The sequence below is a fragment of the Panthera tigris genome, chromosome C2 (genome assembly GCF_018350195.1).
Source record: "Panthera tigris isolate Pti1 chromosome C2, P.tigris_Pti1_mat1.1, whole genome shotgun sequence".
Taxonomy (NCBI): domain Eukaryota; kingdom Metazoa; phylum Chordata; class Mammalia; order Carnivora; family Felidae; genus Panthera; species Panthera tigris.
The window spans coordinates 39265900-39410078 of NC_056668.1; the positions used below are offsets into that span (position 1 = coordinate 39265900).

The following is a 144179-nucleotide window of genomic DNA, read 5'->3' on the forward strand; positions in this document are numbered from 1 at the left end:
AAAATCTCAAACTTTAATTTCCAAAGCATGTAGATGGCCCAACTATCAAGTGGGCCAGATTGGCACAAAAAAGATCAGGTAGTGCAAATGTAAGAAAAAGAGGGAGACCAGAGGAGGCCAAACCAAAATAAGACAAAATTAAGTCACCATGAAGAAGTTATGTGAAGGACATGTGCTCCTTCTATTTTGAGCACCTTGAGTCTGACACCTTAGACCCTTTGACCATCCTGACACATTCTTCTATTTTGAAAACCCAATTTCCTAGCAAATGAAGTAGGAGGAGAATAGCTGAACCTAGTTTCCATTTGCTGTCATTGTTCTTTGTTCCTGTTTTTGTCTTTCATTCTTTTTCTGCCCTTTGTTGTTTTAATTGAACATTTTATATGATTCCATTTTTTCTCTATTCTTTAGCATATCAGTTACACTTTCCTTTAACTTTTTTTAGTGGTTGCCCTACAGTTTGTAATATCATTTACAAATAATTCAAATCTTTTTTTTCAAATAACACTATGTCATTTCATGAGTAGTGTGAGTACCTTAAAATAACAAAATAATCCTAACTTCTTCTTCCCATCCCTTGTATCATTAACATCATTCATTTCACTTACATATAAGCATACTTAGCAAATATGCATATGACTCATATATAAACATACATAATTGAAACATTGTTGCTATTTTGGGGGAAAACATTATCTGTTAGAGCAAAGAATAAGAAAAAAGTGTTTACCTTCATTTATTTCTTTTTCAATGCTCTTCTCCCCTTTACATAGATCTGAGTTCTTGACCTATATGATTTTCTTTTCCTGAAGAGTTTTTGTGTATTTGTTTGTTTTGTTTTGTTTTTAACATCTCTTGTGAGACAGGTCTACAAGCAACAAATCTTCTCAATTTTTGGTCAATGGAGAAAGTCATTATTTCTTATTCACTTTTGAAGGATAATTTTATTGGGTATAGAATTGTAGTTTGGTGGCATTTTTGTTTTTTGTTTGTTTTTTGTTTTGTTTTGTTTTGTTTTGTTTTGTTTCCCCCCTCTCAACACTTTAAATATTTCATTTCACTCTCTTCTTGGTTGCATGGTTTCTGGGAAGAAGTAGGATGTAATTCTTATCTTGATTCCTCTGTAGTTAAAGTGCTTTTCCCATCTAGCCTCTTCTAGGACTTTTTCTTTCATCATTGATTTTCTGTTATTGGAAAATGATATGCCAAGGTGTAGAGTTTTTTTTTGTTGTTGTTTGTTTGTTTGTTTTATTTTGTTTTGTATTTTATGTTTTTGTTTGTTTGTTTTTGGTGTTTATCTTGCTTGATGTTTTCTGAGTTTCCTGGATCTATGGTTTGGTGTTGGATGTCTGACAATCATTATTTTTTCAAATACTTCTTGTGTTCCTTGCTCTTTATTTCTGATACTCCTGGTACCTGTATGCTACACCTTTTTTTAGTTTTTTTCACAGTTCTTGGGCATTTTGTTCTGTTTTTCGCGGTTTTTGCTTTATCTGTTTTTGAGGAGTTTATTGATATGTCTCTTAGGTCAGAGATTCTTTCCTCAGCTGTATCCACTCTACTAATAAGTTCATCAAAGGCTTTTTTCATTCCTATTTCCATGTTTTTGATGTCTAGAATTTCCTTTGGGTTCTTTTTTAGGATTTCCATGTCTTTGCTGCTACTGCCCATCTGTTCTCTCATGCTGTCGACTTCACCCATTAGAGTCTTTATCATAGTAATCGCAATTGGTTTAAATTCCGGGTCTGATCATTCCAACATCCCTCCCATCCCATGTCTGGTCTTGATGCTTGCTCTGCCCCTTCAAATTGTGGGTTTTGTTTTTTAATTTTTTAACATTTATTTATTATTGAGAGACAGAGAGACACAGAGTGTGAGCAGGGGAGGGGCAGAGAGAGGGGGAGACACAGAATCTGAATTGGCTCCAGGCTCTGAGCTGTCAGCACAGAGCCTGACGCGGGGCTCGAACCCATGAACTGTGAGATCATGACCTGAGCTGAAGTCGGTTGCCCAACCAACTGAGCCACCCAGGCGCCCCCCCCCCTTTTTTTTTTTTGCCTTTAATATGATTGTGATTTTTCTTGACAGCTGGACAGGACATCCTAAGCAAAAGGAACTGCTGTCAGTAAGCCTTTAGCAATGTAGTGGTGAAGTGCAAGGAAGGGGCAACTTTCTTCATTCCTAGGATTGGATCTTAATCTTTTAGTATGGCTATGCCTCAGGGCTGTGAGCTTCAGTTAAGAGTTTCTTATTGAAACACTTTCCTCTCCCGTTGGGTGAGACAGGGTAACTCGAGTGGGCTGGAGTTAAGTATTTCCCTTCTTCTACATGAAAGACTAGAGGAATTGAAGTTGGGTATTCCCCATCCCCAGGTCAGTTAGGCTTTGATAAAACCCAAACAGGTTAGGGCCTGGTTAAGTAGTTTCCCCTGAGGTCAGGCCTTGCTAAGAAAAACAGAGTGCTCTGGTTTAATTCAAATGGTTCCTTCCTCCCCCCCACCCCCCCACTCCACCACTGTGAGAAGCCTGAGGGGATTTTTCTGGATAGTTACCATGGGAATCTGACCAAGCTCCTAAAGGTAAATCTCACAATATGTTGAAGGCCCCTCACTCACTGAATAGTCCTGGAGCTTTGAACTCAGACTTTTCCACCACACAGAGCCTCCAGTAATCCATCCATTGCAGTTCCTGCTTTCCTGCCCCAGCAGGGGTTCCTCCAGTGGTTTCAGTTTATGGACGTCTGTTCTTGTCAGCCAAGATTGCCTGTATTTGCCTGTTTCTCCCATCTTGGGAGCAGGAGTTTGCCCTGTGTTCTATGCTCTCTTGGGGATGCAAGAGAGTTGTTGATTTTTCAGTCTGTTCAGCTTTTTACTTGTTGTAGGGATGGAGTAGTGACTTGCAATTCCCTTACCTGCACAACTGAAAACTGGGAGTCCATCCTTGCTCTCTTCCAGTGTGCCATCCACCTCAGGAGAGCAGGATCACTACGTGCATGCATGTTTGTGGACGAAAGAAAAAAAAAAATCACAACAACAAAGTCTTTTTCAGGCTCTTCAAAATTAGAAGGTAACTTGAATATTATGGCATTCAAGAGGGCCTTCTGGCTGGAAATTGGCAAGGGGGAGCAAGAGAGGACACTCCGTCCTCCTTTTTGCAATAGATTTCTGGCCATCCAGGAGCATAAAGAGGAAGAAACCTTGGGGCAGTACCACCAGAAAATTGCAGCAGGGTTGATGTTGCCCTCATTGCCTATTCATCAGCTCTCACAGATAGGACCAGATCAAAATGCTGAGAGTATAAAATTTTATATTCCAGGGTTTGTTTGGAAATAAATGCCTGTTTGAAATACATACACCAATAAAATCTGATAGAAATGTGATACAAAAATCCCTTTGATATTGTTAGAATTGGAGGCATCACATTAGATACACCTTCTATGGAAGAAACATGTTGCAAAAAATCTATATTGGGCACTTAAGATGGAGAAAGTATAAAAAAAAATGTATCAGGGGTCAGAAAATGGGAGCCTACAAATAACTAAACAAGAGTAGGCTGAAGAATCATTGGTTGGTGGGAATTCAGTTCCTTTGTTTTGTTTGAAAAAATATTTCCAGGAACTGCAAATAATGTTGAAACTTCCAAAAGTCTCAACTGAAAGCCAAAAGTTTATATAAATGGTTGGACCATTTCGACTGTGGCAGATTTTGCAATTACGCTATCAGGCATGTTCTTTCTAACTCCCTGGCCAATAAATACTAACAGTAGGTATAAAAAGGAGCAAGCTTGTAAAAGAATTTAAAATTTTCTTTCCCATTCCCTAAACAAGTATTTAACTGCCATAAAGAAAAGAAATGCTCTTACTTGAAAACATAAAGAATCCTCTCATCAGTGCTTCCTTTTGAAATTTAGACGCTGACTGTAGGTAGACTCTTAGAAAAAGAAAAACTTTATTTTTTTGTTAAGATTTTATTTTTAAGTAATCTCCACACCCAACATGGGACTTGAACTCACAACCCTCAAGATCAAGAGTCACAGGCTTCACCAACTGAGCCAGCCACAGACATCTTTGGGAGCCACTATTTTGTCTCCCTTACCCTCCATTTTCTTCATTCTGCCTTTAAAGAACTCCAATTTCATAGATGTTGACCTTCCAAGAATGATAATCTATCTCTAATACTGTTTTCTTACATGTTCATCTCTTTCTCTTTCTGTATATATTCTGATAATTTCCTAGACTTTTTTTCAAGTCTATTTTTAACATTTTATGTTAGTGATTGTGTATCTTTTTTTAAATACACAGCAGGTCATTTTTATTTTGTGAAGTTTTCTTTTGTAATGGGTTTTCTTTTGTAGTGGGTTTAAATGCCCTTTATCTGATTTATATGTTGAATAATTCCATCTGAATTTTATTACTTAGAAATTAATTGTTTATTCTAATGCTTACCTCCCTTCACTTAGCCCTCTTTTTTTTTTGTCATCTCTATTTCTGTATTGTCATTTCATTGAATTCTCCAGAAGTGAAATAAATATATGTTTTCTGTGTAATAACTTGAACTGGAAGTTCTATAAACCTTAATTTTAGTTGCACAATGTTTTACAAATAATAAAAGATCCTTTGTGATAGAGAAAATAATACAACCTAAAGGAAAGCATTGCTAAGAAGAGAAGTAGAGGCAATTGGAAAGGCAGATGAACAGCAATGTTGACAACAAAATGTGTAAGGGAAGGGAAGGGAAGGGAAGGGAAGGGAAGGGAAAGGAAGGGAGAGAAGGGAGGGAAGGGAGGGAAGGGAAGAGGGAAGGAAAGAAGGAAGGAAGGAAGGAAGGAAGGAAGGAAGGAAGGAAGGAAGGAAGGAAGGAAAGAAGGAAGGAAGGAAGGAAGGAAAAGAAAACAAAAGGAAAAAAAAAAAGCTGTGGAGACAGGCATCCTAGATTTCTCCCAAGAGAAATCTTTAATATTTGAAAGAAAATAATTGCAGTTGAGATGAACGGTAAACTGACCTCCTCACACAAAGACAGTAGGAGAAATAAACATAAGACCAGTGCATTAAGGAATAGAGACTCTTTTAATCTAAGGCTTAATTAGGAAATAAACTTAAAGCATAGGCTTAGTTGGAGGCTGCAGTGGTTAATATTTAGGCTTTTAGCATTTTGAAGTGCTGAAGAGTATTTAGGGATATAAATTTTAATCCAGATAAACTGATTTGAGTTATGTAATAGTTCATGTTCTGTGTTAAACATTCAACAAAATACTAAGATGTGATACATGAATATAGTGGGTATTTTGGCCATCCAATAAGCATAAGTAGTGTGGTGTTTGGTAACACTGTGGGTATGGAGTGTATTAAGACTGGGGATATGACTTAACCTTCACTCAGTGCTCTGCTCTACTCTAGAAGAGCCAACCAACTGACACTAATTGAAGACAAACTCCAGGCATCTTTATTGACAACACGTAGTAACTCCAGCTTTGAAAAACAGGACCTCATATCAACATCAGAACCACAACTGTGCTAAAGCCAGAGCTATGGAAGAACCTACGGCTTTCTAGATGGTTCCTGAGCAAGCTTGACTGCCAGTACCCAGCCTGCTGATGGCCAAGGACTTCACATATTACCAAGCAAGGACTCTAGGGATGTATCAAAATTTATCCACTCACAGGCACCCTCATTTAGGACCAGAGAGAAACCACTGGGTAACAGATTTACTGATTGCCTACCTTCAACAACTGCTTTCAAAAATTAAAAATTAAAAAAAAAAAAAACCTATTTGGGTTACCAACTGTAAACAGAGAATCTGTGCCATCCTTGTCCAAACCCTCCACACAACAACCTGAAATATCTAATGACAGGTGTCGTGCTTTATTGTGGTCCTGCCCCTTGCATCCAGACTGTGTGTGTCTGAATCCCATTTCCTTCACTCACTAGCCATGTGTGAGCTTGAACATGTTGTTTAACCTGTCTATGCCTCTGCTTTCCTTCTGAACAATCAGGATAATAACAGCACATATTTCTTAAGGTTATTGTGAGAATTAAGAAGGTCAGTACATGCAAAGCCCTCAAAAAAGTGCCAATTAGGCACTGAAAGAATGTAAGTATTCGTACCTCTGGTTTGTTGTCTCCCTTCCTTCTAGGAATAAATGAAGAGTTAATGAAACAGAGTATCAGTATATTGATTAATAATTGGTCTGCTTTTTATTTTACTAGCCATGAGGCTGACTCAGGCTTGAAGTGTATCTGTGATGTTCTCGGACAGCCAAAAACATTGCCAATTCATTCACAACTCAAAGGACCCTCATGGAAAAAGTCAGGCCATACTTAGCCTCTTCTGGCATGGCTTCTTTAGTACAGAAGTATATCTGGACCCCATGGCCCAAGAGCATATTTGAGGCCAACCCCTCATGTTTTCTACATGCAAGTTCTTTATTTCATGTTTGGGCTTCCATCTTCTTTCTGCCTATATTTCCAGTAACAATCCTTGTTTAATCCTTAAGGTTGTAAGGGTTAAAATACAGTCTGATTCTTGCTATGAGAATTGCATTGCACTCCACCCTCTTATTGAAAAGAGGCTTGCCCTTAAATGAAAGGCAAACATGAATACTACTGAGTCATGATAAATGGTGAAACTTCAGCCCACGGGACATTTATCTTTGAACATATTTTTGTTCTGACATCTTGAAAATATTATATGATGCAATTATCTCCACAAGTATTTGCTTAAACCGCTTTCCATTCAAGTGGGACCTCAGGTCCCATCATCATCATCATCATCCCATGAACTCTTAATCCATGTAAGATGTTTTAAGGGTATTGTTAACACTAAGAAGCATATCATAGGATCTTGGCCACTAAGAGGTTAAGAGTGTATTTGGGGAAATTGTGCAAGCACAGAAAGATTACAGTACTGGACAAGATTTACTATGTGGCATATAATTGTAGCAGGTGATACATATTACATACAGAGTAGAAGGATCTTAAAAGATGAGTAAGATTTAGACAAGGGAAATATGTATATCAGAGCATTCTTGACAGAAGGAATGTAGTGAGCACACACTGTGGAGTCGAAATCATGTGACATGCCTAAGAATCAATAGCAGGACTGGCCACTGTGAAGAATTTCAGTATGGAATCATTTTTCTGTTTAGTAAAAACTACAAAGAGTTCATTAGATAAGAGGAAAAGAACCCCCCAAACATCAATAAAAACACAATATGAATGATAGCTGTTGGGTGAGTATTCTTGCTTTAAACAAATATTCCTTTTGCATGTCTTTTCTCCTTTTCCCTCTCTTTTTAATGGCAACCTAATGTTCAAAGAATCCATTTGACTTTGCCAAGTTATATGACACCAAGCAAGATCTTGAATTTTTCATGAAAGAAATAGAAAATAAGACACAAAAAACAAAAACAAAAACAAAAAAACAAAAACAAAAACAAAAACAAAAACAAAACACCTAGAATGATTATCACCTGAAGGATATAGAAACTAAGGGAGTATCTGCGTGGCTTAGTTAAGCGATCAACTCAATTTTGGCCCGGGTCATGACCTCACTGTTCATGGGTTCGAGCCCCACATCAAGCTCCGCACTGACAGAGTGGAGCCTATTTGGGATTCTCTCTCTCCTCTCTCTCTCTCCCCCTCCCCCTGCTTCTGCTCCCCACCACTCTCACTGTCAAGATAAATAAATACATTGAGGAGGGCACTTGTTGGGATGAGCACTGGCTGTTGTATGTTAGCCAATTTGACAATTATATTAAAAAATAAAAATAAAATAAAAAAATAAATTTTTTACAAAAAGAATATAGGAACTAAGAAGAGTCCATGTGGTGTATCTAATACGAAATGGGTCTAGTATCTCCAGAAGGCCCCTGCTTCTACTGTACAGGCTAGTTTTATTGTATTTCACAATATGGTCAAGTTCTGTGCTGTACTGAACTCATAGTTCTTTTTCTCCTTCTCTCCAAAGGTTAAAATAAGCAAGAGAAATTGGGTGATGATCATAACAGGAAGAATGTGGGTGTGGGAGGTGTGAGAAAGCAGTGCCTGGGGCTTGAGTTGGTTCTCCCTAGAATGACTGGAAGTTACCATGCAGCCTGATGACCAGAAAGTACACCAAAAATTTCAAGTAGAAACTGTAGTCCAGGCCCAAGGGAACAGTATTCTGCAAGGATGAATCTAATCATCCTTTACTCACGTTTGCCAAAACAATTAGCCCGGAGAAAGACGTCTCATTCCCACCAGGTCCTGCTTCTTTCTCCCAGGATGTAGTATTGCGTGTTGCTAATGAACCCTTAGGACCGCCTCAAACACACCCTGACAGCTGCAGAAGATTTTGGTAACAGCCTTAATTCCATTTCCCCTTCCATCTGTCTACAGATGTTTTAAATTTGACCCCTCAAGAAAAATAAAAGTATCCTACCAAGAAGCAATTACTATGCTTGTAGATTTCCCATTTTAAAAATGACAGGATTGTGATTTGCAGGAGTCTTGTAATTGTGGATTATGTTGGGAGTTTGACACTCATTCTGGACATGGAGATTTTGACACTATGTGGGGCTGGATTGCTAATATTTCACTGAGATTTATTCAAACTGTCAATCATAATGACATAGAAAATAATCAGAAATGTCAGCCATCATGCTTAAGGAAGTCAGTCCTTTCAAAATTATTCATTGCTTTTATTTTTCTTTTTCAAAATATCTTTAAACTACAACAGGATGATACAACACCAGAATGTTTCTGTTTATTATGTGCCATCTGGATTTCCTTTATTAATTAATTATATAATTCTTTCTACAAAATTTTTCTTCTGAGAATTGCAAAACAATTTTAAGGTATTATTTCAATTTTCATCATTCTTCAAGGAGATTATTTTACGATGAATGATGTAATCAAGATAATTTTGGTGAAATAAATGTTGGATGTGAATAAATTTTGGAAATGAATTTTGGATGTGAATAGAAACTAGAATATTTCAAAGAATTATAGAATTGTAGAATCTTTATGGCCTTAAAGCTTTCTGGTCCAAGTCTCTCTTTTGCTAGTTGGGGATCTCAGGTACAGGAAGGGTTGACTTGCCCTGAATCACTCCTTTAGTTTGCCACTGAGCCAGAAGGAGATGCCAGTCCTGATGCCTGATTGAATCATTCTAACACCAAATTTCTTCTAAGATGTACTTTTGACACCTAAGTCACATATAAGTAATTCTTTACGAATAAGTCAAGTTTCTGTAATGCTTTCATTTCTCTCTAAATAAAAATCTCTGAAATAGAAGAACTTTTCATTTGTAACATATCAAAGGAATATTGTAAAACACTTGCTTTGTGTACAGTGCTGTAGAACTTACCAATAAGGGACAAAGTCCCTTGTGTAAAGAAGCATATTATTCTCTAGGGAAATAAACCTGGGGAGTCAAGGCCAATACAAGTGAAAATACAATTAAGATTGTAAGGATGTATATGATAGAAAATGAATGATGCAGTAAATATGCGAGAGAAAAGGGCCTCTCACTGGCTTCCAGCAGGTGCCATGTGAACACTTATTGAGGCATTGAGCTGTATTTACTTGGAGAACAGCTTCTCTCTGGGAAGAGGATGGATGAAGTCAACAATGTCACCTACTAATTTTCAGTAAAATTTCTACAGACAGCCTTCTTTGTGTACTTAATTGTGTGCCTTTTAAAAATTTAAATGTAAAATAAATCTGGAAAGACATCTGGGTGTTATGCATTTATTCTATAAACCTATTAAAAGTACAGATTATATTATATGTGAGAAAAAATTATTTTTTAAAATAATTTTCCAAGTATTTTACCAGTAGCATTCTGATCTGTGACGGTGAATTTTATGTCAATTTTTTTTTTAGACCACAGTTATACACAGATATTTAGCCAACACTAGTCTAGATGTTGCTGTGAAGGTATTTTTTAGATGAGATTAACCTTCAAATCAGTAGACTGAGTAATGCAGATTATCCTCCATAATATTGGTGGGTTTTGTGCAACCAGTTGAAACTAATGTTTCTTGCATTAAGCACCTGAGGTTTGGTGACTATAATCTCATGTGACTCTCTTATCCTGGCTAAAATAGTTCTTAAGGAAAAACAAAACAAAAACAAAAACCTCATACCCTCCAAGGAAGAGGGAATTCTGCCTGCAATCTGCCTTGTGATTCTAACTGCAATGTCAAATGTTCCCCCAGTCTCTTGCCTGTGAGCCTACCCTGCCAATTTGGAACTTGCCTAATGAATGGATGGATGAATTAATTAATGAATTGATGAATTAATGAAATGAACAAATGAACAAGCAAATAAGTGAATAAAAAGTAAATAAAATACACACATCCTATTGCTTCTGTTTCTCTGGTAAACCCTGGCCAATAATATACCATCAAACTACAAATTTAATAAAGTATAAAAATGGGCTTCTCAAAGGAAGATTGATCTCAGTGGTTCAACAGAAAAAACGAGTGACACAGAGATCGATAGAGAACTATCACTGTAGCCATCTGACTATTACCTTGGATTTTGGTGGTTGGAATATTCTTTTGCATGTAGAGAACTGCTAAATTGTACCGTTAAGGCAGGATTATTTGCACTCTAGACTGAGAGATGAACTGCACCTTGTCTTAGTATTTACTGGCTGTATATCTTGAGTAAGGCATTTAAGCTCCCTGAATCACAGGCTCATTATTTTGAAATTGTAAGCAGTTTTGAAATTACCTATTATAATTATATATGTATGTAATAATAACAATAATAATATAAAACCATGTTTCTATACACAGGAAAAATACTCTACAGTATTTTCATTATTTTTACTGGCTATTTTCTTTCTTCCAAATGTGAATGAGTACTTGATTTTTGGAACCTTTGGAGAAGTTGTATCATTTCAGTTGGATGACTGTATTATTGAAGAAATACTTCCATGGTTAGCTTATTGGTTTCCTGAGGACAATAGGGGATTCATATCTTACTCCGTGCTCAGATCTTCACTCAGTGATTTGCATATTTAAAGGTACTCCATAAATATTTGTTATTGTTGGGCCGCAGCCCAAAACATTCACCAGACATTTCTTGCCCAGGTTTTTTCATGTTCTTATAGCTGCATTGGACCATGTGAATAGTTTGAGCTGATTAAATATGAACAGAAGGAAGAACATGTTTAACTTCCAAAATGAATCCATTACAAAAAAAGAAAGAAAGAAAGAAAGAAAGAAAGAAAGAAAGAAAGAAAGAAAGAAAGAAAAAGAAAGAAAGAAGAGACTAAGTGTTCCAGATGTTGGCACTTCAAAACGCAAAGCATTCCTTATTCTGGGTTCTAGAGTGGGTAAGTGGAGTAGAGGTTCCTATCAACTTCTGTACGGACTATGGAATAAATATTTCTTACATTAAAACTTTGAGCTTCTATAATTATAGTTTTAGCCTAACTTTCCTATTCGGCCTAAAACAGTGATGTGCTCTGCTTACTGTTCAATAAGAATAATCAGTGACATTCCCAAATAACTGGAGACTTCAAACAACATTACATTGAGTAAAATATATTGAATTATGTACATAATTTGTGCCAAGAAGACAAAAAATAAGATGATTCGGATTGAAAAGAGTGCTTTCTTTTTAACATTTTTTGTTTATACATTTGTTTTTAAAGTTTGATGTTCAAGGAATTTATATAGTCTTCACTTCAAATAAAATTTATTCTAAAATGCTCTATAGTAGGTTCAATGAAGTATAAGGAGACTGACATGTATTAAATGGGTTTGGCATTTTTAATTACAAAGTACATTTTAACATTTAAGATAAACTCTTTTATCTGTACAAATTCATAAATTTAGGTTCAGAAAATTGAAATACCATTTCCACTGTCACTCAAATATCATTGCAGAGTTGAGATTGTGTCAGAATAATTGAAGATCTGTATCCTTCAGTTATTAGAATGTTTAGATATTGAAATGGTTCTAGAATGAATTTAAAACAATAGTTTCAACCATCCCTGATGAAACCTCGAAGAGCTGTTCAAGAACCAGTAGAACAATTTATAAAACTCTAATACTAGTGATATAAATAACATAACTGGGACATATTAGAATTCTAGATCATTGTCAAAATCTTTATAATGTTTAATATCTTGAACCATGGGAGCCTCATATGTTCTCATTAAAAGTATAAATCATTTTAAACTCCAAAAAGTAAATTTCTTTAAAAGTTTAAAGTACATTAGACCTCAGGAAACAAAAATCCAGAAGTACATAAATTTCTTATACTTTCTAGAAATTGTAATGCTTATCTACATTTCCAATAGTAGTTATGCTAGATATTTTTTTAAAAAAAGCATTCTAAGTAATTTAACCTTGCTTTGTAATAATTCAACTGGTCACAGCTAGTTGTTTTGAAAATATTACCTATATTAAAATGACATTGGAAAGCGGGGGGTCTAAAACATCATTTACAATCAAGAAATGTTCCATTGAAAAAGTGAAATGTTCCTTTTATTATTTTTTTAAATGTTTATTTATTTCAAGAGAGAGAGTGCAAGCGAGCATGTGTGCACATATGAGCAGGGGAGGGGCAGAGAGGGAGGGAGAGAAAGCTGTCCCATCAAGGGGCTCCATACCACAACTCTGGCATCATGACCCCAGCTGAAATCACAAGTAGGAAGCTTAACTGACTGAGCCACTTAGGCACCCCTGAAATGCTCCTTTTATAAAATTTTCCACAGAATACAATCTTAACTCTGTCTATAAAAGTAGTTGATCATGCAAAGCTAAGTAACAAAGACATGTGAAAAAAATCCTCTGAGACAATACCAAAATTATCTCCAAAGACCTGTAAAGAGGTTCCATATATAAAATACCTGTGACCGTAAGTTAGGTTCTGTAAGTTAGAAAAAAAAAAAAATACTAGCAGAAAGTCAGATTTTAAAGTAAAAAATCAAAAGCCAGGATGATTTGTGCATATATGTGTTTAGCTCTAGGTAGGGTACCTTCATTAATTGGGGTACAGTTTGAAGATGCTACCTGTAGAGAAAATAATTTACATGTGCATAACATTTTAGTGTCTCCAAAATGTTGGACATATTACTTATTAATTAGGAGAAAAGTATTAAGCATACACAACCAGTAAGTCATGAAGGCAAAGTGCTCAATGCACAAAGATTTTAAAATGCAATTACATATGGTTCTGTCCTTAAAAAAATAACAGTAAGATAGTAAGATAAGGTATATATGAAAATAAGAATATGTCTACTTTTAAACCGTGTATGTCTGTTTGCTTTAAAAGACATGTGAAATTATTTGAGGGAATAAAATGAAAATTTCATTTATTTCCAAGTCCTACCCATGACACTAGTGTTGGTAGGGGAATCTGGTCCAGAGAAACAAAGATTTTGCCTAAATGAGGACAAATTCTTTTTTTTAATTTTTTTTTTTAACACTTATTTATTTTTGAGACAGAGAGAGACAGAACATGAACGGGGGAGGGGCACACAGAGAGGGAGACATAGAATCTGAAGCAGGCTCCAGGCTCTGAGCTGTCAGCACAGAGCCTGACGCGGGACTCGAACTCACGGACCGCGAGATCGTGACCTGAGCCGAAGTCGGACACTTAACCGACTGAGCCACCCAGGCGCCCCTAAATGAGGACAAATTCTAGTAAATTAAAAGAAAAATCAAGTTATAATAGGGAAAAATTACATGTGTGAAATCAAAATCATGAAATTGGGGCCCCTGGGTGGCTCACTGTTTGGTGTCCACTCTTGATTTCAGCTCAGGTCATGACCTCACAGTTCGTGGGTTAGAGCCCTGCATCAGACTCCATGGCTAACAGCGTGGAGGCTGCTTGGGATTCTCTATCTCCCTCTCTCTCTGCCCCTCCCCGACTCACGCTGTCTCTGTCTCTCTCAAAAAAAAAAAACAAAACAAAAAAAACTTTAAAAATCTGATTCTCTCCTCTCCTTCTCCCTCTCCTTTCCCACTCTCCCTCCCACCATCCCCCAAACCAAACCAAAACAAAACAAAACAAAAGCAAAACCATGAAACGGAGTCAGATCTACACAGCTAATCATTTGGAGTCTAGAAAATCAGGAGAAGTGAGCTTCCTATACAGGGCCAGTTCATTCAGGGTGGTCTTAATAAAAGTACCAAGATCTTAAGACTTCTTAACACAGTGTACAATAAATGCAGCTACTTCAAGGACTGAGCTGAAATGACCACATTGACCCTTTCAAGTCTGACAGATAAGAAAGCAGAAAATTAGATATTCTCTCCTATTTTATAGATCCTGAGCTCCTGTGAAATGAATTCATGTCTGAATCATTTTTCTCTACTGAGAACTGACCTCAAGGATCAACAAACAGCAGGAGCAGCTTTAATTCCACAGACTCCCCACATAACATGCGCTAATGGTACCATGTCTTTGGTGCTCGAAGGCTATGTTATTTAACCTTATAAGTATGTTGTTCTTGCCCTCAGCCTGCACCTCAGATGGTCAAGTTCATCACCTACTGGGGTGATCAAACCAACATTTCTGAAGGATCTAAGTTCCTGGGCCCTGTCTTTGTAGGTTTTATGTTCTCTTTCATCGATCTTACTATGAAATATGGAATTAATAAGATACATCCTAAGAATCCCCTGAATTCCAAACATATTTCTTACCACAATTGCTAGCAATCTATTTTCCCCTTGTTTTGTAACCATCCTCCATACCCTTTGGTTCAGTAGCATGAAGAGCTCAAAATAGCGAGGTGTCAGCCTCCACTCTCAGTTTAATAAAACAACTTATATCCCTTGGTAAAACTGTTCCATCATTAGGGACTGAGATTACAGCAAAGCAGCACTCAAATCTGCAGGAAGGTAAAGCCAAAACTTGCAATGTGGATTGTTTATTGCAAAGGAGTCACAACAATGCACTGTGAGGGATGCATGTGCTTATAGTGTACATAGAGAGTTTATTAGAGAAGCACATAGCATTTATTGGGGGATAGCTCACAATGGAGAAGTGGTACCAGCATACACTGCCTCCAGAACTTAGGAGCTTCTTCTGAACTCCACATCTTAGGCAGGGTAGAGATGGCCTGAATGTATCCTGATTACTGATCCACCAAAGGGGATCTGCCAAGATAGAAGGCTAGAAGAGCAACCGAGATCATGCCAAGACAGCAAATGAGTCCCAAGCCCACACTGCATTGCACATTCACAGGTTAGACTAAGAAGAGATAGGAAAAACCAAACTAGACTAAGAAACAAAAAATATGTCAAGTTATCTCTGGGCCCAAGTACAATGCCATAGAGAATTCATTAAAATGACTCCAGTCTGCATGCTGAGTACCCTGAGAAAGTCTTGCATGCCAGGAATGCATACATAAATTAAAACCCTTCTTGTTTCTCTGTAGGCTTTTAGTACTACTCAGTCAGCTCTCTGCTAAGATACCAAAAAGGAGAGAAAAGGAGCCTCTGGTTCATCTAGATTTATCTCTTATCAGGTTTATAAATGTACTAGTGAGAAGGGTTACTCCTACTTCCTTTAGTTCTCACACTAGTGTCATCTGACTATGGAAAAGATAGGACCACATATTAGTCAGTGTTTCAAAGAAAGTTCAGCAAACTTTGTAAGACAGTGAAACCAACCTCAGATGATGTTGTCCAGGTGGCCCCAAGATGGAATCTTTAGCCATTCCACTATTCTACTAGGTCGGTTGGTACTTGAGTTAAGATGGATGTGGATTATTGCCCTCTTCTCGGACTGTGAAATGGGTTTCTCAGTTAGAAGCAGTGAGGTGTGGGATGCTGTAAGATACATCCTAAGAATTGCATGGATGCAATCTGTAATTGCATGGATGTTTGTGCTGGAGGAAGAAGCAAGGTGCATGGCTAGGGCAAATCCACTTGTGAAATATGCATCTATTTTTATGAAAATAACTTTTGCTCCCCAAGAGTCATTTCTTCTTCTGAGAGATACATTGTACCAATTATAGCAACTGTGCCTTTCACCTTAGAGAGAATATTCCAACATGCTTTTAGAAATATCGCTGATAGGGCAGAAGCTAGGGTTTCCATCTCCTTGATTTCCTACTCCCTATACACAAATAACATCCTAGGTTTTTAGGTTATTCTTGCTACTCCTTCCTTACCAGACTCAATCTGTATCGATGCCATGGACTAGCAGAATATTCTGAGGAATATCCTGATCAAGGTCTTGAAGACTTTATTATAAACAGAAAACAGGAAAATTAAAAAGCTTTAAGATACAGTAGTGTCTGTATCTTATGTATTTATACATCCAGTGTGCTGATGTCCCTGACAGGTGAAATTCTGTTAATCCTTGCAAATTATTATGGAGAATAAAAAGAATAAATGTTCCTGCTTCCAGGAACTAATATATAGCCCTTCTTATCATAACAGCCACTGCAGGGATTCTGTCATTTTCTTAATCTACTTTACCCAACTATGTGATCAGGAACTGGGACAATAACCAAAGGATGGACCATGGATTTCCTAGGCTCACTTTGAGACAGACTGGAGCCAAAACTATTCACCAGCCAACTTCCATAGGTTTCAGTGAACCATGGTGCCATTTGAAGTCTATGGGGATTAGTGTCAACTCAGGAGTCTGTGCCCGGGATTTCTCCCTTTCTCTAGTGAAGAGTGACAGGAAAAATGGCTAACTACCATATCAGGGGAAAATAGAGAAATATTTAAAGTCTGTTTACATGACAGTGTTGCAAGGCCTTTCTCAAGGGGGACCCGGTCTTTCCTTCAATCGAGCGGCTCAGGTTTACAGAGTACCTTGGGTGGAGGAGTTGGGTAAGAGGCCATGACTTAAGGCAGTGACTCATGTAAGATTTCCACTCCACAAATTTCCTGTAATATAGGTCAAGTGGTATTTTATGATTATTTATTTTGTTCCTGGGACTCTGTAATCTATTAGCCATGTCCCAGATCCCTAGCAGTTAAAACACTCTGAAAGGCAGTCCATCCCTACAGCCAGTTATGATAATTGGACTGTTCTTATCTCTGATGGTTAAGTATTGCCACCTGGCCTTTGTTGTTCTGGGATCCCACAATTCCCATTAAAATCATGTAGACTACGTCAAGGGTGGCAACTCCCACCATTATCCCCAATCTACCAATGACAGCCAGCACCAAGTTTTCAAGGATTCTGCTATTTGCCTCATAACACATTTCTCAATGCCCCAGGGATAGAAGTGTTTTCTGTAACTTTCAGGCAACATTGTCAAAAGGAGAGAAAGTAAGTTGCACATAATAATTTTATTCTAGCATTATCAAATTTGTAATTCTGTTGGATTCCTTCCTTTAAATAATTGCAGGAAAGTTCTGGCATCCTGACTTCATTAAACCTAGCCCCTTGGGAATCCATGCTTTAGTCAGTCAACCAAGCAAATTGTTAGAGCCAGCCAGTCAAGGTAGTACATTATCCAGTATCCAACAGATACAGCCAACCTAACTTTCTATTCCATCATCTTGATTTACTATTTAAATATGGATAGATGCTTCCAGGAACTAATATATAGCCCTTCTTATCATAACAGCCACTGCAGGGATTCTGTCATTTTCTTAATCTACTTTACTCAACTATGTGATCAGGAACTGGGACAATAACCAAAGATGGACCATGGATTCCCTAGGCTCACTTTGAGATAGACTGGAGCCAAAACTATTCACCAGCCAACTTCCATAAGCTTTCTATTCCATCAGGATCCATCCATGTACATGCTTCTCAGTTTCCAAATGGTACACATGAGCAAATTCTTTCAATCCCTGTGACATGTAGACTCTCTTCTCCCAAGATAACTAGTGGTTCTCCCCTGGGTCTTATTGGAACCTGACTCTAGTTTTGTCTAGAGGCAATGAAGTGTGATATGAGTAGATCTTGCAAGAAAGCTAGCATCCTCAGAAAGAGGAAAGGAGTGGGAGAACCTGGATGGCTCAGTTGGTTGGGCATCTGACTTTGGCTCAGGTCATAATCTGGCAGTTCATGGGTTCAAGCCCCACGTTGGGCTCTGTGCTGACAGCTTAGAGCCTGGAATCTGCTTCAGATTCTGTGTCTCCCTCTCTATTCACCTTCCCTGCTTGCACTATGTGTGTGTCTCTCTCTCAAAAATAAACATTTAAAACAATTAAAATTCAAAAAGAAAGAAGAAGTGAGTTGTTTCAGTGGTAAATGAATTTTGGGATTCAATTATGGAATTTATTTAATAATGGGAGTCCAGAGTTTTCAGCTTCATTTGAGAACACCTAAATTTTTCTGCTAATGTCTAAAAGGGAATCATTCCTTCCTCACTAAATCTCCAAACTGCACCTTTAGACTTCAGTCTTGATCATCAGCCATGCTTAGCCTTTGTCTATAATGAATAAAAACACTCACTTAAAGCTGTCATGAAGTTTTCTCCCTGTGTTTTAGCCTAAAGCCCAAAACCTTGAGTTGTTTTCTTGTCCCTCCCTTCCTTCCTTCCTCCCTCCCTCCCTTCTTTCCTTCCTTCCTCCCTCCCTCCCTTCCTTCCTTCCTTCCTTCCTTCCTTCCTTCCTTCCTTCCTCCCTCTCTCCCTCCCTTCCTTCCTTCCTTCCTTCCTTCCTTCCTTCCTTCCTTCCTTCCTTTCCTTTCCTTCCAAGCCCTTCAAGTGAAACCTCAAATACTTTTCTAACCTCTGCAATACTTGCAAACATCGACACAGCCACAGTGGCCAGGTTTAGTAGACTTAATTTCTTAGAGCCCTGATACTTCTGGTGGTTGTGATGTTACTGAATACCATAGATTACTAAAATCCCTCTTTCTGCCTAGATGGGGGCCATTTCCACACTCATGCTCTAACATGTAAACTCTATGCTACAATCCTTTGTAGAGTATTTGTTTTCTGGGACCATTCTTTATAGGCAAAAACGTTACTGCCACATTCCAACCAGGTCAATAAAAACCATTCTGAGTACTTAAAATCACAAATTCAATTTTGGAACATGGTTACACAGTAATGGAAAAGCTAAGGAGATGGTGAAGCAAACCAGAGAATAGCAATATCAGGAAGTCACTTCCATGCAGAGAGGCAAAAAGTAGAAGAAATATTAAGGGAGTCAGGAGCCTGGGTACCTGGCAGGAGCTAGGAATATAGCAGGAGCTGAAGCTACAGAGGAACCATAGTCATTTCTGGAGACACAGCTGCTACGAGATGTTGTCAAATTTGTGCTAGAGGGGAGCCTGGGTGGCTCAGTGGGTTAAGTGTCCAACTTTGGCTCAGGTCATGATCTCATGGTTCGTGGGTTGGAGCCCCGCATGGGGCTCTGTGCTGACAGTTCAGAGCCTGGAGTCTGCTTCAGATTCTGTGTCTCCCTTTCTCTCTCTGCCCCTCCCCCGTTTATGCTCTCTCTGTCTCAAAAAAAAAAAAATGTGCATAGAGAAGGAGGCAGCAAATTATCCTGGCTTCTCCCTACCTACTGGTTTCATGTTTCAATCTCCTGTCAGTGCCAACGTCAATACTCCTATGACATCCAGTGGAACACTGAAGGGTCTAGGAAGAGATCTGAGAGCAAACAGACATGCAAAAAAATAAACGTGGTTGCCCTTTCTAGAACTGAGTGATTTGCCTAGAGGGAGAAACTATTCTTTCTTCCACCTCAGGGTGGACTGACTGTGCTGACCACACAAAGCAAAAACCACTGCCCAGTAAGGAGCACATCAGGTCCCATGTATGCAACCCATATATAATATGTTTAGTAGAGGGGTGAAAATTGGCCAAGGATATGTTAGGATATTTACTAGGGGTAAGAAATTGAGGATAAACCAGTATTTACTTACAGAAATGAAGGACATAAAATAAGATTAGTATGGCAAAATTATTGCTAGAAGGCAATGTGATTGAGATCCAAACACATGGTACCCCCAGACTAATGAGGTTGAACATATTTTTAGGGAACAGGGACTGAGTCCATTTAACTCATTTTATCCAACATGAGAGATGGCTTCCTGAAGAGATTCAGATTATGATGATAAATTTTTCTTCTTGATGACGTGTGAATGGCTATAGGTATTGGACACAAGGAAATTCCATCAATGAATGTTTATTGATATTGAAATATATTCAATCATTAGTCTTCCAGTGGAAATCATAGAAGCTAAGGTGGTTTGTTAAAATTAAACTGGACACATTGCAAGGATTTTGTTTTTTAAACCAGTCAGAGCTAACTGAGTAGGGGGTAAGGAGAGATAACCTGTTACGTCTTTAATAATATATGTCTGTAACTTTGTCTACTGTGTTGGACATAATTAGTAATAAGAATGCTGTAAGCGAATTTTTTTTGATTTCTACATTTCTATTTTCCACAGCTGACTAATTCAAACCAGGACATGGAACACATGGGATGAGCAAAAAGTCTAAATTATACACAGGTTTGAACATTGGCTCCTTGAGGAATAAATTGTGTTAGAAATACAAATTCCAGAATGTCTAATTTCTAAAGGAGTTGTGTCTCTCTCTCTTTTTTTTTAAATCTTCAGATTATATAAATGTCAATGGCATTTGTTACAAAGAGATTCTTTGGAATTTTTGTTCCACTCTGTACAATAATATCATGATCGAATTTTTTTATAGCTCAGACTTACATTGACATCTGAAGAAGTTGTCAAATAATCTTTTCCAATTAGGTTATTCTTTCCAAAGTATTTCAGCTCCAGGAAAATTTTAATTCTGATGCCTAAATAGGTTAAAGTATTATATTTAAAGAAAATACATGGAGAATCACAGAACTTTTAGAACTAGAAGAAGCCTTAAAGACTGTCTAGTTTTAATGCCTTTGTTTTACAGATGAGAAAACACACCAAGGACATTTAATGATTTTTCCAGAAACACATAGCTTGTTAATGACAGAACTATGTCAGAAATCTCCCCCCCCACCCCACCAGGTAATCTAAGAAAGCATTCTTTGCTTCATTACGTAGTAAGACCATGTTATATAGTTCTGGTTCATGGTCATGAATAGTTTCAAACATCATATAGTCTTTTTTTATCCTTAAGAAACAAGACTGTTTTTTCCAGGAGGTAATTCATTCCTCACTGTTCTCAGCTTCAGGTTATTTTCACATAAATTCTTCAGTCCAGTCATCTTTTAAACCATTTTCTCCTTGTTTGTCTATGTTGAATAACTTCCAAAAAAATTCAGCCTTTTCTTCTGTCTCTCTCTTTCAAACTGAAGCCTTTTTAAATCTTGGTTATTCAGTATGGAACTCTTATCATCTTATCATAGTTTAATGTACTGTAATAGATAGGAATCAGAAAATTAACAAAGTGAAGCCACATATCAGTGCTCTTGTAAGTAGGACTTCTGTTGTTGTTGTTTCTTTTCCTTTTTTTTTTTTTTTTTTTTTTACCATGGGAGACAAGTTGAAGAGGCCTGTGCATAGGCAAATTTTCCCTAAGCTAATGAGGATAAAGCTTCTGAGCCTCTTATTGGCATAGGCCACCTTCCAAAGCTCTGAGATTTAATCCTAGCATCCATATTGACATAAGTTATGCAAACTGAAAAAAAATATAAGCTATTTTAACCACAATCATATAAAATCACTCTCTCTTTCACTCAGGTGTCCCTTCTGAGTGTTCCCTTTGTGGGGTGGTAAGGATCAAGCTAAGGCAAAATTGAGTTGGTAGATACATATAGGTAGGATTTGGATTTAGTGGGATATGTTTATACCATTCCCAAACACTTCTAGGTATAATTAAGAAATCATGTCCCAGTGAGCAAACGGTGTCTAGAAATACTACAGACCCCTACTACATTGTTTCAAGAGGGGCTAAGAACATATCACTCTATGAACAGAACCTACCTTTTCTACCACTAAATATAAGAAGGTAAAGACACATGTTTGAAATGTACTGAAGTTAAAATGAAGGTAAATGTGCTAACTGTTGGAGGAGTAGCATGTTACGTTATACATGTACCTAAGCAGGTAGTTAATACAAATTTACATGATGTTTCTGAATTTTGTGTTTATGGTATTCATTAGATTTTCAAAGTTCGTTGTCATTTCCCATTCTAAATAAATACTTTCATGATTTATTATGCCTTTGTATCTTCTTAAAAAGCTCCCCTCTGTATAAACCTTTTATAGGTTTCAGATCCTAGATCAGCCCTTGGGTGATTAACTTGCCAAAGTTAATCCATTCTGCCTTCAGAATAGCCTGATCCTGGCTCACTCCAGAAGATAAAATTCAGTGGGGCTAGGGCAGGAGAGATCTATTATAAGCAACCAAAGAAGTCAAAACAGGTAAAAACTTCTGGGAAGTGCAATAAAGATCAACATCAGAGAGTTTGAATTCTATTGACAAATCTAAGGGGATCATCATGGAGCCAGGAAACATAGACAAGTTCAGAAGCCTCACAGGCCTAGACATACAGCAGAGAGCAAGCAGCAGTGGTTGCATCTAAGAATGTGTCCACGAAAAAGCTGGCTTTTTTAAAACTAGTTTTTTCTTTTAATATTTATTTATTTTGAGAGAGAGTGAGCAAGTGGGCGAGGGTCAGAGAGAGAGGGAGAGAGGGAATCTCAAGCAGGCTCCATGTTGTCAGTGCAGAGCCTGATGTGAGGCTCGATCCCATGAACCATGAGATCATGTCCCCAGCCAAAACCAAGAGTCAGACACTTAATTGACTGAGGCACTCAGGTGCCCCAAGACTTGTTTTTATGAATGGGCACTGCCTAATAGGAAGGTAATTGGCCTATTTCAAATAGTCAATACAGACACTATATCTATTATCAACTATCTAGGTTAAGAGATTTAACATCCATATGACTTCAGACAAGGGCTCCCAGGAATTGAAATCATTACTTCACTTTACTTGTATGAATATTATTAGCATATTTAGTTGACCCTGTAGAAAAAGTAAATGAAGGAAAAATATGTTACATACACATACACATACACACATTAAGTTCTGGGGTTCCAGGAGTAGAAAGATTTCTACTACTCCATTTTCACAGGATAGGATTTGTAGAAAGAAGTTGGCTAAGAAATTATTAAAATATGCTCACAGCAAATGCATTCATAGATGTGACAATAGCAAAAACCTTAGAGGGTAGTGTGGTGGTGTAAGATTCTTTTTTTCTTTTTTGGTTAAATCTGAGTTTGAGGGGAACCTGGGTGGCTCAGTCGGTTAAGCATCTGACTTCACCTCAGGTCATGATCTCACGGTTTGTGGGTTCAAGCCCCATGTTGGGGTCTGTGCTGACAGCTCAGAGCCCGGAGCTGTTTTGGATTCTGTCTCTCCCTCTCTCTCAAAAGTAAATAAACATTACAAAAAAAAAAAAAAATCCAGGTTTGAATCCTCACTCTGTCACTTCAAGTCAAGTGCTCTTGGGCTGTCTTAACTGATTTCCTAAATTCCTAAGTTTAGGAATTACTAAAAAATTACTAAATTTACTAAATTACTAAAAAATAAGCTTAATAAAAAGAAAAGCCATAGTATTTACTTAGTGGTAAATGATTTATAGACTTTATTTAATTCCTTTAACAATTCTATGAAGTAGTTACTTTGCATATCTTCATTTTACAGACGAATACACTGAGACTTAAAGGGGTTAAGGAAATTTCCAAGGACATCAGCTTCTGAGTTGCATCACTAAACATTAAATCCTCATGTTTTTTTATATTGCAAACTTCCTCTCAAATAATACTCTCTACATATTGCTATTTGTGATATTTCCTTAACATAAATTCATGTAATGTTCATGGTATATAGAAGAGTTTTAATAAATATCAGTTCCTCTTTGTATCTGTGCAGTACTTTTACTTTTCTCAAAGCAGTTTACATTTATTTCATCTGATCTTTTACATTACTGATAAGGAAACTGACCAAATGCTATCAACAAATTACCAGTAGAACTGCTCTGAGGACCCAGGATTTCTCATTTCATATTTGTCATCTTCTCCTCTCCATCCTGTTAAAATGATGTATTACGAGAAGAGACCTTCATTTTTAACTTTTCTTGGGTCCTCCCTTCCTCTTTTAGGCTGTAGGCAGAAAGCCGTATGTGCTTATTTTCATAAATGAATGAGTGCCTTGATTTTACGGAAACTGATAGCACACATTTAAAATGATTACTCTGTGTTCTTTAGGATCATCATAGGAAGGCCACTCTCAACCAGACATTCCCTCTCCTTGCAAGGACAAGCCTTAATGGAATCTGGTCTGCAGAGTGTCTGGGCTGTGTGCAAGGCTGGTGTCAGAGCAAGTGCAAGCAAGTTCATGGAGCTCAGCCTTTACAACATCCTGTAACTCAAACAGTCCTTCAAGGCACCACCCACCTTTTCCAGGGGGAATCTGTTGAAATGATTCTCTTGGAAGCAGCATGGAAATGGGGGGGGGGGTGGTGTTAAGTATGTGTTTTTGTATGTGGATGGGTGAGTGGGTGGAGACAGGGGTAGGACGGTGAGGGAGATGAGAAGCTAAGATGGAAAAAACAACCATCACTGCCACCAAAATATTCTGCTCAAGGATGAGGGAGTACATACACCCTACAGCTGTTAGCACTGTTCAGCATATTTTGCATATTTGCATATACCAAGTATTTCCAAACAGCTTTGTGTTTGTTTTAAAATCCCACACGAAGATGTCTGGTAAAGCTGTCACTGGAAAGCTTATTTTCTTGGTGATGTTTGCAAAACTGTTTTTAAAATTCTGTATATACATCATAAACCAAGCAGAAGAGTTAACTGTCATTACCAACATTATAATCTAGACTAGTCAGACGACATTCAGAGCAAAACACCCATGTTCTAAGGCCTTTAAAGAAAGCACCTGTTGGTTGAAGCCGATTTAAAAAAAAATTTTTTTTTTTGGTTCAATACAAAATGAAACATAGAACATCACCCAGTGATACATAGTTAGTATTGAAACTAGCAAAGTGTGATTTTCTTAATTGCTGTTGACTCTCTTCTTTGCTTTAGAAACATTTTCGGTTTTGTTTGTTTGTTTGTTTGTTTGTTTTGGCAAGGAACATGATTAATACTGGATGGATTTTGCATACAGCCATTTTCTTTAGGAAACATAAAACACAAAACCACACATAGCCCATTTGAAAAAATGTAGGAAACTTTCAGCAGAAGGAATGGGGTAGTTTAGAGCTATATTTTCCTTTTAGCAAGATCCACAAGAAAAGGATAGAGTATCGTGTTTAAAGGGGAACAGATTTTGTATTTTTTGGCAAGATAATAAATCCTCTGTTGCTATATTTGGCTCCCAGCAAATAGTCTCTTTTACAAGTGAGAAGCAAAGATCAATGCTGGTGTTCTTCATTCAGCCACAGCCAAACTTGGTGTGGAAAGTAAAACAGTTGTGTTTGAGTGTTATTTCTAAGACAGCCTAGCTCATTTATTGATCAACAGCATTCCAAAGCACAGGAACCTACTTTACACATTAAATGTATCAAAATATGTTTGCTTTCCATAACAGTTTTTCCACTGCTTAACTGATAACAGATGTAATGATTCAATCTGGACAAAAATGTAAAAGCTTTACCATGTCAATGTGGTCATATATAGATATTTTGTCAAATGTGTATAAGCAGGTCAAATGAGATGCTTGGAGACTTAGGACATCACAGGATGATCATGTTCCCAAAAAAAGGAAGCAAAACAATTAAATGGTAGTTGATTGTCCCCAGAGAAAACACACTTCAGCTAGGAAGAATCTGCACCAGATGTCCTTCTCTCCACCACCCCCCCACCCCCTGAGCATTTGTCTGACATAAATACCACATAGCCCTTTAGATTCCAAGGCACTATAATAACCACGTGAAATGTTTGAAATAAGAACAGAAATTCCCTTTGTATGCAATTATTTAAGTGAATGAAGACGAATCCTACACAAACGACCATTGCGAACATGGAACAAGCCTTGCTAGTTTCAGTGATGTATTAAATACTCCCAGATTACAAGGCTGGTAAAAAATAAATAAATAAATAAATAAACTTAAATCTAATAATAATTGTGGTAGTAGAATAGTGCCCACCCCCCCAAAATACTCACATCCTAATCCTTAGAACCTGTGAATATGTTACCTTATATTTAAGGACTTTACAGATGCAATTAAATTAAGAACTCTGAGTTGAGGAGATTATCAAGGTAGAGCCAATGTAACTACAAATTTCTTTAAACATGTAAGAGAGAGGTGAAAGAGAGGGTCAGAATGATGCCTTGTGAGAAGGACTTGATGGCTAATGGCTTACAAGATGAAGAGGGGGCCTTTAGTCAAGGACTCTAGAAACTTGGAACAGCAAAGAAAGAGATTCTCCCTTAGGGCATCCAGAAGGAATACAGCTGACACTGATTTTAGCCTGAGAGCAGTGCCAAATGTCTGACCTACCAAGTGGTTAAGATAATAAATTTGTTTGAAGATGTTAAGATTGTGGTAATTTTTACAGCAGCCATAGAAAACTCATAACACTAGTCTAGTCTAAATATAGCAACAATTAAGAATGCCAAATTATTTCACCTATAATGTTGGAGGGTCTACCGATTTAAACACTTATTTCTAGACTTTTGCACTTCCACATTAAAAATTCATTTAATAAGAAAGTAGACGCCATTGTAGGAAAACTCTAACTTCCTTCAAAAATATAGTCTTGGAATTTTCCTTTCTAGGTGTAGTTCTTCACTGTCAATGAACTGTAAGTTTTTGGTCGTGTGTGTGTGTGTGTGTGTGTTTGTGATTTTCCATACTACTTACAGCAAGTTCTGTATCAATAAGAGTAAAAACAAAACAACAAAATGTACTTTGTGCAAAGAGTCAATTGATAGCTTTAGAAGCATTGTATTAAAAAATTCACGGTGTGCCTGGGTGGCTCAGTTGGTTGTGTTCAACTCTTGATCCTGGCGCAGGTCATGATTTCACGGTTGGTTTGGTTGGTTCATGGGATCAAGCCCTGCCTTGGGTTCCAGACTAGCAACGTAGAGCCTGCTTGACGTTGTCTCTCTCTCCCTCTCTCTCTTTCTCTCCCAAATAAGTAAACATTGAAAAAACTTCAGAAGCTTCCTGTTGTTATGTAATTTAGTACATTTCACTTGTTCTTCCATTATGAACACTTGTTTTATAACCCACTCTTCACTGTTAACAACTTGGCCTTAGAAATTAACTTGGCCTTAGAAATTAACTTCATAAAAAAGACTCACTAATATTTAGCTTTAGTTTTCAAAGATATTTATAAACTCCTTAACTGGAGAAGAAGAAAACAGTGAGCTTGAGTTCATTTTCAAGAAAGGCAGACCAAACGAAAATGCTACATTAAAATATAAACATTAAATTCACATTAAATTATTTATTGAACAAATTGAAGGTGACAGTTTTTACTACAAAGTCCTCCATCATCTTATATCACTGACACATAGTTATGTGACCTGCATTTGAAGAGTGAATAGAAATATGAAAATGTCTCTTTCCACAATCCCAAGAAAAACAAACAAAAATTATGATTTCATAATGAGCTTGTAAACCCAAAAGTTTTATGAATTAAAGACTGACAACTAGGTAAGATTAGTTAATTTATCTTTCTGGAAATGTAAAATTAAGATAGCATAAAATTGCTCATAAAACTCACAAGTCTGGAATTTCATTGTATTTCAATGTTGTAAGATAATATTTCTATTATTATTTTCAGTTTACCTAACCAAGTGACAAATATAGTCTTCTACACTATTTTTTTATAAAAGTATTTCACCTTACCTAGATGTATATGATAAAAACAAATTAATCCACGTTTTCTCTTTCAATATATGCACTTTAAAATGAACAAAGAATTCACATGAAAACTCTTCCCTATATTGTACATCCAGAAAAATGAATGGAATAGTATTTTAAAATCATATATAATATCCAAGATTGTAAATATCCTAAGAAATTAAATCATGTGTGTAAATAATTATTCATTTTTGCCCTAGCCACAGCATAGAAAAAAAAAATGTACATCTCTACTAGTATAAAGAGATATCATTAGAAAAGTTCACATCTTATGCATACACCAAAAAAAAAAAAAAAAACCCTAAAGAATCTTATATTCTAAAAGAGTTATTCTTAAGTCAAAATTTAGTAGTCCAGAAATTGTTAAAAAGGAAGCTACTTGATGGTGACTGTCCCTTTTCTAGAAGGTATCATTGTTTACTTACATAATTGGTTAATTCAATAGTATGCCTTGACCTTTAAAAGGACATTTACATATTATCGGATCAAGTTAATTTGCAATTTTGACTGAACATTAGTTTGATTAATTATTTGAAACTATAAAAATTTTTCAAACAAATAAAAAAGCATAATGGACAATAAAGGAAATAAGAAAATCAAGATATTTTAATAATAATGGCTATTTCTATACTTTGGGAAAGTATATAGGAGTAAATTCCAAGAGAGCACTAAAAGAGAAAAGCCTGAAAGTCTGTTCTGTGACCAATGTCCATGACCAAGTTACTAAGGTAATTAAAGCTATTGAGACCAAGGTTTCCTGGAAGGGCCCACCCATACCCCAATCTTCAATCATCCATTTTTGTGTAGTTTATGTATTTATTTTCAACATACATCACTGAACTAAAACTATAACCTGATTTTTCTAAAATGACTTTAATAATACTTTTAGTACTTTAAAAATAAGAGATTTAAAGGGCTCTTGGGCCATGTTTTTAGAGAATAAAAGTAAATTTCTCAAAGAAGCCTTAAATTTTCTGAAAGATGTGTCTTTCATCCTGGAGGAAAGAAAAAACAAAACAAACAAAACAAAATGAAACTGGATCCTTAGGATCCTGTACGTTAAAATCAGCAGGCTGATTTCAGTGGTCTCATACAGTTTCTGCTTTTCTGCTGTCCTTATGTCTGCTGTGAAGGTGATCCATCACAGGGATTCTAACTGCCATCAATACCCCTTTGTAACTGCAATGGCTCAAGCGAACTCTTTCCATCTTCAATAACTGACACAGTGTCAACATCTGCTTCCAATAAAATTGTTTCTTTTTTTCTCAAGCAGAGTAAATCTGCTGAGATCGTAAAGGGTTTTCTTTTCCCTCCCCTTTTCATGCAAACGATCTTTTTCCACCATATTCTGCAATTTTTCCTCCAAGGCAAGTAAAAGAAAAAAAAAAATGGATAACTTCAAAAGAGATGTTTTTATTCCAGGTGCTAAGGAAGCCCAAAATGTAATTGAAAAATATAAACTTTGGTGATTTAATAAAGATGTTGCCTTGATTTGGGATCCTGGATGAATAAAACTTTGGAATATGTAAGAAAACTCACAGTTGGGGCTACATACCACTAAAAGGTTATTTTCTTTCATAAATGACACACTAAAGTAACAGAAATAATTAAGAAATTTACATTTATCTTCAACAAATAGTAGTGGGCAAAGATTCTCTTGCAACAATTTGTCATGAAAAAGTAGTCCTATATCTATTGGATTGCTGCAGAAATAGATATGGAAAGTATAGAGAAGGGACATTTGGGAGCTCAGTTTTATGACCTACTTACAAAATTGATAGACATTTGTGGTGCCTGTCATTTATTAAATAGCTATAATGAGACAGATATGATTGATCACATATATATGATATATATATCATACATATATCATATATATATATATATATATATATATATATATATATATATATATATATCATATAGATATCATTTCCACACTTCACAACCTGCCAGTTAGGTATTATTATCTCACTTTCTTCATAAGATAAACCCCAAATCACACATATCTAACTGTGGCCAAGGCAGAATTCAGAGAATGACCTAATATACAAACCAATGATCTTTTCCATTAATTCATTCTACTTCTCTATTCATCCCCCAGTCAAAACTCCAGCATGTATACTTTCCTTTACCACCACTTAATGCCTCATTGACTTAATTTGGCAAATACAGTGTAACAAAGGGAGGGACACCCAGTAAGAAATAGAATTTAGTTTCTTAAAATATAGTTTCTGACTGCAACTTTAAATGACACATGTAACACTAAACCACAGAACAAATGCAAAAACTAGATAGATCCAGTCCTATTCTGCAAGTCTTAGAACAGGAATAGGAAAGATGGTCTGCAAAATGAATAATGAGCTCCTCAAGGGCATGTTTTACACCAGTGCCTAGAATTTGTTTTGGGTTTTTTTTTGTTTTGTTTTGTTTTTTTTTTTTTTAAGGTTTGTTATAAAGTTCAAAGAACTAATTACTCAATTATTTGCAAACCACTGGTTCTTATTTGCAACATTTGGAGCAACCCTGGGCATTTTTGCTTAAATAATAATGTAAATAATTTTAAGAAGAAAGAGAAAGAAGAAAAATTACAGATGAAAGTTAGGAAGGGGATGATTAACCTTCTTAAGAAACATTGATTTTTAAAATATTTAGAGGCTCTTTCAAATAAACGATGAGGGACAAAGTAGCCTGTTGAGATCCAACTCATGAGTTGTTCATTAACTTATGATAGTGTAGTGGCCAAAGCCTGGATTAGATGTCAAATAAATGAGATGATTTTATATGGTTTAGCTCACATCTTCCAAAACCTTGAATAAAGTCTAATTTTTAAAATAGTCAAAGGTGGAGTGGTTTCAAATGATTTAGGGAGGAAGCTGGTAGCCTCTTTAAAGCAGGTTAGAAGCCTATAAGTTCAACAGCATCGTTTTGATGTGAGGAAAGCAGAACCAGAGAGTGATAGCATTTTAAACTTAAGGTCAGAATATCATGTTAAATTACAACCCATTCTCTTTTATAACTTCTGGTGGTAAAGGTAAAATGATCATAACAAGGGGATGCCAGGCAATTATAGAGACATGCACTCTCTTTTCATTTAGACTTTGATCTATTCCTTATCTTGCAAGGATCTAATCCTTGCAATATGTCAATGATGTCTTTTCTCAACAGGAGACCTCACTTGCAAATCTTTCCTAGATACAGCAGAATTCAGGTCCCCAACTTTTCTTGGGCCCCAGAGCCAAGGAATGTTTCATCCTACATTCTACTGTGCACAATGTACCATCCTACAGTGGCACAGAACACAGTCCAAATTCAGGGTGAAGCTATCCAATTGTCTGCTCTCCTTTTGAATTCAATTCAATGGAGAAGAAGGAACGGAGCAGAGAGTTAATACTTTTCTTCTCCCTTAATTGGGAAAATCCAATTGCATGATCTGAATGAGTTGGAGTACAACACTGTTCTAAGAGAAACTGCAAAGGAAGTTAATAGGTTCCAAAGGAAGAGGAAGGAAATAAATAATCCGCAATGAGTCATCCCATGGGAACTGCTGAATACTTGTTTTTGAAAACTCAGGAGGACACAAGAGGAAACCAATTTTATAGATTCAATCAACTTCATGTTCCACAGATTGGACAAAGTACATACAACCATAACAAATCACAGATCAAAATATAGATAATTTAACTAAGCCACTCCCTAGAACTCAAAGTTCATGTCATTAGTAAGTGGAAAATTCCTTAAGTTTCAACCTCACATTAGGTAAAAATATGCATATTGTGTTAAGGAGAGTCTAGGTAAGAAGAAGCAATTTATGGAGTGATAAGAATACAAGAGAGTGTATAGATTTATAACTCACAGGAGGCACCAGGGAAGACAACCAATGTAAAAAACAGAGATAAGGGAATTACTTTAAATTATCTGTAAGAACCCTGCCTAGCTGAGCAAAGGTTGTGTTGTTCTTATAGCTAAAATCTTTACACACAAGATATACACAATTTAAAATGGAAAGTGGTATTTCACTAAACACTGTATTTCATATTGGTGAAGACAAGGATGGGGGATATTTGAGAAACTTTTACCAAACTAAAACTTCTATATAGCCCTAACTCTTTAATGTGACCCATCTCTGGAAGCAGCTTTGAGAGAATGGACTTGAATCAAAAATCCTTAAAATATTACTAACTGCTACTTCTATAACCCTAATCTTTTCCCAATAGGGTCTTAATGATAATTCCAACTTCACCTCATTTAGGTCCTGAGGGCCACGTCAAGTTGAATCCTGAGTTTTCATGAATAAATTTCAAATAATAAATGGCTAATTTATTACCCCAATTTAAGTAATTGTGGCATATTCTAATTTAAATTTCATTTTACCCTAAATCATTTTCTTAAAAAGAGTTCAATCAACTAAGACCAGATTTAAACAACCAAAAAAAGACTTGAAAAAAACCTATGTTTAAAATCACATATACAATATATTATTTTTCAATATATAATGATGAGTAACGTCAGAAATAGTCACTGAATTCAAGGCTTGTGCTGTGTCTAGTACCCTCCCAAATATTTTCCATTCAAAATATCTCGGAAAATAAAAACAAAAACAAACAAAAACATCCACTTAAAATATGACCTTAAAAATTGCCATGATTGAATAATTAGAAACAAGGAAACTAAGTCACTGGCAGTCAAAGGTAGCATGGGTTAATGTATTTTTTTTTTCCAGTGGTTGGATACAAACCGGTTCCATTTATCAAAGTTGGATGGGCTAGAAAGACAATTATATACTCCAGGCAGTCTCTCCCTCTGACTGAAAGTTGATGCAAACTTTCTTCTTAGTCAAACTCCAAGTACTCTTTGGGACAAATCGAAGTAATGAAATATCCTTTCTTTAGTATGGTCATTAAAAAACTTCCTTTCCAATCTATACATATAACTCAAAGCTAAGTGAGCTAACATGGAATTAAATCTTCGCCGAGATTTAATGTAAAACAATACTATCTTGGCTTGGCTATGCTGCTACTTTTGTAAAAAGGAGGAACTATCAAACACTTGAGGTAACCTAGAAAGCACAGAGCATATCACAGACATTTTAAAGACAAGCATTTTTAACATTTTTGCCAGTGCTTCTCTGAGAGCAAGTTCTTTAAACAGAACTTACCAATTTTTACAATATTAAAAAAAATACATCCCTCAAAAATAGCCCATCAATGCTAAATCAAACTTTCTGTATTCTACAAAAATAGATACACATAGAGCTACAAAATTGTATTCCTGAAAGGATGAGCATTTTCACGTCTGGTTCATCTTTTCCTGACAAGATGGTTGGTTCAAAAAGGAAAAAGAAAAAAAAATCAGAATGAAACAAAAATTAAATCATGTATTGATAAAAGCAAGACAAAAAAAAAAAAAAGATTTGCACAGTTGACAAAGGCTCAGATGAGGGGAAAAAAAAAAACAAATAAAAATGCTTTTCTTCAATGTCTAGGACCCACTCTGCTTTCTCAAGAAAAGGCTCCAAACCAAAGTTAGCTGGCTGACATTTCCTCTTCTTCTTCCATGTCTATTGTGTCCCACTGCAGAATGGGAAATCCTGGCAGCCTCTTTCCCAGTGGGCCCATGGATTCACACTTCAACCTGACTTGCTAATACTGTGTTTCAGTACCAGGGTGATTCCTTGCTCTTGTCTTGATGCTGCAGACCTAGAAAAGGTGACAGTGAGAAAAACGAAAAGCATTAGAACAGGAATCACTCAAAACTGGGCCTCATCTGCTAGACCAGAGCAGTGCTATTTGTGCAGTATCAATTCTTTACTGTGGTTTTCATTTTCTTGGAGTATAAATGAATAATCAATAAAATAAAATAATGTAAATGAAACCTTTTTACTTCTAATGTCAAAAGTTGCTGAAATTTGGAAAAAACAATGTAACTAATCTTTGGGGGAATTTAGGTAGCATCTCAGTTAATACTTTTCAGGAATAATAATGATACTTTTGAACTAAAATAGTAAATAAATTCTGGTGCTATTTTGAAATGTACTCCACATATTTTGTATTGCTACAAAATATGGTGAGCAATTAGACATGGTTAAAAGCTGGATCTAATATTGCCAGTAAAATAGACATAGTTGGTTCCCAGCTAATAGTACACACCTATATTGTTTTATAAGTTTACTTATTTTTTTCTCCAGAAAATATTTAACATGGCTTATAAAAATCTATAGTTCATAGCAAGAAAATATGATTTACAGATAAGTTTCTAAAAGTAGTAACAAAAGGAAAATAAGCGAACATGTATAGCTTCCAACTGAAAACTAAAATGAGTAGGAAGAAGTCTATCAAACAAGAAACAGAAAACGTGACTGATTTCGTTCTAATGGAGTCAGGTGACTAATTTCTGATATGGGCAATTAGCATAGCACCTTCAGCTTATACCCATTTGAAGTCACTTACCTCAGTTTCCTTTATTTTTGGCATAATCATTTGGAAGAATAAGACAGGGAACTGATTGCTCTTAAGTTGTTTAAAACCAAATACCAAAACATAAAGGAAGGCTATGGACTAAGCGGGTGGAAATGCAACAGCACTGCCGCTGGGAGAGTGCTCAGATCACAGGATTTTTTCTTGATCCTTGATCTAAAATTGTGTTAAGTCTGGGCTGGTTGTCAGACATTGAATGGTTAAATGAGCCAGTATGGTTCTAAATTATAATTGTTACTAAAATAGCTGCAGTGATTTCACTTCTTGTCCCTCCAATTTGTCAAAGAATTTCACAAAACAATGAGTGCCATTACAAAACAGTCAGTGATGGCAGACATTAAGACAATCTACAAAAAATACTACATAAAGGGAGAACAAACAGAAAAAGTCAAAGAAGCACCTCACAGAACCACAAGTCACTATCTAAATTCTACAGCACTTGCATACTGGGGAAAAAGCAACACTGGCTGAAAAAAGGTTAGTTCCATCTTAATTTTTTTTTTCTCATGTGACTAGTATTATGTTTAGATAGAGAGTCAATAGTTTTCCTTTCAAAAAAAAAAAAAAGAGGAGAAAGAGAAGACGGGAAAAAAAGGGGGGAAGAAAGAAAAGGACTTTGGAGTATACCAATTCACTCTAAATTTGCTTTACTTGTTTTCAAATGAGCTTGTGGTCGGAATAATTTGCAACCTGACACAGTCTCTGTTTGGTGACTCTTATAATCTAAACCACCTTAACTGACAATCTGCTGACTGCATAAATATTTTTTTCATTATTGAAACGTCTCATCTTCTGTATGACTCAGTATTTCCACACTTGAAGACTCCATCAATCTATAGAATGTCAGCACGGCAAGTCATGAATAGTGTTGGAATCATCAAGCGGTTTCAGTGTCTTTTTTTTGTCTTAAACAAAGGCAATCCCTAGTTTGCTTTGCAAAGACACATGAGTCCTTCAAAATCATGTTTGTCTTTTTCTGTGGACAAGTATTGCATTACTTAACATAGCTCTGCATTTTCCAACCAGAATAACAGAGGATATTTTCTCATATTAAAACTTCATCTCTTCAATTCTTTTGTTTCCAAGTCTTTGTATTACTCTAATGCAAACCTTAAAAAAGTCAATTCATCTGTGACCTAAAATGTATTAAATATCTGATGTGGTCCCTATGGTTTAGCCTCTTCTTGGTTATGGTACATTAAATCAGACCTTTGTTTTAACTACCAGGTATTTTGAAAATATCCATAACATTCAACAATAAGCATAAGTAAAACACAAGAAAGTGAACAACCACAAACAAAAGACCCTACTACTAATAAGTTGCAACAGACAGAGAAGTGGTGCTATGATTTTTCTTCTTAGACAATTGATGAAGATAGATCAGGATATTTAAGAGTCAGCTAGTACATTTAGTTTTCTCAACAAGAGTTAAAGGGGACAAAATCATTAACGTATTATCCTTATGTGGTCTCCAGAACCCTTATGTGATCTACATACATTTGGGGTTTCCCCAACTTCTTACCAGAACACGAAATCTACTCTGCTGTAATTTTGCTTCTATTCAGGCTTGTTTTGCCTCTCACTTTCCTAACTCGAATCTGTGGGATATTGGTTCATAACACATCCTGAAATCTCCCCACTGGCTGCCTGAAATCACCCATGTTTTTCTTCTTGATACCAGTAACTCAGTTTTAATTTTATTCTTTAGTCTGTGACATTTTTAGTAGGGGGGAAAATAAACATAATAAAAATGTCAGTGAACATCTTCTTCGGGCTGAATATGACAGGCACTGTGTGAAGTACTTTACATGAAATATCTCATTTAATGCTCTCAACTATGCTACAATATTTATTTAATGAATGAGAAAATTGAGATTAGGAGAAATTATGAAACTATTAAATGGTAGAGCTAGGATTTAAAACAAGGTGGTCTGATGTCAAGAGTCTAAGGTCTTTCTTAGTCACAATGTATATGTCTCTCCCCATATGGATTATATTTGTCATAGACTATGCCACTAGCCTATACCACAACTCTGCAAGTCAAAATCCTTTCTTTAAAGCAATATGAGGAAAAAATAATAAAGTTTTATATTTCTTTTTGCACTGTTTAAAAATACTCTGATTTAATAGAATCAATAGCAGTTAACAATACAGCTCTGTTAGTAATCTTTTTAAACTATAAATCTTCAATGTTTTTCCTAAGATGCAGTAACTGATTACACAGTTTACTATACACTTCAGATGAAGACTACTTCAATTGTGTAACAGGATATTCCACATTAACTGATATGGTTTTTTTGATATATAACCTCCTCCCCCTCCCCCCCCCCCCATAACTAAAAGAAACCTTCCCCAGTGTGAACACTGAAAACACAGGGTGGTCATTCGGTGGTTTTCAGAAATGGGACCAGAGAACAAATACATTAGATTGTTGGTTTCAGAGTTTGAGAATCTGGGATTCAGTTAGGAAAAAAAGCCTGAATGGAAATGCAAGCCCACAGATCCAACTCCTCAATTCAGTTCCAACACCACTAACACCTGACCACCAAAAGAAAAGGAAAAAGGAAAAAAAAATCCAGACTTAAGACAGCAAAGGAAATATGAACACAGAAAAGAAGTGTAGAATAATTAGAAGCAGGAGAGAAGTCTTGGTCAAGGAAGAAAGATTGTAATAGAATCTCCCTTTAAAATCTGAAGTATTTGATTATATAACAAGGCATCATAACTCATTTTCTCACTTTCTAGCTGAGGTTTTTGGGAGGCAACAGCTTCAGAGGCTCACGTCTTACAACAGACTCCAGGAATAAGAAAGTATAGATAGCAACAAGGTGTGTCTAAGGGCAAAAGCCTGGAGACTCCCCCCTCTCTAGTTTCCCTCAACTCCTGGGTGTCTTGTGAAAAGATCCTAAAGTTTCCATGTGACCCCGGTATATCCGATAGCTATGATATGGGTACCCCGCAGCAGAAGACATGGCCCAAGCAACCCCAACTGAGAATTTTGGAAGAATCACAATGACTAGGAGATGAACTAGACTTAAATAGGTCATTACTTAGTTGGGCGGGGGGTGGGGGTGGGGGGGACTGTACAGAGAATGCCCTGAGAAACAGAGTAGGGGGAGGGAGTATGTTTGGAAACACAGGCCAGGATAGGAAGGAAATGACAAAACCAAGCAGCAATCAGCAACCTCTTAATTGACAGTTTTTGTGAAACAACTGACTCTAGGAATACAGAGGCAAACTCAGGGAGAGGGTGAGGAAAGAATCTGAGAGGAGGTGTCAACTCTAAATTGGACATTGCAATAAACTGAGAGCAGCAGAGATACCATTAGACTAAGAATACTCAGAATTAATTAGGTTAGGTTTTCTGCTATTGGGTAGAAATGAATAATCAATTAAGTTACTGAAAAGCTACACTCCAGCACACCTGAGTTTTAGGGAATGTTTGATTGTCAGAGTCATATCCACTATGAAAGCATGTCCTACTTCTAAGAAAGCACAATCACTTGCCAACACCATTTACTATAGCTCTTAAGTAAGTTGAACATGCTTCCAATTAATTTTATTGCTATAGATAAGATGTAATGTGGTAACCATATACTGGGGAACATGATCCTGATAAAAAGAGAAGATGAAAAATAGGAATGTAAAACTTGGAAGTGTGAGTAGAATGTTTTATGACCTGAAAGTCAAGAAATGCTTAGATGCATAAAAATAAACTTTTCATTTCACAGGTACTAAGAGTCTAGGTACTCTTTTGGATCAGAATTCTTGCCATTAGACTAAAAGAAGCTGGTAGCTTATTCCTACATTAAAAAAAAAATGAATCCCCTGCTTTATCCCTGCTTTAATAAAGATAAGTCATATTTATTATAAATACAAATATAAATATATCTTGTGTTGGATACTGTACCAAAATATCCAACCTTTACCAACAACTTGACATGTAACACTGACACAGTGACAAATGATCACAAACCGATGCGAGAGACAGTCCTACTATCTTCTCCTACTTTATAACATTATCACTGGTAATGATCATACAACTGCATTTGTTTGTCTGAGCCCCAGGGCAATCATTTTAAATGCTAGTTAAGAATTTCTAAGTAAGATCTACGTGGAGATAGCACCTCAACACTAAGTACGGGAAACACAAAGTAGAGGAAACACAAAGTGGGGGGAAAAATAAGAGTTGGAGCCATCCAACTCAGGAACTGTAATTTCATTTCAGGTAAATATTTAGATCATGTTTAACCACATAAAAACCTCCCTTCTTTCTTTTCAAAAACCTCCTCTTTTCAAATTTCAAAACATCACAGATTTCTTGTTTAATGCTAAGTTGCAGAATATTTAGAAAGTGTAAGTTCTACATAATATCCCTTGTAACCAAAAAAATTCACCAAGTACACTTTGGATGTATATACATACTCACATCACTGTTTATACTGTGCTAAAACATGCTTATTTCACTAGCAATATTATCTTGGAAAACCATTCCATGTCAGTATATGTAGATTAACCCCTCTGGAGGGATTTATAATATTCATTCTACCCTGTAATATAAATTACCCAATTCTCTATAGATGTACAACATTTGGATACACAGACATGTGTACAAATATACTTGTTACATGATCATTTGGTAGATAAGATAAATTCCTAAAAATATGTGTAGATAATTTGTTGAACCTAAGCATATATATATATACACTTACATATTTCACTGTGGGTGCTAAATATTTCAGCAAGTTTGTACCAATATTCACATTATTTTTTACTACTAATTATCATTATTACAGATTAAAAGTATCTATTTAATTTGCATTTCTTTTCATATTAGTGAAGGTAAACATTATGCAAATATAGCATTCTTTTCTCTATGTTTTGTCTTTAGCCAACTTTCTATGCATTTAAGAAAGCAGTGTATTTATTTCTAAATGCTTTTTGTATTGTATGTATATAAGAATTATTTTTCTCATATTTTACAAATATTTTTGCCAGTTTGATGAGCACTAAATACCTTCATAGTTAGTACTTCAATGTTGTACAATAATTCTTCTTAAAGTCATCACAAGCAAAATGTATTCTTGAACCAGACCAAAGATTAAATTCATTATGACACGTGAATTACAATTATCTTCTTATTACTACAACCCTTGCACACGAAAACAATGGTAAAAGATACTTAACTATGGTAGTGAAATAATTTATTAGCAGAGGGATGTTTTTCTGTGCTTAAAGATGTTTTTTCAAGACACATTTAGAACTGACTTAAAAATTTCCATGTAGTAGTACTGTCAGAAACAATGAGGTGAAAACTGTCTAAACTTGCCAAAATATCTTTAAGTTCAGATTCAAAAGAGGAGTAGAAACATAAAACCCACGGAACCTCGCAGACCATAATTTACTGCGTTTTTGTAAGAAACACAGCACCTGCACACCGGAGGCAATCATTGCAGGTTGACAAGCAGTTCAGTGCCCAGGTGTTTTCCACCACCCTGTTTTCCCAGACCCAGACTGCAAGCCCCGCTAGCCTGGCTACCCTCTCAGAACCTCCCTCCCTCCAAAAACCACCAACTCTTTTGTGCACAGAATCTCCAGCCTTTGCCTTTAGTGACATCCACTTCCTCAGACTTGTGTAGGTTAAAATGTCCAGCTGGAAGGAAACTTGGCAAGTACTGAAACCATCAGGATATGGTCTTTCGTGTCTGAACCAGTCATTTTAAAATTGACCTTGTGGACAGATATAAAATATAAATTACAGAATTAGGTAGTTTTCCATCACAGTGGCAATTTACTATGTGCCAAATTTGAATATGAATTTGGTAACCTCTTAGGTGAGAGAAACCAGGTGAGAGAAACTTAGGCGAGAAACCAACTAGGAGATGCAATATGTAATAGACACAGCTCACCAATTCCAAAAGCAGATATTAAAACACACACACACACACACACACACACACACACACACACACACACACACTTTGAAGACAAGAGACAAAGAATAAAGGAAAAGCAGAGTGGGGAATAGTGAAATGGAATACCCTTTGTAATTTCTTCTACAGATTTTCTCCCAGAACTAGAGAGGAGCAAGACCAAAAAATGCTTGGATCACTTATTGTAACTGAAACCACAAGTTATAATACTCTAGAGATTCTAACTATCCAGACATCTGTTGGATAACAAATGCAGCCAAACATGCATCTTTAAAGAGGTTTCTAGGTTATGCAGTGACAGCTTTATGATCCAGAAAATAGATAATCCAACCAGAGGAAGAGCTAATCTGGATCCATTGCTTACCCATAAAAACATAATTAGGGACACAACACCAACACAGAAAACCCTGTACCTAGGATTAGGAGTTATTTAAAGACTGCAAAAATTAAAAAATTACTTGAGGACTACAGAAATACCAATGTATTTTTATGCCCATTTGATTTACATAATCAATCTCTCCATTAAAGCAAAACATATTGGAAAATATTTGGTAAGAATAAGATATGTTGCATATCAATCAATTCTACATTGACATCAATAATTTTTCATCTCACTTATATGTGATATAAACACAAGCTTGTTCTGACATTTTCCAGAAAAGACTGTCCAATCCAAGCAAACATAAATAGGCCTTCAAAGATTATGAAGATAATAAACACTGCCTGATATTGCTCATGCAAAGCAAACATGAAAATAAGCATTGTAACACATGCTTTATACTTGACAAAAATTATGAAGGTAAATAACGTAATATATCAGGCTATTTCTAAATAGCACATTTTGCCTCTTAAGTGCAGTCTCTCCTAAGACTTTCCTTGGTCATATTTTTGCCAAGGAATTCACAACATGTTGGCTACAGACAAATGTTTGTGAAACCTTATACTGTTGATAAATAGAACAATAAGAAAAGAGTTAGACAGCCTGGAAGGGAATAAAAAGAATCTGTAAATTCCATAGGCCATACAGAATTTTTGTATACAGTCTTTGCAGCCTATTTGAAAACTGATGTGAAACTCTGAGAACAAGTTCTGAAACAGATTTCTTCATTTGAGCTGTTTCTTTTATATGTACCCCTATATGTGATATGAGAAACAGTAAAGCATTAGTGAAAAGATAACTCACAATACAAATACACTGACCCTGAAACAGGACTTTTAATGCTTTGAGTGATTCTCCATCTTCTCCATTTAGAGTCACACTAGATTATCCTGGGAGTTTTTTCAACCTCTATAGCTCCCCTGTCAGATGAGCACCTAAGTTTCCCTTGGGAAGATATGGTGTAGATTGAAAAAGTATCCAACTCCTAATCATAGCTAGTTGATGAAGGCTCCTTTAAGACAACAGTCAAAAAATGATGTCATTGCCTAATTTTGCTTTCAGTTTTTAGGAAAATATTTCAGAAAGCAAGAGATGCTACCCAATTTATACAGCAATACATAGAAACTTGCTGACAAAATTAATACTGGAATGGAAAATGAATCAATTTTTAGCACACAGCTTTTAAAGATTAGCATGTATTAATGGAGTTTTGGTGAGTCTAATTATACTTGGTCTGTCTCATTCTACACATAAAATTTCCTTTTCATCTATATGAGTGATGAGGATAAATATCTCAACAGTACTTAAACCCAAGGGGATAGGATCTATTTTTTGGTGTCCTCTCATCCTACATGGCAGAGTGTTTTAAACAGAAAAAAGAAAAAAAAAAACTATGTTTAAAACTGTCTTGGAGATGCACATCCTGATACTCTTTCAAATTCTTTCTTCTTGATTCTTTTTTTAAATTTATTTTTATTTTTTACATTTATTTATTTTTGAGAGACAGAGAGAGACAGAGCACAAGTTGGGGGAGGGCCAGAGAGAGAAGGAGACACAGATTCTGAAGCAGGCTCCAGGCTCTGAACCATTAGCACAGAGCCTGATGTGGGGCTCGAACTCACAAACTGTGAGATCAGGACCTGAGCTGAAGTCGGACACTTAACCGACTGAGCCACCCAGGTGCCCCTCTTCTTGATTCTTTATCACATCTCTCCAATTATCTGCCCAACCAATACAAAAGCACCCAGTTTTCATCATATGGCAAATAGCAGCGAACAACAGTATTAGGAAATTTAGCTCCAGCAAATACCACAGCTATTCTTCAAGAACAGAAACAAATTAAGGCAGATAAAGTCAGGAAGTGACAGAGGCATTCAAGGCTTGCATCTCAATTATTCATGATGTCTCACATCTCCAGTGTGATTTCCTTTTTCTGTTTTACACGCATGTATGTATTTAATAAGAATAATGAGAGCTTTAGTTCTCCCTCAAGTGTACCAACTAGAAAACACAACCATGTGCAATAGTTCATTGGAATCTCCCAGGGACAGCACAGTAGGAAGTATTATCTCCATTTTCAATCTAAGGGAGAGGAGGAACATACAGATTATGAAACTTGTTCAACATAATACAGCTAAGTAGTGACATGTGTCTTGGAATTTCTTTTTTGGTCCTCTGCTTTTCTCATACACATCTCTACATCTCTGTGAAGATTAAAGTTCTCGTTCTCTGTACTGACCATTATTGTTATGATCCCCTAAGTGATTAGGGGTGCAAGTAAATTATTAATAAGATCAATATCTCTCATCTACCCTTGACTCTTTCTCTTTCACTCACACACACACACACACACACACACACACACACACACACACACACACCATTATTTGTATTATTATGTAAATGATCCTGAAACATTTGGAATCTTCTCAGAAGGCTCCTGCACTTGTTCTATAAAGTAGGAGGAAGATCCATGAGACAAAATCCCCATGCTTCGGGCATTGTGACATTATGGAACCATTCTATGGATGAAGGCCCAGAAGACAGCATGGGCAAGATCTACATGGCTCTGGGAGAGCAGGGGAAATTCATTAAGGCTCTACAGAATCCAGCCATGCATACTTGAAACTGACAGCAGTGTTCTGGAATGCATTTCTCCCTCTGATTCACCATCCAGTTACTTTTCATGCAGATCTCACTCTCTGGCTAGGATCTCCTGGCATTTTGCATGCATCTCAAAGATGGTTTCCATTACCCTTCTGGTCACGAAATTGTCATTCTGGACATGTGCCCTATACAACTAACACCATTCAAGAGTGTGTAAATATTTTAACATACCTTTGATGGTTTTTTTTTTCTCTCAGTGGAAAATAGCATTATGACTTATGCCAAAGAAAAAAGTTTGCAGAAAGCGTTAAGCAGTTGGTTGTTAAGTACTAGAGTCTTTATTATTACCAAATCATAATAAACTTTTAAAAGTCCAGAGAAAAGTATTAATTCAAAAAACATCCCCACATATTTTTTTTAATCTGCAACTATTGCTTTGTGACATCTTAACTATCCTAACTGAGATAATGCCTTCAAGATAAGTATCCAGAAATCTATAAATCTTTATTGAATAGCACAATTGCCAATGACAAATCACATAATCCTATGGGCTGGCTTCTATATAATATTCCATTTAATATGTCTACCTGCTGAAATCATATGATTAGAAGTAAGGTTCTGTGCCTATTCTATTTTAAAACACCATTAAAGTTGGGGTGCCTGGGTGGCTCAGTTGGTTGAGCGTCTGACTTCAGCTCAGGTCATGATCTCGCGGTCTGTGAGTTCGAGCCCTGCGTTGGTCTCTGTGCTGACAGCTCAGAGTCTGGAGCCTGCTTTGGATTCTGTGTCTCCCTCTCTCTCTGCCCCTCCCCCACTCATGCTCTGTCTCTCTCCCTCTCTCTCTGTCAAAAATAAATAAAACGTTAAAAAAAATTTTAAAAATAAAACACCATTAAAGCAAATTTCCTAATTTCTTCATCACTTATAAAAATTACTAATAATATCAGGAAAGGCTGCAATGAATCATTAACCCCATAGCTTTCAGAATTTAGCATATATATGCTCCATGAGAAGACATGAAGAGAAAAAGAAGGAAATTGTTTTTAGTTGAGCACCACCATATATGTTACTTTGATGCCCCCTCTTCTCTAGAATAAAAATTACTTTAGTGATTTAATATTTTATATAAATCATACTATCCTGTCAATTATTACTGAAGCTTCCTGTTGATTTCTGCCCAAGCTTACCACATTTCTGTCTTATTGTAAAGCCTGGAATTGGAGCATTATGATATCAAGTAAATATCCAAATGCACAGAGTTGGTAACTACTGGTTTCCTATAGTCTTTTTTTTTAATTGTCTATTTTTAGATAAATAATTTCCAAAAGGGCAATGGATATAAAGCTCCATGATGTTAACCCTTTGATATCCCCAGTGAAATTCAAAATTTGGCAACATTTTACAAGGGGATGTTAAAACAGTTTAGCATGGTTATTTTGAGGACTTTCATGCAATCACAATCTTATTTGCCCAGGCTTCTCAGGGCCAGACCACTTACAAGAAAGCACAGGTCTTGAGATGGGATCTAGAGAGGTGGCAAACTTACAGGTTGAACGGCAAAGCAAGTGGTAACTTGATGTCCATCTCTCTTTCATGGAGATAAACTGCCTCTCCATTTGCTGCTCTAGTTCTCTAGCTACTTTTCATCTTGCCTTTTATTTCCTGTATTTGATAAAGATATGTAGGCTTCTACTAACGGATTTCAATGTAAAGCATCCACACAGTATTGAACAAGACTGACCATCATTGTCTTAACAACCAGTCATTTGACTAGTCTATTTCAAAGGGATCACTGTATAACAATCTTGAGCAGTAATAACTTAAATTGCTTTAAGATATAATTTTTGCCATTTGTGAATGAGGTCCTTTCACAAAATATTCAGATTAGAAGATTCAAATTAAACCTAATTTTTAAAAAAACTGTAGTACACAGAACTTATACAATGAAAAAAATAAAAGAATATGCTGATTCTTTTATAATATTATCAGACACCAAGTGTCCATGGAAAGAAAAAAAATAGATAAAAAGGACATTTGTATATTCCTAACTTTCCCATTGGTACCCATTGCTCCCTATCTGTTATCAGAATTTAAGTTCTCAAAGAATTTTTTCCAGAGTCCTTGACAAAGTCACTTTCCTTACAGGTTTATCAAAGCCATTATTATTAAAGTATTTTCAGAAATAATTCAGTTTCTCTAACATCTGAGAGAATACTAGAAATATAGCTTCTTGTGCTTATGGAAAATATCACAGCCTGTAACCAGAAACTTGTTTTTAGAATTAGTAGCCTTTGTAGTTTGTTTTTCTGTCTTGCAAGAGCCAATGTCCCATCCTATAATACATAATCTTGATTTCACTTGATATCTGAAGATATGCTCATTAGTGAGAGATAAACCAGACACTGTTAAATATCTGGCTATAATCATAGTTTGGGGCAGAATCGTATCATGATCTCCTCATCACATCTATTACTTGCACAAATGTATGGCTAATGCTTTACATGACACATTTTTTAAGAAGCCAGAAGACACATCAACACATATTAATTCCCTTTTAGAGCCAGATTTCCCAAATCTGTGTTACAACACAGAATTGTTGTTTTATTTTGTTAGGCTACTTAAATGTATTTTAGCAAAACGCTGTTTATGTATATTTTATATTGAGTTATTATGGCATTCCTCAAAGTAAAAAAATAAATTTGTAACAAAATTGTAGCTAAAATAACATGAGGGATCCTAAGAAAAAGAAATCTGTGGATCTGCAGATGAAAACAATCTCAAGCCATGAGCAGCTTGTGTTTATAGAGAAGAAGTCATACCACAAACATGACACTTGCTCCTTTTGGTAAATTTAAATCTAGTGGATGAAGTGGAACGTATAAATAAAGTCAACTTTGTATTTCAGTAAAAAGGCCTCATGAGCAAAACTTTACTTGAAAAATTAATTCAAATTGGCTGGAATGTCTTACATTGTATATTTTACATTAAGTCAATTATTGGCAATAACAGGAAATGCGAATGACACCACTTCAGTGAAATGAATTGTATAGCGCTGGCTACTGGAAGGTGAATACTAGAACAGAATTTACTTAATATCATCATAAAACAATCTGAGCATGGTTATATATCCATCTGAGCATAGAGATACATCCTTTTATTTATATGTACATACCAAATAACATGTTGTATCACAATAAGATAAAACCAAGAAATACAGAAGTATGTAAAATAAAAAGTGAAGTTCTCTCAACCCCATAATTTCACCCCTCGGTACATACCTAAGAGAACTGAGACTATCCGTTCACACAAAAACTGGTATGTGAGTGTTCGTAGCAGCATGAGTGATATTATTCAAAAAGTAGAAACAAACCAACGAGTGAAGAATAAACCAAATGTGCTATATCTATACAATGGAATAACATCTACTCCTAAAAAGGAAATGAACTTCTGATTTGTGCTACACAAATGAATCTAGAAAACACAGGTTAAGTGAAAGAAGGCAGACACAAAAGGCCACATACCACATGATTCCATTTATATGAAATGTCCAAACTAGAAAAATCCATGGAGGCAGAAAGTAGATTAGTGGTTGCCCGGGCATAAGGGGAAGAAAGAATATATGTTGGGGATATATTTTATATCCCTGAGATATACATATTTTTTGTTGAGGTGATGGAAATGTTCTGGATTTAGATAGTGGGGATGGCTTCACAACATCATGAACATACTAAAACCATTAAATTGTACTTTCAAATGGTAAAGTGTATGATATGTGAAATACAGCTCAATAATATGTTTTTTTTTTTAAGATTTTACTTTTTAAGTAGTCTCTACACTCAAATGGGGCTCCAACTCAACCCTGAGACCAAGAGTCACACGCTCCACTGGCTGAGCCAGCCAGGCACCCCGTCAATAATTTTTTTTAAAGCTACAAAATGTGAGTCTCTGATCACCTTCTCTTGTATAGCTAAAATGTATATAGTACCTATTATCAGAGCACATTTGTAAATGTTTTAGTTCATTAATTCATTTAATCCTCAAAACAGCCCAATGAAGCAACTTTTAAAGATAAGTTGAGGCACCAAGGAGGTTCAGTACTTTGCATAAAGTCCTGTAGCTAATTAAGTGATGGAGCTCTGCTTATAAAACCAGGCAGTCTGGCTTCAAAGCTCAGGCCACACACTAATTACCAGGACCAATGACCATTAAAAGTTGTGATATATACTTCCAGATAATTTTTATTTAGGGAATGGAGGTACACATATGCATATGTGTGGGTGCAGACAGATAAAAACTATACACATGGAACTATACTAGAGGTCAGCAAACTATAGCCCATGGGCCAAATCAGTCTCACTGTGTGTTACCTATGTAGCCCATGAGCTAAGAATGGAAAATGGGATTTATACGTTTACATTTTAGAGAAAGAAGGGAATTAAAAAAAAAGAAGAGTAGCATTTCATTATACATGAAAAGCATTTCATGACACACAAAATTCAAATTTCAGTGCCCATCAATGAAGTTTTATTGGGACACAGCCATCTTCCTTTATCTAAGTAAGTCTGTGGCTGCTTCTACACTATCAAGACAGAGTTGAGTAGTAACAGACATAGTATGACCCTGCAAAGCATTGAATATTTGTATCAGGCCTTCTATAGAAAAGTTTTGCAGACTCTTAGATTATACCATACATGATACTCTAATATTTGTCTCTAAACATTATGTCATTTTCAACATTCCAGATTTCCTTAATTTCTTTAAATGGCTGCAAAATAAAAATGCACCTGAAATTATCAAACCTTTCCCCTGATGAAAATGTCATATCCTTCACCAAATTGCTCTCAAAATAGTGGTATTAATTTATTTCCCTCCTAACAGAATGTGAAAATGACCTCCATTTTGGTGGCCTGGGTACCAGCATTTCAAGAAGTTTCATACCTGTCTCACCTAAATACAAGTTCTTCCCCCAACTTCTTAGTAGCCACCCAGCATTGATGATGAGTTCTGAGCTAAGCCACTCCTTTGGGCTACGTGGTCCAATCAACTTTAGAGGGACCCACTTTGCATTCTTTTCAATTGTCTTATCTTCTTAGCTTGGACCTATCACATGGAAACATATGTTCTTTTTAAGTGTTAGAAAAGTGGAAAGGTAGCTACCTCCTGTACTTGTCCCCCTGCACTGGATACTGTTGTGGGCCATCAGATCCCTCCCCATTCCATGTTGAGACTGGGGAATTGCCTTCAGTAGAACAAAGCCACCTTGCCTAAAGTCATGTCCCCTTTTCAGAGACAAACACATCCAGTAACTGGTCAATGTAGTTGTATAAAAGCCCATTCACTTCAACTTAAGGTAGTGCAATTAAAAAGTATCACCCCAACTCCAGAGCTCCTTACACAACCCACTAAGTCTCGCTGAATTTAATCACAGTGAGATTTCTCTTGCCCAACTCGCTCATTGCACAGAGATGCATTCCTGAGAACACTACCACACAAATTGTCTCCAATCAAATCTGCATCTTAGAGTCTGTTTCTCGGGGAAACTGACCTAAAACACTCCCCTATAACTCTTCCCAAAGGAAGACAGATGTGATATTTGATATGACTCCTGAGTTTAGGCGAATACAGTGAGTACACATAGCTCAGCCCCTCCCACCGTCTCATTTTCTGGGCCAACATCCATGCAGACAGGTGTGTGCCCTTTCTGCCACTGTCCTTTGCAGGGCAATCACCCAGCTTCATGCCACAGACTATGCTTTTCAAAGCAAATCCGAGCAGCTACCAGTCTCTTTTCAGAGTAATGAGGCTTAAAACTATGTGACAATGAAGAGGTAGGTCTAAGGGAATCTTCTCTGAAGTCTACTTTTCCTAGGATTCTACCTCCCAGAATCGAAACTTTGGTGAGGATACTAGAAGTCCAATTGTGGAAATAAACCTAATTGAGGATCTCCAATTTGTCAATAATTATATCAATGATGTGATCTTTATCGGCTTTATTCCTTTGCCTTTGTTTTCAAAACTATGGGACAGATATGAACCATGAACATTATCCTAAACCACACTGAAAAGAATAGCACTATGTACTTCCAATAGGTAAATCTTCATTTCTCATTAGTAACTATTAACAGTCTGACTTAACAGTCTGACTTAATAATCTAATTTACCTATATTTACAGAGATGCTACTGCAGCAACTCCTTAGATTTGGGGAAGGTTTTAGTTTAAATCTAGGTTGAACATTTTAGACTTAAAAAGCAGTTTTCAAATAGGAAAACTAAGCCTTGTTTCCTTGTTATTAATGAATCTGGGAACTACCAACTAAGATTTAGTTTAAGAATTAAAAGCAACAACACAAATAAAGTGCCTCTGACAAGACCTTATAAAGTAGGTATTCAATAAATGTTAATTCACAACCCAGTAAGTACTAAGAACTATTATATATTATACCCAAATGGGTCTGCTGTAGGTTTTTCAGAAAAAAATAAAAATACTCTCTCCTTCACTTCCAAAAGATAGCATGACTTTTCATCCTAAGGAGACTGTTTCAAGTCAAAATTCTGAACAATAAGTAGGTGAATAAAGCTCATACCAAAAATAAGCAAAAGTAGGTAACAGGTGACAGAGAATTAGAAACAGAGCAACAGGCAATCACGTCCATTTTCCCCTTTATGTTATGGAATGCACAGAGAGGATGGTATATAGCCTGAATGTTTGTGACCCTCCCAAAGTTCATATGTTACATCCTAACCCCCAAGTGATGGTATGAGGAGGCGGACATTTTTAGGGAAGTGATTTTGTCATGATGGCAGAGCCTTCTTTAATGGGATTAGTGTCCTTATAAATGAGATCTCAGAGAATTCCCTTGTCTCTTCTACCATGTGAGGACACACTGAGAAGATAGTGTCTATGAACCAGGATACAGGCCCTCACCAGACACTGAATGAGTTGACACCTTGATCTCAGACTTATCAGCCTTCAGAACTATGAGAAGTAAATGTTTGCTGTTTGAGCCACCCAGTATATGGTATTCTGTTACAGCAGCCCAGACTTACTAAGATTCTATGCCTTTGAAGAGCACTGTTAGCTTTGGCCACACAGTATCCCAGAAATGAGATAGAGAAGAGCCTCCACAGACTGGCTGACCGTGATGGCAGTTACCAGACTGGGACTCTAATCAGACCTGGCCCCATGCATCAAGTCACTTAAGAGCTGCCTTCATTCTGTTAGTATGTGGCAAAGAAAGAAAGTATGTGGTGATTAGCCCCACCATATTCTCTTCTCCTAGAGAGAGAGAATCAAGTCTCCTGATACTTTTTTAGAAAAGCCACTTGAGGGGTGCCTGGGTGGCTCAGGTGGTTGACTGTCTGACTCTTGGTTTCAGTTCAGGTCATGATCCCAGGGTTGTGGGATCAGACTGAGCTCTGCATAGGGCTCCATGCTCAGCGCAGGGCCTACTTAAGATTCTCTCTCTCTCTCTCTCTCTCTTTCTCTCTCTCTCTCTCCCCGTCTCCCTCTCTCCCTGTCTTTCTCAGGGTTCCTGGGTGGCTCAGTAGGTTAAGAATCCCACTTTGGCTCAGGTTATGATCTCACCACTGGTGATTTTGAGCCCTGCATCAGACTCTGTACTGACAGCCCAGCACGGAGCCTGGAGCCTGCTTCCGATTCTGTGTCTCCCTCTCTCTCTGTCCCTCCCCCGCTCATGCTCATCTGTCTCTTCAAAAGTAAATAAACATTAAAAAAATTAAACAAAAAAAGATTCTTTCTCACTCCCTCTGCCCCCTTCCCCACTTGCACACACTCTCTCTTTCTCTAAAATAAAAAAAGAAAAGAAAAGCAGCTTGAACCCAGGGACTTAATAAGAAGCTGAACTGGGTGTGTTTAAGCAATGACCAACACTCGAAAGCTCACCAGAGAGAACCACTTAACCAAGATAAGAATGTTCACTTATGTCAGGGTGAATGCAACTTGATGGTAAGCATTTATTACTCTGGGGACTTCTCTGCTGGGAATCAGCATTCAGGTGAAAGATCTTGCACACTAAGAATAGAAGAGAAACTAGAAAAACTAAGAAAAGAGTGAGTTCCTTTAAATGTCTGGACAGTCTAGGACAAGCACCTGGCACTGGAGGGTGACTTTGGGATGTAAACTCTGGGGATGCAATCAATGACTTGGTTTGTATTTTTAGCCTCTGATACCTGTGATTTTTGTGAACTCAGAACTATTAATACTATTAATATGAATCATCTGGTCTAAAAACTAAGACCAAACTTCACACACTTCCTTAAGAACTAGTGAATTCCAGAGAGGAGCTAAATGTTCCTTAGCAATTTTATTGAAATCTGTTGAATATAAACTTTATAGCAGTCTTTTAAGTCCCATGTTATTTAAAACAGAGAGAGAGAAAGAGAGGGAGGAGGAAGAGGAGAAGGCAAAGGAAGGAAGGGAAATCCATTCCTTTAAAATATGTTCCCTAACTCTTTTCAAAAGACCATGATTATATTCCATGGGTTATAATCCAGAAGGCAGTTTGTTCTACAAATCATAAGGCCTGACAAAAAGGACAGAAGGAAAAGTTACCAAAGCACACTCTCTCTGAATTCTATTAGGCATTCCACATGGTATGGAGCACAGAGACAGGGGAGACTTACAGAATGTGCTAAACTCTTTGTAAACATAGGGTATGAGAGATTCCAGTTCAAAGGAAGATCACTAGTTTAAGAAATGGGAGAAAAGTTCGGAGACCTCTCTCAGGCCAGTCATACCGGTTCCTGCAGGAGTGGAGAGATTACTGCAAAGTAGTTAGCTCCATAAACATATCGGCAAAGCTTAGCATTACACAGAAGAGAAAAATACTGCACAGCATTCACAAAACGTCCTCCATATTTTTATATTTGTTTCCTTGCTTTCCCTTCTTTTTTTTAGACAGGAAGAGATTCTCCAGCTCACCTGTTTCAAACCCCACACTTGGCACTAAGTCCATGGTTCCATGAAAGGCTCCGGCCCACGCTGAGGTAGCAGTGGTGACTGTAGTCGGGTCTGTCTTTGTGATGTCACACTGGGGAGCAGGAATCCTGGCTGCACGCACTGATGGCATCAGCAGGGGCCCATAGGATGGATCCAGGGCAGAGCCAGCAGAAGGGTGGTGGTGGTGGTGGTGGTGGTGGCGGTGGTGCATGTGGGCGTGGGGGTGGTGGTGCCGCATGTACACATCATGCATGTGGCTGTAGGATGGGCTCACCTGAGATGCCAAAGGATAGTGCCAGGACTCGGATGCGGGCGGGGGAGGGGCTGGGCCAGTCTGATGCAGGCCGTGTCCTGGCCAGGGGCTGGGGTCGGCCGCAGTAAAGGTGCCAGGGGGTGCAGTGACCTGGAAGTCAGGATGAACACCCCCCAAGCAGGGTGCAGGTGGGGGCTGGTAAGAGCTGGTCCAAAAGGAAGTCGGGAAACTATTCCGCTGGCTTGAGAGAGCTGAGCTGTCTGAGAAGACAGAAAAATTATTTACATAAGATTCAGTTCTAGGACAGACTTGCCTCTACTTGTCCAACATTTTACAGGCGGGCTAATTACCATGCACTCTTTTCTCCGCACACAGAGGTAAATTGATACCAGGTAAGCCTCTGAGCTCCCATACCAAGTCAGTGCACACGGTTCAAGGTGCTGAATGAGTGCCCCCCACCCGTTGTTTGCTTAGCTTATGCAGTCACAGCCTATGCTGAAGTTTGCAAGTATGAGATTCAAAAGCTTCATTTCCTACTGGGCAGATCGCTGCCACCAGGTCTGAGCAGAGGTCGCAGGTACATGTGTCGCAGGTAAAGAAAGCTTATGCCACAGGTGTGATTCAGGTGGTTGGAAATGATGATGTTTACCAAACTTCTTACAAATGCAAATATAATTTTCACTCGAACTGAACATTTTAAGGCTGAAAGTAATAAATGGAAGATCACACTTAATTATGCTCACCAACACTCATCTTCCTTCAAGAAGATAACAGTTGCTAATATTTAATGACAGTGACCAAAAGCCCAATCCTAGTCCAGGGGCTTTTCATGGATGATCTTATTGGAGCCTCACTCCAACCCTATGAGTTACTGTTATTATCCCCATTTTAGAGATATGGAAATTGAGGCAGGGAAGAAGCCTAAGACTTCACAGCTAGCAAGCAGGAGACTGGGCTTTGAAGACAGGTAGCCTGCCCCAGTGGCTGGCACTGTTCATAACTGTGCCACAAGAGGGCACAATTGCAACCATAACATGAACATCTAGAATTTGGTCATCGTTCTGTGGAAATCATGATTGGAGGAGATTCAAGCAGGGACAATAGATTTGAGGAAGGGTTTGGGGGGGGGGATATAAAAAAATAGCACTTAGAGATAAATAAAGAGGGAAAACCCTCCCCAACTGTTGCCTTCAGTTAAATTTCTCCAATCAATCATCCTAACTTATTTATAGATGACCTACTATGTACCAAATAGAGAGAGGTCAGGGATGAGCAAAGAGACATCATTCTTAATCACAATCGAGCAGGGGACATATAAATAAATAAACACATGCAATGTGTGACCTGGTAGGGCTCTCATAAGGGGAAGCACAGAGAGAGGGCACAGAAGCAGCCTAAGAAAAGATCAATTGGAAAGGTGGGGAGGGCTAGCTTTGTGAAAAGGTAGGGAAGAGTGGTTTAGGCAAAAAAGTACATGAAAAAAAGGCCAAAAATTGCACAGACCGGAACACACACACACACACACACACACACACACACACACACACACAAAGTAGCATATGGGGAACAAGAATTCTGTGGGTAGAAGGTGGCAAAAAAATTAGACTAAAAAGTCAGACTGGGTCCAAGAAAGACCCAGATGGGTATGGCCTTGCAAGCTACGTAATGAATGTGGGTGCTGTCCTGAGAAGGTGCCAGTGAGCTTTGGAGGGTTTTAATCTAGGGAATGATACAGTCAGATCTGTGACTGCAAACATCCATACCTCCAGCCATAGCCTGCTCTGTACTGTGTGGTGTAAAAGAGCAAGCACCAGACAGGGAGTCTAGAGAGCTCAGCCAGAGAGCTAGCACCTAGCAATTACCTTATCTGATTTTATGACCTCACATGGATCTGTTGATCTCTCTGTGGCTCACTTTCTTCCATATGAGGTATTTGAATGAAAATGCCAAATATCTTCTGGCTCTATACTTCTATCATTCTGTGAAGTGGCCTACGATGTCTATCTATAGATGAAGATAAGGTTGCCTAGCACATTAGTCATGCATGTGTAATACTATTTCCATACAGGGTTCTAGAGAAAGGAGCCTGGCTAGATCTTTTCATTGAATGAAGAATATCCTGAGAAGTACTCTGAAATAAAAGTATTCACAACTCTGACATAGCCATGTTCTCACTTCATAAATGTCCAGGACATAATTTCCTTACCTCAGAGGAAAGCTTCTGTAACTTGAACCAACCATAGTATATGTAACTTGACGAACATAATTAGGGTATCAACATGGTGTTCAAATGTTTCCTTTCCCTAACTCCCCTAAGGACGGTGCCACTAGCATTGCAAACGTTGCTTCTCTGTCCATCAGCCCTACAGGAGGGCTATCATCATTCACCCCATCCATTCTATGGACAGACAGCTATTTGGTATCTCGCATTAAAGTCTGTCCCTACAGAATCTCCAAGGATCTCAAAGCCCTTGGGGAAATAAAACAAATAATCATATTCTCCTAACGGGAAAGGATAGAAGCACACATTGTTCTTCGAGTCTTCAAACAGTCCAGGCGAACTTTTAATTGAATGACTTTATTTTGTCACTATCACATCTATCAGAAAATAGCACTTAAAGTCAAACCTGCTGGCATCGGGGCAAATATATTTTATTTCAGAACTGTCTTCCTTTGACATATGAAGAGTGGGTGCTAATGACCAACAAAGAAAGTTGTGTAAGCTGTGAGAAGAAAATTCAATTTGCCTTAAATGATGGCCATTTGTAGAATATTCTGTCAACACCCACAGTGCTAGCTGTCAATGTTTAAAATTAAAACCCATACAGAAAGTGTATAGAGGCTTCTTATATTATACAGTGCAGCTTTGCCACCTCAGGGTGCAACTTTTCTGCCACTTCACTGTCATAGACTCAATCTTTGGTAGCAAACCCTTCATTCTGCTCATAACTTTCATCTCCTGGTGGGGCCACAAACCCATTATGAAAATTGCTAAATCCAACCCAGAGGTGTGTGTCAGAGAAACTGAGTTCACTAATGAAAATCCCCCGTTAAAATATCAAAACTATGTCATTTTCCTGGATGCTTTTCTTTTATTTCATTTGTATACATTTGGACCCAATTTTATAGATGTTTAAGCATTTTGCATATGCATGCACAAATGTGGACAATGAACAAATTCCTTACCCAAAATACTACCCTATTTATGAATTATTGTATTATAATTAGTGAGCACATTATCAATGAAAGTGGAAACTTATTTTTAAAAACGTGCTCTAAACGTGCTGAACAAAGCTTTAAAATACCTCAGGGAAAAATAAAATTAGAAGCAACTTAATATTTTCCTAGTCCTGCTATGTCTCCTGAGATTAATATAAAGTTTGCAGAGATCTATGCAGCCTTTTTAAAAGACAATGTTGCATTTTACAAGTAAATGAAACAATATTGAAGAGAAAATGTGTTTATGGACAAGTCTACACTTCAAAACCACTATTTGGTATCTTGTTAAAAAATAATCTTAATACAAAGAAACAGATGATATGCTTTGTTTCATGCCTGGGAATCAATGTGCTTATTTCATATGTATGTAAATTTTTTTCATTACATGACTCTTTGCCTAAGAGTACTTAATCACAGCCACATTTGTTTGATGAAAAAACATATGAAAAACTTGTGCACAAACTATTCCCATGCCATATTACTTTTCAGGTTAGTAGAGGCAATTCACAATTGTCAAATGTTAACACTCCATGGTGATGTTGGGCTTAATGTTACTCAGTATTTGGATGATGTTAACACTGACATTCTGGCACATAAAAAAATCTGAATATACTTTGGTTCAATTTGCATTTGGAATTTAAAAATATCACACACACACACACACACACACACACCTTATTTCTAAATGATAAAAATGACAAAATTGATATGCTGTCTGATACAACCCACCCAAGGCATACCCAGTAATCTCACTGTGTGAATTATACAGAAATATATCTTAAGGACACAGAAGAGTTAGCATGGAACATGAAGTTGTTCTTTCAATTTCATAATAGCCGGGATATCTTTTGTATTAACTGTAAATATTTCTGAAAAAAAAAAAAAAATCTAAGGGCAAACAACTTAAGCCAGAGAAAGTTCAACATTTAATTTCAACCTTTAACATTTCACTACTTAATTAAAAAAAAAATAAAAACTATATTAAAAGGAAAATGGGACAGTAAAATGTTGTAAAACCTCTATCTTAAGTCATCTTAAAAGACTCCAGAAAACACATCTTAGAGTAGTGATTCAAAACATTAATGTTAAAAGGTAACATTTACCTTTTTATTAACTTCAGTGAAAAAAAAAATGCCACTCAATTCTTAATCCAAAGTGTCCTTGCTGTAATTTAATTCCCATCCTCTTATTCTGCTTCCCATGAAAACAAAGTGTTGGGTCAGAGGTGAAAGGCTACATTTTCCAATGTGTTCTGTCACTCAGGAATTAGTCATTTCCATCATGTCCAAAGATTGTCCTCTACTTTGCTCTAGAGTCACTCAAAATGGACATTGTGACTCTACAATGAATTTCAAGGAGGCAGGATGATGAAGTCAGCCAGCCCACACTTTCCTTCCACGTGTTTGTCCTAAACTTGCCATCAGCAATACCCTCCAGTGCCTCCTGGAGGTGGAGCCCAGCTGTCTTTTCTAGTCTCACCCAGCTTAAGAGACCCACCCTCTTTCCCATACTCCTCTTTTGTTATTTTAGGCTAGTAACCATTCTGAGAGGTCTTTCCTATGAGAATGAGTTGCTCTAAGCAGACACTATGTAAATCAATTAGCAATAAATATTTACTTTGCAACAACAACAACAACAACAACAACAACAACAAAATATCAAGTTCTCACCATTCAGCAGGGTTTTTAAGTTAATGACATATTTTGCTAAGCGTCAACTACTACTCGGCTTTCCTACATAGACACAGACACACACACACACACACACACACACACACACACACACTTTCTGTAATAACACTTGGGCACTGAGATCAATGCACAGACATATTTGAAGCCAGTGTTTCTATTTAGATGGGGATAACAGGGCCATTAGATTCATTAGGTTTTCTCAACTGAGAAGCCCTATTAGTAAGAATGTATACTGGGATAAGAGGTCATCGATGTGATGTTGTGTCAAATAGAGTACAAATATTTCCTATCAATTGTTTGCCTAAAAGCTGCAAAACACCTAAAGAGGACTTTCCTAACTCCATCAAGACACACACTCAAAGTATGACCATTATTCCATTATTAGCTGACACTCTATCCTTGTCTAAAGATTTACTGTGGAAATATATTCTGCAACCAAACATAACTCAGTTTTAAATTCCTTCGTAGCACTATACCACTTGTGTAGCACTGTAAAAACTTCATGCCATAAATTAGACCCGTTAATTTAGCACAGCTGGCTAGTGCTCCTGCATAAACTATCACTGCTATGGCCATCAACATTGTCAATAGTGTTGAGTAGCTACTTTGTCCACGACACTGTGTTTTTGCCAGAAATTCAAAGAATATTTCTGGGTAAAAACCCAAGGTTGGTTTTCTATATGCCAAATGAGTGGAAACCTACTTAAGGAAGAGAGAAAAGGCATCATTGTTTAGCACCTTGCATAAAGCCATGTGCCACAAATCATTCATATGCATTATCATAGAATCCTTACAATAACCCAAGGAAACATATATCAATAAACACACACTGTGATTTAAATTGAGCTCAGAGCAATGTTAACTCATTAATCCAAGATCATGTTGCCATCAGACATTGTAAGGCCCACACTGGAACCCCAAAACAAGGAGAATCCAATGACCGCATTATCCAAACCTGTGTTACTTTGGCAATTAACACAAAATTACCGGTAACTCTCTTCACTAAACATGGGAATCTCAATTTATTACACCTCTCTTAAAGATATTATTTTCTAAATCTTTATTTATATTTTTGTGGATCTCCTTTAAATCACATCCAAGTTATTTCCGTTTATTAAAAATCGACTAATTCACAACTAAACAACTATGGAAAAGTTGTACCACAAATGGAAAGTAAAAAATACACTTGAAATCACAGAAGCTTGCAGAGACAAGATTTTAGCAATCATTTCATTCATCCCCCTTATTTTACACACAAGGAAACTATAACCAAAAATTTCATACTCAATGCTAATAAATTCTACATTGACAACTTTTTTATTTTCTAATCTGGGATAAATGGCATGAACTTGATTCATCTAATTCAGTCATAATCATTCAATTCATATTTATTCTTTATTTTCCAGGTAGAAATGCATTACATTGAGGGAAAATGAGGCGAGAAAACTAGATACGATATACCTAGTCTTAGTGGGAGAGGAAGAGATGGAAATTAAAGTATCGGCCGCATTTGCCTGCACTACCCTGATACACTAAACTGACACACAAAGCCCTAAAAATTCTAGTCTCTGCCTGTCACTCTGCTTCTCATTCCACTCATGGCAGCACTACTGCTTCTCATCGGACACTCTAAGCTCAGTCCTTCCATAGGGCTTTTGTACCGGCTGTTCCCGCTGCCTCAAATAACTTCCCCATAGATATTCACACGATGAAGACCACTCTTATTCCCTTCAGGTCTGTACTCACATGTAACGGTCTCAGAGACAGCATCTATTGTCACCCTAAGTAAATCCACACCTAGCATTTCATTCTATACTTCGTACCTTTCTCTTTCGCTAAAAAGCTCCATGAACACAGAGGCTTAGGCTCTCCTGTTCACCGATATATTTCCACTACACAGCAGTACCTTTAACATTTGCTGTGTATGTCAAGGAATGAAACAGGAGGCAGGTTTGAAGACCAAATATAAAATAATCCCAAGAAAATTGTAATAATAGTTGCTGAAACATTACCATTCTCTATCCTTTCTATATGGAAATTTGAAATCAGTCCAAAGATTTCTATTTAGTCACATGGATAATGGGAAAACACTGGATTATTATAGAGTTTTTGCATATATACTATACCTCACTTAAAACTATCCTGATTATAATTCTTACTAATCACTCACATCTAACTATAATTTGGGACTCTTGTTTCTATATTCCAGATTAAATGATTCCTAGGCTGTGTATACCACTACGTTTAAAAAAAAAAAAAGAAAAAAAAGAAAAAAAAGTAGGCATTGTATTTAATACTCTCCAATGACAGATTATCCTGACATGATTTATTATTGAGATACAGACTATTTATGAAAGTCAGCCAATTTACTGAAGTTTTCCTGTTTTTACCTTCCACACATATTAAAAGTATTTACCACATGCTACCAAACAGGATATTGGTTGATTCCACAAATATCTTAGGCCTCCAAGAAGGACTCAGTTCTCAATTTTGTGGGAAATCTGTAACATTTACTAATCAAATAAAGCAATTATGCTTCCCGAATCATTTGTATCGAGGTCTACCATTTCTTGAATGTGCATTCCACCTTCCTCTCTACAGTCACTACGATCTTAGTGTTGTCATATGTACTAAAAGGAAGAAAGGAGGAAGGAAGGAAGGCAAGCCGGCAAATAGGTCAGGCCTGGCAATTTCATCCAGCCACGACCTCCCCTACAGTGGAGCAGAACCATTCCTCTGATGCTGACAGGAAATGACCATGTAGCACCTGCCCTCTTCCCTGCCCTCTACCACAGGTGGCCAGCCTTTCCTCACCATAGGATCACTTGGGGCACTTGTTAAGATGTGATTCCCAGAGTCTCCCTCTGAAGACTCTGATTTAATAGGTCTGAGTTAGGGGCCTACAATCTTTGTTTTTAACAGCACTAGATTAAGGGTTTTCAAACTTGAGCCTGTATTAGAATCACCAGGAGGGCTGGCTAAAACACAGTTTGTTCTGATTCAGTAGGTCTGAGATTCTCGGGTGTGGCCTGAGAATCCTGCATTTCTAACAAGCTTCCATGTGATGCTCATGTTCCTGGTACAGGAAACCACACTTTGAGAATGATTTTACTAGAGGCTTCTTATAACCAGGTGAGTTCAAAAGAAACATCCATAACGCATTTCTCTACAACTAGCATTAAAATGATGCGTAATTTTCCCCTAATCTTGTCATTGGCCCAATTAGATGCCATCCAATGATCTTCTGTGAGCCAGTAATCAGTTCAAACACACCTCTGTGACCTCTACAGAGAAGGAAATAGAGAAGAGGATGCCCCATGTACTGCTTTACCTTACCAAGGCAAGAACAACAGCCTAAACCATGTAGACACAGTCAATAATGTCTGGACTGTAAACTGAAAGAGTTCATACCACAACAAAGCAGGACAGAGAAAACTATCAAGAAAACACTGAAGGCTTTTAAAGTTTGTACTCCTGGGTCAGACTCAGATTTCTGCTATGTCACCACGTAGCACCTAGTGGAATGAGCAAGAGCTAATTTCTAAAAGCTGATCCAGGCACGCCTATCATTTAGAGATCCAAATTGGGCCACTGGGGCTTAAGGAATGGTGCTTCACAGCTCCGTCCTGCCACTATAAACTCAGGCTGGTTGCATCACTACTTTCCATGAGGAATTTAAGGGGTGTGACTGCATCCTTTCCGACCCTGCATTCCACATGTGACAAAACTGATCCAGCTGTTTGTCTGAAAGAAATTCCTTGCTGTCCTTAAAAATTAAAAACCAAGTGGATATCCGTCCTCCAGGGGCAAGTCTCCAGCTGGAACCTGGCACAGGCAGTTGCGAAACAGAGACAGTGCCCTGGAGAGCATCTGCTTTTGAATTCTTACCTCGCCATAGTGGGGTTAGCCCCATCTTGCTTTTTGAAATGGCAGATTCTGGATGGAGGGTGCTGGCTTGGCCCAAAGCTCTTGAGAAGTGTTCATCCACTACTGACCCAATGTCTCCCTGGAAATAAGTGAAAAGGACACAGCGAGAGTTAAGGTACTCCATCTCGGCAGGCTGGTCTTTCTCCTCCTCCTCCTCCTCCTCCTCCTCATCCTCCTCCTCCTCTTGTTTGCTGGGAAGGGTGACTTCCAGAGAGTCCTGCATCTTGCTGTATACCGCTAACTTCTTCTGGGATGGAATAAACAAAACACGGTATCAAAGACAGTTTGTAAAAAAGCATTAACTACTTAACTTTTCACTTAAAAAAATCTAAATATTAACACATGTTTGCAAACTGATTCTTCGTCTGTTTTCCTCCATTCTTTCCCCTCCCCAAACCAGTCTTCTCCTTCCCACCCTGAAAGAAAGGTTACTTATTATCAGACAGTACATTTTCACAGTGTAAAAGACAGGTTTGTTTTTTTTTGGTTTTGTTTTATGTTTTTGTTTTTTGGTTTTGTTTTTGTTTTTTGGTAATCTAAATATATCAAAAGGAGAATGACTTTTAAAGAGTGACAGATTCCTTCCAGTTTCTGATCCATTTTTTTTTTTTTATTTTAAAGTTTTAAATGTACATCAACATTATAGTTTGGGACAGAGAGGAATGGGGGCTAAGAGGGGGTGCCTGTGGGAGGAGTGGAGAAGAAAAGAACTTTCCATAAATGAAATAAACTAAAATAAAAACAGGAATGTAGCATCCTATGAAAGGATTTGGCAGATGTGCCAAACTCATTTCTCAAAAATCAAACTAAAATGACAACATAAGTCTGTGTGAAGATCCATTTTTCATGGAACATATTTTGCAGATGTCCCACTTGCCACCATTATCATGGAGGGGGGAAAAAAAGATAATATTATGGCTTACTGAAAATAATACAATATGCTACCAATGACTGGGGTGGCTTTCAAATAAAAATGAGAAATTTTTGATGATTTTAAAATATTTTTAAAACATATGATCAGAGCTATAATAATAGTTAATACATATTATGCCAGGCACTCTTATATAACTTTGAATTTATTACATCACTTAATTTTTATAATTCTGTATCATGGTTACTACCACTATCCATATTTTAAAGATGAAGGAACAAAGGCACAGAGAATTGAGGTAACTTGCTAAAGGTCACAAAGCATGAGAATGGTAGAGCCTGAATGCACAATAAAAACATGCAGGTATATTTATGCGTGTTGTAGAAAGGCAGGGGAGGCGTATTTGGTGTGGGGGGGAAAAATCACCAACATGATATGTTATTGTTTTCCGGTTAGTAAGTTTTGTATTTGTTAGTCCTGCTTTTCAATATTTCCAAATGTTTTCCACTGAGCACATATAATTTTTATAAGCAGCAACTTCATTGTGAATCATATATAAGAAAACACTGCTAAAGATTATAAAATTTATTACCCTAATCATTGTATACCTCTAAAATCTGATTCTTTGTTATACCATTTTTATTTCAGAAAAAAAATATATGCTGGACAATAAATGTGAGTAGAAAAAAAAATCATTCTAGAATACTCAGTAAGCACACAGTTTTGCAAATGTTATCAAAACACATAACCTAGACTCATGTTTCTAATGTAATTACTAGCTTCAAAAACCTATAGCCCCAAATTATAAATGCATCATTCAATAAATTGAACCCTTTCCCCGAGCAATGAATATGCTGTTCTTGTGTGAGTGGGCCCTGAAATGTATATTATGAGCTGTTGGTTATTATTTAGGAGCTGTTATTTATAAATATATGTATTACTTTTTATTTAAAATCTGTGTCAATCGGGTTATCGCTGGTTGATGAATAAATAATTCATTCCTGTGAGTGAATATGCCTTGCTGATGAATAGGCGATTGTAATGACTGTGTGGTGATATTTCTTCCAATCTGTTTTGCACAGGTTTGAACACGTTTATACTTAACTTCAATAGTAAAAACACCACAGTAACAAAGGTTATGTATAAAATAAGGGGATTGAACTAAATGGCCTTGAAAGTTACTCCTGACTTTAAATTCCATTATAAAATAAACAAATATTACAATTTATTAGTCAAATCACAGTGCTATGTCTCTGTGTGCATGTGTATTTATCTGAAGTTATACCATTAAAGCATACACATACCCTCTCTGCTGAGTACTCCGGCATATTAAGAAGCACTGTTTTTATAAAGGAAAGGAGTTTAAAACTCATCTAGAGAGTGACTTCACTGTCCACTGGTGTCCATTACTATCTATGTAACTGGTTTTTTATTCCTGCCAATGTCCAGTTCAGCATCAGTGTGTGAGAGTAAGATTTTTCATCTAATTGTTTCATTTGTTTAAATTTACATTTATTCTTTAAGTGAAAGAGCCCTGGGCTGGGCTAATGATCCAAAGAAAGGCAGTGTTTTATTCTATCCCAAGGAGCAAATATTTCTTAGAAGAAATAAAATTAATTAGAGCATTATATATATGTAAAAGATTGTCAACTGCAAATCCTGATAGAAAGGTAGAATATGATTATAATCAATAATAGCAATAATAAAATGTCTTAATTTATTAACTGATGGCAGTGGAACTTAATCTATAGATATTTAGTTTATTTAAGACTACCCAATTTTCTAAATGTTACATAATTTCATGTTATTCTTTTTTGACCAATTGTTGAATGGTTGTATACAAATGAATTAACTTGAAATTTACATATGAAAAATTTAATATGGAATGGGGAAAATGTGAACAAAATCTGCCACTGGATCAAAATACCCTTCATTAGCTTATTTTCTAAAAATCATTTCTCTGTTTATGGATGCATATATCCCCTATCATTAATATTTCATACACGTGTAACATATGTCTGTATTTACATGTGCATTTATATAAATACATACTTATATATTATTCCTCTTAATAGGCAAACACCTGTGATTTTATAAAAATATATGTAGAGACTCTACTTAAATACAATTTTTTGGAATGAATTTAAAATATACTTTTTGTTTTTCTCTCCCAGCTCTTTAAGACAGGTTTTCTATGAAGTAGAAATAAATTTAAGTAAATAAATTAAAAAAAAAAAACATCAAAAACATAAAATGGAAAGGGGGCCTATGATCCAGTTCCCAATAGGCAGGACATAAATCACATCTATCATTCTCGCTTTTCAGATAAAGTTGAGTCAACTTTCACAAATATAGTGAACCAACTTAAATATTTACATTTACCACACAAACACTCTCTCTCTCTCTCTCTCTCTCTCTCTCTCTCTCTTTTAGCTTCACCATCAACACCACTAAATATTAAAGTAAGAATTCTAAAGTATCCAAATGACCTGAAAACTTCCTAAAATGCTAACACTGAATTTGCATACTTTTTAAATATTTATTGAGGAATGGTATAAACAGGAAAGGCTACATATCACAAATGTATAGTTCATAAACTTCATAAACTGAGCATACCAATGAAACTAACAAGAGATCAAGGACTAGAACATCATCAGGACCCAGGAGGCACTTACTTCCTTCAAGCCACTATCTCCTCAACAGCAACCACTATCCAGACTCCATCAATGTAGATTAGCCATAACTGTCTTTTGTACTTTATATAAATGAAATCATACAGCACGTACCCTTTGGTGTCTGGCCTCTTTCACCCCACATCATGTTCATGAGATTCATGCATATCGTTGCATGCAGTTTTAGACGTTCAGCCCTAGCAGATAGGGCTGATTTTAACCAATTTACACATCCAATGCCAGTTTATGAGAGTTCCTGTTGTTCCATATCCCTGTCAACACTTGGTACTGTATATCTTTTTTTTTTCTTCCAGTTTTGCTCTCCTGATAGATATCCCAATTTTCTTAAACTTTTCATTGAGGTGAAATTCACATATAAATTAACCTCTTAAATTTTTTTTTTAATGTTTATTTTTGAGAGACAGAGACAGAGCACGAGCCGGGGAGAGGCAGAGAGAGAGAGGGAGGCACAGAATCTGAAGCAGGCTCCAGGCTCTCAGCTATCAGCACAGAGCCCGATGCAAGGCTTGAACTCAAAAACTGTGAGATCATGACCTGAGCTGAAGTCGGATGCTTAACTGACTGAACCACCCAGGCGCCCCTAAAATTAACCTTTTAAAAGTGAATGATTCTGGGGCATTTAGTACATTGAGAATTTTGTGCAGTCACCATCTCTATCTAGTCCAAAACATTTCATCACCCCAAAAGGAAATTCTGTACCTGTTAAGTATTAACTCCATATTCTTTGACTCCTCTCCATCAGTCCATGATAGCCACCAATGTGCATTCTGTCTCTATGAGTTTATTCTGGATATTTCATATAAATGAAATCATTCATATGTGACTTGTTTGCTTCTAGCTTTTTTCTCTTAGTATAATGTTTTTAAGGTTCATTCACATTGTACCAGTACTTCATTCTTTTTATAGCCAAATAATATTTCATTATATGTATATACCACGATCTGTTTATCCTTGTATCCATGGATGGACGTTTGAGTCATATCCACCTTCTGGCTATTGCAGATAGTGCTGTTACGAATATGTGTGTACATGTATTTGGTTACATTCCTCTTTTCAGTTCTTTTAGATAGGTATATATGATAGCTGGGTCATATGATAACATGATGCTTAACTTATTAGGGAACTGCCAAACTATTTCCACAGCAGCTGAACCATTTTAGATTCCCACCAGCAATGTACTATGGGTCCAATTTGTCTACTTCTTTGGCAGAAAAATAACACTTGTTATTTTCTGGATTCTTAAAAGAATTATTATTACAGTTATAACCATCCTAGTGGGTATGAAGTGGTACCTCATTGTGGTTTTGATTTACATTTCCCTAATGACTAATGATGTTGAGCAATTTGCATACATTTAAAAAATATGAAGTGTGAACACAAAGAAAACAGGGACAGAATTTAAACAGCAATTGACTCATATGCTGACAATCACACCATCTTAATATTCTTCTCTACAGGCTCTTAAGCCTTAACTACTTTCTGGTATCTGTGCTTTGGTGACTGTAAATCAATTCTTTGCCTATTTTTAACTAAGTAAATTATTCATGTACACTTTTGCCATATTCTGTATTCACTTGGTGTTTGCTCCTTGGAACAAAACTTGCCTGGTGTCACATTCTTTCTTGAGAATAATATATAACATTCAAAACGGTAAGAATAAATCTCAAGTCATCAGAACCTAGATTTCCTGAATCGAGGTCAAAAGGCAATCTAGTTGATATTTTTCTCAAGAGGCACAATCACTTCCTAAAAATATTCAAATCTCAGAAATGTTGAGGCTTTTCTTCGGAGACCGAAGAATCAGAATCCTTAACTAAATAAAGACGTCATCAAAAGGGACTTCAACACCTACAAGCTGGTTTACTTAGAGCACATTAACTGGCTCATCTCCATTTCAGAGTCATGCCGAATTTCCCCCAGGCGAAATGACCCTCAGGTTACGTGAAACCAGGGCTAAGTGAGCAGCCACAAAGTTAAAACTAACTCACAAAAAGAGGTTAAAGCCACAGTATGAAGGAGTAGGCCCAGGCAGTGTAAGCCATACCCAACCACTTTACAGCCTGCCATAAGGCACAGCAGGAACAAACTCTCACAGGAATGTGCAGGGGAAAGGATTTGTCTGACAAGAGAGACTTCCATGTCAGGAGCCAAATACCACTAACTCCCCAAGGCTTAAGCTTACAAAATGCCAAATGATTACTGTGCATATGTGGAAACTTCTTTTCCTAAAAAAACAAAAGTATTTTAATGAATCATTGGATATTTGGAAACAGATTTTACTTTTTTTTTTCATTCTTTTTTTTTTCTTTTCTTTTTTCAATTTCTACTGGCTCTCTTCTCCAAAGGCAATGCTTCTTTTATGTTCAAAAACAAGGTTTGAGCCTATAAGAAAGGACCACGAGCCTGGAGTAAATGTTTCAAAATGTTTGCATGTCTGAAAGGGTAAAGTGCCATAAAAGCAGGTAATTGCTCCTTGATCATATTTTTCTGAATTCACTTGGCAACAGATTTTTAAAAATATCTCAGAGAGATTTGAAATTTTGGTCCTTAGCCTGTTTGGAAAAGAAGGAGGAATCAGGTTAAGGGAGGGTGGGTTAGGATAAAGAAGCTATGCCACAGACCTTTTATATATATTATTTCGCGCACCTCTCTCAAACATTCACATACAAATATTGTCCAAATAATTATTCCCAATTTACATATGCAGAAACTGATTTGCTTGGCTAGGATCATCTAACTAGTAAATGGCAGAGATAGGATTAGAACCCATTTCTGTCTGACTCCAAAGCATGTGCCAAGACCGTGGACTGAAGGAAAAGGGTCTCTATATACCTATTCTAATTGAATAAGTAAACAGAAGCCCCAGACCAGCAAGGCATCAAATGGCATTACATAACGAAGGAGAGTCAAAGTTACTTGTAGTATTAAAAAAAAAAAAAAAAAAAAAAACTGAAATGTGGGAGCACCTGGGTGGCTCTGTCAGTTAGGATCAGACTCTTGATTTCTGCTGAGGTCATGATCTCACAGTTTGTGAGTTCAAGCCCCACGTTGGACTCTATGCTGACGGTGCGGAGCCTGCTTCAGATTCTCTCTCTCCCTCTCTGCCCCTCCCACACACACATGCACGCATTCTCTCTGTCTCTCTCAAAATAAATAAATAAACTTAAAAAATAGAAATGTAAACATCTATCACAGTTTTGGCTACTAAAACATGCAGCACTCTTCAAAATATATGTGCATCTAGATAAAACTGAATTCTGTATCTAAAAATGTACTGTCCCCTTGGCAAATCAGATGCATAATACAATTGCCTACCATTTTTCTGGAAATCCTATTTTGAAAATGTGAGCAGAGCCTATTTTGTGAGATACAGTCACAACTCAAGATTCTGTGTTTGTTTTGTCTTGTTTTTATTTTTCTTAACAGTAGGGAGGAGCAAACCAAAAACAATATTAACTTGACCAGCTATTTTTGAGCATACTTGCCTCTCAATGATTCTGGTCATTATCAAAAATCAAAACCTTCTCCTCCAAGGATGAAAATTTTCCAGTTTTGAGGATTTTCAAAAAGAAAAAAAATGTACCACATGCTTACAGAGAATTTCAAAATTTGCATTCCCAAAATACTTTAAGCAATGATCACATCTTAGAGGTATGTGTTCTCTCTCAAACTGACTACTTTGAATGAAACAAGTTTTCAGTGTGTAAATTTCTGATATGTTTTTATAAGCCTATTTACTAGACATAGGGTAGGACTTCATTTTTAAAAATGTATCTGTTATTTATCAAATTGTCAATTAACTTCTGCTTCCTCTCAGTAATTGTGCAAAGACATGGAGCCACTAGGTGAAAGTCATAGCCTATCCCTAAACTCAGGCTGCTTATAGTTAGTTGGCAGAGCATGGGAAGGGCAATGGTAAATAAAGAGAACCTCACAGTTTATCCATAAGGCTAATTGTCTAATTTCTCCAAGAAGCTAATATTTTAAAATTTTTAAATAAGAAAAGTAAGAAGGTAAGAGGCAAACTACTAATTGTTTTCTTGTGCCAATGAAGTCAAGACGGGAAGAGCACATAATAGAAAGAGAACTGGAATAGGAAGGAGGATTTGACTAAAATCAGTCCATGAATCTAGGTAAGTCACCGAGCTCTCTAGCCCTTAGCTTCCTCTTTTGAAAATGAAGAATTTTGAGACTTGATTATCTCAGAGGTCTTGTCCTATTCTGTATCCTAATAAGCAACATGCTGGAGCTCTAGACAAATTCACACTTAATTTTGTTTCTTACATTGGCCGCCTCTTCTGATTTTTCAGGACGCTAGCCAAAAAAACCCTACAGACCATCGAAGACTAACTCATTTCTAGACACGGGTCATCTAGCCCAATTCCTAGGAATTAGTTTTGGTATCTCCTTTATGTAACTTCATAGTAACAAGAAAGGATGCATCCTTCCACATCCCCGCACTGCACCGCCCCCCCCCCCCCCCCCCCCCCCCGACCTCCACCACTCCATCCCGCAAGGACAAGTGTTTTGGCATACCAAAACCATACAGTTTTAAGAGGAAAGGACACCTGTTCACTTTAGGTCATTCTTCCTTTCTGTTCTTTCTTTTTCATCCCCTATACTAAAGCATAGGACAAGTGAAAAATAGTTCAGCTACCCCAGTTCAAACCACACTTGTAAATTACTGGCATAAATCTGGTGTCCACTGAAATATCTATAAATATGGCATATATGACTCATTTTTAGCAGCAGATGTTTGGATCTAATGGTTCAAGGCATTGTTGGGTCTTCCTAAATGAATAGTTAAAGCAGAAAATCAGCTGCTTAAAGAGGTGCTTTTTGAAAGATTCAGGGCAGAGTTTTGCCCAAAATTATTTCCTTCACTGTCTCTCCCAGAGCTTGAAATTGAAATGTTAGACTGCTTTTGTTTCTTGAATAAAAACATTTCTCTGGAGATAATACCTTAAGTTATTATCTATTACTGGATGAATTAGTTTGGGATTTTTTTTTAAAGCTAGCTGGAAACAGGGCCTATGGGAATTGGATTCAAGTTCAGTGCCCAGGTTTTAGAATGACAGACAAAAAGTATGATGTACAAGTTGGCTCTCAGATCTGCCCTAAGCATCCTGAGCATAAAATTTACAGTCTTGTTGAACATTCCCTTTGCACAGAAAGATATAAGACAGAAACATATATACTACCCAAAGGGGTCAGCTCAGCATCTTTGCCATAATAGCCCAAAGAGTGACACTGAGGATAGCAAGGTTTTACCTTGTGAACACCCTCATTTACTTTGGCATGGCTCATGTCCCTGTCATCCCCAGCTTTGTGAGATGGGGGATGTTAAGTGTTAGGTGAAGCAGGACTTCCTTGCATCTATCCAAAATACCATTTCCTTTCCAAAGAATGTCATCTCATCCTGGCATTTGGTTTCCTGGTGAACATATCTTCACCACACGCGATTTTACGGATTCCAAGCCTTCCTTTACTATCGTTATTGTAATCTCTATTCTGGTTGACTGCCAGAGACAACAGTTAAGTTTGGTTATTTTAAAGTTTAATTTTTTTTCTCTAGCTTTGAATTTTCTGGCGGAAAGTTATTGGGAGCATAAAACCATGGGGCACTTTAAGCTTCTAAGTCTCTGCAGGCAAGTTAATTTGTGTAGGGTGGAATTATAGGGACTGTTCTTTCTCAAATAAGTCCTGTATGAATTCTTATAAATCCACTTAAGTCCTTGCTTACAGTTGCAAGAAAATTGGATCCTCCACCTTAAATAAGTTGGCTGTGTATTGAAACTATTTAGGATATAATCGTATTCTTTCCTTTTAATGAATCTAAACTTATGTTGGAATAACAGTAATATATGAGGCACTTAAAGCTGACTGCTAATACCACTTCCTGAAGATTATTTTAAAATAAATAAACGTTCATTTACTAAGTGGATATTCTGCCCCATCAACAAAGGATGCAGAATGGATAGCAAAAGTCATTAGCATAATACAAATGCTTTCAAAAGGACTTTGGAATGCCTAAACTAAAAAAGTACACTACCAAGGACTTGGAAAGAATTTCAAGTTCCAAGGCCAAAGAATCTACTGCATATTAATCTTCTTTATCAAAAAGTTGATTTGGAGCAGTAAAGACAAAAATAAGCCTATTGTGCAATGGCAAAAAAAAAAAAAAAAAAAAGGAATGAAAAGAAGAGCCTAGGAGACAGGGATGGCGTGGTGGAAGGATGCTACTTTGGGGAGCAGGGCATCTGGTGGTCTTAATTTTGTCACCGAACAGTTTTGAATTTTTAGCTAGGCATTTCAACCCTATTAACATACATTTTCCCATTTGCAAAAGGACGGGTTGAAGTATGGTTTTTCAGGGTGTCTTCTGACAAAAAGAATCTTTGAGGGGTTTTTATGACCTAAGCAAGGTAGCAAAGTCCAGAGAAATAGTTTGAAAAAAAAAAAAAAAACTCCTCATAAACTTATAACTGGACTTCTGCCTCCTAAGAGCATTTAATTCTTTTAAGTGAAAGCATGCGTGCAGATTCCCCCAGCTGTCACCCTTGAAGAGGACGGAGTAAATATGCTCGAACTTATATGAAGCTCAAAGTGTAATTGTTAAAAACTCCTACACACAATTAAGAAAATGGCGACGACTTTTGTCTGCTTTCATCACCTTGTCTATAAACTACACATTTCTGAAAGCTTTAAGTATCTTTCTAATGTACACATCATAAATAAACGGGGTAGGGGGCAGATTTAGACAGTAACAGACTGTCTACATTTAAGATGCGACATCCACTGGGTATGAAGGGAATCTATGATTTCATATCACTTCCCTCAATTTTTCCTGACACATATTTGGAAATTTTTTGTCTTAGTTCCTACTGTCACTGTTAGAATACAAGCACATTCCTTTCTGTACATGTTCTGCAGTGTCATCATGCCTTTGGAGTATGTGCTGAGAGACTGAGTCAAGAGTTCCCTTGAGGAGATGTTAAAGAGATGGTGGGCATGAGGACCAGGGAGCTTAGCATCTCTCAGCAATTCCTGGCTGGATAAAGCACACTATGAGATTTACTAACAGCCATGCAATTTCTAGTAATTTATGTCAGGCACTACAAAATTTACTCTGCACACATATTTACAAATTATTTTAATTCATGTAGCCTACTGTATGCCTAAGTAACATATCATAGTGCAGCCTGATGTAAATGCAGGCAACTATGTTTTTAAGACATTAACCTATTACCCACCTACAATGCATGACATGCTTGACAAAAAATCTGAACTTAAAATTTCAGGTGCATGTTTGTGCTTTTATGAGAAAAGCAGAGTATACATGCCTGTAGTATGATATCCTATTACTTCAAAACTAATTTTCAGCTACATGATCATACACTAAGAGGAAAAAATATACCTATGTATGAAATCCATCATAATAAACCGTTATGATATATTAATTTACAAGGACTTCTGAGCTACACAGTTTTGAGAAAAAATAAATTCAAAGTTACACTATTACAATCAATTACAGAAGTAATACAAAATTTAAATACTTTCTCTTCTAACATTTTATAAATGACCATTCAACTTTCTTTATAACTCTATCACTTTTTCGGCTTTTCTTTTTTCTGCTTAACAAATCAATTTTTCAAATGCAGTAGGAGTTGTAGCCCTTATTTTTGTCTCCAAGGCAAGATGCTATTAGGGGTCACTTCCCATGTACGGAGAAAACAATCTTCATGGATAATAATGATAAAACCTTATGGAATGCAAAAACAACGAAAATATGTATTCTCGGATGACTGCATTAGGGCCAAGTCAATATTAGTCCCACTTCACCCACGCACCACATAGTCTAAAAATGCTGTCAGCCTGATAAGAATTTCCTGATTTGCTCTTTTTTCCAATAGAAAATATAGGTCATCAAAATAAACTCCTGACAGTAAAAGAACAGTAGTTAGACTATCAAGTCTCTTCATTTCGCTAGTCAGTTAGTCAAATAGTTTCTTCACTTAACAACAACAACAAAAAGTAACCTCAAACAAGTCATTTTAGTAAGAGTGACATGAAAATTTCCAAGCACACCTCTCAACTTAGTTCTTAAAGTCAACTTAACCTAATTATCTACTTGAATGATAGCCAAAGAACCCTAATGTATAGTAAAGTTGATACTTAATAATATGTGCCACTAATCAATGTGGACTACTCAGGCAAAAAAGAAAGCTCATTCTTCATTTTGTTGATGGTCTTAGCAAAAGAATGAAATTTGGGGATTGAGTTGTAGCGCTATTGAAAAAGTGAGAGTACTGGAGTTACTTCTTACCAAAAACTATATTTTATGATGAGTAACTTAGAATTTTTCTGATGCTGAATTTTATTTTCTAGTTCAAGAGTCTCACAATCCTAAGCTCCACCACATATTCATATATTAATGAAATTATTTTCATAATTCTATAAAACAAAACCCTATTCATAACTTCCATAGCTCAAGTTATTTTTTAAGGGGAAAATACATTTTTTTGTATGGTTAGTAATTTTGAGTCTGTTGCTTGTCCACATTCCAACTGACAATTGAAAGGTTCTACAGTCTCCAAGATGGAAGAAAGGAGAGGAGGAAATAGGTTGGTTTAGCTTGGACTGAGTGTTTATAAAACACATAAAACATATCCAGCATCTCTGTGCCTCGCTTGCCTAATGTGTACCTAAGTGGTTTTCTCTGTTACCTATGTCTTTTCTATTTAAACCCAAAGAAAAGCAAACAGCATAGCCAAAATGTTTTCAACCCATCACCCTTGACCATAAATTACAAAATGCTTTCCCATCTCCTCTTTATATCTTGCTTTCAATGCTGAAGCTGCTGAATATTAAAAAAAAGAAAAAAAAAAGACAGCAAGAAAGTGGGGCTCCTTCCTCTCTTGCCCTACTTGGCCCTGTTAGCCTTATATTGTCTACTAGGTAAATATTGTTTAGCACGTACCCTGTTCCAGAATCAGCTGAATTTTACAGTCCCTAAATTCTAAGCAGAAATTATGATTTCTTTCCAAAGAGTAGCACTACAAGTATAGCAAAGAAACAGACGTAAAGGGAATAGAGAAATTAAAATTAAAATATTACCTAACTATATCAATAATAATAAATGAAAGAGCCAAACCCTTAAGACCATAATAAAACATATGGTTCCTAAGAAATTTAAAAAACCCAATCAATAAATTCTGTGGATGGTAATCTCCAAACCATAGCTAGTTCCCTGATAAGTGTCTCCACCTCAGAGTGTGTAAATTGTATTTTTTTAAATCTCACCAAATCAACCCCCCCTAATTCCCAAAGTCTGAAGACTCTACTTTGGTACAAGCTAGTGCCACATACTCACATATGTGTTCTCTGTAGCACTAAGTCTTGACACACACTCTGTTGGTGTCCAGAGAGGAATGTCCAGGGGTACCTAGTGCCAAATTCTCCACACCCTATCCTCCCTTCTAAAGGAACTATATCATCTCCCTGGTTCTAGAACCCTTTTTAGCCACAGCATTCTCAGTCACTCTCACCAGCATGGTGAAGGTCCAACATCCCGAGATCCAAAGTTACTTCTTGAAGACCGACACACTCCCAGCGGACTGAACTAGAACACCTCTGCGCTTTGATAGAATTAAAAATGAATGAGGAACTTTGGGATCAATTCCTGCCCTCTAAGTCACAGTCATGAGAAGACAGACTCTACAGAGAAATCCTAGTAACATTTGACAGGCGTTACACGAGATCGATATTCCACCATAAAAGTTCCAGAAAGGTCATTCCATGAGCTCACTGTCCAAGTAGCCTCCCCTATGTCAGTGACACATTTCATCCTCTTAATCCACAAAACCCTGAAACACTCCACCTTTCCAAAGGAAACAAGATATTTGATTTAAAGGAAGTTTACTCACATACTCCTAAGACAGATGCCCTTGGTGAGTTTCAGAAAACAGCCCAAAGAGCTAAGGTGCCTATGAGGACCAGCCTCTGAGCTCCGGCGACAACAGCCAATGAAGCCCCCAGCCAGGTAATGAATCCCCACCCGTCCACCAGGCTGCTGTGCTCGTCCCTTCCCGAAGCCTCTCCTCTTCCCTACTAATGGCTTTCGGCTCAAGGGCGCTCCCGCAGGTCCCAGAGCATCCTCCGCGCCACCCGTCCCGGCGGGACGTCGCCCCAGTCCCAGACAGATACTCTCGGTGCCCCTCGCCCCCGCCCCCGCCCCCGGCGGGCTGCCCGGTCGGTGACTCACCTGCTGGCCAGGTTGGGGCGCCGGGTGGTAGTAGGCTGTGGGGCAGGTTGCAGCTGCCACAGGGTTGGGCAGATACTGGGGCGCTCCATACGGCTGGGGGTGATACATCACCTCCGCACAACTCATGGCAGCCGGGGCAGCGGCGGCCCCCGAGCTGCCGCCGCCGATCTACGCGCTCCGGCGACGGGCGCCGCCGCCACCGCCGTAGCTGCCTCCTCTGTCGCTGCTCCAGCTGCTACTGCGGCGAAGGCGGGTCCTGGGCGGCCGCGGGCTCCGCGCTGGGCGCGGGCTCGGGAGGGGTTGGCAATCAGTGGGGGCCCATGCGCGGGCACCTTCATCTTCAGCCCCTCCGAATGTCCCCTTGCCTGCGCTTATATAGCGGCTCCGGGGCTCAGCGGCCCGCCGCGCGGCGGGGGCATGACAGCGCCGGGCTCCGGCGAGGACAGCAGCACCCACCGCAGCTCCAGCCGCAGCCTCAGCCCCGGCCGGGTAGGGCAGCCCCGGGGAGCCGGGGCTCTGGTTTGCATATACACAATGCACGCCCGGAGCTCGTCCTATCACCGGAGCTCGAGCCTGGGCGAGGACCGGGAGGCGGGGGCAGAGGGAGGGGGCCGCTGGGGAGGAGGGGGAGCACTTCGCCGCTCCAGGCTCTGAAGCCGAGCTCCGTAAAGTTCTTCAAACTGGGTCCGCTGCGGGCGGGTCGCCCAGCAGGGGACCCCGGGGAAGGCCGGCTGCGGATTGGAGCTAAGTTTGAAGCCCTCTCCGCCTCCTAGCAGCGGATGATGGTGGGAGGGGAACGGTATGCGTGAGGCTCCGCGCCCTCAGAGCTCGGGCTTCCCACCCTGTCTCTGTCACCTGGCTGTCAGGGCGGGGTCTTCCCACCCCCGGGGGAGCATTTAGGGGGAGCAGCAACACGGGGCCAGAGCTAAACGAAGGCCAAGTGTGCAAAGAGGTAAAACAGAACAGGCGCAAAATAAACTGGCATTAGCCCCTCCATTAAATCTAACAGTAAGTGAAAGTTAACTTTATTGCCAAATGCACACATGCCAAGAATGCAACAGTTTTCTACGAGTGATCTCCGCTTTAAGTTTACACCTTCATGGTATGACATTCTTGTGGGACGTCAACCTTTTCTGGCTTTTCCTGCCTGGTTTCCATAGAGCAATAGGCAATAACAACCAATTAAACCCATTCAGCTATGACAGGTTTATCTACTTGCAAGTAGCTTATAATCCTCTCCAAAATGAAAAAGAAAAAAAAATCTGAAGGAATATGATTGTATTTTGATATAACCAAGCAAAATGGAAAATAATTATAATTAGTTACAAATCAGTAAACTCTTTGACCTTTACCAAGCATATCTCTCCCTTTAAATATAGGCATTCTCTTTTATGACACAGAACAGTTTCTTTGTTTTCCCAGAGACTACCCTTTCTCTGAGAAAAAAATTGATGTGGACGTCAAATGCACTGATGTTGTTAAGGACTGAATTGTGTCCCCCCAAAATTCAATGAAGTCTAACGCTCATTGTGACTATGTTTGGAGACAGGGCCTATCAGGAGGTAATTAAGATTACTAACTGGTGTCTTTATAAGAAGAAGAAGGGACACCAGGGATTGCTCTCTGCACTGGCACAGAGGAAAGGACTTGTGAAACCCAGTGCGAAGGTGCAGTCTACAAGCCAGGAGGAGAGGGCTCACCAAAAACTCACCTTGAGGGCAGCTTGATCTTGGACTTTCAGACTTCAAAACTGTGAGAAAGTAAATTTCTGTTGCTTAAGGCAACCAGTCCTTTTTGTTATGGCAGCCCTAGCTGACTAATACAGATGCACAGTATTAATTTATTGCTAATCTTGATATGAATGTGTATGTGTGCATACATAACTACATAGATATACATACATCAATACATATATATTCACACGTGCACACACTATACACCCAAATACATAAACTATAATAATTTGACAGGAACTCTTTGCTATTATAACAACTCTTATTCACTCATTCATTCTTTCATCTACTAAATATTAAAAATATATTTATTACAGGCTTTCACAGCTTGGATTTTGTGCTTTTTGTCATGAAGAAGTATTCCTATCAATAAGACATATGCAAACTTATTTGAAATGTTTATCACTGTCATTTTAAAAATTGACATCCTCTGGCCATACTCCTTTCCTGTGTTCCAGGTTCATCTATCTGGCTTCTGTCTAGATGTTTCCACATAGATGTTCCATAGGAACCTCAGTCATAATAGCACTAATATTTCCCCATAGCCCCAACCTAATCCTCCTCTTTTAACTTCCAGCTCAGGTATTGAAACTCCCACCTACCAGTTGCTGAGTTAGAAATCTGAGAATCATCAGACACTTCTTTCTTCTTCTTACGGTCCCTGCTTCTGGTCTAAGTCCACTTGATCCCAACTTTTACACTTCTGACTCTGTGCCTTCATCTTTTTATCTCTGTGGCTATAATCCTTAGTTCACTTGGCATATTTCACCCAGACTCCTGCAGGAGGCTTCTACCTGATTTCTAGGCCCCAACCTTAACCCTCTTCTGATCCATTCTTCACACAATTTATCCTCTTACTGTTTTCTGTTCCAGCCACTGCAGATCCAAGAGAGTAATAATGTTTTGTCCCTCTTTAAAAAATATTTTATAATAGCTCCCTACAATGTATAGTCCCAACTCTTTAATCTTCAAATTCTGGTCCCTGTCTATGTCACCATCTCCTATAACTGTCCATTCAGCCACCTGAGTTTAGACCTCCCTTTCCAGGAAAGAGCTTGCTAACTCCTATGACCTTGTCTTATTATATATTACCAGAACATCTGCACCAACACCCTTTACCTTCTTCACTTGCTACCTCCTTTTTGTTCTTTAGGGAACCATCTTCCAGAACATCCACTGAAGACCAGCTTTGATGCCTCTACTCTTGGCAACTCCAGCACCCTATGAACACTGCTCTCACCATACCAACTACTTGATTTGAAATTTCCCATTTGCTTTTTTTCCCCAGTATGACCATGGCCACGTAAGAGCAGGGACTGTGATTTTTTTATCTGTAATCTAAATCATATAATACCTGGCTTAATAAACATTTATTGTATAAAGTATTCTAAAAAGGGGAAAAGAAAACTCTTCAAGGAACTTACAAACTCGTAGGGGATCCAAGCATATCTGAAATCAGTTCAGGTCAGAACATGGAACATGGTTTTAGATTCTGTGTCAGGATCTCCACTGTATGTTAGAATGAGAAGTTCCTTGTTATGTGAGGAACTTTGGACCTAGACTGTAAAGTGATGAATTAGACCACAAAGCTGGTTTGCAAGGGCCCCCTTTCCTCTACAGCAAGCCCTCTGTTTGAAGCGCTGTATCTTCCAACTCTATCTTCAAATAACTTAATGTATCTGTAGCTCATTATTATTGGTATAATTACATGTTCAATATATCTCCTCTACTAGACTTGCAGAGAGCACTTATATCTTGTTATTTAACATTTAGAAGATGTTCAGTATGTATTTGTTGACTTAGAAAAAAAATCCAGAACTAAATCCAGAATGTCCATACTCCCAATTTCTGCATCTTCCTTATTCCCCCATATGGCCTCTACTATGGTGCAAATATTTATTATATGACAAAGATGTAGTTCTTCGATACCAGTAAGTCATGGACTCAAAAGTCTGGAGTTATTTGGCAAAATCTTTCTATACTGCAGTATTTTTGGTTTTCTGTTTGTTTATTTATTTGTTTTTTTTTTTTTTATTTTAGAGAGAGAGTGAGAGCATGCAAGTGGTAGAGAGGGACACAGGGAGAGAGAGAGAATCCCAATCAGGCTCCAAGCTCAGCATGGAGCCCAATGTGGGGCTCGATCCCACGACCCCGGGAACATGACCTGAGCCAAAATCAAGAGTTGTATGCTCAACCGACTGAGCCAACCAGGCACCTCTGCCATATCTTTGTTTTGATACCTTCCTTCATTTCTGTATTGTACTGATAGGGGAAAAAATGAAAGACTAAAGATAAATTCTGTCCATAATTAGAATCTAGAAGAAAAAATTCCTGTTAAGGAAAGCTAAGTTGGAGCTCTGACTTCCCAGATAGATATTTAGAGTTTTAGGGTGAAAAAGAATCAAGAAAGATCATCTAGTCTAACATCTTTCAACATCTTTCAACAATAAGCAAACACATGGTCTGGTTAATGTCTCCTACAGAATTAATGTCTCCTTTTGGCACACTCTAACCAAAATCCCAAATCTTTTCACTCTTGGCTCAGTTCTCTATCACCCCATGATAAGGATATACAAACAAGCATATATATATATATATATATATATATATAGTATCTATTTATGCCTATACACACATGTATGCATGCATGTATATTCATAGATATCCATTTAAGCATATACGTACACAAAAGAAGAGGTTTTAGATTAGATCATCCTTTGGTTACCTTGATGTTTTAGAAAAGAGGTGGCGTAGAAATGTAGGCCAATTGCATTTAACAGTTGTGAGTCACACAGATCAGAGAATATGATCTGATCACTGGTGTACTCACTGTCATGTTAATTATGTGGAGGTGTCACAATTATTTGGAATAATTGAGATGAAATAAATGAGATGAAATTTGATTATTTGCACTTCTGAGCTAAAGTTCCTGAAATTTACCCTTTTATCTTTTCTCTTCCTTCTCTGAAACCATCCCACCTCCCTTCTGGCTCAGATGTGGAACCAGATCCTAGCCATTGGTGTTGATCCTCTTACTCTTTTCTACCCAGCCACTATAATTCCAACAGAATATTAAAATTACCTTAAATGTTCCCAACTCTTCTGAGCCAGGGGTTTACAGTCCCTATATTTTTGCCTCACTCACCAAATTTCCCAGAATGTTCCCAATTTTACGGCTGGAATTTGGTGTGGTGAACTCCCCAAACCAGTTTTAATTAGAGAGGGTAACATGAAGTAGGTTTCCCAGTATCTCTTGGGATAAGATAGGGCAAAAAAGAAAGCAGTTTTTTGTTTTGTTTTGTTTTGTTTTTCTGAGTGATGACAGCCAGGCTTGTCTTTAATTGGGGTGCCAGTGTAAGAAACATGGAACCTTCTGTACACACACATGGATTTCTCAACCTGTGTATCTAGCTACTCCCCTCCCAATTCACCAAACAGCAGATCCTTGACCAGCTGTCTGGCCTAAGCTGAGTCCCTGATAATGCAGCCCACTCTAAAATCATGGCTCTGAGGAAGCAGGTTTGGCTCATCTGCACAGGAATTTCCCAGGTCTTAAGAAACGTGGTTGTTGTAGGCAGAATGATGCCTGTCCAACCCTCAAAAATGTTGTACTCTAATCCCTAGAATTTATGAACATGCCTATCTCACATAGCAAAAGGGAGAGAGACTGCTGATGGAATTAAGTTTATTAACGAGTAGATTTTAAGACAGGAAAATTATCCTGGATTATCTGGCTGGGCCCAGTGTAATCACAAGGGTCCTTTTAAGGAGTCAGGAGGCAGAAGAGTCAGTGTCACATTGATCTGAAGTGAGAAGTACTCTACAGACCATAGATAACTGTGATGATGAAAGGGAACAATGAGCTAAGGAACAGAAGGAACCTCTAGAAGACAAAAAAGGCAAGCAACTGGGGTGTTGTAGAGCCACCAGAAGGAACACAGCCTTGCCAACATCATTTTGGACTTCTGACCTCCGTAACTGTAAGATAATCAATCTACATAGTTTTAAGCCACTGAGTTTGTGGCAATTTGTTACAGCAGCAATAGGAAACTAATGCAATAGTTTAATGGGGAAAGGGGTACAAGAAGGAAGTTTTGGGTAAGCATGTCCCCTTTGCCCTACAGAGAGGCACAACAGGAAAGAGGGCCAGTGAGGACTACTCTAAAACTCAGAGGCCAGGGAGGGGCTCTGTTTGCCTGGATCTAGGGCTGGTGCCAGTAATACCAGTAGAATAGTTGTAAGAACAGAAGGTCAAATCTCACATGTTAAGCAATAAGCCACTTTATTCAGTTTTCCTCTAGGATCACCTGCCTTAAATGGGCCTTCTTCAATGCTCAGCAACTTTACTGTATTTCTCTAGCACGTTTATCCATGTTCTCTTGCAACTATTGCCTCCTATCTTCTCCATCATTCTCAAAGCCCTCAAATTCACTTTCTCCTTATTCTCCCTTTCCATTCCCTATTTAGTCCACTTACAGTCAGATTTCTGTCCCATTACCCCACTAAAATTTATTAAAATCACCAATAATGATCATGATAGCAAGTTCAAAGTTCATTTCAAACTGCATCCTAATTGATGCTTCATTAATTTTGACATTAAGGATTAATCACTCCTTAAAATTCTCTTTTCTCTTGACATCCTTCCATGACACCCCCTCCCCCCGTCTTAAACTTTCTACTTACACTTTGGTTATTCTCAGTTTCCTCTGCCAAGTCCTCCTCTACTTAAACTCTAAATATTGAGTTTATTGGTTGCTTTGTCCTAGACCTTTTAGTTATCTTACTCTAGCCTCTCATCCTAAAAGATCTCATCCATCTTCAAATCACCTATACTGAATATACGAATAACTCACAAAAATTAACCTCCAACCCAGAGCACTCCTCAGAACCCAAGACTTACAGAGTAGAGATACATCTTACATGGAGTTCTAAAGTCAATAAATAAAGCAAATGAAACCATATGCAGCTCAAATTATTATTGAAAATTTCTTCAATATGTACTGAGTCTTAGTAAGTTCAACACAGACAATTTGACCTTTAGCATTGAAAAGACTACCTTTTTTTGGATTGAACACCAGATGAAATATGGTCAATGTTTAAGGAATCATGTCTTTTAAGAATTATGCTAATTTTTAAATGCTAAAATCTTATTCAAATTGGCAAGATACACACATAATGGGAGAGAAGCATTGGGAATTTAGGCCAACTCAAGAAATGAAAGATTCATGCATCCCATCTTACTCTTATTCTGGGCTAGGTCAATGTCCACTGAGTTGGATGGTGAATATAGTGCCTCTTTATTATAAATTATCTTTCCATCTCTCTCCCTCTCTCTTTGTGTCTGTCTCTCTCTGTCTCTGTCGCTCTTTCTCATTTCTTCTGTCTCTCTTCCTCTGCCAACTTACCTCCATAGCCTCCTATCCATTTCCTCCTGCCCACTATGAGACTTTGCAATAACACATGCCATCCATTCATTTGTTCCAGCACAATAAACTCTCTCTTTTATTTAGTCTTTGCATGCATTATTTACTTGGATAATTCTTCCCCCCACACTTGGTCTAGTTGCCATCTAGTTTGTAACTTCAATGTGCTTTCTCAAAGGCACTTCCCAATCTAAAGTACACCCATCCCATCTCCACTATTCTCTCCAATAACTGCCTTCTCAACACCCCTCTTCCTTTTGAAATACATGCTTTTTCTCAGCCTTTTTTTCCCCTTGTCTCTTCATTATGATTAATATAGGCATAAAACATATATATTTCATTCACTATTATGGTACCTTATAAACATTCATTAAATATTTATTGAATGAGATAATGATATTATGCTTTATTAAGGGATAATATCCTTTGGGGTTCAACATAGTCACAGTTGTAGGGATAGGCTTAATTTAAAAGTAGATTTTCACCACTTGAAATGTAGGTTATAGACTAGATGATTTAATGCATGTGCTCTTGTAAGAGGATGACGAAAAATGGAGGGAGTTTATATAGATCAGGTATTTATGATTTTTGTACTTTCATGAAGAAAATGGTGATAAAGGAAACTCACACTTTATGAGGATCTGCAACGGACCAGGCATTTGTGTTAAAAATGCTTTCATCTCCCTCATGTGATTCTTACAATAATCCTATGCAGTAGTTGCTATCACCATTTCAGATATTAAATGGTGAACTAAAGGAACTTTAGGAAGAACTAAAGATCAGAAAAATTAAATACTTTAAAATCACCTAGCTCATGAGTGACTGAACCAGGATCTGACCACAGTGTTTGATTCCAAAATACTTCCAAAAAACCATATCACTTAATAATAAATGGGCATTAGGTCTAATTAACTGCATACCCATCTAACTTCACATATATGTATGGAGGAGGCAAGAGGCTAGATTTACCAAAGAATTGACAAGCCTCAAGAGAAAACTTCATAGATCAATTATTTGTCTAATGGGTCAATTGAATTAAAATTTCTGCTAAGCCCGGGTTTCTTTTCTTTTTTTTAAATATAATTTATTGTCAAATTGTGTGTACAGTGTGCTCTTGGTTTTGGAGGCAGATTCCCATTGTTCATCACTTACATACAACACCCAGGGCTCATCCCAACAAGTGCCCTCCTTAATGCCCATCACCCACTTTCCCCTCTCCCCCAACCCCCACCAACCCTCAGTTTGTTCTCTGTATTTAAGGGTCTCTTATGGTTTGCCTCCCTCCCTCTCTGTTTGTAACTTTTTTTATCCCCTTCCCTTCCCCCATGGTCTCCTGCTAAGTTTCTGAAGATCCATATATGAGTGAAAACATATGGTATCTGTCTTTCTCTGACTGACTTATTTCATGTAACAGAATACCCTCCAGTTCCATCCACATTGCTGTCAATGGAAAGATTTCATTCTTTCTCATTGCCAAGTAGTATTCCATTGTATATATAAACCACATCTTCTTTATCCATTCATCAATTGATGGACATTTAGGTTCTTTCCATAATTTCTGGGTTTCTAGCTTTAAGAATTGGTTTGGAAATAACTAAACAAGGAACTCCTGAAAATTCCCAAGTTCAACAGGAAAAATAACTGCAAGGGATTATAGGAGCAGCTTAAAATTTTTCTTTTTGGATTGAATTGTGAGTTTTTATCTCAAAAGTACTTTTCTGGTTAATTTTTCTTTGTTTCCTTCATAATCTGTTAAAAATTGAATAGCATATGATACCACCAGAAACATGGCCTTGGTTTCAGGAAACAAGGACTTTAAATGGAGTAAAGAAGAGTGGCCAGAGTAGGCAGGTGGCCAGGACAGCAAGCTGCATAGGAGAGGGTGATTAGAGAAGTCCCTGGTAACAGACCTCCTTACAAGGAGGGCAGAGCTGGCCAGGCTGTGGGGTGACAATAAAATGCAGGGTCACCATCGGGCTCTCAGATATTCACATGAAGAATTAAAAGAGCATAAACACTGCCTTCAGAAAAAGAAAATGTCAGTTTTCTCATATCTAGTAAAGATAATCAGATATATAGGACTTCTATGAGGATAAATAATGTACATAATCTCATAAGGCACCACCTGACCCATGCTGAACTTCAAAATGTTAATGCATTTCCCTGTTACAAACCTACCTTGGCAAGTTGTGGAACAGACAAAAATCAAGAACAAGATTTATCATAGAACAATCAAAAATTAAAAAAAAAAAAACAACCATGGGGCGCTCAGTTAAGTGGTTGGACTCTCGATTTGGGCTCAGGTCATGACCTCACAGGTTCATTTGGTGAGATGGAGCCCCACGACATGCTCCACACTGACAGTAGGGATCCTGCCTGGGATTCTCTCTCTCCCTCTCCCTTTCCCTCTGCCCCTCCCCCACTTCCCCTCTCTCTCTCTCTCTCTCTCTCTCTCTCCCTCCCTCTCAAATATAAATAAATAAACTTATTTAAAAACCCACATAATTGGCAGGTCTTTTTATGAGTTCTGACCTAAAAACACACAAAGCAAGCATCCATCCAGTCCCATGAATTCAAGGACAATCTAGGGTGTAACACATGTGAGAGTTATGCATGGCACATGCCTGTTATGTCTTGCATTATTTTATTCACTTTCAACCTGTAACATTTAATGGGTAAGCTCATAATAGCATGTTCTCTCTGTCGAGTATTTTAAAAACACCCATGCAAGAATTTCTTAGGGCTTCTTACAGAGGTTTTTTTTTTGTACTCTGATTCAAGGTGGCACTTTTTTTTTCTAATGGTTTTCAACATCTAGTAAAGTGGTCCCTTCTGTGACATATTTACTCCTTTTATAACATCTTTAGGTTAGCGTACACAGTGCAAGTTACAAATTGAAGACCTCACTTAAAGACTCTGAGGATAAAGTTTCACCTATCTACAATTAATAATGAGGCTACTTCTAATCCTCATAGTTTGGTTTGCTTAATATATAGTGAAGTTTTAAATATCTCCCACTGGGGCGCCTGGGTGGCTCAGTCGGTTAAGCGTCTGACTTCAGCTCAGGTCACGATCTCGCAGTCCGTGAGTTCGAGCCCCGCGTCGGGCTCTGGGCTGATGGCTCAGAGCCTGGAGCCTGCTTCCAGTTCTGTGTCTCCCTCTCTCTCTGCCCCTCCCCCGTTCATGCTCTGTCTCTCTCTGTCCCATAAATAAATAAATAAATAAATAAATAAATAAATAAATAAATAAATATCTCCCACTGATCCAGAAGAGACACATAGGAAACTGGCAGCACCTGCTTCCCTAGTTCTGACTTGTGGAAAGTTGGCCATGACCCTCTCTTAGTACCTCTACTTAGCACCTAGAATGTATTCCTAAAACAGGCCACTTGCTCTCTCTGTAGAGGTCTGTTTTCAAGAATTAATTTTGGGGGCGCCTGGGTGGCTTGGTCGGGTAAGCGTCTGACTTCGGCTCAGGTCATGATCTCACGGTCCGTGAGTTCGAGCCCCGCATCGGGCTCTGTGCTGACAGCTCAGAGCCTGGAGCCGGTTTCAGATTCTGTGTCTCCCTCGATCTCTGCCCCTCCCCTGTTCATGCTCTGTCTCTCTCGGTCTCAAAAATAAATAAACGTTAAAAAAAAAAAAAAAGAATTAATTTTGGCTGGTATTGTAGGATTTCATAGTATTCCTGATATAGTGTATTTTATAGAGATTTAATAATAAAAGTCTCTAAGTTGGGAAACAATAAGATGAGATGAAGAAATGTCAGGACACTCCTTAGCCTGAATTAAAACATCACCAAAGAATATGTACTTAACCATGAGATAGAATCATTTGTCTTCATGGAAGATAATGACAGACCATTAGTTCATTATGTACCTTGAGTTCCTTGTCTGTTTCTTCGCTGGTTTTCCTGGTAGTAATGGTAGACCTGGGCCAATTTAAGTCCATTGTCTTTGTCAGCCTTTGACAAGTGAATACAATCACATGAAGTCTGGTCTGGGTGGGGGTATGGTTCTATCCATGAAATGGAACAAAGCTAAGTAGGCCAGGGAGGATTAAACTCTTGATCTTGGCATCATTAACACTCTGTTCTAACCCACCGGGCTAACTAGCCACAGACAAAGACCAATTGGAGTAATAAATCACAGCAGCCAGAACAATGTGGTTTGAATTTATTTCTCATTTTTAATACATTAGTTTTGTAATTTGATTTAAATATTTTAGGATTAATGAAGCCAAAGGCCCATGTTGCTGTCATTCAGAAGAGAGAAAGCAGAGAGGAAAAGCTATGCCACATAACTTCCTATGATCACCAGGCACAAAATGGTATTAAGGGCTGTGATGTCACTTTGTACAAGAGGTGTTAACCTAGAACATTGAGAGTAAATAACAATTTTTGAAAGTAATTTATGTTTAATAAACACAAAAGAGGTTTTGCATTTAAGGAAACCTTTCTGGACCACTTCGAAAGCCAGTAACTTATGAAACAAACAAAAAAAATTACTCCATTGTCTGTTGTTTGTTTGGTTTTGCCAAATTTTCATGCACTGTGTTTGATCCAAAAATGAGGTATGCATGTATCTTCAAATCCTGAAAGTGATTTATTTGCCTCCCAACTGCCTATTTCATTCTTATTATATAAATAGATTACTGGAGAGGATGTCTTAACATTATTATCCCTGTGGCTTTAGATGCCTGGAATATATTCAAAATCCCACTTACTTCCAAGGCCCATTATAAGTGGCACCTCTTCTAGGAAGCAGATCTTAACATTTTAAAATTGATTTCTTTTATACCATTATCATTTGTACTGCCCGCACCTTATATTTTGTGACTTGATTGTATGCAATTATTATTGTTGTTGTTCGTTACTTTGCCTTGATCATTTCAATTATCATAACTGCCTCCCTTATGAAAAGATAAAACAATAAATTCCATGGGGGAAAAGGCAGAGTTAGATATTTCTTTGGTGACTCACACAGTACCAAATGTAAGTACAGTGTAAACCTGCTGAAGTTAATTTGAATTGAACGACTCTGTCTGTGATCTTTAAATGTTGTGGAATTGTTAATCTATAATGTTTTTGTTTTGGTCTCTTTCAACACCAAATAGGAAGAACACAGATGCTAAGAATATTTTATGTGAACTTTATCCAGAAAATATACTTTAATTACTTTTTAGCCTAATTTTCATTCCCTTTTTGGCGAGTAAATTGTCTTCAAACACGTCTCTTCTCATATTGTCTATAGAATAATGATAAAATGTTAGATGTGGTGAGTATTTTCAATACCTTTAAAAATACTTTTTCTTTCATTTTCTAAGGTTTTTAATCAGTACTTTAATATAGTACGACTGTAGCACAACTGAAAAATATAAAATCCATCGCAATTTCAGGAGATTCATATCATCTCCCATGACAATAAATTATCGCCATTCATCCTTCATATGTTAGTGTCCAAAAAGATTAAGAAAATCATGTCCACCCTGGCAGTATAGGTAGAGACATACCTACCGCCTGAAGTTATCTAACCACAACAGAAACTTGATCAGGATAAGGAAATGAAGTAACAGTAATAATGGTGATAAAGATAATAATAATGATAATAGTCAACTTTTATATAGTACCTGCTATGTGCCTGGCACTTTACATATATTAACTCATTTAATCCTCAAAAAAGCTTCATGAGCTAAATACAATAATTATCTCCATTATACAGATGGGAAATCAAGGTATCAAGTGATTAAGTGATTTCCTCAACATTATCCACTCAGGTAATCTGTTTCCACAGTCCAGTTCTTAGCCAGTGTGCATACCATATCTAAAAAGGGATGGTGAGAGAAGTTGATGTGTAAATTTGGCAATTCTGGATGCTTCTACCCATTCTATCCTAGAAGCAAGCCACAATCTCTTGTGTGCAACGTTTTCTTAGTAGCTGAATAAATGACATCATTTCTAATGTCTGCCATGATGTTCTGTACCCTAGACAGCAGTGGTGCCCACCAGAGGGACAGAAGCATGAGTGACAACAACCTGTTCCACCACAGACACCACCTTCCTGGAATCTCAAAAAGACAGAGACAGTAAAAACAAACAAAATAAAACAGTGCCTCTATTGCCTTAATACTTGTTTCACTTTCTTACTTATAATATCCAAATATAAATTTTGTTCATTTCTTAAAAGTGAATAACTGAAATAACGGTATGTCTGATGCCAAATTGTGGGATTAAATCTCATAAATTCTCAAGGACTGAACTGTTTGTTTATACTTTCCCTGGAAGCACACCATGTTCTTTATGGATAATAACAAATATAAAAAAAAAAAAAAACTCTAAAAGTAATTTCAGAGCATTTGATAATCAGGTCATGACATCATCCATATCAGATATGCTGAGAATATGAAGAACTTGATATGAACAGATGGGAGAGATAAAGAAATGTGGGAGCTATTGCTGAGGCAATGTGAGGTGCAGTATTAAATTTTAATTGTTACTTCAAGCTCAGGAAATGTACAAAAATTAGTTGTTAACTACAGCACTGTTCCTCCAAGTGTGGTCTATAGTCCAGCATAATTATTATCTACAAAGTAGATAATAGAAAGTAGAAAATCTACTTAGAAGTAGAAAGTAGAAAATTAGAAGTAGAAAATCTCAGGCCCCGGGCCAAACCTGCTGAATCTGAATTTACATTTTGATAAGATCTTCCAGGTGATTCCTATGCACATTAAAATCTGAAAAGGAGCAAACTAGAGTGTCTCCTTATACTCAATATCAAAATGTAATATCAAATTACTTATATTCAACCTAGCATAATTTTAAGACCACAACTACCTGGTAGAAATAGAGTAATGGTAATATATTTTTGGCAATTTAAATATTACAAAACTATTTTGCAGGAATTTAGCTCACCTGATATCTCATTCCGCTATGAGAAAGTCAGAATGTGTGTTTTTCCTGATGAAACTATTGCTAAAAGAGAAACTATACACGTGGCCAAATATGTAGAGATGGTAATTTACACTTAGATCTTCTAAATCCAAATCCAATACCTTTTTCATTCACAAGCAAACCAGCTGTAGCTGTCAGAATATTTTTAAGATGTGTCCTTAGAAGTGCTAAAAAGTTAACAATATTTTTCTAAAACATAACTTATTCCCTGTTACAGCATATAGCATTCAGTGCTCCTAAAGGCAGAAAAGGTAATCTTAGTCAAGTACAAGTAAACTCAGTCACTGATGGATTTTCTCAACTTTTTCTGGCTACACTCATGATTTCAGGTTAAACTGGACATTTCAGATTTTTCCCTTCTCCTGAAATGGCATTTGGCTAATTGTGGGGCTGGGGTGGGGGGTGGGGAGGGAGAACATGGTTGCTTCAGTTCTCAGTTCTGACTCCCCACAAAGCCACCTCTACTCATTTCTCATGCTATGGTAACATTCTCGGCAGGCTGCTGCCTCTCAGCATGCTAAACAAAGGGCAGAGACACAGGTATTGTATCTTCTCAAATTTTAGTTCTGACTGACTTTTATTGCTCCTCTCCCCTTTTCAGGACCAAATCCAAAGGTGATGGTGGAAGTGGAGAGGACAGGGCACAGAAAACTGCTCTCCTATGCCTTCCTCAGTGTCTAACTCTCTAGCTTCCTCTGTAATTCTTCCCTATTTCTTCTAGCCCAGAGAATTATTATCTCTTCAAAGGCAGGAAAAACTTGATCTTCGAGTATTCTTGTGTGGCTTTTTTTTTTCTTTTTAAGCTTAAAAGCCAGGAATTTCCATAGTTGCCACTCCTCCTTGAGGCAATGCCTGTGTAAAGTCTAGTGACCTAAATGGAGGAGAGGTGACAGGCTAAAATGGAATGAAGTATGGCGAGCATCAGTCAATACTTAAAAATACTGTCCTTCCTGGTGTTCCATAATTCTCACAAGATAATATGTAAGGCTAGAGGTGTTGGACTCTCTAGAATTTAAATCATGGGAAATTAGGCTCACTTCATCTATGTTTGTCTGACAACATCTGAGGTACTATATTCAGTTTTTAGTGGTTCTCTTGAAATGTTATTGACAAAGCAAGGGATGCCCAAAGGAAAATAATCAAAGCGGTGAGGTACCTGAGAATGATATAATGCATGACCTGATTATAGGAATTATGATTATTTAGCCTAGGAAAAATAAAGACTAAAGGGAAATAAGTATTTGATTGTCTACAATATCATGCTGAAAAGAGTAAACACGCTGCTGCTGTTGTTGTTGTTGTTGTTGGGTTTTGCTCTAATGGAAGACTTAGAATCAATGAATTAAGTTCAAAAACTCAAATTTTAGTTCAATTAAGTACACCAGAGATAATTCTGCCATTTTTATTTTACTCCTGCATAGAGCAACAGTACAGAAGAGCCCCAATTCCTGACATATCACTTAAAAGAGAAAGTCACTAGAAAGGCAAGCTTGCTGACCCATATTGAATGACGATGTGAGAAAGAAATAAACTTTTTATTATTTAATGCCATTCCCTAATATTTTGTGGTTTTTACATTCTCACAGCACAGTCTCTTCTAGCTTGATTAATACAGTAAGGAAGAACTTCCAAAGAAAAGAGTTCAGCAAAGGACCGAATTTCCCACGCAGAAGTGCCTACCCTATTATGGAGATGGTCAGGCAGTAAGGAATACACATTCTTTTAACAAATGTATTCATAAATTACTTACACATTTATTAAGCAATATATTCAGTGAGTGGATACTGTGCCCCAGTTATTCTGTCGTGCACTGGAGAAAAAGTGGTAGGTATCATCAGTATCACCTATCAGTATTGGCTAGTAGTTTTGATTAGGTGATTCCCACGTTTGTTTCCCATTCTAAGGTTTTTAGTGTCAATTTATAATAGAATACTGCTACTGCCACATCCTACTCCTTAATGTTCCTATAATATCTAGCCATTCTCATTTTTTCTATATACACGAGAAGAACATGTTTGTATGTGTATATGTACTTTTTGTGTTTATGCAGATGTGCTTTACATTTCTGATCATTCACCTAACGATTGTTAGGAATTGTGAAGAATTTGAGATTTTATCTGAATTGCACATTAAGTCAGCTTGGATGCTAGCAGAAGGCAAAACACTCCTGGATCAGAAACAAAGGACAGTTTATTATTCACAGCAATAGCTACAGCCAAAATATCAACATTTGCCTGAATCTCAGTTCCTTCAAGGAAGAATGATGAGGTCCAGGTGACATATGGGCATGCAATGGGTTACATGAGAGAAAAGGAATACCAAATTTAGAAAATGTCAGTCTTTCAGAATTGGCTCTAAGCAACCCTGCCCACACTTTGTCCCAGAGAGACATTATTATTTTTTTTATATAATGGACAACAAACAAACCTGCTCTCTGCTCTGGAAGGAGACATAACCTCTCTCTTCTAAGGTTGTTCTCCACAAAAACATATTTGAAAATATAATCAGAACAAAAGTCTGTCAATAATTCTGCTCACAAGACATGCAGAAACATTAGATGTCCGTATAGAATTGTCTTGCAGTAATGATGCACACGAAATTATAAACTGTCACGAACCAGAACAAAGTCTAATTTTTCATCACCATACCTTCAATTTATTTTTTTTTAATTTTTTTATATTTATTTATTTTTGAGAGAGATAGAGTGTGTGTGTAAGTGGCGCAGGGGCAGAAAGAGAGAGGGAGACACAGAATCTGAAACAGGCTCCAGGTTCTGAGCAGTAAAAGGAGCTAATATTTATTGAGGTCTTATCATATGCCAGGTCTTTTCAAACATCGCATGTGTCAACTCAATCCCAGAAACTACCAAGATATTTACAAATATTATCTGCACTTTATATATGAGGAAGCTGATGCCAAAACATTTAGCAACTCATTTAAGATGTTCGATTAAATAATAGTTACCCCAACTAATAAGCAACTCATCTAATAAGTGGTGGGACTTAAATATGCATTTCTTGAAGAAGTGAATTGAATGAATAGATGGATAAATAAGTCTGGAACAGAAATGAAGCATCTGCAATTTATATGCGTTGAACTATGTACCAGATTTCAGTTTTGAGTTTGAATACAGTGCAGTTCTGTCCCAGACCTCACATATTACTAAAACCAGAGCAAAATCAGAGGCTAATGCATATTGTTATAGTATCTGTCGATTTCTGGAACTATAATCTACTCAGAGACTCTTCATGTAAGTCTGTGCTGTAGCATGTCTAATTGAAGCTTTGTTGTCTAGGTTTAATTTGCCTGGCTTGGCCAAATTTCATGGTAAAAGACTAATTCTCTCTGAAAAAAATATGAGAATTTATTTCATACTTATTGTTCTTAGCAGTATGTTCACTGGCAGAACATTAAAAACAAGCAGAATTGCTCTGTTTTATTAGCTGTGGAATAGTACAATGGAAAAACTAGCTCATGACTGAAACAGAGAGAAGTCATTTCTGTGCTATGTCACTATCTCTGGATGTAGACAAAACTGTTGCTACACAAAGTACATACACACTATGTCTTGACTTTTGTTTTTCAAAAAATGCAATCTGTTTATTTCTAATCTTTCTCTTTACAGAATTATCTCTTTTGTCCATCTGTAAACATAAATGAGCATGTACTGGGGTAGAAGGAGATTGAAAATATGTATTACTGCATATCAACAGGATATATATGTGGACAGCAAGGTAGGAGAAGGGTGGGAAAAGTTCAGAAAATTAGGAAAAATGTACCCATAATTCAACACCGCAAGATGGAATCATTACCACACTAATCTGTATATTTTTCCAATGTTTACTTTAAATAATTAATCAATAAATTCACACAATATTTTTTGAGCACCTGCTATGTGCCAGATACAGTTTAAGACACCAAAGATAGAGAGATATACAAAATGATACAGACAAATATTCCTCCCGCACATTCTAGAGACAGCTTTTCAGACAGTATACAGCAAATTTTGAAAACTACTTTTTAAACATATGAACATTTACTCAAGTTACTCTTTGGTACCTGAATAGCTAATGACAAACTATTTTTCTGTGGTTGTTGTATGTTCTTGGTGTCTTTTCTTTTTCTTTCCCTGTTTTTAGCAAATAACATAATAAACATCTTGACAGATCAATTTTTCCTCTATATTTTGCACAAGTATATTCTTTCAGTGATATTTCCCCTGGACTTCTGCATGCTGCCTTTGGACCCTGTTCTGCTCTTGTTTCTTGCAAGAATCACATTTAATACACTGACATTTCTGCCAGCAGAATTATCATTAAATGACTTCAGAGGTAGTATAGAGTGATGCTTCTGAAATCTCCTTATCCATAACTGATAGTTGACATTTCAAGATTAAAGTTCCATCTGTGTTCTCCTTTAAAATGCACATACCACTATAATACTAATATCTTGCAAACCTATAATCATCCACACATTTTAAAGAATAAATAAGAAAAAGGCTTGATAGGGTAGAAGAAGAAAGCAGGAGGCCAATGGTGAACACACTATCCTATGCATAAAATGAAGGTTAAGTTCATTTGTGTGTGTGTGTGTGTGTGTGTGCGCGCGCGCATGTGTGTGAGATTGCATATTTCATCGTTACTATGAATATCTGCTATGGGATTATCTGGCATTAAAGAATTCTGTCCCGGGCATCTGGATGGCTCAGTAAAGTGTCCAACTCTTGATTTTGGCTCAGGTCATGATCCTAGGGTTGGGGGATCTGGTTCCCAGTTGAGCTTGACATGGAGCCTGCCTAAGATTCTCTCTCTCTCCCTGTGCCCCTTCTCCATCCATGCGTGCTTGTGTGTGTGCACATGCAAACTCCCTCCCTCTTCCTCTCTCTCTCTCTCCCTCTCAAAAAAAAAAAAAAAAAGAATCCTTTCCAAGTATAAGCATGTGTGTAGTTGGCTGGGTAAAAGGGAACAGGTGTGGCTCTCATTAGCACGACATTTTTGTTGTCTGAAGTCAATAAATAGGAGTGATTTATATATATCATTAGACTGCTATAATGCTTAAGGGTAAGAAAAAGCTGGGGATGAGGTAGGTTCATAGATTGTTGTAACTGTAAAATCTAGTATAGTTATTTCATTTTCATTTTCAGATAAAGGAGCTGAGGACTAAATAAACTGAGAAACTTGAGCAAGTCATAAAAATAGTATATTTCTAATCCAATGTCCTTTCAGTTCTAGCTCGCTGCCTCCATTCCAGGGTGAGCATTGGGACATTTTATAGTGGCTGTTGAAGACTTCTACAGTCTTTCATCTTTTTGGAGGAATGATGAAAATGAAATTAGTAAATGTTTTTCTTTATTTTTCCTTTTGACCTAGGACTTTAATATTTTTTCTGAACTGCTTTATGAATGCACTTCATGTAAACACAGAACAGGATGGGAAAAGAAGAGGAGTAAAGGAAAATAGAATACAATAATTTAAAAGGAAATTCAATGAATTAAATCTTTCTTCCTTAATGTGTAACAATATATAAAGCTTCAATTTGTGTTTTTTTCATATGAAAATTCAAAACATTGCATTACATTGACAGGAGCCATTCAATCTCTCCTTTGGGGGTCCTGTTTCTCAAGACAAAATGGTGCATCTCCCTTTCCCGGTTGGGAATTATGCCAGCCACAAACTTTTTGGGCTTCTTAAGGCAAAGTCCTGTCTATCCTTAAGGAAAGCTAACTAATTGTTTTTAATTCTAATGGATCTAGGCTCTGTTCTAACAGATGATTGTGCTCTTCTCCAAGAGTCTGATAGTCATATTAGGAGAGAAAAAGGAGCAAAAAAACAATTTGTGCATTTATTTATGAGGGAGTGAAAGAGTGTGGGTGAAAATTCTTGGGAATACTGGAAAGTTGGGAAGATGAGTCAGAGGAGTGCAGAAACCAAAGGTCAAATGCTAAGCATAAGCCCTAAATGGACCTGCTTTCAGAAATTCCTGGGGCAAGGAAGTAGGGACAAAGACTTTACAGGAAGGCTATTCTAATACTCAGGAGCTGAGCTAGGCAAGAAACCCATCTTCAGCCATCTGTGTCATTATACGATGGAAATACTTCCTTTGCCTGCTAACTTGTGACTGAGACCAGTGAGGCACACATCACTCCAGTCTTCCCAGGTAACGTTATTTGGTTGCTCCACTGCTGATTGCCCACAAATTCCCAGGATATCTGTATGCTGATGGATTATCAATCACTTATTACTGAGGAGAAATGTGAATCTGTATTTGAGGGCAGAATGGAATATACCAAACAAGACTGGAGACATAAATCTCATTACTCATTTTCTGTAAAAGTTGATCTTTTTTTGCTATCAATTTTTCTGAGAAGATAGATGAATACTTGGATAAATGTATATTTTTGATGACTCTCTATTTTTTTTTTATCAATTCCTTTGGTCCTCAAGGGGTCTATGATTTAGGAAGTGAGAAATAAAAGGCTATAGTGCTTTGTAAGGTACACACTATTAGGTGAGAAGTAGCTGGCAATTGTTTCTTATTAACGCTACTTAAGGAATGTTGAATAGACAGGCAGTGTCATGATGCTGCACTAATAGCAAATCTAATTTAGATTCAGTTTTCAAACAGAACAAGACTCTTCCCACCAAAATCTTTTACACAAGATTATAGACACCAGATAGGGAAGCCAGAGCATAAAATGCATCCCCTCTGACTGTCTACAGTCTTTAGCAATCAAGAGGACAGAGCTGAAATTTTACTCTGGTATCTTGGGGTTCACAAGGAGAGATTAAGAAAAGTGATTAACAATAAGCTATTTATGTAAAAGAAGATCTTTAGTAGATGAGAATGTGGAAGTGTGTAACACATATTAGTCCTTGGTAAGTTTAACCTCCCATCACCCTCCCAGAAAATACCCATAAGCAATCAATGTGATTTGGTTTGGCTTTGTTTTAAAATATTTAGTTAAAAATTAATCTGGATATTTCTCTTAATTCACCAGTTCTTCAGCTAAATTATTTAATCATGCAAGACTATTTTAGACAGAGACAATTTAAATTATTTTCCCCATGCTATTTTAGCTTATTTTTTTTTTTTAATTTTTTTTTCAACATTTTTTATTTATTTTTGGGACAGAGAGAGACAGAGCATGAATGGGGGAGGGGCAGAGAGAGAGGGAGACACAGAATCGGAAACAGGCTCCAGGCTCCGAGCCATCAGCCCAGAGCCTGACGCGGGGCTCGAACTCACGGACCGCGAGATCGTGACCTGGCTGAAGTCGGACGCTTAACCGACTGCGCCACCCAGGCGCCCCGCTTATTTTTTTTTTTTACTATTTACTGGATCATTAGTGGAAATAATGAAATAATCCTTTCCTTCTTTTTCTGTACTTACTATGCTATCTTGGAGAAAAAGAGAGAAACAGAGAGAGACAGAGAAGAGAAGAGAGCTTGTATTTCATTCTTTTTTCTATACTCATCTTTCTGGATAATTATTCATTCTTGAATAATGCATGTCAGTTGAATTTGCACATGTTTACATAATTTATAACTGCCAATACACAGTTTTGTGCAACTAACAAATTAAAATATTATGCCCATTAAAATGTACATTCCTTATTTAGATTATGCAGTATTTCTTAGGGAATGGGAATGACTTAAAAACATTTTATAGTTATTTACTGAGGACTACTTCTCTTGTAAAACATGCAAGCCATAAACTCCAAGATAGGCATTATATTCTGAGGGTTATTTCCTTAAAATAAAAATAAAATTTGTTATTTGTAAAATTTAATATATAATTGTAATTATCAGAAGTTGTATCTACATTTATGAATTACTGTCCCCCCAAAGACTATATATAAATGAATACTTAATATGCCTAGTCTATTAATTTGGTTACATATTTTTAAGTATCAATTAGTTTTTTAAGTGTGTGTATTAAGTAATTTAAGTATGAGGTTATAATTTATTAAGGCATGATTTATGTACATACACTTTTTCTTTTTAGGGATATGTTTGAGAAACATATACAGCTGTGTAACCACCATCACACTTAATATAGAGAATATTCCTGTCATCCTTCCCAAATTCCCTGATTTGCATTTGTGGTCAGTGCCCCCTCCCACCACCAGTCTCTACCAACCACCACTTTGTTTTCTAAGTTTTGTCCTTTGCAGAATGTCTTATAAATGAAATACTATGGTATGTAACCATTCAAATCTGGCTTCTTAGTATAATGTCTTTGATATTCATCCATGTTGTTGCATGTAACATTAGTAGTTCGCTGATTTTTTTATTCCTATTATTGTATTGTATGGATGTACCACAATATGTTTTTCCATTCACCAGATGATACACATTTGGATTGTTTCCATCCTTGAGGATCATTGTCAATAGATATTTATTTACTGCCTCTCCCTATAAGAAGATTATATTTTTCTCCCTTTGATATCAGGGTTCTTCAATAAAATGTGAGCAGAAGTACTTGTACAGCTTCTGAATAAAAGCTTTGAGGAACAATTCATGATTCTTCTTCATGTTTTTCCCTCCACCATGAAAAATGCATGTCCCCAATAGGGCTGCCCCTTCAGCCGAGATCTAGAAAGAAGACACATGAAGCAGAGTCACAGTCAACCCGCAGTCTACCTGAGTGAGAAATGAACATTTGCTGTTGTATGAAATGGAAGTTTTGAGTTTGTTACCTCAGCATAAGCTATGACAAACTGACTGCTAAAGCTCAGAAACTGCTTGTTTCTACCTTGCTTAACTTCATCTAACATTTGAAATCTATTTCCTTGAACTTCTGTCTTCACTCCCTTGAGCTTGATACAGGACTGACTTTCAGTTCCAACTTCTTTACTTTGTCATTATTATTTTGATTGTGTTGTCTTCCTGCTGCCATTCCCTCCAAAACCGAGTCTTTAAATCGCCAATTTACATCTTCATACTAATGTGCTATAGCAGATGTTCAACTAGTCTCACAGTTTTGAATTTATAATCTCCTAACCTAGATGATGTATTCATGATAATTATATGAACCTTAAAAAAAAAAACAATAAAACTCTCCTAATATTATGTTTTGTCTAAAAACCTCCAGTGACTACTCACTAATTGTAGGGTTAATCTGACCATCTCACCTTTGCTTACAAGGTACTTTTTGTTGGCTCTTGAACTCCCTCCTCTGCCACTTTTACCATTACAAACATCTTCTGATACTCTACTGAATGAATCTCTCTTCTAATCATATAGGTATATCCCTTGCTCCAGGATTTACAGCAGATTATTTCTATCTACTTTGTGCTCTATTTTTTCCCCATCATTCAAAATTCTCCAGGACATCTTAAATTCCATTATTGTAGAAAAACTTTCTACTAATTCCACTCAGTTACCATTAGGTCCTCTAAGCCATGCTCCACAAAACAGCCAAAAGGAACTTTAAAAGCACATATTTATCTTCCCTTCTCTCTACCCTACTTAAAATTATTTCACTGGCAGTTAGGATAAATACTGAAATCTTTAGAACTAGAGGGATTGTCCCTCCCTACCTTTCAGCCTCTGCCCTTCCCTCTCTAGCATTCTGGCTGTTAGCGTTCTCTTTTTTGTTCCACTAAACATGGTGCTCCCTCCCACTGTGGGATCTTTGGGCTTGCTATTCTCTCTGCCTAGAATGTTATTCTTTCATCTCCCTTTTCTAGTTAACTCCTTCCTATCCTTCAGATCTCAGCCCTGTTATTACTTTTTCAGAGAAGCCTTCCCTGACTTCTCCAAGGAAGTCTGAACTTCTTAATATATGCTTTTATAGTACCATTTACCTACCCCGCCACAACCTACTTACCACACTTAAAATTTTACATTTATTTGTGTGATTATTACATCATCTACCTGTTTGGGCTTCAGCATTGTAGACTCATATCACCCATGGAACAAAATTTGTATATTTTTTGCTGGATGTTCCTCAAAGTCCAGCAGCCCATGGTATGTGGAGTCTTCACTCAGTATCTCTACTATACTGATTTGTAGTCTTGCATTAATTTGTAATTTAGATCTGTATCACTCTGTATTGGCATTTCTTCTTGTTTGCATGTCTCGTCACTGTACCAACAGACACAGACACTTAGTGAGTTCTATGCTGTTAGTTGAATAAATGAATAATCTCTGGTTACTCTCAAATATGAATACTATTAGATTGAAGGTTAGTCGATGTAGCAAAATTACTATCAAGATGCAGCCACTTCCAAAAATTTTAGTCCAGTTCATTTACATATTCAAACAAAACTGTTTAAATAAAACCACTGAACGCCTACTATCATCAGCACCATGATTAAGGTTGCCAGATAAAATTTCAATCATGAATAATTTTTTTTATCGTATGTCCCCAATATTGTAGAGGGCAGAATTATACTAAAAGTAATCTGTGGTTTATCTAAAGCTCAGGATTTTTATTTGCTTAGTCTGGCAACCCTAACAATGATACTCCTTGAAATGATAATTGTTGTTTTCCATTGAGTGCTGATTGTTAATCACACAGAGCATCAAGTGCTGTCTATTGATGATTTTATTTCATCTTTACAACCAAATGAGTAGGTCCTATGAACATTCATTTTGAACACATGGAGAAATTAAGGCACAGAATAAAGACCTTGCTCAGAGTTACACAACTATTAAATGGCAAGTCCTATAGATATATCTCTCAAGGTATTTAAGAACTCGAAGTCTACACTCATAATCACTATAATATGCCACATCATCTTACATTATCTAAGCTATTGAACATATACCAGGCAACTTCAGAGACAACAAACTTTTGTCATTGAGTACTCTGAGTATTTTATAACTATGGTAATCCAAAGATCCCAACATAAGACCCAGAATTAGATTTGTGAAACAGCAAATGAATTTCTGACATCGCCTAAGAAATTTCAGCCACTATATGGATTTTGAATTTACATGAATGTGCTACATATCACTGTCTCTGTAACCTATTACATTGGGTCTATTATTGCCCATGAGTTAACTTTTAAAGAGTTTTCTATGACATAGAGAAAAATCTAGATATAATTTTCATGTCCTAAGGTCAATGCAATGGATACCTCTCCTGGTGACAAAACATCTCCAAAATCAAGTTTTCTTTGAAGATTTATAAAGATTTGCACTATAGTCACTGTTTTATTTTAGTGGTAACTTTCAATATTAGTGGACCACCCAGTGCTTCCTAGTGTAATCATGTAAATACTATGTAAATGGGTCCAGTTTTTTTTTTTATGTTTCTACTTTTGTATCTCTTTTGTAAGTATTAATTCCAATTTCCCTCTCTTTAAATTGAACTGTGAGGTAACTTAAAATAGTTCCTGAGTTCTATCCAAAAGGCACCTTGAGCAAATTGATGGATTAAGTGATTCTTGTGCAGAGTTTAAATATTAGCTTCAAAGATGGTAAGGAAGAAATTTCAAAGAATATCATATATCAAGAATGTTGATCCTTAAAGGTGTTGTGCATTCAATCATCCTTTTTTACCATATTCTTTCAAGAAAATGAGACTCCTCAGGTTTCATACAAAGTAAATCTCTGTTCCTTCATCACTAGATAACTTTCGCCAAGCTGTGGGTCTTAGACACAGATTTAAAATGGCTATGTCCCACACCGAGCCTATACATGTTCTCTCCCTGGTTTATTTAACTTAGCTCCCTCATTCTTTCTGACCTTCTTCACACCACTCCCATGAGATCTTGTTCACTCAGCACACCCAGGGATAAGCTGCCTCTTTCTCTGGTGTGGTGACAATAATACAAAGACAGTATACAGGCTTTTGAGTCAGACAGACTTGAGTTTAAATCCCAGATCTATTTATTAGCTGTGTGACTAGAGCTAAGTATTTAATCATTCTCTCTTTCAATGTATTCACTTGAAAAACCACAATAATAGTAGCACCAACCTCTTAGGGTTGTTGCAAATATTAAGTGGATAATGCATGAAGATCATAGGTAAAGAGTAAGGAGTCAAAATGTTAACCAATCATTGTTTTTATCATTTCACGGCAGCAAAATGTGAATAACATACTTCGTAAACAAAACAAAAGTCCCAGTTTGTGTCTATTAGACTACACTCAAATCTCTCCTCTCAATTTTCCTACCAATAAACTGGTATTCTTTTTAGATTTCAAAATGCACCAAAGGAAAGCTATTAAATTTGGCAATATCAGTGAAAAACACAGAGCAGCACATATTGCCAACTTTGCTCACTTCTACCCATCCCCCACATGTCAGTACTCTAACTGGACTGGACTTGTCCTTGAGTACAGCCTTCAAAAAGTAAAATAAATGTATTCATTTGCTTAAATTATCAAAAGTATACTCTCCTAGTATAAAATTCTCTCCTGGTTTAGAATAGAGATTTGGAGCAAATATTTTCATTTTGTTCATACCATTATCATTGGGCTCTGCAAAGTATGGTAGAACTTCAGGGCTCCCCAGTGAGAAATATATTAATTCTCTTTCTTCCTGGTTGAATGCCACACCAGCCTGCCTGCCATTTTTTTTTCAACCTGATGGGAATATTGTCTATTCATTCATATCTCAATAGAAATTGCATCAGACCTGGGATAAATTACTCAGATCAAAACAGTCTCTCTCTCTCTCTCTCTCTCTCTCTCTCTCTCTCTCTCTCTCTCTGTCTTTCTCACTTTCTCTGTCCTCAGACCTCATTGTGCATAATGCATCATTTTCTTAGGACACAAAAACTAATTTTCCCTTCCTAGCAGTAGTAGTAGTAGTAGTGTGTACACATGGGAGACATCCATGTATCTCCACACCAGGGAGACTTGTAAAAGCCCATATTTGCATTCTCATTAGGTAGAGTTTCCTATGTCTGCATCTTTAAAATTGTGTCAGTGCTTGAAGCAGCAGATATTTTGCCACAAAATAAACTTTGGAAGTCTTCATGATCTCCAAAACTGATTATGGATCCACAAGTAGCTGCTTATGGTAATTGCAACAATATCTCCATGTTGGTATATTCTCCACTATAAATGTTGTTAACAAATAATTAGTGCTTGAAACTCTCTTGTAGGAAAATAGTGTTTGAGAGGGTGGCACTGGTCATTGTTAAGTTATATCGTTTTTTAATTAAATACCCATAGGACCCCTTATACAAAAACTCTGTGCTGAATACTTGGAAAAATGGAAAACACTAATATGTGTACGAAGCATTCAATTCTTAAATTCATTCCTTTGATAAATATTTGTTAAAAAAGTACTACAGTTCAAACTTTGGGCAAACCCTAAGGATCCAGGTTCCTATTTTCATGCATTTTGCATTCTAAAGAAGATACATATTAACTAAGTAACCATTATTTTCATTTATACAATTCTTTAAAGAAGGTTTAGTTGGTCCTATCAATGTGCATTAGACTGAATGGGGAATGAGGATGAATCAAAAAAAAAAAAAAAAAATCTAAAAACCTAGCATTGCTACTTCAAATAAAATAAAAATTACTAGATAATCATTTGGTCTGTCATATTTTTAACTAAAAATGAATTTCCCATGTGTGTTTATTTGATTAGCCTCTCATATAAAATTGTGGAAAATTGTAGTTATCTATATTATGCCTGGATTAAAACAGAATTCTCCTTGAAGGAAAAATGTATATTCTGAAATCTACTGTTTTCACCAATTGGTGGTGGGGGGGGGGGAGTATTATGTAACTTCTTTAGGAAGATCAGAGCTCCAAAACTTAAACGCGAGTTAATGAACAGATATGATTTTATATAGTGCTATCACGTTAAGTTTCTTTGAATACTACTGCTTTAGGACTGTAACTCAGATGTAATGAAGTTGAAGTTATGAGCAGAAGATTACTTATATAGGAAAGCCAAATGTGTAATGGAAAAGAACTCTAATTCATAACTCAACAAAATGTTACTAAATTCTTCATTTGGGCTAGATCCAGGGCTTTGAGTTTATCATAATAGTGACTTCTCTGGGGGAAATCGGGAAGGTTTCCCCAAAGAATGTTTTTGCCAGGTTTTCAAGTGTGAATAGATGCTCATCAGATTGAGAGGAGGCAAATGAACATTCCAGGGCTATGGAACAACTGGGATAAACCCATGAAGGTATTAAAGAGCACTGCATGTTCAGGGGACAGAAAAAAAAAAAAAAATAGAATGGATTATTAGGAAACAGTAGTGGCATTGTTGTATATCATACTAAAGAGTTTAGATTCCATTGTTTTTAGTGGTGAACCAGCAGTGGTTTTCATGTAGCCCTGTGACAAGATCAGATTTACTTTTTAGAAATTCTTCTCTGCGGGGCACCTGGGTGGTTCAGTAGGCTGAGCATCCGACTTCGGCTCAGGTCATGATCTCGCAGTTGGTGAGTTCAAGCCTCACGTCAGGCTCTATGCTGACAGCTTGGAGCCTGAAGCCTGCTTCAGATTCTGTGTCTCCCTCTCTCTCTGCCCCTCCTTGCTCTCTCTCTCTCTCTCTCTCTCTCAAAAATAAACATTAAAAACTTTTTAAAAAATTCTTCTCTGCTGTTAGTGTGAACTATATGAGGATTGAGCAGAATACAAACAGGAAGACAACTAGAGCAATAATCTAGTTAAGAGATTACTAGCTACATAATCCATAATCTGGAATTATTACATCTATGGTAGTTATTCCTAATGGGAAAGAACAGGGACATTTAATACATATAGGATTGTCAGATTGTTCTAAACCGAAAATATTTAAGCATAGCAACAACTTGACTATAAAATAACATCATGGGTGAACAGTTTTTGACCAGAGAAGCAGGAAGCCATAGCTCATGGGATATCACCCTCATAACCAGCATGGATTTTGATCTGAAACCCAAACAATAAAAATCAGGGTTTCAGGTTTTATATTTCTTAAACATCACAAGAAAGCTAAAATGTTTAGGCCTATTTATGTTCCTGTTTTTATCTTTTACAGATGACTTATATTTCCATACTTCTTTAAGCTATAGTCACCAATGTCAGTTTCTAGACAGGGGCAGTTTGTAGAATCTACAGTTGCTGGGCGAACTCTCTGCTTTGGGTTTCTAAGCAACATACTCCGCATGTGGTCAGAGCTAAAGTTTGTTTTAGTCTGGGGTGTTTTGGCTTCTGCAGAAAGTTTTCTTTTTCTTTTTTTTTTTTTTAAGTTTTCAACCATGCTTATTAGTAGTTTATCATCAAATGCATAAAATTGCCTACCATAAGGAAAGTTGCAGGTATGAAAGAAAACAAAGACATGGGCAATACGTTTCTAAATATTGATTTGTACAGAGTTAGATTCACTCATGCTATCCTTTAAACCAATTTTCCTGCTTCTCTGACTTAATATTTTTCTGTGTACTTATTTCCCTTGTTGGTCAAGAAAATCAATGACATCTCTCCAGGCATACAAGGTAAAATGGAGAGGGTTTCCTTTCAGTGTGCTACTACATTCTCTAATCCAACTGGGGTCAGTCGCTGCTGAGGAAAATCAAACCCAACTCCCCATTTGTCATCAAGCACTGGCTGCCCTGTTGGGAGAGAGAAACCTCCTAAGCACACATTAAGTGCATGTAAGCATTTCCTCTGGCTCTGGAATGCAGTAGAGCCTGCAAAGCCTGTAGCATAATCTCGAGGATGTCTATTCCTGTGCTGCTGAATCCTACTTGGGGACTGGGAATTTGGATTGATCTTTGTTGACCTGAAGCATTTATTAATTCTTCCAGGCTATGAAACACTGGAAAATCTAATTGTGGAAGATTGTAATTTAACCCCACCTCTCTCATCTCAAACACAGGCAGATGACCCCAAAACACAGCCCTTGAAAGAGACTTCTCCCTTGGGAAGAATGGGGTCATTAACTTATATGCTGTACCAGTAGCAAAATGAAGTTTGGAAATAATGTTCAGAAGTCAGAAGTCAGAAGACCCTCCTCCCTCCTAGTAGATCACTGCATACATTCCAACTCCTTCGTATTTCTCTCACATCAGGTTCCTTCTTATTTTCTGGTTGATCAGATTCTCATTTGTACCTTATGATCCATCCATACTAACCTATCTGTAGCTCAATGAAAACACAATGCTTTCATGCTTCTCTTCTAATTCTCTAAGCCCATGTAAAGGGTCTTTTTCTCTCCTGTTTACCTTCTGAAACTTCACTTTTTCTCTAAGATGTGATTCTGAAGTTACTTCTTCTGTGAAAATGGTTTCAATAACACATTCTTACTTTCTTTAATTCCAAAATCCTTGCTCAAAGCTGCACATAGAAGCTATTTGATACATATGTTTTTTAGAATGGAACACAAGAAATTTGTTTATAACCAGTTTTTAATTAATTAGGTTATGATTTTGAGCAGATTTCTTCATTTTGCTAGGAATAAGTTTCTACATCTGTAAAATGGGTATAAACTAGATGATCTCAAAGATTCTTTCTATGGTAGCTACTAGCGTCATTAGGGCTGTTCATATTCAGTGAATATTCTCATCCTTCACCTATCAGACCTATGTTGGACTGAAGTATGGCATGGTCAAGTGACTTTCGTGGAAATGACACATGCTCCTTACCAAAGTGAGACCCTGCACTGCCTGCTTCTTTCTTCTCCATCCCTTCCTTGTAATGACTAAAAGCAGGGGTTGAAATAAAACTGTGCACTATGATGGCCTATATTGGATAAGTAACAGGAGTGAAAAACTTTTTTCTCAGACTTCGGAGTTGTACCACAGTATACCAAGTATAGTCTTTCTGAAGTTCAACCCTCACATTTCATGATTCTATTTTATTTAATAGAAGATACACACTTGAATACAAGTCTAAAGCCTGGTCATAAAAGTTATGGTTTCCAAAAATCTATTACATTAATATGTACTATATAAGAGTTATTTTAAAACTATCAACAACATTTGAAGCATTAAAATGTGCTTCTATTTAATGTCAGTAAGCAATTACAATAAAATAAAAAGACTTCAAAATTAGTTTTATGTAAACCATAAAGAGAAATGGGGTAGAATGGGAACTATTTTCCTCTTCTGCATTTAATTTATAGCCAGAAAAGATGGTTTAGTTTCTATATTTTGGAAAACAGTGTTGCACATGGACTTAATTTTACTAAAAATGCAGTGTTTGTATATATTATTTTCCAAGTCACTCCTCTTTCCATGAAATGTGGATAATTTTTCCCTTCTCTGCTGTAATACATTTTCACAATTTCATGAGTTATATGGTAATGTTTTTTAATATTAGAGAAATTTTTAAAATATATTTTCCAACTTTAAAGCTATCATCAGAAAGTTAGACAAATGTCAAAACAATCCAAATAAATATTTTAAAAATTCAGGCATCCATATGTTTCTAATTTGAGAGACCAGTCATTTGAATAGATTGAAAAATCAAAAGATGGCTGATATTTTTTAATTTTATTCAGAAAGTTTTATAATGCCAAATTTGAAAAATACATTTTCTATGGGAAAATCTTTTAGTTGCTTATCAATAAATTACATCCTCTCTTGCCATTAGTTATACAACTTTTGCTTTTTCTAACTAGACTCTGTGTTAGCAGAGAATGAAGATGCTATTAGTTTTTGATTTATAATACTTATCCAAAACACTTCGGATCTCCACTTTTATTCATGCTAACTAATAATAAAGCAGTCCTATTTTCATACTGAAATCTGAATCATGCTCCTTAATCATATACCAAGGTTTAAAAAGCCCTGAGACCATTAAGAACAGATTTGTGATTTAACAAATTGAGTTCAAACTCCTAGTTAGTCAGCCAACCAGCTGGTATCCTTGGAGAATTACCTCCCTTCTAGAAGCCTCTGATTCCATGTTTACAAATTTAGGTATTGATAATTATCTGCTTCATAGATTTGTATGAGAGATAAATGGAATATGACATTTAGTTCCAGAACTATGGGTTCCAGAAAGCCATTTTGTTTTGTTTATTCTATAGTTCCAGTGCCCACCATGCCTTAAACAGAGGAGGTTTGTATAATGTTTGCTGAGTCAATGACTGAAGATGAATACAATGGATCAATGACTGAATAAAGAACTTTACATAATATACAATATCTTGAATAAGTTTTATAAACCATTGTAATCATTATTACTATTCCAAGATACACTCTCTACTTTTACCCTTACACTTACCCAAGATTTTGTGGTTTGGCTCTTTTAAGAAAATGTTTTGATTGATTTTTTATAATGTTAATAAATCAAATGCTATGGCCTAAGACCCTAGACTACTACAAAGAAAAATCCTTACATAGCTCTGATGAAAAGTCATTCATTCTTTTCAGTATTCTTTACTTTCACCATCTTTCAGGATTTGATTCACTTAAGATATGTTCATTCTACTGACGGTAATGAAAATCTGATAATTAGAGTTTATTTTGTGTAAGATGTTGTAAGACCCATATTGTCCAGATTTCTTTTCCTTTCTTCAATTTCCTACCACTTTACTAAATGCTCCTCAACTACATCTCCAAACACTCAGCACATGAACACAAACACAGTCTCTTCCTCCTCTTAAAACCACTTTTCTAAGACAGTCTCTTTAACAAATGGTGCTGGGAGAACTGGACAGCAACATGCAGAAGGTTGAAACTAGACCACTTTCTCACACCATTCACAAAAATAAACTCAAAATGGATAAAGGACCTGAATGTGAGACAGGAAACCATCAAAACCTTAGAGGAGAAAGCAGGAAAAGACCTCTCTGACCTCAGCTGTAGCAATCTCTTACTCGACACATCCCCAAAGGCAAGAGAATTAAAAGCAAAAGTGAATTACTGGGACCTTATGAAGATAAAAGCTTCTGCACAGCAAAGGGAACAGTCAACAAGACTAAAAGGCAACCAACAGAATGGGAAAAGATATTTGCAAATGACATATCAGACAAAGGGCTAGTATCCAAAATCTATAAAGAGCTCACCAAACTCCACACCCGAAAAACAAATAACCCAGTGAAGAAATGGGCAGAAAACATGAATAGACACTTCTCTAAAGAAGACATCCGGATGGCCAACAGGCACATGAAAAGATGTTCAACGTCGCTCCTTATCAGGGAAATACAAATCAAAACCACACTCAGATATCACCTCACGCCAGTCAGAGTGGCCAAAATGAACAAATCAGGAGACTATAGATGCTGGAGAGGATGTGGAGAAACGGGAATCCTCTTGCACTGTTGGTGGGAATGCAACCTGGTACAGCCGCTCTGGAAAGCAGTGTGGAGGTTCCTCAGAAAATTAAAAATAGACCTACCCTATGACCCAGCAATAGCACTGCTAGGAATTTACCCAACGGATACAGGAGTACTGATGCATAGGGGCACTTGTACCCCAATGTTTATAGCAGCACTCTCAACAATAGCCAAATTATGGAAAGAGCCTAAATGTCCATCAACTGATGAATGGATAAAGAAATTGTGGTTTATATACACAATGGAATACTACGTGGCAATGAGAAAGAATGAAATATGGCCTTTTGTAGCAACGTGGATGGAACTGGAGAATGTGATGCTAAGTGAAATAAGCCATACAGAGAAAGACAGATACCATATGGTTTCATTCTTATGTGGATCCTGAGAAACTTAACAGAAACCCATGGGGGAGGGGAAGGAAAAAAAAAAAAAAGAGGTTAGAGTGGGAGAGAGCCAAAGCATAAGAGACTGTTAAAAACTGAGAACAAACTGAGGGTTGATGGGGGGTGGGAGGGAGTGGAGGGTGGGTGATGGGTATTGAGGAGGGCACCTTTTGGGATGAGCACTGGGTGTTGTATGGAAACCAATTTGACAATAAATTTCATATATTAAAAAAAAAACACTTTTCTAGAGGCTGGGGATGAGTTTGACAAGATCACACCATGGAAAAGGCATCAGCATATAACCACACTTGGTTTTTGCCTCACAGTGTTGACCATTTCACTTGTGGACTATAAAGACTTAAAACACGGAATACCACACCCCTCCTGGAGTTGAGCTCTTCAGTAGATTGGGATTCCTGGCTCAGGAATTTTGCTATCCCTATGAAGTTCTGTGATGAGCCAAAAAAGTAATGAGCAGAACTTTGAATTCCCTCCTGGGTCACGCTAAATGAGGATAGCAGAGCAAAGGCAATTTTTGGGATGCAAGACAAACCCAGAAACCTGTGGCTGTGGTAAAATCCCTCCTAAACCCAAATGATTACTAAAATTATGTCGGCTAATCTTGAAGGAAAGAGTTAAGGAATAAAACAACATATATATTTGTTGTCACCATACATATCTCCTCAAATATTCTACATTTTTGCACTAATATGTTATCATTTTATGCTATTCTAGAAGTATTTGCCAGTGTGGCAGTACCTGGATATCTATGTTTTGCTACTAAAGAGAGAAACTGTCATTTCCTTTTAAAATAGAGGTAAGTCCCAGCTGGGATGCAACAGCTACATTGAAATTAGTCCCATAAAGGACTTTTACAACTTACGTGAAGAAACACATTCTGCCCCCACCTCTCCCTCCCCCATAAATTAACTAGCAAAATCCATAGCAACATACTGAAGAATTATAGGTAAGAAGCATAAAGGATGTCAGCTCATTCTAGTCCAGAATTTCTTTAGGAAAAGTGTATACATTGTTTTAACAGGTCCATACTTCTAAATTATTACAAACTTTATTGTTCCTGGTTACCTGGCCCAAAAGCAATAAAGTCACTCTTCAGGGTAGGGACAATGTCTGGAGTCTGGCTGCCTGAAGCAAGAAAACAGGGATGTTACACACATGTTTGCTAAAATTCTCAGAGTCTTACTAAAACATGTTAGAATGTAAGGTTTTGATTTTTACAACAAATGAGAGGAACTCTTTGTTTTTGGCCCATGGATATTTCCCACTGCCCACTTACATGTCTGGCGCACAATAGTTGCTTGATGAATATTTATGAAATAAATGACTGGAAGAACACATTCTCTGGTAAATTGATTAAATAGGATATCAGGATTAATTTATAGTTATTCAGTTTCCCAACAGTTTGTGAACAACTTTAGAACACATCAGCTTCATCCTTTTCATTTTAAATATGGAGAATTTGGGGCGCCTGGGTGGCTCAGTCGGTTAAGTGTCCGACTTCGGCTCAGGTCACAATCTCACGGTCTGTGAGTTTGAGCCCCGCGTCGGGCTCTGGGCTGATGGCTCAGAGCCTGGAGCCTGCTTCCGATTCTGTGTCTCCCTCTCTCTCTGCCCCTCCCCCGTTCATGCTCTGTCTCTGTCTCAAAAATAAATAGACGTTAAAAAAAATTAAATATGGAGAATTTGATGCCAAGAAAAGTGCAGTGTCAGCTATTTATCCTCAAAGGGACCAATATCAACATGGTCCTGAGGGATCTGGAGATGTTATTCCAGAGAACCTGACCTACATGCCCAAGTGTACAAAGTATGAGCCAGATACAGCACTGGTGAAGAATTTTACTCCAGATTATATCACATGTTTCAGAACTGTTAAAATCCAGTTCTCTTGATGCTCAGGTCAGTTATTTTCTTTTAGTGCCGATTGTGGTCCGGTTTTGCAATACGAAATTCCTCTTGAAAAAAAAATACATTGGTCGCCCCTTACCTGTGGGGGATGCATTCCAAGCCTCCCAGTGAATACCTGAAAAAGTGGATAGGACTGAATCCTGTATATTCTATGTTTTTTTTTCCTATTCATACACATCTATGGTAAAATTTAATTTATAAAATAGGCACAGTAAGAGATTAACAACAATAATAATAAAATAGAGTAATTATAGCACTAACTGTAATAGAAGTTATGTAAATGTAGCTTCTCTCTCTCTCTCTCTCTCTCTGTCTTTCTCTCTCTCTCTCTCAGAATATTTTATTATACTATATTCAGCCTTCTTCTTCTTGGGATCATGAGGGATGATAAAATGCTTGCATGATGAGGTGGAATCAAGTGGATGACACAGGTATTGGGATACAACATTAGGCTACTGCTGACCTTCTGACAACGCTCAGAAGGAGGATCTCTGCTTCTGCAATCTGCTTGACTGCGGGAAACTGAAATCATGAAGAGGAAAACTGTGGAGGAGGGGGATTATAGTAACTCACAACGCTCTTCTGTTCTTCCTCCCACTTAGACTATAAATCCAGGATCATTTGGATCTGAGGTTTCCTTCGGCTCTAAGCAGCATACTTTCCAATGGCTGCCTGTATTTGCTCTCTTACCACCCTCCCCTCCCCCAGTCCTTTCCCAGACCACACTTCCAGTACCAGTTCTTACTGGAGCTAGTAACTCAGTCAACAAGCATTTAATGAGAATCTGGTCACATGTGCACTAATTTGCAGTGTTCACAATCCTTCCTGTTCACACACTGGAGTTTGGGCAAGTTGGGTGAGGAAGTTTATAAAAGGCCAGGAAACTCCAGACCATACTTTCAACTAAAACAAATATGTTGTATTTCTAGGATTAGGTTTTGTTACCTCTTGGAAGAAGAGCAAGAATTTAAGAGAGTCATTTCTGCCAGTCTTAATAGTCAACTTGCCTTATCCTGTAATTCCAGACTTCAAACATCAATACAGTCCCTAGTACATTCTTCTGCTAAAAAGAAACTTCAATGATTTTTCAAAGCTGTATTTAAGATATACCTTTAAATCTAAGCAGTTTGGGGGAAAAGAAAAAGATGCTTTGCTTATTAACCAAGTATTTTATATCAAATGAAAATTTGGGAAGGTGTTCTTTTAGTTAGTAGGTATGACCTGTTTTTCTCCTGAATGTGGAAAACTGGCTGTACCACAACAATACAAAAGTTTCAAATTTGACATTTTACTTTTCTAAGTACTTAGCAAATGAATATGTAACAGAATTTTTAATTCATAAAAAAGAATATTTTTCTAAATATTTCAAAATAGGTAAATAGATTCTAGGAAAAGAAGTTAAAAATAATGTGGAACTGTACCAATTTGCCAGTTTAATAGACATGAACAAGATACAACTCATTTATAAAAACTCGCTGTTTTTATTCTAATAGCACAAAGAAGAAAAAGAAAAGAGATAGTTTCTACTTGTTTCTGAAGATTGCAGGTAATATATATGTGGGAAGAATAAAAATCCTATAGACTGATAAATAGAAAGCTTAGGCCTGGGGTGCTTGGGTGGTTCAGTCTGTTAAGCATCTATCTGATCCTTGATCTTGGCTCAGTTCATGATCTCACTGTTTGGGAGATCGAGTCCTGTATTGTGCTCTCTGCTGTCAGCACAGAACCTGCTTCGGGTCCTCTGTCCCCCCCCCCCCCACCTGCCATCTCTGCCCTTCCCCTGCTCATGCTCTCTCTCTCTCAAAAATTAATAAACATTAAAAAAAAATCTCAGGGCTAAAGACCACTTAAAGCTAACCATAATCCAGGGCTGTCTCCAAATAGAACAATAGCTCAAAGGTAGATTCACCCACTTTATATGAAAAAGATAAAAAGATTTAGCACTTGAATCTTCTTTATTCCCAAAATAGAGGCAAAGTTTAAAACAATGCTACTGCAACATTGGAGTTTTACTCACATTATGTAAATATATAATTCTATGTTGTGTTCACCTGGGAATGTAAAGGACTATGGAAGAGTTATTAAAGTGAATGACAGCTAAAGGCTTAGTCTATTATACAACAAAGACCAAGAAATCCTTGACCTTGATCTCCTATCAACAATTCTCCCTCCAGAGAATATAACCTTATGCCATCTGAAAGAATCATGGAGTGATTCCTGACATATATATATATATATATATATATATATATATATACACACACACACACACACATATACATATTTATATATATACACATTTATATATATGTATATATATACGTATATACGTATATATACTATATATATATACGTGTATATGTATATATGCATATATACGTATATACGTATATATACGTATATACGTATATATACATATATATAAATAAATATATAACTGTATATATTATTTTGTTTTGTTAACCTACCCTTGACTCAAGTGTAGGAATTCTGGAATGAAGCATAGGCCACTCCAAACCATTACATATTTGGTATCTTCCTACATGTTTGGTGAGAATATATTAGCACCGAATAATTGAAAATTATAATCCCGGCCCAGCTTCAATGGGGGCTTTAAATTCTTTGGAAAACAGAGTGGTGTAAAATCAACAAATAAACCAAAACATCTTCAAGGGATTTTGTGTGGTGAATATATGTACATACACAGTTGAAGAAGTTGGTGCTCCATACTTCTTGATGACTGAATTTTCTGGTGCTCCTTGAGCGTCTAGGCAACAGTATAGGTCTTAACCATCATACTACCAGGTCTTATCCATGTCATTTCATGTGTTTAATGCAACCTTCTTTTTCCACATTGGAAAATTATGTTATAGGAGTGGGCAAGTGTGTGTGTGTGTGTGTGTGTGTGTGTATGCATGCACGTGTGCAGGTGAGCACACGTTCATATGAGGGAGTAAGATGTTATTTTCGAATAAAATAATTGCAGAAATGTAGAAACACAGAAGGCTAATATTGAGGTCTTCCAGGGAGAAGATATCCTCCCTATCAGTGAAAATATCAAGAATGGTGTTGTAGACAGAATAGTCCTTTGAAATATCCTTGAAACCTGTGAATATGTTGCCTTATGTGGCAAAAGTAACTTTGCAGACATGATTAAGATTAGAATCTCGACTTAGGGAGATTATTCCGGATTATTGGGTGGGCCCAAATGAATCACAGGAATTCTTATAAGGGGGATTCGGGAGGATCAAAGTCAGAGAAGGAGATGTGACAATGGTAGCGGACTTAAAAATTTGAAGATGCTATATTGCTGACTTCAAAGATGAAAGAAAGAGGTACAAACCAAGGAATTCAGGGTGCCTCTAGAAGCTGGAAAAGGTAACAAATGGACTCTTCCCTAGAACCTCCAGGAGCATAGTCCTTGATTTTAATGCATTTTCGTCCTTTTTGAGCTTCTGGACTTCAGGACTGGAAGAAAGTAAATTTGTGTGGTTTTAAGCCATTAGGTTTGTAGCAATTTGTTACAACAGCATAGGAAAATAGTGCAAATGAACATTATATATTGAATGAGAGCATCTCTGGAGCTACATAGCTTACATTTGAAACCACATTACTGTGCAACATTGACCAATTTAATTTTAATTTTTATGTATCTCAGTTTCTTCGTCTGTAGAATGGGAATAATGATAGTAACTACTTCATAGGGTTAAAGCAGGAACTAAATGAACTAATATATGTAAAGCATCTAAAATATGAGTTTAGAATGAAAAATCACTGTGTATTATTAATTATTATAATAATTGGAGCGATTGGTATATGTAGTAGTAAGTTGATTCTATGTAGCTGCCACCTGCTCAGTAGGTGAGTGAATTCCTGCTTGGTCCATCTGCAAGATGATTTTCTGTGTACAGAGTATGGAAATGCATTGCCTCCTAGTTTATTATTTTCCAGTTTTATTGGAATGGTTCATGGCCTATATCCTGCCACAAAGCAGGGCAAAGTTATTTTAAATCTTCCTGAGGCAAGAGGAGTATATTCAAGATTTCAAAATTAAATCAACAGAGAAAAAGTGCAATAAAAGGCAAATTGAAATCAAACATAAAGTCAGAGGCATAGGAGATGTCAACTTTGAGCAGCACTGAAAATATCAGATTTTGTTGCCTGAATGAAGAAGGAAAATGACAGAGAAGTAGGGAAGGCAAATATTTGAAAATCTATACAAATTTATCCAAATCATGTTTTGTGGTCATGGAATTTCCCTAATCTGCTTTTAGTCCAGAAATCTTCCAGAAATCCAAGAATCTCTTTCCAATAGTCAACTGTTCATCTCTACAAATCTCCTCCCTGTATTCCTTATCTTGCTTGATTAATTGCACTAACATTCCATTCAGAAACTGGGAGATATCATCAACCGCTCCCTTATAACTAATGCCTAACCTGCCAAGTCTCATCAATGCACATGCCAAGCAAATCTCAATTGCCTCTATCTGCACTCCCATGGTTTAAGCCATAATACTTTCTCACCAGCTTCCTAACTGGTCGGTCTGCCTGTATTCTCAACACGTTTGAAAGAATCCTACACACTCTACCTGAGTTATCTTTATAAAAATCAAATTTGTTCACACCGCTCCTCTGGTTAAACTACTTTAACAGATCCATATCAACTGCAAGACTAACCCAACACTTCTTAGCAAGGATTTTAATATTCCAGCTGTGTCTACTTTTTCATCCTCATGGCTCTCTGTCTGCTAATTCCTAGGTGACTGTACTCTAAATTATCTCTTGATCTTACTCAAACATACAATTCTTTCTCATTCTTTTACAGGACTGTATTTACTCTCCCTTTTCCTAAGTGCTCATCATCCATTATACATCTGGCACATTCTTATTCATCTTTCAGACTGTGCTAAATGTTGCCACCTTTGCAAATAGCCTGAGTCTTCCCTTATTGCAAGATGTTTTTAACGTGTGTGTTAATAACTGGTATGAATCTTAAGTATGCAAGAACTCAGTGTGCAAGAAATATATATTACTTTTTTGTAACACAATTTTATTTTCAGCACTCATTTTGTCAATGTAGGAGAAAATTGTTTTAAGTCAGTTCAGGCTCCCTGCCTCTTTCCTGGGGTTGTTTTAAGTTTTAGGTTAAATAATTCCAAGTACTTAGGGGTGGGGAACCACATTTTTAACTCTTCCATCCGTGCATTGCTGCATGTAATCCTTAGTAATCAGACCATTCAGCTCAACGCTGAAATTCCTACTCTTGTAGTCCTTGCAAATCAGTTTGTTATTGCCTATTAATATGAATTGTTTCCATGACATGTTAAGATCACAGAAATTGCTGCAACGTTTTCTCTGGTTTCTAGGCCACAGTTCATAATCCCAAGACTCTAACCATAGACAAGGGGTACATGATCAATCTCTTTATCCATTTCCACAACCCTTCCAACCTTTGTTCTTTTAACATCTTCTCCATCTCCCTTCTCTCCTTTTGGGAGAAATCATGGAAAAGGGAATCATTTTCCCTTCACATATTTTTATCTATATCTCAAATCTTCTCCATAACCCTCAAGGCCTTAAGTATCTGAAAACCAAAGCTAAGAAGAAGCTCAAACATTTTCTCCTTTTAAAATTATTTTTGTTTTGGTTGTTGTGCCTATTGTGGTCACTGTGTTTTTGTTTTGACACTCCCCTCCAGGAAGTGATGAAGACAACAAAGTCTTTCTGCTGACTCTGCAAGCAGAAATAATCCAGGTGGGAATAAATCCAGGTGGGAAACACAAAAGGAAACATAATTAATATCTTTACAATAGTATTCTGCTCAACAGCACAACTAAGATATGAAACAGTGACAAGTGGCAGGGTCCAAATACACTAATTTCTATCAAAGCTGTTTCAGGACAAATTGTGAAGTGGAAGAAGTTGGTCTTGGGACATCATATCTCTTCCATCATCTCATCAATAAACTCTCCTCTCATTTTGGTTTGCTGGTTTCCTCCTGAATCCACCAAAATATGCTTCCACGAAAGGCTCATTCAGCAGTGATTTACTACTAATTATAAAAGCTTTAATAGTAGTAAATTCACAACAGTTGATTTTTGCATGTTATCTCATACAGAAGTTACATGCATAAGCTAATGTGGGGAGGGGCAGGGAGAGAGTTAAGAAAGAATATGTACTCTGATTCTGAAGGAAAAAACAAATCCTTTCTCTTTTGTCCATGGTGCACAAGGGGCCAGACCAAGAAGCTAGCTATGAAAACAGACATACATGAGATTACACCAGCCACAAATTTCGTTGTCTGCTTGTAGGCAATCAGAAAGCATAATTGCTAGTAATTCTTTTTTTGACCAACTTGTTATCTAGTTGTGCCAGGGGTCACTTTGGGTTCACTTACTCATCATAATTTGGAAGAATAATTTTGTGGGTCTTCTCTATATGCCAAGCACCAGCTGCCAGGTTTGATTTACATGGTTACAAAGGATAATATATTTTTTTTATTATTCCCATATGAGTGTTTATGCATAAGGAGTTTTTATACTATCAGGGTACAATGAAACATGCTAAATATATAAAAACATTACTTTTTAACCATACTGGGCATATTAAGCCAAAAATTACCAACTTTCAGAAAAAATAATGTGCCTAAAGATGATTGTAGATAATGCTCAGGCTTAGGAAAAAATGTCACTTTCATAGAAAAGAAGCCAAATTATTATTATTATTATTATTATATTATTATTATTATTATTAAATACATATTTTTAGTCCTTTATTACACTTGGTAAATATTAAATATTTTTAAATGGACAATTTCTATACGTAATATGCACCAATGAAACACATATTTGAAAGTTTTAAATTGTCATTCCCAAATTTAGAAGCCAAGGGCAACTTTTTGGTTCATGCATAAGGCCAAGAACAAAACCTTGAAATAGACCCAAACCATCTCAGGGTTTAAATATCCTTGTTTTTCCAGCTGTGCATTCTAGAAGAGCCTACAGATATCTAACAGTTTACATTTCACAGATTTCACTGGAAGGGGAAAAGTTGTTTTTCATCACAGAAAACTACTTTTGGTAAATATAAATAGAAATAAAACCAGAAGGTGCACTTCCGTGTTTAGTTAAAGGGAATATTTTATCTATTTATAAAATTCATTTTTTATTCTCATCTGATTTTGACTTGAATAGCTTCCAATTCCATTTGCCTACTTTGTCTAGGCTTTGTGGTTTTCTTCCTTTAACTTATGGCTAAGGTAGTGCATCTACTGAAAATTTTCAGAACCCCATGTCTTAAGATAATTAAATGTTCTCTTCCTTTGGTTCATTGCTTGTCTACCGTAAGCTTCTTAATTCAAAAGACAAAAACATATCCACACTTAAGAAAGGCATTAACTTGCTCTACTCGCCACCTTTAAGAGAATTTAAATCCCTTTACAAATTAAATTATGAGTAAATTCCATTCATTCAGAAAACTAGTTACCTGTAATAATAATAAAAAAAAAAGAACCTGATTTATTCCTGGTAGTTTTCCTTCGTTTTTTGACACTGACCAATAGGCAGAGATTATATTTGCCACAGAGTGATGAAAGTTATCAAAATACATACACATGCAGGGCCCTTACTCAGTATAATTTCCAAAATTGTGAAAGTCCCTTATCTGAAAGATACTAGGAATATATATAGATAAGTAAATGCCAGATCTAAATTTTCCTAAGAGTTCAAATTAGCATTTTCAAAACCATCTTTAGAGTTTTCTAGATACGCACTTGATTTGACAAAATAGCTAATTTGGATTATAAAATTGGTTATTGCCATTTTTATTTCAGCAAATAGTTCAAGAAGAAATTATTTGATTGACTGACACTTTACATATGTATATACCTATATCTATATCTGTATCTATATATAACTATATTTGTATTGTGCCTATATTTATACAGAAAGATAAAGTAGCATTTGGTTATTGTGTGATACAATATTTTGTCCACTAGATGGGTCTCACTTTCATATTTTTCAAAATAAGACACCTATTTTTCTGTATTCATTCCAGTTGACCTCAGAGAGCTACCTGTTGGAGTTAAAAACAATACCCAACCAGTACTCTTCAAAAGGGCCAAGGTCACAAATCAAATGCCCAAAAAAGAAAAAAAAAAATTGAGGAACTGTTCCTACTGTAACTAAGGGTAAACTAAATAACAATTAAAGATAATGTGAAAGCCTGGATCCAACCTTAGAGCAGACAAAAAGACAGTAGGACAACAGCTGAAACTGAATGTCTGTATTTTCGTTAATAGTATTATAGTGATACCAATTTCCTGGTTTTGATCATTATATCATGGTTATGTGAGGTTATTATTAATAGAAGTGAGATGACAAATATGAAGGAAGTCTACTATTTTTTTAATGTATTTTTATTTTGGGGGAGAGCCAAGAGGGGAGGGGCAGACAGAAGGGGACAGAGGATTTGAACCAGGCCCCGAACTGACAGTTTGACAGCAGCAAGCCTGACGTGGGGCTTAAACTCACAAACTGCGAGATCATGACCTGGATCAAAGACAGACTCTCAACTGACTGAGTCACCCAAGTGTTCCGGAACTCTACTGCTTTTGCAAGTTTTTGTAAGTCTATAACTATTTAAAAATAAAAAAGTTTTTAAAAATCAATGTTCCAGAGTTAAAGTGAAGGATAAATTAGAAAAAATAATTATCAGGAGTACTAAGACTAAGTACTGAAAAGTAAGAAAGACTCAAGAACTGAGATGCTAGAAAATGCTTAGGGTATGTTTTTTAAATCCTGCAGAACATGATCTTTTTTTCTATTAATTTAAGGTGTAGCCTTAGTAGGGATCACAACTGCTGGTTTGGCCCATTGAAACAAAAATAATTAATCAAAGAAAACAAAGTAATATGGGTATGCTTCACATAGACCTTTCATCACATAATTTTATAATACTGTAATTTTTCTTTATATTTTGAATTATTGCTCAGTTAGTGCCAATATCTAATTTTTTTCTGTTAGAAAATACATGTAGATAGTATGTTTTCTGAACTTGTAATTACATGAAAATTAATTATTCTTGCCTTTGTAAGTAAATATCTAAATCAATTTATAATTATCAGTTGAAACATATTTTCCTCAAATTTTTGAAGTTTGTTTTTAGTTACCTAATTTATTTTTTCCTGCCAATAAACTTTTGGAATTCTATCTAGGTCATAGAGATTTAAAATGTTACTAGTATATATCTAGTATATGTCTCTTCTTACTATTGTTATTATATTATTATTATTATTAATGTTACTTGGGACATATTAATAATGAATACTTTTAATCTCTAGATACATGCTTTTATTTATCACAGTGAAGTTTCATTCCATAAACACTATGGTTGTTCATGTTTTGTTTGTCCTGGTTTATTCTTTAGAAACATTTATATGTTGGATCTATGTTCTCTACCCTTCAGATCTAGTAATACATGACCCCTCCTTACTTTCTTCCTTCCTTCTTTTTTTCTTTCTTTCTTTCTGTCCTTTCCTCCTTTGTCCATCCCCCCCCCCAACCTTTGCTATTCTAGTTTCTAAATTCTAGAAGATTTTATAATTTTTTCTTTATTAATGATTTGGATTGTTTACATTCTTTGACTGAATATCTAATGCATAAAGTATATTTTGATTTGGCTATTGAATTTTGACTACTGTGTTACTTTTCAACTTTGCTCAGGCACATCACAATTGTTTGTCCCTAAAGAATATCATAATAGCTTCTGACATTTGCCAAAGTTATGTATCTCCTATCTTGCTTTAACCTTCATTAGTAATATTTTCTAAATTCTTTTGAAAACTGCAAATCCTTGAATGCAACATAGATACTTTAAAGGGGATATTGATAAACTGCAAAGCTATCATAAATTAGTAAAGATGGACAGAACTTCCAAACTATGCCACGTAAGAATGAATAAAAGCATGAAAGTTTAAGAATAAAAGACTCTGTTCAGACTATGTTGCTGCATACATGGATATACCCAGATGAGAAAAATTGTATAGCACATATATATGCATAATAAATACAACTAAAACTGGGGCAATCTAAATTAAATCAATAGATGGTTATCACTGCCAATATTTTGATTGTAATATTATACTAGAGTTTTGCAAAATATTACCATTGGGGGAAACTGGGAAAAATATACAAAGAATATCTCATTTTATTTCATACAATTTCATATGAATCTATAGTTACCTCAATTAAGAAAAAAATGTGAAAGCAAAATAAAGATATTCTCCAATTTTAAAAGAGAGCCAGAGAGCCAGAGAGAGGAGTCTGAAATGAAAAGAAAATAAATCTATTTTGTGTGTTTCCTGGTCAAGAATTTTTTTCTATAAAAGGCCAGACTGCAAATATTTCAGGCTTTGTGGGCCATAAGTTATCTGTTACTACTTATCTCTGACTGTGTCACAAAAGCAGCCATTGTGAATAAATATAACGAGGATAGCTGTGTCCCAGTAAAACTGTATTTATAGACACTTAATTTGAATTTGTTTAATTGTCCTATGTAATTAAATATTAGTCTTCCTTTGATTTTTCTCAATCATTTAAAAATGTAATATCTATTCTATGGGGCACCTGGGTGACTCAGTCAGTTAAGCATCCGACTCGGTTTTGGTTCAGGTCATGATCTCAGGGTTTGTGGGATCCGGCCCTGCACAGAACCTGCTTGGGATTCTCTCTCTTTCTGCCCCTCCCCGGCTCACACACACACTCTCTCTCTCCCTCAAAATAAAATAAAATAAAATAAAAAGTAAGTAATACCTACTCTAAAAACTATAAGATGCTGATGAAAGAAATAGAAGATGATATAAATAAATGAAAAAATATAGTGTGTTCATGGATTGTTAGAATGAATATTCTTAAAATGTTCATACTACTCAAAGTCATCTATAGGTTCAACACAATCCCCATCAAAATACCAATAGTATTCTTCACAGAACTACAGCAAAAAAATCCCCAAATCTGTATGGAAACACAAAAGACTGAATAGCTAAAGCAACCTTGAGAAAGAGGAATAAAGCTGGAGGTATCACAATCCCATATTTCAAACTAACTACAAAGCTATAGTACTGAAAATAATATGTCATAGGCATAGAAATAGACCTATGTATATATCAATGGAACAAAAAAAAAGAGTCCAGAAACAAAGCCATATTTATACAGTCAACTGATCTACAACAAAGGAAGCAAGAATATACAATGAATAAGAGAAGAGACAGTATCTTCAATAAATGGTGTAGGAAGACTGGACAGCTATATGCAGAAGAATGAAACTGCACCACTTTCTTATATCATACCATACCTAAATAAATAAATAAACAAACAAACAAATAAAAGCACAATGGATTAAAAAGCTAAAAGTAAGACCTGAAGTTATAAACCTCTTCAAAGAAAACACAGGCAATAAACTCATGGACATCGACCATAGCAACATTTTTCTGGATGTGTCTCCTCAGGCAATGGAAAAAAAAGAAAAAATAAACTACTGGGACTACATCAAAATAAAAAGGTTTTTGCATTGAGAAAGAAATAACAAAACAAAAAGACAACCTAGTGAATGGTAGAAGATATTTGCAAATTATATATTCAATGAAGGGTTAATTACCCAGAATATATAAAGAACTCATACAACTCAACACCAAAAAAACAAACTCATTTAAAAATGGGCAGAGGACCTACACAGACATTTTTTTCAAAGAAGACATACAGAAAGCCAACAGGCACATGAAAAGATGTTCGACATCACTAATCATCAGGGAAATGCAAATCAATACCACCTCACACCAGGGGCACCTGGGTGGCTCGGTTGAGCATCCAACTTCAGCTCAGGTCATGATCTCACAGTTTGTGGGTTTAAGCCCCCCGTGAGGCTCTGTGCTAACAGCTCGAAGCCTGGAGCCTGCTTCGGATTCTCTCTCTCTCTCTCTCTCTCTCTCTCTCTCTCTCTCTCTCTCAAAAAAAAATAAACATTAACAAAAAAGTACCACCTCACACCTATCAGAATGGCTAGTATCAAAAAAAAAGAGATAAAAAATAACAAGTTTTGACAAGAATGTGGAGAAGAGGGAACTCTCATGCATTGTTTGTGGGAATGTAAACTGGTGTAGCCATTATAGAAAACAGTATGTAGTTTGCTCAAAAAATTAAAAGTAGAAATACCATATGACCTAGCAATTCCACTTCTAGATATTTACCCAAAGAAAATGAAAACACTAATTTGAAAAGACATATGTTCCCCTATGTTTATTGCAGCATTATTTACAATACCCAAGATATAAAAGCAACCTGTGTCCATCAATAGATAAATGGATACAGATGGTGTGGTATATATACACAATGGAATATTACTCAGCCATAAAAAAGAATGAATCTTGACATTTGTGACAACATGGATGGACATAGAGAGTATTACATTAAATGAAATAAGTCAGAAAAACAAATACCATATAATTTCACTTACATGTGGAATATAAAAATAAAACAAATAACAACAAGACAAAAACAGAAACAGACTCATAAATACAAAAAAAAAACCCAAAAAACCTAGCAGTTGCCAGAGGAAAGGGTGTGGGAGGGTGGATGGGCAAAATAGGTGAAGGGAATTAAAAGAGATACAAACTTCCAGTTATAAAATAAATAAGGGGCACCTAGGTGGTTCATTAAGTTAAGCATGATTTCATGCTTCAAGATTTCACTTTCAAGAGCTGACTCTTGATTTCAGCTCCAGCATGATCTCTCAGTTCATAAGATCAAGCCCCAAGTCAGACTCTGCACTGACAGCACAGAGCCTGCTTGAGATCTCTCTCCCCCTCTCTCTCTGCCCCTCCCCTGTACTCTCTCTCTCTCTCAAAAATAAATAGAAATATTTTTTTAAAAGGGAAAGATACAAAGTCTATGCTGCCACTTTAAAATACATTTTACAAAAAGCAAAATTATAAAGGAAATTAATAAAAGAAATACACTATTAAAGATAATAGTGGGAATCAATGAAATACAAAATAGATCAGCAACAGTAGCTAAAATAAATAGTCAAAATTAGTTCTTTGATGTGGTTAATAAAATTGTTAAATTCCTAGGAAGATTGATCATGAAAAATAAAAAAAAAAGAGAGAAATACACGCAGTACCAATATCATGATAAGAGAGAACATCACTACAGATGATATTAATATTTAAAATGTTATAACAACATTGTGCCAATGAAACTGACAGGTGAAATGCATATATTCCTTAAAAATCACAACTTATCAAATTGGAATAAAAAAAAGAAAACCAAAGTAGCCTTATATCTGTTGTTGAATTTTTTTAGTCAAGAAAAATACAAAAAATTTCCAGACACAGAGCTTCACTGATGAATTATATAAGGCATTTAAGGAAGATACAATATGGTATTATGCAAAGCTTTTGGGAAATTATAAGAGGAGAGGACACTCTCCTGACAGCATAGAGCCCACTTGGGATTCTGTCTCTTCTTCTCTCTCTTTCCTCCACTGCTTTCAAACTAAATAAACTTTAAAAATATTACTTTAAAAATTATTAAAAATAAAATAAATAAGTCATGGAGATAAAAAGTACAGCAAAGGGAATATAGTTAATAAAATTATAATACCATTGTTTGGTGACAGATGATAACTACATTTACCATGGTAAGCAATTCATAAAGTTTATAATTATTGAATCACTGTGTTATACCCCTGAAACTAATATAATACTGTGTGTCAACTATACTTCAATTAAAAATTTAAAAAAAATTTCTTTAATTGTGCTAAAGGCAAGGCAAATGAGCATAATTACAGTTCTGCAACATTAAGGAAATAATCAAATTCATCGAAAACTTTTAAAATTGTATGTGGTAAAATACTCAGGCAAGGAGAGAATCATGAAAGCAGCAAGGGAAAAAAAGTCCCTAACATACAAGGGAAGACAGATCAGGTTTGCAGCAGACCTATCCACAGAAACTTGGCAGGCCAGAAAGGAGTGGCAGGATATAGTCAGTGTGCTGAATCAGAAAAATATGCAGCCAAGAACTATCCAGCAAGGCTGTCATTCAAAATAGAAGGAGAGATCAAAAGTTTCCCAGACAAAAATTAAAGGAGTTTGTGACCACTAAACCAGCTCTGCAAGAAATTTAAGGGGGACCCTCTGAGGGGAGAAAAGATGAAAAAAAAAAAAAAAAAAAATATATATATATATATATATACCAAAAGCAACAAAAGATTAGAAAGGACCAGAAAACACCACCAGAAACTCCAACTCTACAAGCATCATAATGGCAATAAATTCATATCTTTCAGTACTCATTCTAAACATCAATGGACTCAATGCTCCAATCAAAAGACATAGGGTAAAAGAATGGATAAGAAAACAAGACTTATTTATATGCTGTTTACAAGAGACCCACTTTAGACCTAAAGACACCTACAGATTGAAAATAAGGGGATGGAGAACCATCTATCATGCTAATGATCAACAAAAGAAAGCTGGAGTAGCCATACTTATATCAGACAATCTAGACTTTAAAATAAAGACTGTATCAAGAGATGCAGAGGGCATTATATCATAATCAAGGGGTCTATAGACCAAGAAGACCTAACAATTGTAAACATTTATGTGCCAAATGTGGGAGAACCCAAATATATAAATCAATTACTCACAAACATCAAGAAACTCATCAATAGTAATACCATAATAGTAGGAGACTTCAACACCCCACTCACAGCAATGGACAGACCTTCTAATAAAAAAAAAAATCAACAAGAAAACAATGGCTTTGAATGACACATTGGAACAGATAGACTTAACAGATATATTCAGAACATTTCATTCTAAAGCAGCAGAATATACATTCTTCTCCAGTGCACATGGAACGTTCTCCAGAATAGACCATATACTGGGACACAAATCAGCCATAAGTAAGTACAAAAAGATCAAGATCATACCATGCATATTTTTAGACCACAATGCTATGAAACTGGAAATCAACCACAAGTACAAGTTTGGAAAGGTAACAAATACTTGGAGAATGAAGAACATCCTACTAAAGAATGAATGGGCTAACCAAAGCAGTTAAAGAAGAAATTAAAAGTATATGGAAGTAAATGAAAATGATAGCACCAGAACCCAAAACCTCTGGGATGCAGCAAAGGCGTTCCTAAGAGGAAAATATATAGCAATCCAGGCCTTCCTAAAGAAGGAAGAAAGATCTCAGATACACAACCTAACCTTACGCCATAAGGAGCTGGAAAAAGAACAGCAAATAAAACCCAAAAACAGCAGAAGATAGGAAATAATAAAGATTAGAGCAGAAATTAATGGTATCGAAACGAAAGAAACAGTATTACAGATCAATGAAACCAGAAGCTGGTTCTTTGAAAGAATTAACAAAAGTGATAAACCACTAGCCAGTTTGATCAAGAAGAAAAAGGAAAGGATCCAAATAAGTAAAATCAAGAATGAAAGAGGAGAAATCACAACCAACACAACAGAAATAAAAACAATAATAAGAGAATATTATGAATAATTATATGCCAATAAAATGGGCAATCTGGAAGAAATGGACAAATTCCTAGAAACATATACACTACCAAAACTGAAACAGGAAGAAATAGAAAATTTGAACAGACCCATAACCAGTAAGGAAATCAAATTAGTAATAAAAAACCTGCCAAAAAATAAGAGTCCAGGGCCAGATGGCTTTCCAGAGGAATTCTACCCACCATTTAAGGAAGAGTTAACACCTATTCTCTTGAAACTGTTCCAAAAAATAGAAATGGAAGGAAATCTTCCAAACTCTTTCTGTGAAGCCAGCATTACCCTGATTCCAAAACCAGACAGAGACCCCACTAAAAAGGAGAACTATAGACCAATTTCCCTGATGAACATGGATGCAAAAATCCTCAACAAGATATTAGCCAACCGGATCCAACAATACATTAAAAACAATTATTCACCACGACCAAGTGGGATTTATACCTGGGATGCAGGGCTGGTTTAATCTCCACAAAACAATTAACGTGATTCATCACATGAATAAAAGAAAGGACAAGAACCATATGATCCTCTCAACAGATGCAGAGAAAGCATTTGATAAAATACAGCATCCTTTCTTGATAAAAACCCTCAAGAAAGTAGGGATAGAAGGATCATACCTTGAGATCATAAAAGCCATATATGAGCGACCCAATGCCAATATCATCCTCAATGGGGAAAAACTGAGAGCTTTCCCCCTCAGGTCAGGAACAAGACAGGGATGTTCACTCTCGCTGCTGTTATTCCACATAGTATTGGAAGTCTTAGACTCTGCAGTCAGACAACACAAAGAAATAAAAGGCATCCAAATGGGCCAAGAGGAGGTCAACCTTTCACTCTTCGCAGATGACATGATACTGTATATGGAAAACCCAAAAGATTCCACCAAAAAACTGCTAGAACTGATTCATGAATTCAGCAAAGTTGCAGGATATAAAATCAATGCACAGAAATTGGTTGCATTCCTATACACCAACAATGAAGTGACAGAAAGAGAAATCAAGGAATCGATCCCATTTACAGTTGCACCAAAAACCATAAAATACCTAGGAATAAATCTAAATCAAAGAGGTGAAAAATCTATACACTGAAAACTATAGAAAGCTTATGAAAGAAATTGAAGAAGACACAAAGAAATGGAAAAAGATTCCATGCTCCTGGATAGGAAGAACAAATACTGTTAAAATGTCAATACTACCCAAAGCAATCTACATATTCAAGGCAATCCCTATCAAAGTAACAGCAGCATTCTTCACCGAGCTACAACAAATAATCCTAAAATTTGTATGGAACCAGAAAAGACCCCGAAGAGTGAAAGCAATCTTGAAAAAGAAAACCAAAGCAGGAGGTATCACAATCCCAGACTTCAAGCTATGCTACAAAGCTGTAATCATCAAGACAGTATGGTACTGGCACAAGAACAGACACTCAGATCAATGGAACAGAATAGAGAACCCAGAAATGGACCCACAAACGTATGGCCAACTAAGCTTTGACAAAGCAGGAAAGAATATCCAATGGAATAAAGACAGTCTCTTCAGCAAGTGGTGCTGGGAAAACTGGACAGTGACATGCAGAAGAATGAACCTGGACCACTTTCTTATACCATGCACACAAATAAACTCAAAGTGGATGAAAGACCTCAATGTAAGACAGGAAGCTATCAAAATCCTCGAGGAGAAAGCAGGCAAAAACCTCTTTGATCTTGCCCGCAGCAATTTCTTACTCAACATGTCACCAACCAACACATGAAAAAATGCTCAACATCACTCATCATCAGGGAAATACAAATCAAAACCACAATGAGATACCACCTGACACCTGTCAGAATGGCTAACATTAACAACTCAGGCAACAACAGATGTTGGCGAGGATGCGAAGAAAGAGGATCTCTTTTGCATTGTTGGTGGGAATGCAAGCTGGTGCAGCCACTGTGGAAAATAGTATGGAGGTTCCTCAAAAAACTAAAAATAGAACTACCCTATGACCCAGCAATTGCACTACTAGGCATTTATCCAAGGGATACAGGTGTGCTGTTTTGAAGGGACACATGTACCCCCATGTTTATAGCAGCACTATCAAAATTGGCAAAGTATGGAAAGAGCCCAAATGCCCATCGATGGATGAATGGATAAAGAAAATGTGGCATATATATACAATGGAGTATTACTCGGGACTCAAAAAGAATGAAATCTTGCTATTTGCAACTACATGGATTGAACTGGAGGGTATTATGCTAAGTGAAATTAGTCAGAGAAAGACAAAAATCATATGACTTTACTCATATGAGGACTTTAAGAGACAAAACAGATGAACATAAGGGAAGGGAAACAAAAATAATATGAAAACAGGGAGGGGGACAAAACAAAAGAGACTCATAAATATGGAGAACAAACTGAGGGTTACTGGAGGGGTTGTGGGAGCAGGGATGGGCTAAATGGGCAAGGGGCATTAAGGAATCTACTGAAATCATTGTTTCACTATATACCAACTGACTTGGATGTAAATTTTAAAAAGTAAAAAGTAAAGTTAAAAAAGAAAATATGGTTAATATAAAAAATAATAAAATATAACTGTATGCAGTAAATTCTATTTTAATGAAATAATCCGTTCTAGGTTTAAGATGAGTTTTAAAAATCCTTATTCAATTCTAGTGTAGTTACTCTGAAAAAAAAAAAAACTAGGAAGACAATTATTCTAAATTCAAAATCATCAAGAACCCACTGTCAATTACCAATAAAAAGTTTAAAATTAAAAATAATAATTAGTTAATTAAATACAAAAGTAATATCCATTCTTAGCTTGTGGGTCATAGAAAAATAAGCCACAGGGTAGACTTTGGCTCAAGGGCTACAGTTTGCTGACTCTTGCTGTAGAGAGAGATTTGGCTGAAAACTGGAGATGTTTACAAACAGCGGAACTGAAGCTACATGGTCTGTTAAAATGGGTAGAGAGGATCTTCACAAATTAGATGAATGAGAGACTGAAATGTGTAATCCAAGATGACTTCCAATTAGAAGAGTCTGATTTTTTGTTCTTTATCTGAAATGGGGTAATTTAAGGTGATGAAAGAAGATTTTTTTACTACATACTTAAAAGGAAATTTAAAAAAATTTAGCTCAAAACATTGACTAAATTTTCCCGGGACTTAAAGAACAAGCAATAAACAAACTGCTCTTACATTTCCTGAACCCAAAAGCTACCTCCAAAACCTGAATTATCCTTACTTTCTGATTCATATCTGATATTTAGGAAAGTTCTTCACTAAATTTATTCAAAGTTTATAGTGGAAGCCACAGTTTTGCAAAGGAATTACCAAGTATTCAATAATAGCTAACTATTCTTTCTGTTACCGTTATTATTTGCAAATTTTTCACAAATAAAAGAAGGCCTAGCCATGTCACACGAAACAAGAGAGAATGAATCAGAGTACCCCCATACTCCACGGAGATATCTATGTATCAATGCAGAAATACTTGATTCCAAATTCTGGAAAGGTTTTTTTTGTTCCTCATTGGTGTGTACCTGAAATTCACTGGTGACAGCCTCGTCTCTATTTTAAGGCTTTGGGCTCTGTGTAAATGACAGGCCTTTGGAAGAAACTCTGGACTGAACTGCATGAGTGGGGGCTGATTCAAGTTTTGTAATACTGAAACTCTCTTTAAAAAAAAATAATACACTATTATGAATAAAAATTAGGTACAGGATTTGGGGTTGCTGTGCAACAGAAGTGACCTGATGCTTAAACTTCATGAGCTAACTAGTAAATTCACCTCTTTTCCAAAGAGCATTTTTGTTTACTTTTTTAAATTTTTAAAAAAATTTTTTTAACATTTTTTTAATTTTTTGAGGGACAGAGAGAGACAGAACATAAGTGGGGAAGGGCAGAGAGAGAGGGAGACACAGAACCCGAAGCAGGCTTCAAGCTCCGAACTGTCAATGCAGAGCCCGATGCAGTGCATGAACCTGCAAACCACGAGATTATGACCCGAGCCAAAGTCAAATGCTCAACTGACTGAGCCACCCAGGCACCCCTCAAAGAACATTTTTGAAACAAAAGATGGAAAAATTGAGTTTTTGTGAATAATGAGATTTTCAGCATAACATGTTGAGCAGAAAACACTGGCAACTGGGGGAGGGGGTGATGTTATCAATGACTCACTCAGAGTTTATTATTTACCCCTTTACTTTTAGGGCCTCTTCATTATTGGTGCCATAAAGAAAGAAAATGATGCTCTTCAGTTGCCTGTTAACTTAACATTTCTAGCCCCAACAATTAAGGACGAAAAAAATCAAATAACCCAATGAAATATGTCTTGAAAATAAATAAACGTAGATTTTCAGTAAATAAAGACTATGTTGAGATAGGAAACAATGATTGGATTCGTGAAAACATCTTTTAGAAAAGTATCATCTTATTCTAAAAATGATCAAGGCTTTAGTACCTAGGAAAGTGTAGATCTTTAAACCATCAGCCTTTTGTTCACTAAGGCAGTTCTGGTTTTCATGCCACTTGCCGTTAAGCACACACACTGAAGCATGTAATTATAGCAGCATGCTGAGAATTGAACTGCTGCTACATAAGCATATGTCTTTTCCTAAATGCCCCCTGAGCAAGAGCTGATCGATGAGCATATCTTTGCAGTTCATGCCAGCATTTTCCAGTTAGGTCAATCAGATATAACCGAATCTTTTAGGTCTTTGGCTGAATACTGTCATTTTTATCTATGCAGTCATATAGAGAAAAGTTATATTTATATTTTGCTTAACAGAACTTCATGAGATTCATAGAAGTTGCAGGAAATTTTGGGTGCAGCCTGACCCAGGCCCCATGCATGTGAATGTATGGTTATCTATAGCATCAAAAGCAAAGCAATTCTCTATTAGCGGTTTTCAAGTGGGAGATAGCTACAGTTGTGAGCCAAATTTTGGGTCATTTTTCAAAAATAGAAATGGACAAAATGTATGATTAACACTTAAAAATTATGGCAGATTCAAGAGTGGCTACAATGCATCAGTTTCATAGGCTTGCATGGGTTGCATCTTCAGCCAGAGAAAAGGGGTGGTGTTATATACTAACTGAGCCAAGATTGTGCATAACTCATAATATTGGTGAAATCTTTAAATAGCGGTGTTAATTATTGACATAATCATTAACTGCTCTTAGAATGACTCACCTAAAACAACTCTGGCATGATTTCATATGTCTAACACTCCACAGCATATGACACATAGGAATTTCATCCACTGTGTCTACTGCATTGCAGGAAGTATGAGAATCACAGGCTTCAGAAATCTGAGGGCTAAACCTCACCAATGTGTGCAAATCCGTAAATGCTCCAGGGATTGCTTACAGATAGAATAAACTCTGTCTCACACATATATCTCACAAATGTTTACAACGTTTCAGATGTAAGATGTTTTCATTTCAGACTTTCTGAATTCATGATAGATTTTTTACCTTCTGTGTTTTTACAAGTAATGGACACTAAACACACAATTACCATCCATGAAAGTTGGTGAAATATTCTGAGGTTTAAAAAAAAAAGTCAGGTAGCTGAAAGTACTGGAAATCTTCAAAGGTGTAATTGGTAATTAGGTGATAATATCTTCCTCCCCAGAACTCTTTTCCCAGGATTCTGGGCAGCAGAACTGAACTTCATAAAGAGGGTGCCCTTGGTACAAGTGCAGCGATGGGACTTACATTCCACTCAAGATTGTGTTTTCTCCTCCTTCTATACCGGTAGAATCATTCTCTTTTACTTTGCTAATGGAATTACTTTTCCCCAATATGATTTATGAACCAAATCTTTGCCTAAAAAAAAAAAATGTGTGTTTCTACCCTAAATCTAACTGCTCAAAGTAGGTCCTTTTAACCTGAATAATCCCTCAGTGGCAACTAACTCATGTTAATGTTCTTTGATTAAAAACAATTGTGATTTATATAGATGAATGGATAAAGAAAATGTGGTATATATATACAATGGAGTATTACTTGGCAATCAAAAAGAATGAAATCTTGCCATTTGCAACTATGTGGATGGAACTGGAGGGTATTATGCTAAGTGAAATTAGAGAAAGACAAAAATCATATGACTTCACTCATATGAGGACTTTAAGAGACAGAACAGATGAACATAAGGGAAGGGAAACAAAACTAATATAAAAACAGGGAGGGGCACAAAACAGAAGAGACTCATAAATATGGAGAACAAACTGAGGGTTGCTGGAAGGGTTGTGGGAGGGGGGATGGACTAAATGGGTAAGGGGCACCAAGGAATCTACTCCTGAAATCATTGTTGCACTATATGCTAATTTGGATGTAAATTTTAAAAATGAAAAAATAAAGTTAAAAAAAACAATTGTGATTTACAGAGTGGAGGTAATAGCTCCATTTAAGATCCTACTATTATTAACAACACAGCAGGAGAGCTCTCAAGACAACAGCTTTTCAGCAGATAATATTATGAAGCAACCATTATATATAGCTCCATCCCATCACTGTTTTACACTGAATAACTTTGACGTATAACACTGAGTGAACTTAAGATGTACATGTCACTTTGATACATTTATACATCGCAATATGATTACTGATACAGAAATATTTATCTAATTGTGGTACAATATTCATGTCTACGTTTATTATACCATGCATTAGGTTTCTATGGCTTATTTACTACTTGTTACAAATTTGTAGCCTTAAACACCATCACTCTTATCCCCCCTACCACATCCCCAGGTAACCACAATTTTACTCTGCTTTTTTACAGGTTTAACTCTTTTAGATTCCACATATAAGTGATGTCATACTTTGTTTTTCTTTAATTTATTTCTCAGCATAATGTGCTCAAGTCCATACATGGTGCTGCAAATGGGAGATTATTAGCGCATCATCTTTGAAAATGCCTAAAAAAACAGTATTTCATTAATGTGTAGGCTGCATACATATCTGAGTAAATTTCATGAACCAATTACATATAGACTTTTCTTTTTAAGAAATCACATTGTACACATTTTTACTACAGCCCTGTTTGGAAAGACTTATATAAGACACTGTGTCTCACATAGCATTAACATATTATAAATGAGAAATTCATCCATTTTGTGTTTCATTAAAAAAATTTCTTGTCTCACATAGATACTTAATAAAACTTTTTAAAACATTTTTTACATAATCAATTATTTGCAGCTTAATCCTAAAACCTTAACATTTAAAGGAGGAGTATCTTTATGTCTACTATTAAAATTCAGTGATATTTGACAGAAAAGTAAATGACATTTGCGGAAGGGAAGCAAATGTCCTTCACCTTTTTAAAAGCATGAGATATGTGACACGTAATTGAAACGATTATATTCCAGAAAGGAAAACAAATTATTTTATCCTTCTGCCTATCTATGCAAACATTCAATAAAGAAACGTGGAGTCATGAGTATAGTGCTACCTTGAAACACCATGGAGAGCTGTTTTTGAAAATCTATTCTTTAGGCCTACATCAGTAAGTCACTGAAATTATGAGTAATATTTTCACCAAATAGATATTAAGAGCTCACCTGTAAGGCTTGTTCAGAGGGTAGGAATCAATATTTGAATATAAGAGCACAACAGATCCTTTGGAGTCATTTGGTAGAACCTTCTCATTTTATTGGCTAGGAAACCTCACAACAGAGAGGTGATTTGTCCAAGATCACACAAAAATCGTAACAAATTTGGCCTTTCACTAACACATTACTGCTTATACTCTACCACCACTCCTTCCCCTTAGCCTGGGTTTAAATAAAGATGTAGAGGTTGTGGACCACAGTTTTAGTTGGTCTAATACTGTTAGTATTTTTGTTTCTTCCAATTCTGCTGTGAGTAAAAAATTACACGCACTCCAGTTTTTGACTGAGTCAAACAAAATTTTGGCAATGTCTCTCTCCTTTTCCCAAGTCTTTTTGTTTATTATATGCTGTAGTGGTAAAGCCTGAGTTGGCAATGGTTAAGTGAGGACCCTGAATAAAAGATCGGCTCTTTGACTCCTCTAAATCAGCTGAGAGGACTAGATAAAAATGTCTTCAGGGATGCTCCAAATAGAAAAAGATGCAAGGCTTTTTCAGACCATTGAGAAAGGTACGATATTCCAGGACTCTGAGGCTGCTTACCTTTGCTCCAGTACTCTAGATAGATATGACAGGAGGAAAAACAGAGACAGAAGGAATTGAGATGACTTCCCTGAGCCCAAGAAGGCATGTGCTGTTCTTATTCTAAATGCAAAGCTGTAAATCAACCTTTTCAAGACCAATGCTGTTTGAATTGATATTCACTGAAAGTGACCTAAGAGTTTCACAAATATTACAACCACAAGGTTGCTAAGCATCCCTCTAATGTACACAAAGCAAGAATAAAGACTTTTAACACAAGCCAAGACTATTCAAATAGAAGGATCTCAAATGATCCTGAAAGCAACGTGACCTGAATGCTTCCAGACCCTAATAGGAATGGGTTCTGCCATTGTTGGCTTACAAATCAAAGTGTTACGCAATGGTCTCTTCAAATTCAAAAACAATTCCACTTCATTTTCCTCTAGCTCCATTCATAAATACATTCTATTTTTCATTTATAGGATTATTACATAAATAAAGTTAGATAACTGAAGGCAAATGTTCTTGCATAAAGAAGAAAGTTAATAAATAGTAAGATACTGCAATTTAAGAAATATTCTATTTTTTATTATACCAAAATATACTGCTGTATCATTCTTAAGTTAAACTTGTATTTACTGTGCTATATTAAGTGCCACAGGGCAAAGCAGACATTTCACTAGCAAAGTGTAAATGAAGCAAACTTATTTGGTCAAATATTTTTAAAATGCAGCTTTTTGTCTGTTTTTTTTTTTATAAGCATTTCGTTTTTATAAGTATTTCACATATCTCCATATGTGAATGTTTATATATTTAAAATGAAGGCACAGAAAAAGGTAGGTATCTTTAATTTCAAAAGGGAAAAAATTCAAATGAAAGTGTTATCACTTATTTTAAACCAAATCTTCACCATGACCCCCGGATATCCTAAGCTTTAACGAAATATTTTTTCAAGACTTTAAAATGTCTAAAGAGAAATTGAGAAGTCACAGTTTCCATCTAACAACTTTTCACTCTCACCAATCACTCCACTGAATTTATGCTAAAAAATCACCAATTAACCACAATTTTGTCAAATCTAATGGACCCTCTTAGCGACTCACTGTAAAAACAACATCCATGAACTTTCCACATAGTTGGTTTCTCCTTCCTAGAAACTCTCTTACCTTGGCTTCTGTGACACTAAATCCTCCTGGATTTTCTCTTTTCTTCCTTGGCCACTATTTCAAAATTTTTCTGCTTCTGTTCTGTGCAACATTTTAATGTTGGAGTGAGTCAGGACTCATTTTTACGCCCTCTTCAGTTATCACTGTACAGTCTTGTCTCAGGTTAACTGGCAACCTTCAATGTCATATTAACATGTCATTTTAACATGGGAGAGTCCCCACAATCCCATCCCATAGACATTTTGGTGGGAAGGGAATGTAATAAAACTGAGTAAAGAGACAAGAGAACTTATTAAATCCATAATGCATGAGGCTGAAGAAACATAGACCTAAGTGTTTTCTTATGGTGAAGACAGCAAGATTATACCATTATGATGTTGCCAGGATTCACTTTTTTTTTTTTTTTAACTTTAAGGACCGCAGACAACTGGACCCTGGAGAAGAGGCCAGAGGTTTAGAAAGACCAGGTGAAATGTGAGAGGAAAGGAGAAAATGGAGAGAGACCATATGTGTTCATGAACAGCTAATGGAAAGACTCTTTATTTGCTGTTTATTTTATTTTTTTCTGGTAATTGACTCTCTATGTGCACCATTCCAGATGCTAAAGGCATAATATGAGTTACATCAGTGCCCAGAACTCCTGGTTTTTATCTCCAGATTAGACTTTCCTTTGAGTTTCAGATGCTTATACTGAGTCATTACTCAATATATTCATGTCACCTCTGGCTACGGTTTTTTTAATGTATGCTTCTTTTTGCTCTTTTTATTCTGGTGATGTTTATCACACTGTTGCTCAGGAAGAAACCTAAAAGCTGAACTTGACAATTCAGTATCCCTCATCCTCCTTATCAAATCTATCCACTCTCTTCCATCTCTCCTATCACTGCCCTAGTCCAAACCACCAGGACATCTTGCTTGGATTAATTCAATTTTCACTTGTTGTTGTTGTTGTTGTTTATGGGTGTTTTTTTTCAAATTTATATATGCATGCATAAATTCTTCATGAATCAAATAGTCAAATAGTTCTACATACAAGGCTTGCAGCATAGACACACACACACACACACACACACACACACACACACACACATATATACATACACTCACATACACAAACACATGGTATCCTGGAATCTTCCTCATTTCCCATCTCTGACCATTGTCAATTCTATTAGCTAATTCTTTTAGCATTTACCTCTAAAACTCTACAAAATAAACAGATGCTGTCACTTCTTGATTCAAAGCAAAATATTAATTTGTTCCCTTACATTTTACACTCCCTGGGGCTTATAATTGCCTATTTTTTTTTTTTTTTTTACTATTTGATTACTTTTCTATTTAATCTAAAATCTTTGCCAGTTGCTGTCTATATCTAAAGTTGTTCAATGTATCAGATATTATTTCAGTTTCTGATTCTTGGACCATTTCTCAGAGCCTGTTGACTTGCTCTGGTCTGATTGGTTGATTTCCATACCCAGTAATCATCTCCTTTCAAAATCCTCTTGGGGATTCCTTTCAATTTGCTGTGTTTTGTGTTTTTTATATTCCATGGCTTTCAATGTCTTGGTTTATTCCCTTGTTTTAGTAGACCACCTCCTATAGTAGTCTCCTGAGAAATCCTGACTAGGAAGTAAGTTTCTGCATCTTTCATGTCTCAGAACATTTTATATTACTCTAGCAATTAATTGATAGTGGCAGACTCTAGTATATCATACATTGAAAATGGCTGTCCTTCAGAATTGGAAAGTATTGCGCCATTGTCTGCTAAGTATCCAGGGTTGTCACTGAGAACTCTATTTTGATGCCAGTGTTACATATATGTACTTTTTTCATTGTTTGGGGTTTTTTTTTTTTGTTTGTTTTTAGTTTTTGTTTTCTATTCTTTCTGGAAGTTTGTAGGTTCTTAATTTTGGCCCTCTGAAATTTCATAATGGTGTACTTTGGAGGCAACTAGTGGAATATGTAGTATGAAAATGTATGTTCTTCTGACTTTGAAAAATGTAAAATTTTTCCATTTATGCTGTTTTTTATTTTCCCTCTTCTCCCTGTCTGGAATGGCAATATTTGGATATTGGCTGGCCTTCATGGGCTTATCTTCTACTTTTCTTATATATATATATATATTTTTATATTTTTGCTCCATTATCTGAAATATAACCCACTTTGCTTTACTATCTACAGTATATACCCTAAGTTACCTTCCAAACACACTAAAGTTTTTCATTTATGCTCTGCTTTTACTTTTAATATTACAAGTTCTTTTGTTTTTTGTATTCTGAGTATTTTTGTTATTCTTTAATAGTATCCTGTTCTTGTTTCATGTTTATATATTTTTTCATCTCTCAAGTTTTAATCATGGTTTTTATTTTTTATTTTTATAGGACTTTTATTTTTATTTTTAAAATTTATTTTTTAAAAAATTCTTCTAGATCTATTTTTATTTTTATTCCAGTATAATTAACATACATTGCTATATTAGTTTCAGGTGTACAATACAGTGATTCAAGTCTATACATTACTCGGTGCTCATCATGATAAGTGTACTCTTAATCTCCTTCACCTATTTCACACATTCCCCCCATGCACCTCACATCTGGGAATCACCAGTTCTCTATATTTAAGAGTCTATTGTCTTGTCTCCCTTTTCTTTGTTTGTTTTGTTTATTAAATTCCACATAGGAGTGATATCATACAATATTTGTCTTTCTCTGCCTGACTTATTTCACTTAGCATTATACCCTCTAGGTCCATCCATGTTGTTGCAAATGGCAACATTTCATTCTTTTTTATGGATGAGTAATATTCCATTGTACATATATACCACATCTTTTTTATGCATTTATCTATCAATGGACACTTGGGTTGCTTCCCTCTCTTGGCTATTGTAAATAATGTTGCAATAAATATAGGGGTGCATATATCTTTTCAAATTAATGCTTTCATATCCCTTGGGTAAATACCCAGTAGTGGAATTATTGGATCATATGGTAATTCTATTTTTAATTTTTTGAGGACCCTTCATACTGTTTTCCACAGTGGCTACACCAGTTTGCATTCCTACCAAAAGTGCACAAGGGCTCCTTTTTCTCCACATTCTTGCCAACACTTGTTGTTTCTTATATTTTTTTTTTATTTTAGCCATTTTGACAGGTATGATGTAATATCTCAATATAGTTTTGATTTGCATTTCCCTGATGATGAGTGATATTGAGCATCTTTTCATGTTTCTGTTGGCCATCTGTATGTCTTCTTTGGAAAAATGTCTCTGCAGATTCTTTGTCCATTTTTAATTGGATTACTGTTTTTTGAGGTGTTGAGTTGTATCAGTTCTTTTTTATGTATTTTGGATATTAACCCCCTATCAAATATATAATTTGCAAGTCTCTTCTCCTATCCATTATGTTGTCTTTTAGTTTTGTTGATTGTTTCCTTCACTGTGCATTTTTCTTTCTTTTGATGTATTCCCAATAGTTCTTTTTGCTTTTGTTTCCCTTGCCTTAGGAGACATATCAAGAAAAATGTTCCTATAGCTAATGTCAGAGAAATCACTCTCTGTACTCTCTTCTAGGATTTTTATGGTTGCAACCCATTCACCTGAATTTACCCCCTCATTCTTTGTCCCTACTTGCATGAGACCTGGATCCACTGGTTCTTGAGATACTAGGAAAGTCAATGGTACAAATCTGCTAAATACCTACCTCTCTACTGCTGGTTGACAAGTCAGTTTTTTCCATGTTGCTTAGTCAGAGAAACCTTCCCTAATCTCACAAAACAGATTTTATCTCCCCACATACACTTACCAAAATTCTCTACTTCTGAGTACTTAGTGCAATTGCAATTAAACATGCTTGCATAATTACTTATTAAAACTTTGTCTGCCATGCTAGGTTATAAGCAACTTGACAGCAGTCCATGATTGTCTTGTTTTCACTTCCAATGCAGTGCTTGGCATATTTTCTAGTACATGATAAGTACACAGTTACTTATTTTTTAAAATCAATGAATGAATCCAAGGAAATAAGAGAACTGAGATAAACATCAGGAAAATCCTCAGTACATGACTACAGCTACAACACTTAATTATTATATTAAACTATGAAACCATTTTACAATATTACATATTAATATTATGCTTGACCTGTACATCACTTCAAACTTAGAAAAAAACTGCTAGTTGCTTCAGTTTCAAAGTAAATGAACTAAAAAAGTTTTCTGACAATTTTATCAAGTCATATGGTTCTAGAAATAATACTAAAGGTATTAAAAAGAAATGCATATATATTTCAAGTGGTGGTAAATAATATGAAGTAAAGTAAAGAAGAATAGGGAGCAATAGGGAAGCTCTCTTAAAAAGGGAAGACACAAGATCTTGAAGATAAGCTCACTTTGAGCAGAAACTGAGAAGAAATTTGAGATCAAGTCATAAGGACTGTTCTTTACACACACACACACACACACACACATACACAAACACACCATTATCAGCATAAATATTAATTTTTCATGGGAACACAGTCATAAAATGGGAAAAATATTTTCCTATTTTGCAATTATGGGAAATATCTTCCATAATATTCATTGTGCTTTTCTCCAGTTCTTATCATTATTATAAGTCAGCATTTTTTTAGTTACTTTCCTTTATCTTCAGCTTCCACACTGTGGCCTTTCAAGACTGTTGGGAATAATAATAGGATTCACGTTGGGCCACACATCCATTGTTATAGAAAGTGAAGCTCTGAGATAGCGGTCTAATAGAGTCAGCTAAATTCTTTGCCAGTAGTACACAAACTCTCAGTTATTTTCTGGTTGGAATGATGATTTTGTCTTGTGGCAGACAGATATAGATATAGACATATAGATACAGACATACAGACATAGATATAGATCAATCATATAAATATATAGATATATAGATATATAGCTATATAGATATAGACAACTCCAAAGAGGCTTGCTGATAAAAGTTTCCAAAGAATCATTCCCTTGGAGATTTATGATTCAGGGTGATTCAAAACTGAGAAACATAGTCCTACTAGTCATCCTTCTTTCCTGATATTCCCTACAAACTTCCAGTGGTCTTGACACCTAATTCCATATGATTTCTTGGATACATAACATGCAGACAATAAGCTTTATTTCCACATACATATTCTTCACTCCCAAACTAAATATCTTAAAAAGGAGAGAACAAGAGTCACAGAGAGAATACAGAAACCCAAGTACCATTTTAAATGTCAAACTACAACCTGAACACCAGGCTTCAGTAACATGACCAGCAGCAGCACTCTGTCACATCTAAATTTCAAATTTAATATGCAAATACATATCATATTCTCCTACCTACATTATGAAATTTTTATTTACATGGACATTATCATTTCTCTATATTATTAACTACCCTGCATCATTCTATCCAACCTCAAATTCATCACCCTATAATAATAGCTAACGTCAGCTGAGTATTTATTAAACTTGTTGGCACGATAGATAGATAGATAGATAGATAGATAGATAGATAGATAGAAAGATAGATAAAAAGAGATTTTTATATTTAACCTCATTTAAATATCACATCAGCTCTTGTAAAGTAGGGTTAACTTACCCCTATTTTACAGAGAAGGAGGAAACCTTCACGGAGAGAGAGGGCAATTTACCCACAGTTGCAGAGCTAGTAAGTTGCAAATCCTTTATGCAAACCTAAATACTTTTAGGCTAGAATCATATTACAGAACTTTGATCCTTATCCTGTACTGTCACAATCTTCCTCTTCCTCTTCTCTCTAGTGTCTCTCATCACCCCATTTCTTCTTTTATTAGTCAGGCCAGTTGAATAACAATTTTTGTGATTCCATTCTCTATCTGCCACAAGAAAGCCCTCAACAAAAACCTTGTCCTTTTGTCCTAAGCCTATCCCCATAGATATCAATGATTCTACCATTTGTGGATATTAAGCATAAGCTTTTATGGATACCATATTACTGGTGAAATGCACACTGACCAACAAGAAAACTAAATACAGTTATAATTGACTCAACACATCCTTCTCCTTTTTAACATTATTTTTCATTACATATTCATAATCAGAAAATGACTCTGCTTTCCAATGATTTGATTAATACTTGCTCAGCCAGGTATTGAGGTAAAGAGCTTGTGGTGCATTAATCTTAACAGTCTTCCTAGTTCTATATAATAATCATAATGGGAAATTATTAAGCCAGAGTTGAGAAGATAATTTTAGAGGGCTTGGTATAAACTCACCAGATATTTATATTGACTGTCTAAGTCCGAGAAAGGGAAAAAGTTATTTTAAAATGAAAGAATGTATTATAGAACATTATACTCAAGCCAACAAGTCTGGTTCTAATCCCAGTTATATTTTTAACTTGTATTAATATGAGCAAAGTTATTTATTTTATCCATCTGTTAAGTGGGAATGTTGAATTATATTAGCACAGAGCTTCATTTATATGCTAAAATTCTATTTCCATACTATTACAAAATGAAGGAATTGGCAAGTTAATAGAGACAGCCTTTTCCAGAATTGATATCTAAGATCAAATAATTTTGACTTCCTCTTCAATTTAAAAAAAAGGAAGGAAGGAAGGAAGGAAGAAAGAAAGAAGGTAGATGGGCAGGAAGGAAGGAAGGAAACAACCAAACAAGCAACAGGATATTTATTCAAATTCTTTGAAAATGTTGACATGGTTCAGCTATCCACTTGACTCCTACCAAACTTCTACAGCCCAACTTTGACTATATGGGCTTGCTGAATTCTTATTCTTTTATATTATAAACTGCATAAATAAGTAGATATTCTTTCAGAAATAACTTCTTTTTCCAAAGAACATGGATGGGCAAAGCTCATCTAACTTCCTCATCTTAATTACTTTTAGTATAGTTTGTAACAGGCGGTTGACAAGATGGCACTTGGCCACTAACTAACCATCCTTTTAAGTATCCCAGTTTTTTCTAGACTAGTCATTCCCAACTTTAGCTGCACACTGTAATCATCTGCGGAAGCTTTTGAAACTACTGATGTCTAGGTCCCACCTCCAGAGATTCTGTTTAACATGTCTGGCTTAAGGCTCAAACATTGGGATTTCTTAAAAGCTCTCAGGTGATTCTCATGGGAAACCAATAGAGAGAATTTTTCTGAATTCTGAAAGTGTGTTGAAGGAACCTAAACTGGATCATTGAAAGTGCTGTGCTCACATTTCTATATCAGTTTCTCTGCTTCACTCCTGGTATAATCTGAGTTAAAAGAAAGAGCATATACCATTGATTTGTGAGTTTAAGGAAATATTGCTATTTTAAAGAAAAACACTGCTGGCTTTTCTATGTGGGAACCTGAATAAATCCTCTTAGATGCAAAATGGCTTCTTTCCATTGAAAAAATATATAGATGTTTTTCATTGTGAAAGGTAAGACATAAGGTAGAGCTGGAATGAGAAAACATAAACATAATTAACTGCTTTGCATAGTAATGTTAATATTTGCTTTTGTTGCTATAGAGAGTTAATTTTAAGATAAAGTTGAGCTTTGGAGGAGCCCGAGTGGCTCAGTCAGTTAAGCATCGACTTTGACTCAGGTCATCATCTTACAGTTGGTGAGTTTTAGCCCCATGTCTGCTCTGTGCTGACAGCTCAGAGCCTGGAGTCTGCTTCAGATTCTGTGTCTCCCTCTCTTTCTGTCCTTCCCCCACTCATGCTCTTTCTTTCTCAACAATAAATAAACATTAAAAAATTTTTTAAGATAAATTTTAGCTTGGGGCGCCTGGGTGGCTCAGTCAGTTGAGGGTTTGACTTCGGTTCAGGTCATGATCTCACAGCTCGTGAGTTCAAGCCCCGCATCACGCTCTGTGCTGACAGCTCAGAGCCTGGAGCCTGCTTCAGATTCTGTGTCTCCCTCTCTCTCTGTCCCTAACCCACTCGCATTCTATCTCTGTTTCTCTCAAAAATAAATAAACATTAAAAAAAAAAGATAAAGTTTAGCTTTGAAAAGATAACCTCAATGGTAGGATTTTTGTGTGTGTTTGGGGGATAGAGTTGGTTTGCTGTTTTGTTTTGTTTTTACAGTTTTGCTGGGGGTAGGGATTTTAGAAGATGGAGAAGAGATGGAGTAGTCAGCAATAGAGAATATAGAAGAATAATTAGAAAAGACTGTAAAGAGAGAATAGGTCCCAACAGCATAGGTACAGATCAAGTCCAAATGAAAAACAAGGCTATTATTTACACATTCCCTGAGATAGTGTGGTGATTAATAAGTGTAAAAAGAGCAGTTTCCTATTCTATGCTATAATTTTCTTAACCCCAGGTCTCCCAAAATCTTTACCACAGCTTTTTTAACTTAGTAATGATGTCTCTTCCCCCTATTTGGGGAATAAAATCTACACTTACATTTTAGGTGAAACCAACCACAAAGAGTAAAGGAATATGTGGAGGTGGAGAGCGATGGCCAGAATGATCAGGGAGAAGCCAGCCAAAACCAGGCATTTGGCACAAAAGACAAGAAATAACCACTCAGACATGTATGCACAATCTCCAGGAATTCTCAGAAATATTTGAAAGGAATGGGAATCTCTTGAAGTCTTAAGTGTGATTGGAATTTAAATTATTTCATTTAGAAATTAAAGAAAAATTTGCTCCACTGAAGGCCAGGGGGTATAAATGGATTACATACTGATGTATTTAGGGAGGGGAACAGAATTCC

General features: G+C 36.6%; 1 protein-coding gene across 9 annotated transcripts; it reads right to left on the reverse strand.

The window, feature by feature from the left end:
* Nucleotides 1-20104: 20104 nt before the first annotated feature.
* Nucleotides 20105-114066, reverse strand: VGLL3 (vestigial like family member 3). Of its 9 annotated transcripts, XM_042998641.1 has the most exons (7): nt 113948-114066; nt 110684-110719; nt 109765-109824; nt 61136-61421; nt 52067-52597; nt 33392-33428; nt 20105-21251 (listed from the first exon to the last, which is right to left on the reverse strand). In XM_042998641.1, exons 4-7 carry the CDS (start codon nt 61395-61397, stop codon nt 21212-21214), a joined length of 870 nt encoding a protein of 289 aa, XP_042854575.1. In that variant the 5' UTR covers nt 61398-61421; nt 109765-109824; nt 110684-110719; nt 113948-114066; the 3' UTR covers nt 20105-21211. The 9 variants fall into 9 exon arrangements, 7 of the variants coding, with proteins under 7 accessions (XP_042854575.1, XP_042854579.1, XP_042854577.1 ...); XM_042998645.1 differs by lacking the exons at nt 109765-109824; nt 110684-110719; nt 113948-114066 and adding an exon at nt 75003-75483 and having other exon boundaries at nt 52067-52175; nt 52359-52597; XR_006222079.1 differs by lacking the exons at nt 109765-109824; nt 110684-110719; nt 113948-114066 and adding exons at nt 44671-44786; nt 75003-75483 and having other exon boundaries at nt 21227-21251.
* Nucleotides 114067-144179: the final 30113 nt, after the last annotated feature.

Excerpts from the sequence above, each read along its gene's own strand:
- VGLL3 (XM_042998639.1), bottom strand. The coding sequence starts at position 75,128 with ATGAGTTGTGCGGAGGTGATGTATCACCCCCAGCCGTATGGAGCGCCC. Across the intron at positions 61,422-75,002 it reads CGCCCCAACCTGGCCAGCAG|AAGAAGTTAGCGGTATACAG; the intron begins GTGAGTCACCGA and ends ATTCCATCCCAG. Across the intron at positions 33,429-52,066 it reads AAGTGTGGGGTTTGAAACAG|GTCTGCAGCATCAAGACAAG; the intron begins GTGAGCTGGAGA and ends CACCTTTTCTAG.